At 45.9% G+C, this 144,179-nt stretch overlaps 1 protein-coding gene and 1 pseudogene across 1 annotated transcript; one reads left to right on the forward strand and one right to left on the reverse strand.

The window, feature by feature from the left end:
* Positions 1-58,858: 58,858 nt before the first annotated feature.
* Positions 58,859-64,759, forward strand: LOC146809087 (interferon-induced transmembrane protein 1-like). The gene is made up of 2 exons (XM_085615887.1): positions 58,859-59,329; positions 62,858-64,759. The coding sequence occupies exons 1-2, from the start codon at positions 58,976-58,978 to the stop codon at positions 63,035-63,037; spliced, it is 534 nt and encodes a 177-aa protein (XP_085472013.1). The 5' UTR covers positions 58,859-58,975; the 3' UTR covers positions 63,038-64,759.
* Positions 64,007-100,806, reverse strand: LOC146809088 (E3 SUMO-protein ligase KIAA1586-like; annotated as a pseudogene).
* Between the last annotated feature and the right edge of the window lie 43,373 nt (positions 100,807-144,179).

Raw genomic sequence — 144,179 nt, forward strand, 5'->3', positions numbered from 1 at the left:
TAAAGATATTTGATATCCGGGGTTGAGCAATATCTACTTGCCCGCTGCCGCCGCTGCTTCTTGCGGCAGTTTTAAGGTTTTTAATTGTTTGCAGCCGTTTCGCTTTTTTCTCTAGCAGATCTCTCCTTTCATCGTCTCTGCTTTCATGATCATCACCGACTTTATCAATATCTTTATCCATGTCCTTTTCTTTATCCTTATCTTTGTTTTTATCTTTTTCCTTTTCTTTGCTTCTCACTTTTGTTTTGACTTTGGCCTTTTCCTTCTCCTTCTCCTTCTCCTTATCGATTTCCGTCTCCATCTCCATCTCTCTCTCCTTTTCTCTCCCCATCTTGACCTTCAGCCCTCTTGTTTCTGGTCGGGAAAGACCGCTGTGACCACTGTGACTCTCCAGGGTGGGCCGAATGGGCTGAATGGGGGCATCTTTACACACCAGTAGATCCCCTTCGATATTAGTATCACTTCCCAGCTCTGTGTCAGTCCTTGCTCCCTCCTTTGCTCTCTCTGCTCCCTCTGCCCCTGGCCCTGCTCCATATATTTAACTGATTTTGTGGTTAGGAAGTGGATTAAAGTCTTAGGCGCTACCCCTCGCGCTTGTTTACTCTTATCCAAACCCTCCAAGCACTCACCTCCAAACAAGTTGCGTAGTAGGAGTTTAAGCTGCTGCCACCTCCCCTTACCGAGTAGCACTGTCCCAGCAAACAGTGTATACCCCGGGAAGCAGGAGAAGCAGGAGAAACAGGAGAAGTTAGAACCGAAACGCCGCATCAGCCAACACCATCCGCCAATCGCTGGAGTGTTCACTGGTGTGTTCGCAGCAGCAGAGCCAACGTCGGTTCACCGTAGCTCATCGTAGAATCACCGCTCACCATTCGCCGCTCACCGCAGGATCACCGACACAGAGGCTGACACAGAGGCTGACAGAGCCGTCCTCACCACTACCATTGCCACTGCCACTGCCGCTGCTGTGAACGAAACCGGCAGACTGGATGACAGGTTAGACTCCGTCAGAAAACTCTGATGGACCCCCGGGGGTTTTAGCCTTAGACTTAGACTCAGTGTTATAGATATTACAAGTCTTTGATGATTGATGTGCAGATTAAGCAAACTAGAGCGCACTAGAGCGGGTTATCTGACACGGAGTGTCTCCTGTTGCCGATATAGATGCAATAGATACCGCTGTGGATGCACTGTGGATGCGCTGTAGAACGCTGTAGAACGCGGTTGATTGCGCGTTTGTAGATGCAAATAGGTAACCGCCTAACAGGCAGCAGGCAATTGACAACAGTAGCTTTATCAGTTTTTAGAGTCCAGAATCACGAAGTTTTCGAAAAAGAAAGGCTCGCATGGACAAGTTCAAAGCCAAAACATCACTTAGCAGCACTTAATAGACTCTCAGGGCATCTGCACGATCCAAATGAGGGAGAGCGTTCAGATCAGGTCAGGTCAGCCATGCCTGCTCGTACTCCAAAATCACAATGACGCCATCTTGCCTCCACCAAATAAATAAAGTGGTAATTCTTAAAACATTTAATTTAAAAAGGAACAAAATGAGGGGGTTCATTTTGCCATAGAAAGTATGATTAGTGCTGCAGAAAGAAAAATTAGGGCACATTTTGAGTGACTTCTCAAATCCTCTTCTATTTCATTAAAAAATTCTGACATGCAGACTGAAACATGCACTTTCAATACCAGCAGCAGACTTCCCTGGTGAGCAGTAGCTTTACCACAGTGATCTAATAAGCAACTAGAGTGCTAACATTCTGAATTTATGGCAAATTTGTGACACATCTGAATGCCTTCTTGATGGAATCAAAGTAAAAAACTGAAAGTATTTCCTACTGAGGAGACTGTAGTAAATGAGGAAATTAGGAAACATCATAACAAATAAGTCTCCCGAAATGGCCACCAGAGACAAAAGAGCCCAAATGTAGCCCAAATATCACCCAGATGTAGCCCAAGTATAGCCCAATGACAGAATGTCCCAGAGTGTTCTAACGAACAACTAGAGCGCTAACAGTCTTACTTATGACAAAAGTATGGCACACCTGAAGCCATCTTGAATGGAATAAAGTGGTAACACTTAAAACATTTAATTTACAAAGGAACACAATGAGGGGATTCATTTTGCCATAGAAATTATGATTAGTGCTGCAGAAAGAAAAATTAGGGCACATTTTGACTTCTCAAATCCTCTTCCATGTCATAAAAAATTCTGACATGCAGACTGAAACATGCACTTTGAATACCAGCAGCAGACTTCCCTGGTGACCAGTAGCTTTACTACAGTGATCTAATGAGCAACTCGAGTGCTTACATTCAGAATTTATGGCAAATGTGTGACACATCTGAATGCCTTCTTGATGGAACCAAGTAAAAAACTGAAATTATTTCCTACTGAGGAGACTGCAGTAAATGAGTAAATTAGGAAACTTCATAACAGATAAATCTCCCAAGATGGCCACCAGAGACAAAAGAGCCCAAATGTAGCCCAAATATCACCCAGATGTAGCCCAAGTATAGCCCAATGACAGAATGTCCCAGAGTGTTCTAACGAACAACTAGAGCGCTAACAGTCTTACTTATGACAAAAGTATGGCACACCTGAAGCCATCTTTGGCGAAGGTCATTGAAAAGCACGTGCAGAAGGTGCTTACCGATTACTTGGAGGCCCACGACCTACTGCACCCTACACAGTCGGGTTTCCGCGCCAATCTTAGCACCGAAACAGCCCTCCTGGAAGTCTCGGAGGCGATAAAGGAGGTGCTGGATTCGGGTGGGAGAGCGATGCTGGTGATGTTAGACCTGTCGGCGGCCTTTGACACCGTCCCTCATGAGGGTCTGCTTGCTAGACTCTCAGAGATTGGTCTTCGAGGGACGGTGCTCCAGTGGTTTCGATCTTTCCTGGCAGGCCGTCGACAATCGGTCTGGGCTTCTGCTTGCTCCGCCGAGATGTCGCCATTGGGTGTCGGAGTTCCTCAGGGCTCTGTCCTGAGCCCAACTCTATTTAATATCTTCATGACCCCTCTGGCGGCCCTGGCGGAGTCTTTCGGGGCCCAGATCGTTTCTTACGCCGATGACACCCAGCTCCTCTTCACCTGTGAGAGGGGTGCGGACTTCGATGGAGGTAGGATCCAGGGTTGCCTTGAGGCTGTGTTTCAGTGGTTCCATCATAACAGCCTCAAGTGCAACTCGGATAAATCCGAGGTCCTCTTTTTTGGGTGCAGCTCGGACCCGGACTGGAAAGTGTGGTGGCCGGAGAACATGTTTCCACCAGCAAGTTCGTCCCAGGTAGCTAAAAACCTTGGGATTAAGATCGACAATGGCCTCACACTACGCTCGCAGGTAATCGGTCTCACAGGCACCTGCTTTGGCTTACTCCGGATGCTTCGCAAGTTCCTTCCCTTGTTATCTGAGGAACACAGGAAGATCACGGTGCAGGCGATGATAGGCTCGAGAATAGACTATTCCAACGTCCTCTATCTCGGCCTGCCAGAATACCTGCTTCAACGATTACAGGTTGTTCAGAATTCGGCAGCACGTGCTATTTTTGGACTATCTCGCCGTGCCAGAGCCTCGGGCCTTTTGGAGGCTCTGCACTGGCTTCCGGTCCGGAAGCGGATAGTTTTTAAAACTCTCACCCAGGCACACAAAGCCTTGCACATATCTGGAGCAAAATATCTTCAGAAAAGGCTGTCCTTTTACCGTCCTGCCAGATCGCTTAGGTCTGAAGCCTTGTTTCTTGCTGCAGTGCCCCGCGTGAAGAGAGCTCGCATCGGTGGCCGCTCCTTTAAATTATTAGCGCCTCAGCTGTGGAACAAATTGCCTGTGTCCCTGCGCAGCACCCCTAACCTGTTGGCCTTTAGGAAGGGGCTTAAAACTTGGCTTTTCACTTCTTAGTTTCAGGTCCTATCCGGTTTCCTCTTTTTTTGTTTTTGTTCATTTTTCCTGTTGTGTTTTGAGATTAGTGTGCAATTCAAAGCGTCGGGACACTCTTTCGAGTAGCCGCACGCTATACAAAAAACCTGTATAACATAACATAACATAACATATAACATAACATAACATCTTGATTGGAATAAACTGGTAGCACTTAAAACATTTAATTTAAAAAGGAACACAATGAGGGGGTTCATTTTGCCATAGAAATTATGATTAGTGCTGAAGAAAGAAAAATTAGAGCACATTTTAAGTGACTTCTCAAATCCTCTTCTATTTCATTAAAAAATTCTGATATGCAGACTGAAACATGCATTTTTAATACCAGCAGCAGACTTCCGTGGTGAGCAGTAGCTTTACTACAGTGATCTAATGAGCAACTAGTGTGCTAACATTCAGAATTTATGGCAAATGTGTGACATATCTGAATACCTTCTTGATGGAATCAAAGTAAAAAACTGAAAGCATTTCCTACTGAGGAGACTGCAGTAAATGAGGAAATTAGGAAACTTCATAACAAATAAATCTCCCAAGATGGCCACCAGACACAAAAGAGCCTAAATGCAGCACAAATATCACCCAGATGTAGCCCACATGTAGCCCAATGACAGAAGTGTGCAAAACACTTATTTTTTGTGTATTTGCAGTTTTCTATAGTGCAGACTTGTCAGGTATTGGAATGCTTTACATGAGCATTGGTTACATCACACAAGATCAAATTCATTTTGGTTGTAGACTTGGGGAGATTAAGTGACTTGACCACAATCACAGAATGTTGAGCTGAAGCAGAAACTCCAACCTGGTTCCCCAGTTGCAAAGTCTGCAGCTCTGGAAGTAACACCACATCCTCTCACCAAGGTGCAACATTTAATCAAGTGGTCAACTGGATAAAAACACATAAAGATTACAAATAATTTAAAAGTTCTTTGTCACTATTTGAAAACTCAGAAAATATGTCCTCATTTTGGTTTTTTAGAGCACTAACCATAATTTTGATGCAAATAAGACCCTCTCATATTTCTAAAGGAAATACTCTTGGTATTACAGTTTTGATTACATCAAGATGACGTCAGGCATTCCATACTTTTGTAATAAATATAGAATGTTAGCAATCTAGTTGTTCATTGGGATACTGTTGAGAGGCAGAGGCCAGGGGCACGGACTCTGAAAATTGAAGGCAGGTAGGAGAGTGCAGAGGCAACAATTTGACCACACTGGGCAGGCAGGAAGGGCAGTGGCAGCACAACAGACTATGGAGGGCAGTGGAAAGGGGGGCAGGGGCAACAAACCAACAATACAGGACTGGCAAGAGAGGCTGTGGCAATATAATAGACCATTGTGGGCAGAAGGAAGAGGCAGTGGTAGTACAACCATACATGCCAAGAGACCCGTTTCAGCCAGGAAACGTCCAATGTTTTTAAGCTCAAATGGGCTTTATTTGATCTGTCTCCTATCTACAATCTCCTCTTTTTCAATGTAACTCAAAGGGGAAAATCAATACCCCAGTTTTTTTTCAAAATCTCCCTCTTACCAAGTTCAAAATGTTCGCAAGCATGGTACATTGGATCATGGTAGGCAGGAGGAATTGGGGTAGGGACATGGACTCGGATAACAGAGGACAGGAGGGACATGGAGAGGTGCACCAAACTGACCCTACAGGGCAGGCATCAGGGTTTGCAGCAGCACAATACACCACACAGCGCATGCAGGACGGGAGTGCAGCACAACAATCCATAGGAAGCAATAGGGAGGGGACAGGACCATGCACATGGACAACAGAGAACAGATGGGAAAGAGGCAATGGTAGCTAGCTGACCATAATGGACAGACAGGAGAGAAAGCTGCAGCATAACAGACCATAAAGGGCAGGAGGGATGGATCAGGGGCCTTACAATGGAACAGAAAGCCAGGAGGGAGGGAATAGGGGTCTGCACATGGAAAGAGAGGGCTGGGGGCAAGGGGGCAGGGCAGGAGCAGCAAGATGACCATGGAGGTCAGGCAGGATGGGCACTAGAAACAAGACACACCGTGGAGAGCAACAGTGAGTCTAAGATGGCATACACACAGACCATGGAGGGAAGGTGGGAGGGGGTCAGGCGCAGCTAGCTGAGCACACAGGGAAGGTGGGAGGGGCCATGGCAGCACAGAAGACAATGCATGGCAAGCAGGAGGGTTAGTGGCAGCACAATGGCTATGATGGGCAAGAAGGAGGGTGCAGGGGCATGCACAAAGGACCATGGAGGATAGAAGGGAGGGTCAGGACATGTCAGAGCTTCACTAGCGGTGTAAATACATTCCACGTGGATTCATTGTATGCATAGTCGCCTTTTAATGAATATCACGCAAATGGTCATGGTGATAGGTACATACGGTTTGTCCAGCATGTCCTAGGTGTTTCTATAAATATATATATTTTTAAAATAATAAAAAACAAAAAAACAAAGGCTGGCCCCGGGGGATGGGGTCCCCGGAGCCATAAGTGGCCTGAGGAGGGGGGCAACGCAGCCCCCTCCTAAAGAATTTAAATTAAAAAAAGGCCATGACCCAGGGGCTGGGGTCCCCGGGGCCGATTAAGGCCTTGGGAGGGCCAAATATATTTATTTCAACAAAATGGGGATGGGGTCCCCAGGGCTAGTAAATTAGAAAAAGAAGGGAGGCCACACAGCCCTCCTTCTTAAAAAAATAAAATAAATAAAAGACCGGCATCGCGCTGGAGGCCACGCCCCCTCCTTGCAGCACTCTGCAAACGCGCCCCCTGGCCAGTTGTAAGTTGGGGAATTAATTCCCCTTCAATACTGAGGGTCCCTGAGGGCCAACTAGCCCAACAGGTATCTCCAGTGTGCGCCAGGGAGCTGCGTTGCAGACAGGTGTTCTGAGGCCACGCCCCTTTTTACATCTCTCTGCAACGCAGCTCTGTGATGCTTACTGGAGGTACCTAGTGGTCTAGTTGGACCCTAGGGACCCTGAGGATTCAAGGGGACTTAATCTCCCAACTTAAAACGGCCATAGGGCGTGTTTACACAGTGGGGAAGTGAGGGGACGGGGCCTGAGTTAACGTATGCAAACACGCCCTGTGGTACGTTTTAAGAGGTAGTTTTAATCCCCTGCCCTATTATATACTAGGGGCTTACAGAGGAGTTCATGCTGATCACAGGGGGACCCCAACGCATAGTGTTCCCTAGTGTATGTAGGTGTTTTCACTGTATTCTGAGTGTCTTTTAACATAGCACTGGCTCTAGGACTGGTTAGTCAGACTCAGTTACCACCAGTATCCATCTGAAAAAGTTGAGGGTACAGGATGATTTTGCAACAAGGCTTCTTTCTGCTCTTCTGTTTGTTCTTTCTGCACGTTATCCTTCTTCCTGCACTTTTCTTCGTCTTTGAGGACTTCTGTTGCTTCTTTCTGCATTTCTTTTTTTTCTTTCTGTGCGTTTTTTCTTCTTTCTTCACATGTCCTATCTCTGTAGGCATAGTTAGAAATTAGCATTTAAAAAACATTTGAAATTCACTGAAAAAACCATAGGTTTCAGGCATGTTATGGTTAGGAATTAGCATTTAAAAAACCTTAGAAATTCACTGAAAAAACCATAGGTTTCAGGGGCGTTATAGTTAGCTGGACTTTTCACTCGTACAAAACCATTGAAATTCCCCCGTTATAGTTAGTTCAGCTAACTATAACTCGCGCGCCCGCAATGCACTGCTGATGACGTCACATATTACATCACTCATGACATGGTCAGTGACATCACTCATGACATCACTGATGACATCTCAAATGACATCACTAATGACATCACTGATGACATCATCCTTGTGATAGAGTGGCAGACCTCCTCTTCCCCTAATATAACCTTTGATACACACATTTAAAATAGAAACTACAATGTTCAAAACAATGGACATACCAATACCAGTTACAACAACCTTTTCAGTAATTCTAAGATCCACATACACATCCACTCATTCACCAAGAGTCCTATACAGTCACTCATACATGTACTCACTCATCATATGTACTCACACACCTATACATCCTGTTACACAACGCCACTCATCCATAGAGTTACTCACACACATAGTCACTCATGATAATAAAGAATCAAACATCCATTTACTTGCATATACAGTTATACGCACACCACCACACTTACTTCTACAGAAACTTACACATACTGTGGGCCATATGTAGATAGCTAAATACCGGTCGGTAACGGCCGAAATTCTGTAATTTTCCCGTTACCGACCGGTATTTAGCCCTTTCCAATGTAGGAGGCAGGTTTTAAGGATTTGGTAATTTACCGAATCGGTATTTTAAGAAATCGGTAAAATACCGATTCGGTAAATTACTGAATCCTCAAATCCTATGTAGGGGGCACTCAAGTGAGTGCTTTTTTGTTTCAAGGATTCGTTATTTACCACCAATTACAGGTTGGTGGTAAATACTGAATACCTGTGAAAAAGCACTTTTGTGCTTTTCTAGATATGCCATGTGGCAGACATACATGCCCTTAGGGCATGTATGTGCGCCACATGTGCACACATGCACGATTCAGGGGTGCAACAGGGTGTCAATGTGACACCCTGCCACCCTTGAATCTGCTCCCCCTATTACCGATTTGGTATTTACCGAATCGGTAATAGTGAATGGCTTCCCATTCATTCCTATGGGCCTCCAGGCCCATAGGAATGAATGGGAAGGTATGCCTTATTACCGATTCGGAAAATACCGAATCGGTAATACCGAATATTACCGATTCGGTAAAATTTGCCGAATTTTAACCTACATTACATTTACCGATTCATAAATACCGAATCGGTAAAATTCGGTATTTCAGAATCGGTAAATATAAATTACCTACATATGGCCCTTAGTCTTTTAAACAATCACTTATAGAAACACATACTTATTCATACAGGAACTTTTTCAATCTCTCACTCTCACATATACTCACTTATATACACCAATAGTCACATATACTAGTTTAAAACATATGTAGTTACTCATAAAGACACTATTGAGACAGTCTATCACTCACTAACACACCCATGCACACACCTCTCCACCCATACAGTCCTGCACACATGCTGTCTTCAACACATACAAACAGTGAGTCACTCATTCATGCACCTATGTACTACGTAATACCCCCCACCGAACCATACAGACATTCAGACACTCATACTGATACTCAAAAAACCAACTAATAACCTATATAGACACTCATGTAGCTACTCACCAACCCATGCAGCCACTTATACACAAAGTGAGAGACTGATACAGATATTTACACATTTAAACATTACTCACTAAGCCATGTATTCACTAAGATACACTTAATCAGTCAGTTATACAATCAATTTTTCAAAAACAAATCATCCATTTCGACACTTATATACCCATTTATTCTTCCATCGACCTTGAGATATACATATATAAAACATATGTAATTTTCTGAAAAACACACATTCACTGGATGATGTCATCAGTGATGTCATTTGAGATGTCATCAGTGATGTCATGAGTGATGTCACTGACCATGTCATGAGTGATGTACTATGTGACATCATCAATAGTGCATTGCGGGCGCGCGAGTTATAGTTAGCTGAACTAACTATAACGGGGGAATTTCAATGGTTTTGCGCGAGTGAAAAGTCCAGCTAACTATAACGCCCCTGAAACCTATGGTTTTTTCAGTGAATTTCGAAGGTTTTTTAAATGCTAATTCCTAACTATAACGTGCCTGAAACCTATGTTTTTTTCAGTGAATATATATACACACACACACACATATATATATATATATAATATATTTTTCTCGCTGAAATAACCAAAGTTTACAGGGCTGTTATAGTTAGACTCAGATTTTACACGCACCAAATCATTGAAATTCAACAGTTATAGTTACCTGAGCTAACTATAACCTATGCCCCCGCAATGCACTGCATATGACCAGACATATTGCACCATTCATGATATGGTCAGTGACATCAGTCATGACATCTCTGACATTATTGATGACATCACTGATGACATCATCCAGTGAGTGAAAGTGTTTCATAGATGTTTCTGAGACTTAAAGATATATAGTAAGCTACTGTTTAAGTTAAATTACTATTCTATCTATACTACTGATGAGTGATCCTATTTCTAAGATATGTCATCTGAGTGGCTGTATCCATGTGTGAATGGGAATCTGATTGGCTGTTTGGGTGTGTGAGTGGGTGTGTGAGTGCCATTTGGGTGAATAAGTAGATGTACGAGTAAATGTATGGGTGAGTGACTGGCTGTGTTAGTGGCTGTATTGGTGAGTGAGTGAGTGGGTGTGCAAGTGGCTGTATGGGCCGATGGTTGTCTGTGTGTGGTTGTGTGGGTGAGTGAATGAGTGTGTGAGTCGCTGTATGGGTAGGTTAGAGGATGTGTGAGTAGCTGTATGGGTAAGGGAGTGGCTATATTGGTGTGTGAGTGGGTGTATGAGTGGCTATATGGTGGGTGAGTGGCTGTATGGGTAGGTGAGTATGTGTGTGAGTGGCTGTATGGGTGATTGACTGGATGTGTAAAATGATGTATGTTTAAGTGAGTGGCTGTTTGAGTGGGTGTATGGGTAAGTGAGTGGGTGTGTGAGTGGTTATTTGCACAGTACGTTTCTGTGTGAGTGGCTGTATAGGTGAGTGAGTGGGCTTGTGAGTGCTTGTATTGATGTGTGAATAGGTATGCAAGTGGTTTTGTGGATCAGTGAATAAATGTGTGGGTGTGAGTGGTGTGAGTGGCAGTATTGGTCAGTGTGTGTGTGTTAGTAGTTGTGTGTGTCTATGAATAGGTATGTGAGTGGTTGTGTGAGTGGGTATATGAGAGGTTATATGGGGTGTCAGTGGGTGTGTGAGTTGTTCTGTTGATATTTGAGTGAAATCTGAGCCAAACTATAACAACCCTGTAACCGTTGTTTTGTTTAGGGAATTTCTAAAGTTTTTTAAAATTCTATTTCCTAACTATAACTTCTCTGTAACCTTTGTTTTTTTCAGTGAATTTCTAAGGTTTTTTAATGGTACAGACATAAGAAAACTGGATGGAAGATAAGTATACCTTCCATTCAATTAGAGAGAATGCAGTTTTCTGCATCCTCCATTTGAAAGGTTAGGGGAATCCCTTTGTGAATAACCAGGGAGGGAACCTCTATTTGGCCTGAAGAAAGCCCGGGACCCAAGAGGCCATTTTGAAGGGCTGAAACATGTTGGCAAGACCCAAATGGTTCATAGGACCATCATTTCCTGACAACCCCTTTTGTATATACATTTTTAACATCCCCCATGTCTCCACAAATAAAGGGATACCTGGAGATGGAGGAGAATTTTTATCTTTAGACCCCCTGGTCTATCTTTCCAAAGTACTCCCTGGAATATGGTCGGGTCCACTCTGGCTTTTAGGAGTCAGGGTGAACGCGATGATAAAGCATGACACCACTAGGGTGTGTGAGGGTTACTAAACAAAAAGGAATTGCTTCCTTTCCCGCGCTGAGCGTTTGACGCCACAAGAGTTTAGCGCTGAGCCTTAAGTATACTAGGTAGGATACCTTTAGTAGTTAGCAATTTTACACATTTGCCTATTGGAAGTAATTTAAAGGAGGGAGGGGCAATGCAACCCCCTAACCAGGGCTGATTTTGGCCACAAGGACCTCATCCCCTGTGGCCTGGCCAAACATTCATGTTGGAGGAGGGGCGCACGGCCCCCCTACCTTGGCTGATTTTGGCCCCAGGGACCTAACTAAGGCTGGGTGCCCAGGTGCCCACCCAGGGCACCCAGTATGCACTGTTGGGGGCTGCGGGGGAAACAAGAATGCCCCCCACAGTCCCTGACGGCTCTCCACCTCCAGCGGGAGTTGGCATTGCTCCTGCACGTACGGAGCAGACACAAATGCTATTCCCTGCATGCAGAAGCAATCCTTTCATCTGTTTTCCTGCCCGCTGTCATGAAAAGTCCTCTCCCAGCTACCAGGAGTACTTTTCCTGCTCCTGCCCGCTGGGAGTAGACTTACAGTTTTCTCTTGCTTGTGGGGTGCTGACATCTGCCGAGACAAAGCAGGCAGTCTCCCTGCCACATTCTGCTCGATGGTGAGGCACTTAGTAATTTGCACGGCGGAAACCATGTCTGTGCTTCTCACCATGCCGCCGTCGAGGTGCTCAGCAAATGGCTGGCAGAGTCGGCGGAACTCCAGCTGTCTTTTGCTCAGCAACCAGCAAACATCATAATATGGTAGGCGGACCACCAACTAGGACCAAGACCGCCAAGATTGAAATCAGGCCCTAAGTCATATGGGCTACACCAACAACAAACAAAGTACAAGTGAAAATGTGAAATGGAAATGTACCGAATATTATTCTAATGCAGGCTATGTGAGACAACTACAAAAGATGAATTGTAATTAATGTAAGGGAACACAACTAAGCTGACCATAATGGACAGACAGGAGAGAAAGCTGCAGCATAACAGACCATAAAGGGCAGGAGGGACGGATCAGGGGCCTTACAATGGAACAGAAAGCCAGGAGGGAGGGAATAGGGGTCTGCACATGGAAAGAGAGGGCTGGGGGCAAGGGGGCAGGGCAGGAGCAGCAAGATGATCATGGAGGTCAGGCAGGATGGGCACTAGAAACAAGACACACCGTGGAGAGCAACAGTGAGACTAAGATGGCATACACACAGACCATGGAGGGAAGGTGGGAGGGGGTCAGGCGCAGCTAGCTGAGCACACAGGGAAGGTGGGAGGGGCCATGGCAGCACAGAAGACAATGCATGGCAAGCAGGAGGGTTAGTGGCAGCACAATGGCTATGATGGGCAAGAAGGAGGGTGCAGGGGCATGCACAAAGGACCATGGAGGATAGAAGGGAGGGTCAGGACATGTCAGAGCTTCACTAGCGGTGTAAATACATTCCACGTGGATTCATTGTATGCATAGTCGCCTTTTAATGAATATCACGCAAATGGTCATGGTGATAGGTACATACGGTTTGTCCAGCATGTCCTAGGTGTTTCTATAAATATATATATTTTTAAAATAATAAAAAACAAAAAAACAAAGGCTGGCCCCGGGGGATGAGGTCCCCGGAGCCATAAGTGGCCTGAGGAGGGGGGCAACACAGCCCCCTCCTAAAGAATTTAAATTTAAAAAAGGCCATGACCCAGGGGCTGGGGTCCCCGGGGCCGATTAAGGCCTTGGGAGGGCCAAATATATTTATTTCAACAAAATGGGGATGGGGTCCCCAGGGCTAGTAAATTAGAAAAAGAAGGGAGGCCACACAGCCCTCCTTCTTAAAAAAATAAAATAAATAAAAGACCGGCATCGCGCTGGAGGCCACGCCCCCTCCTTGCAGCACTCTGCAAACGCGCCCCCTGGCCAGTTGTAAGTTGGGGAATTAATTCCCCTTCAATACTGAGGGTCCCTGAGGGCCAACTAGCCCAACAGGTATCTCCAGTGTGCGCCAGGGAGCTGCGTTGCAGACAGGTGTTCTGAGGCCACGCCCCTTTTTACATCTCTCTGCAACTCAGCTCTGTGACGCTTACTGGAGGTACCTAGTGGTCTAGTTGGACCCTAGGGACCCTCAGGATTCAAGGGGACTTAATCTCCCAACTTAAAACGGCCATAGGGCGTGTTTACACAGTGGGGAAGTGAGGGGACGGGGCCTGAGTTAACGTATGCAAACACGCCCTGTGGTACGTTTTAAGAGGTAGTTTTAATCCCCTGCCCTATTATATACTAGGGGCTTACAGAGGAGTTCATGCTGATCACAGGGGGACCCCAACGCATAGTGTTCCCTAGTGTATGTAGGTGTTTTCACTGTATTCTGAGTGTCTTTTAACATAGCACTGGCTCTAGGACTGGTTAGTCAGACTCAGTTACCACCAGTATCCATCTGAAAAAGTTGAGGGTACAGGATGATTTTGCAACAAGGCTTCTTTCTGCTCTTCTGTTTGTTCTTTCTGCACGTTATCCTTCTTCCTGCACTTTTCTTCGTCTTTGAGGACTTCTGTTGCTTCTTTCTGCATTTCTTTTTTTTCTTTCTGTGCGTTTTTTCTTCTTTCTTCACATGTCCTATCTCTGTAGGCATAGTTAGAAATTAGCATTTAAAAAACATTTGAAATTCACTGAAAAAACCATAGGTTTCAGGCATGTTATAGTTAGGAATTAGCATTTAAAAAACCTTAGAAATTCACTGAAAAAACCATAGGTTTCAGGGGCGTTATAGTTAGCTGGACTTTTCACTCGTACAAAACCATTGAAATTCCCCCGTTATAGTTAGTTCAGCTAACTATAACTCGCGCGCCCGCAATGCACTGCTGATGACGTCACATATTACATCACTCATGACATGGTCAGTGACATCACTCATGACATCACTGATGACATCTCAAATGACATCACTAATGACATCACTGATGACATCATCCTTGTGATAGAGTGGCAGACCTCCTCTTCCCCTAATATAACCTTTGATACACACATTTAAAATAGAAACTACAATGTTCAAAACAATGGACATACCAATACCAGTTACAACAACCTATTCAGTAATTCTAAGATCCACATACACATCCACTCATTCACCAAGAGTCCTATACAGTCACTCATACATGTACTCACTCATCATATGTACTCACACACCTATACATCCTGTTACACAACGCCACTCATCCATAGAGTTACTCACACACATAGTCACTCATGATAATAAAGAATCAAACATCCATTTACTTGCATATACAGTTATACGCACACCACCACACTTACTTCTACAGAAACTTACACATACTGTGGGCCATATGTAGATAGCTAAATACCGGTCGGTAACGGCCGAAATTCTGTAATTTTCCCGTTACCGACCGGTATTTAGCCCTTTCCAATGTAGGAGGCAGGTTTTAAGGATTTGGTAATTTACCGAATCGGTATTTTAAGAAATCGGTAAAATACCGATTCGGTAAATTACTGAATCCTCAAATCCTATGTAGGGGGCACTCAAGTGAGTGCTTTTTTGTTTCAAGGATTCGTTATTTACCACCAATTACAGGTTGGTGGTAAATACTGAATACCTGTGAAAAAGCACTTTTGTGCTTTTCTAGATATGCCATGTGGCAGACATACATGCCCTTAGGGCATGTATGTGCGCCACATGTGCACACATGCACGATTCAGGGGTGCAACAGGGTGTCAATGTGACACCCTGCCACCCTTGAATCTGCTCCCCCTATTACCGATTTGGTATTTACCGAATCGGTAATAGTGAATGGCTTCCCATTCATTCCTATGGGCCTCCAGGCCCATAGGAATGAATGGGAAGGTATGCCTTATTACCGATTCGGAAAATACCGAATCGGTAATACCGAATATTACCGATTCAGTAAAATTTGCCGAATTTTTACCTACATTATATTTACCGATTCATAAATACCGAATCGGTAAAATTCGGTATTTCAGAATCGGTAAATATAAATTACCTACATATGGCCCTTAGTCTTTTAAACAATCACTTATAGAAACACATACTTATTCATACAGGAACTTTTTCAATCTCTCACTCTCACATATACTCACTTATATACACCAATAGTAACATATACTAGTTTAAAACATATGTAGTTACTCATAAAGACACTATTGAGACAGTCTATCACTCACTAACACACCCATGCACACACCTCTCCACCCATACAGTCCTGCACACATGCTGTCTTCAACACATACAAACAGTGAGTCACTCATTCATGCACCTATGTACTACGTAATACCCCCCACTGAACCATACAGACATTCAGACACTCATACTGATACTCAAAAAACCAACTAATAACCTATATAGACACTCATGTAGCTACTCACCAACCCATGCAGCCACTTATACACAAAGTGAGAGACTGATACAGATATTTACACATTTAAACATTACTCACTAAGCCATGTATTCACTAAGATACACTTAATCAGTCAGTTATACAATCAATTTTTCAAAAACAAATCATCCATTTCGACACTTATATACCCATTTATTCTTCCATCGACCTTGAGATATACATATATAAAACATATGTAATTTTCTGAAAAACACACATTCACTGGATGATGTCATCAGTGATGTCATTTGAGATGTCATCAGTGATGTCATGAGTGATGTCACTGACCATGTCATGAGTGATGTACTATGTGACATCATCAATAGTGCATTGCGGGCGCGCGAGTTATAGTTAGCTGAACTAACTATAACGGGGGAATTTCAATGGTTTTGCGCGAGTGAAAAGTCCAGCTAACTATAACGCCCCTGAAACCTATGGTTTTTTCAGTGAATTTCGAAGGTTTTTTAAATGCTAATTCCTAACTATAACGTGCCTGAAACCTATGGTTTTTTCAGTGAATATATATACACACACACACATATATATATATATATAATATATTTTTCTCGCTGAAATAACCAAAGTTTACAGGGCTGTTATAGTTAGACTCAGATTTTACACGCACCAAATCATTGAAATTCAACAGTTATAGTTACCTGAGCTAACTATAACCTATGCCCCCGCAATGCACTGCATATGACCAGACATATTGCACCATTCATGATATGGTCAGTGACATCAGTCATGACATCTCTGACATTATTGATGACATCACTGATGACATCATCCAGTGAGTGAAAGTGTTTCATAGATGTTTCTGAGACTTAAAGATATATAGTAAGCTACTGTTTAAGTTAAATTACTATTCTATCTATACTACTGATGAGTGATCCTATTTCTAAGATATGTCATCTGAGTGGCTGTATCCATGTGTGAATGGGAATCTGATTGGCTGTTTGGGTGTGTGAGTGGGTGTGTGAGTGCCATTTGGGTGAATAAGTAGATGTACGAGTAAATGTATGGGTGAGTGACTGGCTGTGTTAGTGGCTGTATTGGTGAGTGAGTGAGTGGGTGTGCGAGTGGCTGTATGGGCCGATGGTTGTCTGTGTGTGGTTGTGTGGGTGAGTGAATGAGTGTGTGAGTCGCTGTATGGGTAGGTTAGAGGATGTGTGAGTAGCTGTATGGGTAAGGGAGTGGCTATATTGGTGTGTGAGTGGGTGTATGAGTGGCTATATGGTGGGTGAGTGGCTGTATGGGTAGGTGAGTATGTGTGTGAGTGGCTGTATGGGTGATTGACTGGATGTGTAAAATGATGTATGTTTAAGTGAGTGGCTGTTTGAGTGGGTGTATGGGTAAGTGAGTGGGTGTGTGAGTGGTTATTTGCACAGTACGTTTCTGTGTGAGTGGCTGTATAGGTGAGTGAGTGGGCTTGTGAGTGCTTGTATTGATGTGTGAATAGGTATGCAAGTGGTTTTGTGGATCAGTGAATAAATGTGTGGGTGTGAGTGGTGTGAGTGGCAGTATTGGTCAGTGTGTGTGTGTTAGTAGTTGTGTGTGTCTATGAATAGGTATGTGAGTGGTTGTGTGAGTGGGTATATGAGAGGTTATATGGGGGTGTCAGTGGGTGTGTGAGTTGTTCTGTTGATATTTGAGTGAAATCTGAGCCAAACTATAACAACCCTGTAACCGTTGTTTTGTTTAGGGAATTTCTAAGGTTTTTTAAAATTCTATTTCCTAACTATAACTTCTCTGTAACCTTTGTTTTTTTCAGTGAATTTCTAAGGTTTTTTAATGGTACAGACATAAGAAAACTGGATGGAAGATAAGTATACCTTCCATTCAATTAGAGAGAATGCAGTTTTCTGCATCCTCCATTTGAAAGGTTAGGGGAATCCCTTTGTGAATAACCAGGGAGGGAACCTCTATTTGGCCTGAAGAAAGCCCGGGACCCAAGAGGCCATTTTGAAGGGCTGAAACATGTTGGCAAGACCCAAATGGTTCATAGGACCATCATTTCCTGACAACCCCTTTTGTATATACATTTTTAACATCCCCCATGTCTCCACAAATAAAGGGATACCTGGAGATGGAGGAGAATTTTTATCTTTAGACCCCCTGGTCTATCTTTCCAAAGTACTCCCTGGAATATGGTCGGGTCCACTCTGGCTTTTAGGAGTCAGGGTGAACGCGATGATAAAGCATGACACCACTAGGGTGTGTGAGGGTTACTAAACAAAAAGGAATTGCTTCCTTTCCCGCGCTGAGCGTTTGACGCCACAAGAGTTTAGCGCTGAGCCTTAAGTATACTAGGTAGGATACCTTTAGTAGTTAGCAATTTTACACATTTGCCTATTGGAAGTAATTTAAAGGATGGAGGGGCAATGCAACCCCCTAACCAGGGCTGATTTTGGCCACAAGGACCTCATCCCCTGTGGCCTGGCCAAACATTCATGTTGGAGGAGGGGCGCACGGCCCCCCTACCTTGGCTGATTTTGGCCCCAGGGACCTAACTAAGGCTGGGTGCCCAGGAGCCCACCCAGGGCACCCAGTATGCACTGTTGGGGGCTGCGGGGGAAACAAGAATGCCCCCCACAGTCCCTGACGGCTCTCCACCTCCAGCGGGAGTTGGCATTGCTCCTGCACGTACGGAGCAGACACAAATGCTATTCCCTGCATGCAGAAGCAATCCTTTCATCTGTTTTCCTGCCCGCTGTCATGAAAAGTCCTCTCCCAGCTACCAGTAGTACTTTTCCTGCTCCTGCCCGCTGGGAGTAGACTTACAGTTTTCTCTTGCTTGTGGGGTGCTGACATCTGCCGAGACAAAGCAGGCAGTCTCCCTGCCACATTCTGCTCGATGGTGAGGCACTTAGTAATTTGCACGGCGGAAACCATGTCTGTGCTTCTCACCATGCCGCCGTCGAGGTGCTCAGCAAATGGCTGGCAGAGTCGGCGGAACTCCAGCTGTCTTTTGCTCAGCAACCAGCAAACATCATAATATGGTAGGCGGACCACCAACTAGGACCAAGACCGCCAAGATTGAAATCAGGCCCTAAGTCATATGGGCTACACCAACAACCAACAAAGTACAAGTGAAAATGTGAAATGGAAATGTACCGAATATTATTCTAATGCAGGCTATGTGAGACAACTACAAAAGATGAATTGTAATTAATGTAAGGGAACACAACTAAGCTGACCATAATGGACAGACAGGAGAGAAAGCTGCAGCATAACAGACCATAAAGGGCAGGAGGGACGGATCAGGGGCCTTACAATGGAACAGAAAGCCAGGAGGGAGGGAATAGGGGTCTGCACATGGAAAGAGAGGGCTGGGGGCAAGGGGGCAGGGCAGGAGCAGCAAGATGACCATGGAGGTCAGGCAGGATGGGCACTAGAAACAAGACACACCGTGGAGAGCAACAGTGAGACTAAGATGGCATACACACAGACCATGGAGGGAAGGTGGGAGGGGGTCAGGCGCAGCTAGCTGAGCACACAGGGAAGGTGGGAGGGGCCATGGCAGCACAGAAGACAATGCATGGCAAGCAGGAGGGTTAGTGGCAGCACAATGGCTATGATGGGCAAGAAGGAGGGTGCAGGGGCATGCACAAAGGACCATGGAGGATAGAAGGGAGGGTCAGGACATGTCAGAGCTTCACTAGCGGTGTAAATACATTCCACGTGGATTCATTGTATGCATAGTCGCCTTTTAATGAATATCACGCAAATGGTCATGGTGATAGGTACATACGGTTTGTCCAGCATGTCCTAGGTGTTTCTATAAATATATATATTTTTAAAATAATAAAAAACAAAAAAACAAAGGCTGGCCCCGGGGGATGAGGTCCCCGGAGCCATAAGTGGCCTGAGGAGGGGGGCAACGCAGCCCCCTCCTAAAGAATTTAAATTAAAAAAAGGCCATGACCCAGGGGCTGGGGTCCCCGGGGCCGATTAAGGCCTTGGGAGGGCCAAATATATTTATTTCAACAAAATGGGGATGGGGTCCCCAGGGCTAGTAAATTAGAAAAAGAAGGGAGGCCACACAGCCCTCCTTCTTAAAAAAATAAAATAAATAAAAGACCGGCATCGCGCTGGAGGCCACGCCCCCTCCTTGCAGCACTCTGCAAACGCGCCCCCTGGCCAGTTGTAAGTTGGGGAATTAATTCCCCTTCAATACTGAGGGTCCCTGAGGGCCAACTAGCCCAACAGGTATCTCCAGTGTGCGCCAGGGAGCTGCGTTGCAGACAGGTGTTCTGAGGCCACGCCTCTTTTTACATCTCTCTGCAACTCAGCTCTGTGACGCTTACTGGAGGTACCTAGTGGTCTAGTTGGACCCTAGGGACCCTCAGGATTCAAGGGGACTTAATCTCCCAACTTAAAACGGCCATAGGGCGTGTTTACACAGTGGGGAAGTGAGGGGACGGGGCCTGAGTTAACGTATGCAAACACGCCCTGTGGTACGTTTTAAGAGGTAGTTTTAATCCCTTGCCCTATTATATACTAGGGGCTTACAGAGGAGTTCATGCTGATCACAGGGGGACCCCAACGCATAGTGTTCCCTAGTGTATGTAGGTGTTTTCACTGTATTCTGAGTGTCTTTTAACATAGCACTGGCTCTAGGACTGGTTAGTCAGACTCAGTTACCACCAGTATCCATCTGAAAAAGTTGAGGGTACAGGATGATTTTGCAACAAGGCTTCTTTCTGCTCTTCTGTTTGTTCTTTCTGCACGTTATCCTTCTTCCTGCACTTTTCTTCGTCTTTGAGGACTTCTGTTGCTTCTTTCTGCATTTCTTTTTTTTCTTTCTGTGCGTTTTTTCTTCTTTCTTCACATGTCCTATCTCTGTAGGCATAGTTAGAAATTAGCATTTAAAAAACATTTGAAATTCACTGAAAAAACCATAGGTTTCAGGCATGTTATAGTTAGGAATTAGCATTTAAAAAACCTTAGAAATTCACTGAAAAAACCATAGGTTTCAGGGGCGTTATAGTTAGCTGGACTTTTCACTCGTACAAAACCATTGAAATTCCCCCGTTATAGTTAGTTCAGCTAACTATAACTCGCGCGCCCGCAATGCACTGCTGATGACGTCACATATTACATCACTCATGACATGGTCAGTGACATCACTCATGACATCACTGATGACATCTCAAATGACATCACTAATGACATCACTGATGACATCATCCTTGTGATAGAGTGGCAGACCTCCTCTTCCCCTAATATAACCTTTGATACACACATTTAAAATAGAAACTACAATGTTCAAAACAATGGACATACCAATACCAGTTACAACAACCTATTCAGTAATTCTAAGATCCACATACACATCCACTCATTCACCAAGAGTCCTATACAGTCACTCATACATGTACTCACTCATCATATGTACTCACACACCTATACATCCTGTTACACAACGCCACTCATCCATAGAGTTACTCACACACATAGTCACTCATGATAATAAAGAATCAAACATCCATTTACTTGCATATACAGTTATACGCACACCACCACACTTACTTCTACAGAAACTTACACATACTGTGGGCCATATGTAGATAGCTAAATACCGGTCGGTAACGGCCGAAATTCTGTAATTTTCCCGTTACCGACCGGTATTTAGCCCTTTCCAATGTAGGAGGCAGGTTTTAAGGATTTGGTAATTTACCGAATCGGTATTTTAAGAAATCGGTAAAATACCGATTCGGTAAATTACTGAATCCTCAAATCCTATGTAGGGGGCACTCAAGTGAGTGCTTTTTTGTTTCAAGGATTCGTTATTTACCACCAATTACAGGTTGGTGGTAAATACTGAATACCTGTGAAAAAGCACTTTTGTGCTTTTCTAGATATGCCATGTGGCAGACATACATGCCCTTAGGGCATGTATGTGCGCCACATGTGCACACATGCACGATTCAGGGGTGCAACAGGGTGTCAATGTGACACCCTGCCCCCCTTGAATCTGCTCCCCCTATTACCGATTTGGTATTTACCGAATCGGTAATAGTGAATGGCTTCCCATTCATTCCTATAGGCCTCCAGGCCCATAGGAATGAATGGGAAGGTATGCCTTATTACCGATTCGGAAAATACCGAATCGGTAATACCGAATATTACCGATTCGGTAAAATTTGCCGAATTTTTACCTAAATTATATTTACGGATTCATAAATACCGAATCGGTAAAATTCGGTATTTCAGAATCGGTAAATATAAATTACCTACATATGGCCCTTAGTCTTTTAAACAATCACTTATAGAAACACATACTTATTCATACAGGAACTTTTTCAATCTCTCACTCTCACATATACTCACTTATATACACCAATAGTAACATATACTAGTTTAAAACATATGTAGTTACTCATAAAGACACTATTGAGACAGTCTATCACTCACTAACACACCCATGCACACACCTCTCCACCCATACAGTCCTGCACACATGCTGTCTTCAACACATACAAACAGTGAGTCACTCATTCATGCACCTATGTACTACGTAATACCCCCCACCGAACCATACAGACATTCAGACACTCATACTGATACTCAAAAAACCAACTAATAACCTATATAGACACTCATGTAGCTACTCACCAACCCATGCAGCCACTTATACACAAAGTGAGAGACTGATACAGATATTTACACATTTAAACATTACTCACTAAGCCATGTATTCACTAAGATACACTTAATCAGTCAGTTATACAATCAATTTTTCAAAAACAAATCATCCATTTCGACACTTATATACCCATTTATTCTTCCATCGACCTTGAGATATACATATATAAAACATATGTAATTTTCTGAAAAACACACATTCACTGGATGATGTCATCAGTGATGTCATTTGAGATGTCATCAGTGATGTCATGAGTGATGTCACTGACCATGTCATGAGTGATGTACTATGTGACATCATCAATAGTGCATTGCGGGCGCGCGAGTTATAGTTAGCTGAACTAACTATAACGGGGGAATTTCAATGGTTTTGCGCGAGTGAAAAGTCCAGCTAACTATAACGCCCCTGAAACCTATGGTTTTTTCAGTGAATTTCGAAGGTTTTTTAAATGCTAATTCCTAACTATAACGTGCCTGAAACCTATGGTTTTTTCAGTGAATATATATACACACACACATATATATATATATATATAATATATTTTTCTCGCTGAAATAACCAAAGTTTACAGGGCTGTTATAGTTAGACTCAGATTTTACACGCACCAAATCATTGAAATTCAACAGTTATAGTTACCTGAGCTAACTATAACCTATGCCCCCGCAATGCACTGCATATGACCAGACATATTGCACCATTCATGATATGGTCAGTGACATCAGTCATGACATCTCTGACATTATTGATGACATCACTGATGACATCATCCAGTGAGTGAAAGTGTTTCATAGATGTTTCTGAGACTTAAAGATATATAGTAAGCTACTGTTTAAGTTAAATTACTATTCTATCTATACTACTGATGTGTGATCCTATTTCTAAGATATGTCATCTGAGTGGCTGTATCCATGTGTGAATGGGAATCTGATTGGCTGTTTGGGTCTGTGAGTGGGTGTGTGAGTGCCATTTGGGTGAATAAGTAGATGTACGAGTAAATGTATGGGTGAGTGACTGGCTGTGTTAGTGGCTGTATTGGTGAGTGAGTGAGTGGGTGTGCGAGTGGCTGTATGGGCCGATGGTTGTCTGTGTGTGGTTGTGTGGGTGAGTGAATGAGTGTGTGAGTCGCTGTATGGGTAGGTTAGAGGATGTGTGAGTAGCTGTATGGGTAAGGGAGTGGCTATATTGGTGTGTGAGTGGGTGTATGAGTGGCTATATGGTGGGTGAGTGGCTGTATGGGTAGGTGAGTATGTGTGTGAGTGGCTGTATGGGTGATTGACTGGATGTGTAAAATGATGTATGTTTAAGTGAGTGGCTGTTTGAGTGGGTGTATGGGTAAGTGAGTGGGTGTGTGAGTGGTTATTTGCACAGTACGTTTCTGTGTGAGTGGCTGTATAGGTGAGTGAGTGGGCTTGTGAGTGCTTGTATTGATGTGTGAATAGGTATGCAAGTGGTTTTGTGGATCAGTGAATAAATGTGTGGGTGTGAGTGGTGTGAGTGGCAGTATTGGTCAGTGTGTGTGTGTTAGTAGTTGTGTGTGTCTATGAATAGGTATGTGAGTGGTTGTGTGAGTGGGTATATGAGAGGTTATATGGGGTGTCAGTGGGTGTGTGAGTTGTTCTGTTGATATTTGAGTGAAATCTGAGCCAAACTATAACAACCCTGTAACCGTTGTTTTGTTTAGGGAATTTCTAAGGTTTTTTAAAATTCTATTTCCTAACTATAACTTCTCTGTAACCTTTGTTTTTTTCAGTGAATTTCTAAGGTTTTTTAATGGTACAGACATAAGAAAACTGGATGGAAGATAAGTATACCTTCCATTCAATTAGAGAGAATGCAGTTTTCTGCATCCTCCATTTGAAAGGTTAGGGGAATCCCTTTGTGAATAACCAGGGAGGGAACCTCTATTTGGCCTGAAGAAAGCCCGGGACCCAAGAGGCCATTTTGAAGGGCTGAAACATGTTGGCAAGACCCAAATGGTTCATAGGACCATCATTTCCTGACAACCCCTTTTGTATATACATTTTTAACATCCCCCATGTCTCCACAAATAAAGGGATACCTGGAGATGGAGGAGAATTTTTATCTTTAGACCCCCTGGTCTATCTTTCCAAAGTACTCCCTGGAATATGGTCGGGTCCACTCTGGCTTTTAGGAGTCAGGGTGAACGCGATGATAAAGCATGACACCACTAGGGTGTGTGAGGGTTACTAAACAAAAAGGAATTGCTTCCTTTCCCGCGCTGAGCGTTTGACGCCACAAGAGTTTAGCGCTGAGCCTTAAGTATGCTAGGTAGGATACCTTTAGTAGTTAGCAATTTTACACATTTGCCTATTGGAAGTAATTTAAAGGAGGGAGGGGCAATGCAACCCCCTAACCAGGGCTGATTTTGGCCACAAGGACCTCATCCCCTGTGGCCTGGCCAAACATTCATGTTGGAGGAGGGGCGCACGGCCCCCCTACCTTGGCTGATTTTGGCCCCAGGGACCTAACTAAGGCTGGGTGCCCAGGTGCCCAGGTGCCCACCCAGGGCACCCAGTATGCACTGTTGGGGGCTGCGGGGGAAACAAGAATGCCCCCCACAGTCCCTGACGGCTCTCCACCTCCAGCGGGAGTTGGCATTGCTCCTGCACGTACGGAGCAGACACAAATGCTATTCCCTGCATGCAGAAGCAATCCTTTCATCTGTTTTCCTGCCCGCTGTCATGAAAAGTCCTCTCCCAGCTACCAGGAGTACTTTTCCTGCTCCTGCCCGCTGGGAGTAGACTTACAGTTTTCTCTTGCTTGTGGGGTGCTGACATCTGCCGAGACAAAGCAGGTAGTCTCCCTGCCACATTCTGCTCGATGGTGAGGCACTTAGTAATTTGCACGGCGGAAACCATGTCTGTGCTTCTCACCATGCCGCCGTCGAGGTGCTCAGCAAATGGCTGGCAGAGTCGGCGGAACTCCAGCTGTCTTTTGCTCAGCAACCAGCAAACATCATAATATGGTAGGCGGACCACCAACTAGGACCAAGACCGCCAAGATTGAAATCAGGCCCTAAGTCATATGGGCTACACCAACAACCAACAAAGTACAAGTGAAAATGTGAAATGGAAATGTACCGAATATTATTCTAATGCAGGCTATGTGAGACAACTACAAAAGATGAATTGTAATTAATGTAAGGGAACACAACTAAGCCTGGGCAGTGAACTTCTCTCCTTTTGCGGAGTTTGTGGAGTTTTCTTCACTCCGCACTCTCGGAGCTCGCAGAGTGCAGAAAACTCCGCTTCGCGATGTGCAGCGGAGTTTTTCCCTGCTCGCAATCGCGAACCGTAAGTTTGCAATCGTGCGCAAGCTGCCGCTCTGGTAGAATTTGTACCCAAGCGGCAGAAATACCAGTACAAACTGCAGATCGCTCTGTACTCCACCACTCGCAGAACTTCGCGGAGTTTTTTTGTAACTTCGCGGAGTTCCACGTAGCAAAACTCTGCAAACTTGCAAACTACGCCAAAACACAAGCACCCCTCAAATGTGACTGAAATAGAAGTGTGGGCAGTATAGCAGAATATAAGCGAGACAAGCTGTAGCTCCCTGGAGCCCACAACCTATTCCTACAAATTTAGTACGACTGCATTCTAAGTCAACAAAATGTCACAATAAAGAGACTCAGTCTACTAATATTATCAGTAAATGTTGGTTTTAGGCTACCTTATAGTACCACATATAAACCCCTGACCTTTCAGAGTTATAGATGTTACTGGTAACCTCAAATATGTCTACTCTGATTCTCAAGGATTTTATAGAACCATATCCAACCCTTTCATTTGTCACTTTTGCATGGCCAATGTGTCACAAAGAAAACATATGAGAATATATTTTCAAATATTTATTGAAAAGACCTAATCCATGTAAATAAACAATGACATGCGATTATTAAGCAGATGAAACACATCATTGTTATAAACATCATAAGAATAGCGAAAAACGCAAACAATTCAACCATGTTAATTGTTTCTAATGTTACTATTATCTATTGCTAAAACCTCTACACTAGTGAAAGCATATCGGGTGTACCCTTCACCCAGACCCTTTGGAATGATCTAACTGCATACCTTGGTATTATGTGTCTGGAAGTTGGCATCAGTGCATTAACGAATGCACCCATCTAAATGTTCAAGCCTGAATACTTCACTTGCACGACTATCTTCCTTTGCAGGATAATGGTCAGGGCCAGCAGAGCTGCATTAGAATCCAAGTTCACATCAGTCCATGATAAATCCGGCATGAAGTGTCTCTCAGAATTCAGCATGGATGCTGTTCAAATAATAAAACACCTACCTTTTTTTATTGTGAAAGAGTTGTCGCCTATGAGCACATAAATATAGCAAGGGCATCACTTTTTAATTGTGTGACAACCAGCTAACTTCAAAGCAAACAGAACATTTATGTTATGGTATGTTAAAATTATTTCTAGAGTGCACGTACACCGATTGTTTTTTTTGCGCTAAGTATAGGAGTAGCTGAGCCCTGCTGAGACTATTCATATGCCTGCACAAAAAGCCATGTCTTAAGGAGTCTCCTAAATACAAGTAGGTCTGTAGAGGATCTAATGCAATAGGGGAGGGCATTCCGAAAATGGGGAGCCAATATCGCAAACCTGCTGCCATCTAGTCTCTTCCGTTTATGGGGTGGTATGACCAATAGATTCATGTGGGCAGATCACAAATTGCAAGTGGGTTTATGTCTATAGATGAGATTGGAGATTAATTTTGGGCCCGCACCTTGTAAAGATTTAAAAATGATACACCCAATTTTAAAGGCACAGCGTTGTAACATTGGGAGCCAATGTAGCTGCCAAATAAGTGGAGAGGCATGTTTCCCTCTTGGTTACCAGAAAATAAGTCTAGCTGCCTGATTCTGCACCAGCTGCAGTTTCTTGACTAAATGCATTGGCAACCCGAAATACAAGGAATTGGCATAGTCTATGTGGGAAATAACCAGGGCTAGGACAAGAAGTCGGTGGAAAATACCATTCCAATCTGGGACTTCATAGACAAGTCACTGTTAATTGTGATCCTGAGGCTCTAAGATGAAGAAGATGGAAGTGGTGGAGAGCCCAGCTCAGTTAGCCAAAAGTGTGAACTCCAGGGATTCTGAGCACCGCCAGTCAAGATCAGTTCTGTTTTGTCTGGATTTAGCTTTACATTTAGGTTTAGTGACACATTTTAAATTATGACTAACCAGTCTCCACTCCACAAGGGATTCCTGTCAAGACTTCAGGATGTAGGATCTGCAAGACTTTCTACTCCCAGTGCATGAGTTGTAAGGGGGGCCTGGGAGAACCACCACCTGTCCTGTGAGCCCCCAGGTGAGGCTTGAAGGTCAGGGAATGTACGCTCCCCTGCAGGTGTTTCTACCATTTACTAATTTCCACCTGTGTGTGCAGGTTGTTGGCTACAGCATTTACTCTGTCGGCCATTCTGAACCACATATCCCCTTTCTGGGATAGGGGTGTACTTTGGACTTGGCTTCAAACAATTGTGGCTCTACTCTTTTGATTTCACCCAACAAGACTGACAATTCTCCTTCAATAAGCGAGGATTTTTGTGCCCTGGCACAATCCAAATAAATATGATGAAATCAAATGAATTAAACACAAGGAAATAAATGAAAGAAGAAAAAAGTACAAGAAACTGGGAAAATCAACTAAATAACCCCACTTAACAGGCAAAAGGTAGGCTAGAAAACGTTGCGGTGGAGTGGATTGGCAAAGGATCATTGCCCCGCAGCCTACAGCAACAGGTATATTCCAGTGTAACCACGTCCTGCGACGGAGTCACTCCATCGGCACTCTGCCGCTAAAAGACCAACCAGCACAAGTGTGAAATCTAAATCTGCTTGGAGCACTCCTGCCACCCTGACAGTGACTGAGCCGTATTTGCCAGCATTGGAATCCACTGCGTCGGCAGCAGTGAGCCATGTACCCAGCGATAAACACTGTTGACCCAGTTAGAGCCAGCCAGCATACATCTAAATACCATGGGCGGACTGCCAACAGCTTGATGGAGCACTAGGGACCGCCACCGCTGCGGTTTGGTAGTAAGACCCCCAAGATCTAAATCAGGCCCTTAGTGTCTGATCTATAATTTGACAGATAAGTTACTCTGTCACAAATGTAATTGATATCCCATCTGCCATATTACAAGTGCCACTGAATATAATGCATTTGTAAAATGCCAGCAAGAATATCCATCACATTTATGAAAGAGTAAACAGTCGGCGAAGACTCTACATTAGCCTTAAATATGTACTACTTAGAATCATTGCACTGGTTAAAAACATTTAGTGTTAGTACTATGCACACATTTTCATAACGACTTTACTACTTCTACACACCTAAGTTGCATTAAGAGCACAAGGTCACTACACTTACACTCATAAGTAGGAAAAAGCCTGTTCAAAATTAGGAAGTGAAGTAGAGTGATACATACCTACTACTATACAAAGTATAAATCAAACTGTCTCTTTCACCAGATGTTGTCTCAGTGATGTCATTGATTATGCCATTTGAGATGTCATCAGTGATGTCATCGAACATGTCATGATGTAATATGTAATAAACAATTAATTATGCGCCACAAGTTTATATAAATATAAATTAGTAGGTAGTTATAGTTAGGACCAAATTTTCCATACGAAAAGCATTTTTTGTTTTGGCAATAACTTTGGTGCCGCTTGACGAATCTTCACAAGATTTTCAGAAAAAGTCCCCTTTTTGGTTTAACTGCTGTGTGCAAAGTTTTGAGGTGATCCATCAAGCAGGGGCCAAGAAAAAAGGGGGGTCCCAAAACGTGTTTTGTTGATTACATTCCCAGTCTGGTGCATCTGCGATAATTTAGCACACTAAGTCGAAAAAGAATATTATAACTGTAATTCTCTAATGCCTATATTGTTATGTAAATTCTCTGACATGCCTATTTAATTGTGAATCCATACCTACTTTATCAACAAAGAATATGTTCCTCACTAGTCTTAAACTTATATCTAATCGAAATATAATCAAGACTAAAATGATAACGTTGAACTACGAGGAGTAAAGTGTGAGGTAAAAGCCTTTTCGTCTAAATAAACAAACATAGTAACTACTCAGAGTAACAATTATACACTCTGGGTCACGTGTTTATGTAACAATTAATGTAGCAATGAAAGTATAGAGGACATTTAGAAACAAGCAAGCTAAGATACTTTTGTATTTTATTTTGTTTGTGCAGATTCTCACTGGAGAAAAAAGTTTGCTGAACTGATTTTCCCATAAGACAAAAGATTGTATACATTAGAGATCATGGATGCTATTGCAATGTGTATTGAATTAGTTTTTTCTTTTCCAGCCTATGTTAGATACAATTATATATGTAGATTATTATATTCTAGTAGAGTGACAATTTAGAGTTGTATGTATATTTAGAACATTGATATATGATTTTGTATGTTTAACAGCACCGAAGAAGAGCTATACATAACAAAATATTATATAATAATATATAATATATAACAATATATATATTAATATATTAAAATGTATATAACAAAGGGAGAATCACGCTTTCTTCGCAGCATAATTACCAAGTCCATCCAGTCGAGAGGTAAGTAAACTTGATTTTATTTCAGCAGGCAGTCCAACTTTGATAGCATAACGTGCGTCAACCTCCACAGGGTCTTAGGGCCATAGGTATCAAAATGTTCTTTTGCGATTCTCAAATAGTGATTTTTTGCGAAGCGCTATTTGAGAATCACAAAACGCCTATGTATGTAGGATTTGCAAATAATTTTGCGAATCCTACATATTCCTAATTGCGAATCGCAAATTGCAACTCGCAATTAAGGAATACCTCCCCATTCATTCCTATGGGCCTAGAGGCCCAAAGGAATGAATGGGAAGACATTCTCAATTTGAGATTCTCAATTAGAGAATTGCAAATTGAGAATGCAATTTGAAGGGTGCCAGGGTGTCAAAAGGACACCCAGTTGCACCCCTGAAATGTGCATGTGTCCACATGTGGCACACACACATGCCCTAAGGACATGTATGTGCGCCACATGGCACTTTGAAAAATGCAAAAAAGTGCATTTTTCAAAGAAATCGCAAATTACCACCAACTTGAAGTTGTTGGTAATTTGCGATTTCTTAAGGAGAAATCATACAACTTGGGTGCTTTTTACATCGCATTTAAGGAATCACAAATTTTGCGATTAAATGATTTTGCAATATAAGGAATCGCAAATTTTGCGATTCCCTATTTTGCGAGGGCCTATTGGGATGATACATCCCAAAAGGCTTTTTCCTGTTCACAAACGGGCCGATTCTGAGAATCGGCCCGTTTGCGAACGGGAAAAGGGCTTCATACATATGCCCCTTAGTCATATGCAGCTGTGAGGATCACTTGTCATTGAATTTAAATGCGCTCCGATTGTAGACAGTGAAAAAGGACCCTGTATGCAAATGCCTGGTTCAAAAAGCGTCAGTCACCTGATTTGCTTATTTATAATCACAATCTGGGACTGAAAAGCATCGTTCTTAAACAATACTCATCAATTTCATTGGTAGTTCATTATTTGGAAGCAAAGTCAGAGTTCGTAAAATTTCAGTCACAGTAACATATACAAAATTGTAAAAGAGATTGTCACTTTCTAGCTCGGCGTGGATGGCCCATCCTATGCCTAAATACTTTGCTAGAAAACAGGCATTTGAGGTGAGCCGATTTGCTGGTGTTGTAGGGTGCTCTATGTAGACCTGCTCTCCACCTTAACTTGGGAACTACTCAGAGTTCTTTGCATTCTCTTTTTCATAATGTATGCGCCACTGAAATAAGATGGAATAATTGGAAGTAGACGAGGTGTAGCATATGAATGATGCTTTATTGTTCAGATGATAAGTATCAAGGAGGGACCCCACCAGGAGCAGTTCACTTGCTGCTCAGCCCGTCCTCAACTGATTCTCCCACTCAGGCATTCAAACACTGCATTCTAACCATGCACCAACATTCCACTCTGGCTGAGCAGCAAGACCTACAATACTCGCCTACTACATCACCTTCCCCCTTTTAACAGAAACAAAAGAATTTTATAAGTACAGTACAATATGAATCAACATGGGGGTAAAATTGCTAACAATCCATCTAAATGAAAAAGACATGCAATAATTCATTAAAAAATACATTGCATTAATTAAGAGCAAAAGACATAGCATGCCTCATCCCCATTAACGGAGCAATCGCAGGATAGAAATAGCAAATGGTAGAACAAAGGTAGGACAGATCAAGCAATCCATAAAAATATAAGGAAAGACTGTGAAGAAAAAATATATTAAGAAGGATGAAAACAGCACCTTGTTGAACTATAAAATAAGTCCAACGTGACAGAAAAAGGTGTGGAAACATGTACCAGAACCAACAAAAGAAGAAGTGAAAACCACACACTGCCACAAAATTAAAGAAGCCGTAGATTCTACACACAGTGGATGAATAAATCCAGTAAAGTAGAGAAGTAGAAACACAGCAGGTGATATCTGCACGTACAAGTGAGTATCACAAAGCCAATAGGCTTACAAAATGTATACCTGAAAGTGACCTATCCACGCAAAAGTGGAAATCACCGAATACTTGACTAAATGGCAACCCCTTAACTAAACATGCGAAGAAAACACTGTGAGCGATACACAATAATAGGTGAGAAATCCACGTACCCGTGGAAAACCACATAGCCGAAGGCTATTACAGTGTGTACCATCATAAATGAAAATTATAACCAAGCAGTTCAATAAAATAACGTACAGAAATAATTTATGTGACATTTCCACGTACAAGTGAAATGACACGGGCAATGTATGCGTACCATGAACATCTTGTTACTGGCTGAATTTAGCAGGCTAGCTGTACTAAACTAATGAAAATTCCCATTAGGAAACTTGTAACAGATTAATTAGCTATGAAAAAGTGCATACTCCAATAATGAAAATTATTTCAGTGCGGATGAGTAAAATTCTATACCGTAATAAATTATGTGACGTATCCACGTACAAGTGAAACGAGACGGGCAATGTATGCGTACCATGAAATTCTGTTACTGACTGTAGTAGGCTATATATAAACCTAAACTAATGAACATTCCCATCTGGAACTTGTAACAGATAAATCAGCTAAAAGGAGAAAAAAAAATGTCACATTGTGAACCAACAAAGTTTGATGGAAATGCATACCTCAAATAATGAAACATTTTGTTACGGACTGCAGGTTATTCACTCATATACCTAAACTAATAAAAATTTCCCTTCAGAAACCATGTAACCGATCAATATTTATACGAAACCCTTGACCATAAAAACTGCTATGCCAACGAAATGGAACATGTTGCAGTAATTTTAAAATAAATAACTTCTATTCTTTTTTTTAAATAACATAAATAAATATGTCACACGAATGAATGAATGGTTGAATAAACTTTTTAGCTGTGCCTGAGAGCTAACGATTATAACAACCCTAATACAAGAAAGACTAACATTTTTCCTTAGAGATTAGCCGATGACCAGTACGTCAAGAAAATGCTGAATATTAATTCATTACAGCAGTACGAATTAGGCGTTCTTCTGAAAGGACGAAACGTTACTCCAGATGAAAATATTGCTTGAGAAAATAAGCGAGACTGGTCATATCCTGAAATTGCATTGGGCATTTATGAAATCGCTTCACCTCCATGGTGTGACACAACAAGGTGTCACCATGGTGTGGCATCAAAAAGGCGTAACTCACCAGAGCATTTTAGCAGGCAGGTCTTTGAAAAACCGAGTACAATGTCCTATCGCTGCACTGAAAGAAAACTTTATTGTCCCCCAAAACGGAAAACAATTGTGGTTGGCAGAAGCAGCGCTACTGGGTGAACACTGGAGAAAGCGTGGCTAAAATGCAGAGCTCCGGTGGAAACACAATATGGCGGCACGCTTCTTGACGCTGCCCCGGGTGGCTCACAATGTGTCAGTGCACACAGGCGTCCAGGAGCAGCTCTGATCACCATAGAAGAAGAAACGCCTCGTGAGGAGACGCAGGTAAGCTCGAGCGCACGGAGTATATTTCGTGCTGAATTTAAACCGAGGCGGTGGTTTAACAGCCTTAGGGTGCTTCACAGCGATGGGTAAAAACAAAACAGCCAACCAAAGTACTCACGGTCAATGCTGGAAAACCCCACAAAGATTTCAAAAGTGTCCAAACTGTTTACACCTTCGAACTGCTCACCCGGGTGCTAAACCACAGCAAACTAAACTAGACAGCCTCACTCCTCGAGTCGATCAAACAGCACATGTACTGGGAGTACGGGATATATTTCCAAGCGAACCAAAGTTCTCCTTCCCTTTCAGTAGGTGGCAGCGTCCATCTATTCACTCCTGCAAGTGACAAATAAAATACAAAGCCCTCAGACCTGTCTAAACGCAGAGATTGTTTTCATGCCTGCCAGTTCTCTCTACCAGTTGAACTCTCCTAGAGCTCCGGTTTTCGAAATGTGCTGAATTCTCCTCACACCGACCTTGGCTTGACGGGGGAGTGACTGACAACCCAGGAACTGGCAAACTGGCACACTGCAGGTGAGGGACGGTTGCAGGAAGAGTCATGAGTCCTGATACATTTCAGAGGGCGATGATGTTGGTCACTGGTGGGGCCCCTGGTGTCAGGTTTTTAAGGGTGTAGATTACCGTTTCAAGATCGGTGCTTTACCTTAGGTAATTCAGTTTTCTGTTTCCGTCTGTTAAAGCAGCACAGGCAGGTTCTTCCGGATCGTCGCCAGATGAAATAAGATTAAATTAATGGAAGTAGACGAGGTGTAGCATATGAATGATGCTTTATTGTTCAGATGATAAGTATCAAGGAGGGACCCCACCAGGAGCAGCTCACTTGCTGCTCAGCCCGTCCTCAACTGATTCTCCCACTCAGGCATTCAAACACTGCATTCTAACCATGCACCAACATTCCACTCTGGCTGAGCAGCAAGACCTACAATACTCGCCTACTACAGCCACTAAGCCTGAAAGAGTATTGTTTTGACTTATCCTAGGTGCTTCTTTGTGTCTGGACAAAGCTATACCTCTCTGAAGGGTTTTATGACTTTACAACTACTGCCTAAACCACGACGTCCTTAACAACGAAAGCTAAACAAAGTACTTTACCACTACTTTTTTAACAACTACTTCCTAAACCACGAAATATAAAGATGTCATTTCTCCGCTGATGTTAACTGCGGGAGATGTCAGCACCGAGCACACATCCAACATCTCTCTTGCTTCCTCTCAGTGCTGACCTGCAGCACCAGTTGTTCTACCTTCCCTGTGACTCCGCGCTAGTAAAGATGTACTTACGGCACTGTGAGCTGATGTTTACACACCATCCGTCGGTAACGGGTTGGAGGTAATGTGTTTCCTTTTCTATTGAAAGCATTAGGTCAGGTCATCGGGCTATTTAATTTTGCAGCTGTAATCCCGCGAGGCTTGTAAAATTTTCCTCACCTCTCGTTCTTGAATGCAGCCGAATAGAAGCAGCAAGCGTGGGAGTGTGTGGGAGACACAATTAAATTCGAAGCAATTTTGCACGCACTGAAGGAACATGAAACAAGAGACAGTGTTACCATTAATAACAATTAATATTTGAGTAATAAAAAGATACTGAATTATTACAAATCTTCCCAGCCCATTTCCCCTTAAATCCCTACATCCCGTCTCTAAAAGTAAAACTTTCCCAAAAACTATTATTTTATTATATATACATTACGGGGCATCTAACACAAGTGAGGAGGTAGATGTCCGAATGCAAATAAAGAACAAGCGACCCAAAGCCGTTCACCCATCTCTTTGTGTTCCTGTGTGTGTTTGTCTCCAGTCCTTGTAGTCATTTTTGTGCTAGAAATCCCTTTATTTTCCAGGCACAACAATTATAGAGCTTCTCCATATACCCCGAAATTGTTGCAGCAATGCCTTTCAAAAGGCATTGATTGCGAAAAATAATTTCTATGATAAAAATATTGCCATTTCCAAATAATGTGAGGCATTTCCATTTTCAATACTGTTCATTTCAGAAGAGTGAGGGGCCGGAGAAAAGTGACGTTATACTCCAACACTGGCGAATCAAAATGCAGATAAGATGTAGGGGGGCGGAGAGAAGTGACGTGCCTAACATTCTTTCCCATTCCAAACAAGACGTCATCCTTCAAGACTTTGTTGAAGAGTCGTTGTTCCAGACTTCGTCGTTCCGGTCTTCGTTGAAGTGTCGTGGTTCGTTGTTAAAGTAACTCGTTGTTTTAACTTCGTTGTATAGGATGTTTCCCCTCTGAAGGGCTCATAACACTTTATGAATCCAATGCTGTAATAGTATGTCTGGAGTGGTAAAAGGCTTTTGTCAATTTTCATCTTGGCATGGATGGCCCTTGCTGAGCCTATGCTCAAAGACTTTGAAGTAAAAATGGTAAAAGACTTTGTCATTTAATAGCTCAGAGTGCATGGCACTGTTCTAATCCTATGCCTAGAACCTTTGCTAGAAAACAGACATTTGAGGTGAGCAGATTCAGTGTCACTGGTGTTGTAAGGTGCTCTATATAGGAGCTGCCCTCCATCTAAACTTGGAAACTTCCCAGAGTTCTTTGCTTTCTCTTTTGCATAATTTATGTACGCTTATTGTACCAGGTTAGGTATGTTAAGAAATAGTGAGCATGCACTATATAATAGGGGCAAGCTGCAGCAGCAGTTTTACCTATCGAATATCATGCATACTCAATGGCGTTTTTACTTGACAAGGTTCCGTCTTAGCTCTCTGCATTTTCTTTTTGCTTTCCCAAAACAAGAGGGGTGGTGTGAGAGACTACCCCCTTGCCCTTGTAATGATAAGGTTTCACAAAGCACTGTGCACCTCATCCTCTTTTGTGCTTTGCATAAAGATCCAAGAAACCGGTTCATCAAGCCTGTTTTGTTAACCCTTGGATCCCGTTATTATAAAGAGGGTTATGAGTATTTACTGTCCTTGTCAACTCCAGCTATATGTAGTGCTGTGCTTAGTTTTATTAGATTGGCACTCAATATTAGAAATCGATATTGAACAGTATTATTATTGGAAACCTTCTGTAATAGACTACTATGTGGATTTGTATTTAAATGGAACGCACAAGCACTTTACAATATGCTCATATATGTGACCCTTTTAGTCTAAATGTATTGCAAATTTAATATGGATATATAACATGTTTTTTAAATAATTTTATGTAATCTTTTAAATCTGTGTATACTTTTATGATTCTATTTATGAATCGAAATAAAGTTTATTGAATCGAATCGCATAATTTATGCAGCACCCTAAGCCTGAGATGGGATTGTTTTGATATATACATATGAATTTAACTAACTGCACAAAAGCTTACCTTAAATATACTTACCTTTGTGATAGAGACATTGGGTGGAAAATACATCATTGTCCTTTCCCTCCACACACTGCTGTCTCCCCGTACCACACAACACCAAGGGAGCGTTCTCCTGTGCTTCCTGAATTGTTTCATGCACTTACCCATACCCAAAAATTAAACCCACGGCACCTGCACTGATACCACCCAACACCCCCCTCTCGAATACTCACACAACACTCCCCACTCACATGCATGCTCCTTAATACTCACTGATTCACCAAACACACCACAGGGTTATGGAACCTGCTGCACCACAATGCTCCAAATCAACTTTTCCTCATGGAAACCTGGCTGAACCCTGCAACTGCACCTGACACCATCCCAGCCATCGCCCTGTATATAAGACCACCAGGCAAGATAGACTCCCCAAGCCCAGAGGTGGAATCAACATCATCCACAAGAAAACTATTGGCGGCACAGCTTCAACAGACACCACATTCTCTGTCATGGAACACCTGTTATTCAAGATCCATGTCACAGTCAACTTCACCCCAAGTGGGATTCTCATCTAGAGACCACCAGAACTGCGCACCAGCTTCACTTCCTAAGTCATTGACACTGTTCCACCACTTACCCTCGACACAAGCAATTACAACCTACTCAGAGACCTGAACTTCCATCTGTAAGACGATGCCGACCCCAACTCAAAAAACACTCATCAAAGGCCTTGGAAACATGGGCCTCACTCAATGAGTAAAGGAACCTACCCACATCACCGTACAACTCCTGGATTCTATTTTCACCACCTTCATTACTATAAAAGTTGAGGAGCCCACACCAATGTCCTGTACAGACCACTCCCTCATCAAGTTCAGTATCCCTGTCCTTGTCCAATGCACGTGTACCACCACCAGACCAGTCCACAGACACTGGAAAAGCATCACTGACAAGGACTGGAACACCACTCTCAACATTAATGGACCTGAACAAAGCAACAGCCTTTGCAAAGCCATTGAGAATTTTTACAATTGGATCACCACCTGCACTGACTCCCTTGCCCCCCTTAAACACTGCAACACAGCAAGAACTAGACCCCAGGCCATTTGGTTCATGGAGGAACCCAGACTGATGAAACACAACTACAAGCAACAAGAGCGCAAACGCATAATGAGCCAGGAAATACAGATAGGAACATATTCAAATCTGCCCTGAGACACTTCCATCATATGAAGCGGAACACCAAATGTGCTGCCCCGGCGGACCTCATTGTTGCCAGTACCAACAGAAGCAAACAAATATTTGCCATTGTAAAGTATTTCACCTTTCCTGCGGCCAACTTCAACTTGATCACCCTCTCTCAGGACCTCTGCAAACATTTCTCTCAATTCTACAGCTATAATATCACTGCCATTTACAGCAACTTCAATTTGCAAAGATGCCCAACTGATCTAGCCAAACGCCTTTTGATCTTATCCAAAAACCATTGCTAACCACATTGTCCCATCATCACCCCTGAAGAAACTGTCGCCACCATTAAGTTTATCATTTTCAGGGTCCCCATCAGACCCCGGACCCCACAATACCTACAATAGAGGTCTGCACCCTACCAGCATCATGCTCACAGCCATTCTGGATGCCTCCACCCCTTCCGTGACTTTCCCAGACACTTGGAAAGGCGCAACTGTCCTCCCATTGCTGAAGAAACCCTCTGCCGACCAGTTAAAGCTTGCCAACTAGAGCTCAATCTCCTTGCTACCATTCTGGGCCAAGCTCATAGAGAAAATCATAAACAGAAGCCTCACCACATACTTCACCATCACTCAGTCTGGTTTCAAACCCAACCACAGCATGGAAGCTGCCATCATCATCGCCAAGGATGACACCTGCATGACTCTGGACAGAGAAGACACGGTGGCCCTCATCCTCCTGGACTTCTCTGCAACATTTTATATGTTCACCCACCCCATCCTTCTTCAACGCCTACACAACATCCGAATCCAAGGAGATGCACTCTGATGGATCTGCTTCTTTTGGACTGGAAGGACCCAGTCAGTCAGCGTGGCACCGGAGAACTTAGACACCCATATTGAACTTCTATGTGGAGATCCACAAGGATCCTCCCTGAGCCTGACTCTTTTCAATGCATATATAATCCCTCTTGCAAGCAACATCCTCTTTTGCAACATCAATGTTCTCTCCTATGCTGATGACACAAAACTTCTTTTTTCCCTCATGGACAAGATGTCCGTACTTGGATCAAGTTCAATTCCTGTATAACTGACAACACCCACTGTATGAAGATCAACTGTCTAAAACTGAAAATCGACAAGACCAAAATCGTGATCTTTGGAAAGAGCACTTCACTGTGGGACTTCAGTGGATACACAGCGCTAGGATCGACACCCACCCCTGACACCTATTCTAAGAACCTCAGGTTTGTCATCGACAGCAAACTCAACAAGATCACCAAAGTCAACGCAATCACTGCCTGATGCTTCCATACACTGAAGATGCTCAGGAAGATTTCTCAAATGGTTCCCAATCAACATCCGGAAAATCATCACACAGGCCCTGGAGACAAGCGAGCTGGACTACGAGACCAACCTATATGCCAGGATCAGAGAAACACTCACCAAAGTTTTACAGACAATTCAAAACTTGCCAGACATATTCCCTTCACTCTTAACCTGTCAAGCTGTACTCACATCACACCACATTTGAAGGAGCTCCACAGGCTCCCCAAACACAAATGAGCACAATTCAAACTCCTTACTCAAACTTTCAATACACTACATCACACTGGTTAATAATTGCATCTGCTTTCACAAACCTTCCAGACACCTCCACTCGTCCAGACTCCTACTTGCATACATCCCACACACACAAAAAAACAGATCTTGTGATTGAGCCTTCTCCTACATTGCTCCTAATGTGTGAAATGGTCTGCACCACACATAACAGCCTTCGCATCAGTACTTGAATTCTGCAAGAAGCTGAAGACCTGCTTTTTCGAGGAGTCCCACTAGGCCCTGGGCTTGGCTAGGTTTAACCTTGCACAGTGCCAGGATACCCTGCAAGGTGATAGTGCGCTCTACAAATCCACATCACATAACAATATAACATAAAATGACTAGCTCTACTGCACATGTGCCAAGCAGGAGATGTTACAGACCAAGCTTACACAGACACAATACATATCTGACATGATGTTCTAGCGTCACACAGTGCAGGAAGTCAGATAATGGAAAAAATAGAAAAAAAAAATATACCTGCTGGTCGCCGGCCACCAGCCGCTGCAGGAACCAGGTATCACACAGGCCCCCAGACTTCCCTAGCCAATCAAAATACTGCATCATAGCAGCGTTGTGATGGGTCTGAGTGCCAGGGTACGGCGCTCACAGAGGGACTGGGAGGTTGTGCATTTTCTCCACCCAAGCTGCACATTACAGCCGATGGAGAACATGCAAAGTGTGCATAATGATTTGGCCGGCCATCTTGGGCCGGCCAAACCGTCATGCGCATTTAAGGTGCAACAACCACTCCTCCTCCCTCTGGGTCACAGGAGCCCAGCCTGCCACACCTTAACCTGGCTGCAGTGCAACTGCAAGCACAATACTAAAAATAAAATGATAATAACACTCCGTTATTATCATTTTATTTTCCTCTGCACTGCGGTGACGCTCCTCTGCATTAGTGAAGGAGCAGCCACTGGGCCCTGTGCCCCTAGGCACTAGCTTCATGGCTAAATAAGCACAAATTAAAAGTTAAAGGTAATGGTGGCATATGTCAACAAGGCGAACAAGAGTTGACAGTTTCAAATGGGAGTGTTCATCATATGTGCACATGAACGTAGGGGTAACCTTTCACGGGTGCTCCCCAGGAGGCGTCTAACAATGCCACTTACATCAGCACTCTGGAAGCCTCATGCGAAGTCCAAACATTGGACCCGGCTAGTACTGATACATGGGAAACCAGCACAATTGGGTGCACAGAGAAAATACACATACAATAGAGAGCCCTCACTGGACGTCCCAGTAAGGGTGCCCCCCAACTCACCAAGGTACAAATGCTGTGAACTATTTTGACTGCTTCGAAAGAGAGGTGGGCAGATGAGGTAATATGGCTTCTGTAGGCAGTTTAAGAAAATCATAAACAGAAAAGAGGGGGAGATATGCCTGGTGAAAGGATCAATGTGATGCCTACAAACAATTATGGAGCCAGACCAGAGTCCGTATTATGCAAATGGCGCAGTGTTGCACTCTGCACCACAGCAGAGTGAGACAATGCACTGTAACAAAACAAATGTGCTGTACCCATGCCTGCACTAGGGTCAGTGCACTAGCTAAAGACGGACAAGCTGTTTGGGGCTGCTGGTCTGCCTTTGATTGTGAAGGCGGCAACTGGCCTGACCTTCAAGGGGGACTAGATAATCTGGATGTCAGATGCACAGAATGACTGCCATGACCACCAAAAGGGGGATGCCTAGGGGGTCCTTTCCCACCTTCAAAGTTGAACTCTGAGGCTGCACTTACTGTAAGCCCATGGTATCCAGCGCTCACCTGCTCTTTAATGTCAACAACAGTACTTATGAGTCTGCTTCACGGGGGCAAAGCTGGTTTGAATTGAAGATGAACACATCAACAGTTGCTTATTACTTCAATATTCATTACAATGATTAATACCTGCCACCCATGCCATTCGTATAGCTTTAGAAGTCAGTGATTATCACAAATCTAACTCCTGATGGACAATCTTTCACTGCGTGTTGGCCAGAGGCCCAGGTTTTCACAGTTCTTGACTGTCAGAGGTGAGTGCGACCCCTTCCAGTGGCCATGCTGCTGCCATCACAGAAAGCACCTAGGCAGGAAGTGCCTTTCGGAATTGGCCCCATGAAGGAGGATAAAACCTCTCAGATGGATCCAGGGTGCCGATGGAACTTTGAGGAAAGACACAAGCCTAAGGAGATTCTGGCATGAGCAAGTAAAGAGTGGAGAGCTGGAATGGTTGGAAGATTCCTGGAGGAGCCAAATAAAGTCTGGAGTGCTAGAATGGCTGAAAGATTCCTGGAGGAGCCAAGGAAAGGCTGGAGCACTAGAACACACCACAGGAGACCTGGAGCATTGGGACACAAGGAGATAATGGAATACCCTTCCTTATGAGGGTCCAAGACAGGAATTACATCACCATGATGAATTGGGAACGTCCTATTGGAAGGAATGGACAAGGTGCCATCTTGCAGAAAACAGAATTACCTATCCCAGAAATCCTCTTCAGAGGATTCTGTGAAGAAGAAGGAGGAGAAACATGACAATGCCAGGGTTGTCTCCCAACATGTCCCCCAAGGAGAGGGTCGCCATCCAAGAGAGGATTTGTAGACTGGCCGCCTTGAGGTAAGTGGGTTTAGGGCCTAAGGTAACCCACCAGTACCTCTGCTGTCCCTCCGGCTCCTGAGGTAGGCCACCAGTACCTCTGCTGTCTCTCTGGCTCTGACGAGAACCTGCATTCTGCCCACTGTTGAAAGCCAGCCTTGGGTAGGTCTGAATTGTCGCACTAGTAGGAGTGTGATGGTTAGTAGTTGTGTTAATTCTGTCCTTGGCGGTGCTGTCTGGGGTCATCTAAACTACGGTCCTGGCACTTATGTTTTTTTTTTCAAATTAAGCACTGTTCTCATGAGTGCAAGGACCCTCATAGATAAGAAAGTAACAGAGAGATACAACACAAGTTACTGAATAAATGGTGTAGGAGAGTAGGATCTGCTTCACATGGGTTCCCCCGCTTTTTGCTGGTGTTTCACTGTTTTTCGACCTTAGTCTGGCTGTGGCCCTGCTAATCAGGATCACAGCCTAGCAGCTTCCTCTCTAAAATGGTTTGCATGTACATTAGGTACATATCTAATTGGATTCTGGAGTGCCTTATAAGCCCCTAGTATATGATATACTATGTACCTATTGCATAGGTACCTCAGAGGCCTACAAGGGGCTGCAGCATATATTATGCCACCCCTGGGAAGCACTCCAAAATGGCACCACAGGTCTGCTACTGCAGCCTGTTTAAGGGTGTGCTTGCACCCCTTACAGTGGTATAGGCTACCTATATCCACACCTATATACAGACACATATAAACCTATAAGCCACTCTTATGGCAGGCCTTGACAATCCTCAAGGCAGAGTGCTTGGTTTTATGTGAGAGGGTGCCCAAGCATGAGCTGAGCCCCTCTGCAGCTTTCGGAAATACTTCCTTATGGCTGTTCTGTGATACACACATACCATATACTCTTAAGTGCATTCTAACCTTGCGGTAAATGCTAACTTTGGAATGGCTGCATCAAAACATGTTGTGTTTGGTGTCAAACGCTTTGGAATACTACTACCCCCCGCCAGTTCTGGCGGCGGGGGTAGCATTCCACCCTTCTAGAGGGAAAGACATGTTCACACTAGCTAAAACCAGTAGGACTTTCCTGAGCCCTGGTACCACAAAATGGATGCCTCTGCCATGGGTCTGGCCTCCTGCTGCTGACGAAACTCCGGCAGGGGAGGCCTGGACAATAGGTTTCCTGTCGAAGGGAGGTGTGATCACCTCCCCAGACAGGCAGATGTGGGAGCACTCTCTGGTGCTTTGATGTCCTGCACTGGGGGCATGTTTGCTGTCCCTGTGCATTGCCCAGTTCAAACCGGTTGCAAGGGCTACCTGCCCCTGCTCTGGCGCGAAACTGGACAAAGGAAATGGGTGTAACCACCCCTCTTTCCAAGCCCAACCATAGGTGGGGCCTTAGAATTAGTCCATTCCCTAAACTTACTATGAGTATAGGAATCCAGTCCCTAGGACTTTAGATTACTCTGGATGAAACTCTGCTACATATATCTTGGACCTTCGATGTTCTACTTTGACTAGAAGACTGAAGAAATCACCCTTGGGGTCAAGAAGTGACTCCCCTGCTTGGCAGGCACCAAAGAAGCAACTGACTGGTCTGCATCGCTGAAGCTCCCGTTGGATGCCGATGTCTTTGCATCACCAGAGGTAGAGTTGCAGACTTCCCCAAGGCTACCCTGAGTCCACAGCAATGCTGAGGCCCGTGGCTATCGTGGGTGACGTGGAACCGTGACCCCTGGACACCATGAACTTTTGCAGTAACACTATCTTCCTGGTCCTCCTCCAAGTTGTGCTTTGGGCTCCAAGTAGCCCCAGCCTTGAGCACCTCTTGCACCGAAGATTGTTGGCCTCCACTCCACGAGTGACCCGTGAGCCAGCTTCAAGTGCAACCGCTTGAGGCTCCTTCGCGATCACTAGCCCATTGGCTATCAGGTCCCCACAAAGGCAACTCCTTTTCTGCTTGGGCTTTCCTGATTGCTCTAGATGTGCACTGACTTACCCTTGCTGGGTGAGTCCCTCAGACCTTGCTGGTCTGCACGACAGTCCTTTCTCTAAATTCCAGTGACTTGCCGTTGCCAAGGCTTGTTGGGTCTATTCTGGTCGCCAACACTGCCCTTTCTGCACTGCAGCACTCAACAGACTTTGTGGGACAGATTGAATCCGGCTTGTGGACTTTGTCGATGCCTCCTGGACCTCGTGGCTGAAGAGTCAAGACACCCATCAACTCACCTGAAGCACCGACATCTGTGGGCATTGGTCCATCCTGCCCTTGGTCACTGGCTAGTGACCACGACTCTGTCCCCTCTGCTTTCAGGTTCCTTCCATCTCAGATCCAGGCTTGGATCTCTTCGTACACTTCTCCTCTTCACGGCAGCAGCAGTTCTTTGCAGGCTCCCATTGAAATAGACGACGCGACCCGACACCAAAGGACACCTATGCACCCGGCTTCCCTGGGTGAGGTATGTAAATGTATAAGTATTTATATAGCGCCGATCACCTCTACGGGTATCTCAGCGCTGTACTCATACCGCTGAAGGAATCCTTCCTGGCTTTCCATGTGAAGTGTCCACTCCTGGGCACCCCCATGGTGAAGCGAGGCATCCCAGCGCTGTTGGGGCCGTTGTGGACATTAAGCAAGCTATTGCCCAGAGTTGCAGTGTGGGACCCATGATTAGAATAGGCACTGAGGCGAGAATATCCGGTCCGAGGAATTTATAGCCCGAGACCCTGCCGCGGCAGAAATCGAACCCTGGTCCCGGACCAGTGCTCTGCAACAAGGTCTGCCGATCTAACCATTGAGCCACACTTCTCCAGTACTCCAGTGCTCTCGTGGGTGCTAGCCCTAGAACTTCTTAAGTCCAAAAGGGTTTGGTGCTGACTCGATAAGAAGTGTCCCTAATCTTTAAATTTCCAACCGCAACATTGCCCATAAAAGATAACGGGAACCCGCCGTTGTGTTTACACACTGCATACAGTCCCCGCGGGTCCCCTGTGTCACTACCTTGGGTGGTTCCTTGGGGTCCCAGCGATTCTAGAGGCTATAGGCCTAGTGTCTATTCCAGTCGTGGTTCTTTTACCACTTTTTTGGCATATGGTTTGGTACGCCCCTAGGGCCCAAACGTGTATTTGTGCTATTACTGATAATTGCTGACTTGTAAACTAAGTACTTCGAACTCCAGTCTCATAAAGAGACTGGAGGGGTGTGTTTTATCTTAAAAACATATATTTTGAATATATATCTGGTGTGGTTGTCTTTTCATTTGATCATTCGAGAGATTATAGACTGGTAAAACAAGCTGCTTTACATTCCTTCAAGACTTAGCCTGAAGGCTGCTCTCCATAGCTACCACTAGGATAGCTTTCAATAAAGGTTGTCTTTAACCTATCACCATAAGGACTTGTTTGGACTGATACAAGGAGCTCACTAGAACTAGTGGACAGCATATATCAGGCCACCTTCTCACATTGGTGTGCAGCGTGTGGGATTCCAGCTTGCTATTGTTTTACCAGATAATCTCAATTGAATTGATCAACTGAAAACCACTAAAGGTACCTTAGGTACATATAATATCAAGTTTAGCTACTGTAAGTTATACTGAAGTTAGAGTTGTGTGTTAAGGGATAGCACACCCTTTCTACAACTCAAGAGAGTTTAGTAGGCCACACTAGTGTAGGTAGTGCAATAAACCACACCACATTAGTAATGTCTAACCAGTCAGGAACCAGTGGGTCCCTACCAGGAACCAGTGCGCTCCTTCCCTATAAATATGAGGATCTCTCCTTTGCTCAGCTTAGGGCCTTATGTTCCATTAGGAAGCTGAAGACAGGCAAAAGTCCATCCACCCAGCATCGCATAAAGATACTGAAACTGGATGATATCACAGGGCCTAGTGGGCCTGATGATGTAGACAGTGTGGGTGGGGCAGCAGGTGAGGGTGGGTCTAGGGGTGGAAACTCCCTTGACCCTACCTCTAATGCTGACCAGACTGGTGACAATGACCATACTCTGGTAAACACAGACCTCCAGGATGAGGATGAGGAGGATGACAAAAATGCCACTTCCTTAATTCCTCCAGGTAGGCCTTACAACAGGGCTAGAAGGGATAGATCTATGTCAGGGGGATCCATCCAGTCTAACTCCTCTATAGGAACCTCTGTTTCTTCTCACAGAGGGAGGGGAACCTCTCAGGAGAGGAGAGAGAGGCTGCTGAAGTATGAGCAAGACAAGTTCAACCTCAGAAAGCAGCAGATGGCCTTAGATAGGGAAGCCCTGGAGCTCTATAGAGCTAGTAAAAAGGAGGGACTAGAGTCCCTTGGTGGCAGCAATTTCCCTAGAGATAGGGAGAGATCTTATGACCATAGAAACCTAAGTAAGATTGTCCCTCCCTAACAGAGTGGTGATGACATCCGCAAATGCATAACTGCCTTGGAGAGGGCCTGTAAAGTACAGAAGGTCCCTCAAGGTCAGTGGCCAGCAATCTTATGGCTCTCCTTTGCAGACAAAGGTAGAGACAAGCTCCTCACTGTAAGAGAAGAGAATGCTGATGACTACAAAGTCTTGAAAAGTGCACTAATAGATGGGTTTGGCCTAACCACTGAACAATACAGGTTAAAGTTCAGAGACACCCAAAAGGCACAAAATCAGGACTGGGTTGACTTTGTTGACTGTGCTGCTAAGGCTCTGGAAGGTTGGTTATTGGGCAGTAAAGTGTGTGACTTCATAGGATTGCACAATCTGATCATGAGGGAGCAGATTCTTAATAACTGTCAAAATCAGTTGTTGCACCAGTACCTGGTAGACTCTGATCTGACCTCTCCCCAAGAAATGGGAAAGAAGGCAGACAAATGGGTCAGACCTAGGGTGAGGCAGAAGGTACAGAACCAAGGTGGTGACCCAAAGAAGCAAGATTCCAAAAACTCTGACCAGGATGGGGACATGGGTAAAGACCAGAAGTCTTCTCAAGGGCCCCAAAAATCTTCTTCAGGTGGGGATTCACAGTCAGGAGAGGGTAAAGGCCAAAAGAAACCTTGGTGCAAAATCTGTAAACAGAAAACTCACTGGACTAGTGACTGCACCAAGGCCAAAGAAAATACTCCAGCCCCCGTCAATGCCCCTAAGGCACCTGTTCCCCCTAGTGCAGTTACAATTGGTGGTGGGAATACACAGAATAAAGGTGTAGTAGGGTTGACCCTGGGTTCTGAGATGGACTCTGGCCTAGTCAGGGTACCAACTCAGGCTGTGCTTGTCAGTGATGGGGGCATGGATATGTTCCCCTTTGTGAGTCCCAGTAACTTGGGCAAATACAGACAGCGGCCTTTAATTAATGGAGTAGAAGCTTGGGCATTCAGGGACACAGGAGCAAGTGTCACAATGGTGACAAAAGATCTTGTGGATCCTGGGCAAATTATACTTGGTGAAATGTACCAAGTGACCAATGCTAGCAATGTCATAAAAGACCATTCTCTGGCAATTGTTAACTTCTCCTGGGGAGGGGTAACTGGCCTTAAGAAGGTTGTGGTAAGTGCAGACCTACCAGTACAGTGCTTGCTTGGCAATGATCTAGAGACTTCAGCTTGGGCTGAAGTGGAGCTCAGGACACATGCAGAAATGTTAGGGATCCCTGCACATGTCTTTGCTGTGACCAGGTCACAGGCTAACATGTCTAAAACTGGACAGGCCCTGGATTCTGGAATAATGGACCAGGTGCCTCACAAGAGGAGGAGCAGTAGGGTTAAGGCAGAGCCTTTCCGCCTGTCTCAGGATACTGATCAGTCTCCTTAGGGAGATGATCTTGAGCCTGAAGAAGGAACTGCCCCAGAGGAGCTTGAACCTGACCAGGTTGAGGTCTGGGGAACAGGGGCCCTTCCAGGTCTGATCTGAGCCAGGAGCAGAAAACCTACCCCTCTCTTGAACCCCTCAGACAGCAAGCTGGTGATGAGGCTGCTGGGAATGCTAGTGGCACCCATAAAGTTTATTGGGATGATGGACTCCTATATTCAGAGAGTAGAGACCCCAAGCCTGGTGCATCCAGGAGGTTGGTTATAACTCTGAAGTTTAGGGGGTTCCTATTGACACTAGCCCATGATATTTCCCTAGCAGGACACTTAGGCCCGAACAAGACTTGGGACTGAATTGTTCCTCACTTTCACTGGCCTCACATGTCTGAAGGCACAAAGGAGTTTTGTCGCTCCTGTGTAACCTGCCAAGCCAGTGGCAAAGCAGGTGGCACTACAAAGGTCCCCCTGATACGACTACCTGTGGCGGGGGGGGCCTTTCAAAGGGTAAGGATTGACATTGTTGGTCCCATGGATCCCCAAACAGCAACTGGGCACAGATTTATACTGGTGGTAGTGGATCATACCACCAGGTACCCAGAGGCAATTCCCCAAAGGACCACTACAGCACCTGTAGTGGCAAGAGCTCTCTTGAGTGTGTTCTCAAGAGTAGGATTTCCTAAGGAGGTAGTATCTGACAGGGGTGCAAACTTCATGTCTAGTTACTTGACTGCTATGTGGAAGGAGTTTGTAGTGAACTACAACTTCACCACACCCTATCACCCACAATGCAATGGTTTAGTTGAAAGATTCAACAAAACCTTAAAGGGCATGATCAAAGTACTCCCAGAGAAGCTTAGGCGAAAATGGGACCTGCTCTTGCCCTGCCTTTTATTTGCATACAGGAAGGTGCCTCAGAAAGGGGTTGGCTACAGCCCATTTGAACTTCTGTTCGGACACCCTGTCAGGGGTCCATAGTGTTTGGTGAAGGAAGGATGGGAGTTACCTCTCAAGCCCCCAAAGCAAGACATAGTGGACTATGTACTTGGGCTCCGCTCCAGGATGGCTGAGTATATGAAAAAGGCAAACAAAAACATTGAGGCTAGCCAGGAACTGCAAAAAGCCTGGCATGATCAAAAGGCTGTACTGACTGTTTATCAGTCAGGACAGAAAGTGTGGGTGTTGGAGCCTGTGGCCCTAGCAGCTCTCCAGGACAAGTGGAGTGGACCCCACACTATTGTTGAACAGATGGGAGAGGTTACTTATTTGGTAGACCTAGGAACTCCCAGTAGTCCCCACCGAGTTCTCCATGTCAACAGGCTAAAGCTATATGTGGACAGGGCTGACATGGGCTTGCTCATGGCTACTGATGAGGGACAGGAGGAAGAGAGTGACCCACTCCCAGACCTCCTCTCACAGAACCCTGATGATGGGTCAGTTGATGGTGTAGCCTTGGCAGGCAGACTCACTGCCCAGCAACAAACTGATTGCAAACGGGTGCTCAATCAGTTCAGAAACATGTTTTCTCTGACTCCAAGTCAGACTACCTGGTGCACTCATGAAGTGGACACTGGGGATAAACTGCCTATTAAAAGTAAGATTTATAGGCAACCTGACCATGTCAGGGACTGTATCAGGACAGAAGTCCAGAAAATGTTGGATTTTGGTGTTATTGAACCCTCAGATAGCCCTTGGGCTAGTCTAGTGGTCCTTGTGCCAAAACCTCACACCAGTGGTGGAAAAAGAGAGATGAGGTTTTGTGTGGACTACAGGGGTCTCAATGCAGTCACTAGGACTGATGCCCATCCAATACCAAGGGCAGATGAGCTTATAGATACTTTGGCCTCTGCCAATTACCTTAGCACATTTGACTTGACAGCTGGCTATTGGCAGATCAGGCAAGCTGATGATGCAAAGCCATAGACAGCATTTTCAACCCCTAGTGGGCACTATCAATTTGTGGTAATGCCCTTTGGTCTCAAAAATGCACCTGCCACTTTCCAAAGGTTGGTGAATACAGTTCTCACACGTCTGGAAGCATTTAGTGCAGCATATCTAGATGCTATTGCTGTATTTAGCTCCACCTGGGAGGATCACCTGGTCCACCTATGGAATGTTTTGGAGGCCCTGCAAAAAGCTACTAAGTGCCAGATAGGGCAGAGTCAGGTTGTGTACCTGGGCCATCTTGTAGGTGGAGGCCAGGTTCATCCATTGCAGAGCAAAATCTAGACCATAATGGACTGGGTGGCTCCAACTACCCAGACTCAGGTGAGAGCCTTCTTAGGCCTGACTGGGTACTATAGGAGATTTGTCAAAGGGTATGGATCAATAGTGACACCCTTGAATGACTTAACTTCTAAAAAGATGCCCAAAAAGGTTCAGTGGACAGCCAGCTGTCAAAAGGCATTTGATGACCTGAAGCAGGCCATGTGCACTGCTCCCATTCTGCAGAGTCCTGACTACTCCAAGAAGTTCATTGTTCAAACTGATGCATCTGAATTGGTGGTAGGGGCTGTACAGTCACAATTGAATGAAGAAGGTCAGGATCAGCCAGTAGCTTTCATAAGCAAAAGGCTGACCCCTAGAGAGAAACATTGGTCAGCCATTGAGAGGGTGGCCTTTGCTGTGGTTTGGGCTCTGAAGAAGTTGAAGCCATACTTGTTTGGCACTCACTTCCTTGTTCAGACAGATCATAAGCCCCTCTTATGGCTAAAACAAATGAAGTGTGAAAACCCCAAACTGCTTAGGTGGTCCATTTCCCTACAGGGGATGAACTTTACAGTGGAACATAGACCTGGGAGTAACCATGCCAGTGCAGATAGACTCTCTAGGTATTTCCACTTAGAACATGAAGACTCAACTTGTCAAGGTTAGTTTAATGTCCCTGTGTTTGGGGGGGTTGTGTAGGAGAGTAGGATCTGCTTCACATGGGTACCCCCTTTTTTTGCTGGTGTTTCACTGTTTTTCTACCTTAGTCTGGCTGTGGCCCTGCTAATCAGGACCACAGCCTATCTGTTTCCTCTCTAAAATGGTTTGCATGTACATTAGGTATATATCTAATTGGATTCTGGAGTGCCTTATAAGCCCGTAGTATATGGTATACTATGTACCTAGGGCATAGGTACCTCAAAGACCTACCAAGGGCTGCAGCATATATTATGCCACCCCTGGGAAGTACTCCAAAATGACACCACAGGTCTGCTACTGCAGCCTGGGTAAGGGTGTGCTTGCACCCCTTACAGTGGTATAGGCTACCTATATCCACACCTATATACAGACACATATAAACCTATCAATCAATCAATCAATCAAGCCATTTATAAAGCGCACTACTCACCCGGAGGGTCTCAAGGCTCTTGGGGGGGGGGGGGGGTGCCGCTACTGCTCGAACAGCCAGGTCTTGAGCTTCTTCCTGAAGGAGAGGTGGTCTTGGGTCAGGCACAGGTCGGTCGGGAGGGAGTTCCAGGACTTGGCGGCCAGGTAGGAGAAGGACCTTCCTCCTGTTGTCGCTCTTCGGATGCGGGGGACGGCGGCGAGGGCATGGCTGGTTGATCGGAGATGGCGTTTGGGGGCGTAGAAGTTGAGACGGTTGTTGAGGTAGCTTGGGCCTTGGTCGTGTAGGGCTTTGTGTGCGTGGGTGAGGAGGCGGAAGGTGATTCTCTTGTTGACGGGGAGCCAGTGTAGGTCTCTCAGATGTCCGGAGATGTGGCTGCTTCGGGGGATGTCGAGGATGAGTCTGGCTGAGGCGTTCTGTATCCGCTGGAGTCTCTTCTGGAGCTTGGCGGTGGTTCCGGCGTAGAAGGCGTTGCATTAGTCCAGTCGGCTGGTGACAAGGGCCTGGGTGACCGTCTTCCTGGTCTCGGTGGGGATCCACCGGAAGATCTTCCGTAGCATGCGCAGGATGTTGAAGCAGGACGAGGAGACGGCGTTGACTTGTCTGGTCATGGAGAGGGAGGAGTCCAGGATGAAGCCCAGGTTTCGTGCGTGGTCTGTCGGTTTGGGTGCGGTGCCCAGGGCGGGGGGCCACCAGGAGTCGTCCCAGGCGGAAGGCGAGGAGCCCAGGCTGAGGACTTCCGTCTTGTCTGAGTTCAGTTTCAGGCGGCTGGTCATCATCCACTCGGCTACGTCTTTCATCCCTTCGTGGAGGTTGGCTCTGGCGGCGGCGGGGTCGTTGGTCAGGGAGAGGATCAGCTGGGTGTCGTCTGCGTAGGAGATGATGTTGAGGTTGTGTTGGCGTGCGATGGCCGCAAGGGGGCTCATGTAGACGTTGAAGAGGGTGGGGCTCAGTGATGATCCTTGGGGGACGCCGCAGATGACTTTGGTGGCCTCTGACTTGTACGGTGGTAGGCGGACTCTCTGTGTTCTTCCGTCGAGGAAGGAGATGATCCATTCCAGTGCCTTCTCCTGGATTCCGACGTTGCTGAGGTGCTGCACTAGGGTGCGGTGGCAGACAGTGTCGAATGCCGCGGAGAGGTCTAGGAGGATGAGGGCCGCTGTTTCTCCGTTGTCCAGCAGGGCTCGGATGTCATCGGTGGCAGCGATGAGGGCGGTTTCGGTGCTGGGGTTGGCTCGGAAGCCAGACTGTGAGGGGTCGAGGGATCCATTCGTCTCGAGGCGGCCAGCTGCTTGTTGACGGTCTTCTCGATGACTTTGGCTGGAAACGGGAGGAGCGAGATGGGGCGGTAATTCTTGAGTTCGGTGGGGTCCGCTGTTGGTTTCTTTAGCAGAGCGCTGAGTTCGGCGTGCTTCCAGCTCTCAGGGAAGGTGGCGGCGTCGAAGGAGGAGTTGATGATGTCCCGCAGGTGGGGTGCGATGACAGCGTCGGCCTTGTTGAATACGTGGTGAGGGCAGGGGTCGGTCGGAGAACCGGAGTGGATAGAGTTCATCGTGCGGATGGTGTCTTCTGTGTTGATCGGGGTCCAGGCGCTGAGGGTGGTGGTGGGGGGCGTTGGTGCGGTCGTGGGGGGCGTTGTTTGTGGGATGAAGCTGTTGTGTATGTCCGCGATCTTGTTGTGGAAGTAGGAGGCGAGGGAGTTGCAGAGGTCTTGCGACGGGGTGATGTCGTTGTTTCCGGCGTTGGGGTTGGAGAGCTCTTTCACGATGTTGAAGAGTTCCTTGCAGTTGTGTGTGTTGTTATCCAGCCGGTCCTTGAATGCAGTTTTCTTGGTGGCGTGGATCAGTTGATGGTGCTTCCGGGTGGCGAGCTTGAGGTTGGTCATGTTGTCCGGTGTTGGCTCCCTTCTCCAGGCTTTCTCGAGGGCTCGGCAGTTCTTTTTGGAGCTCTTGAGTTCGTCGGTGAACCATGGGGCCTTCTTGCTGCCGGGTCTGCTGGGCGGGGTCCTCAGTGGGGCGAGTTCGTCCGCGCAGGTGCTGATCCACTTCGTGAGGTTGTCGGCGGCCAGGCTAGGGTTCGCTGAGCTGGCTGGAGGGTGCTGGCTCAGGGAAGCGGCGAGCTGGTCGGCTGTGATCTTGTTCCAGCTTCTTCGAGCATCCTGTTGCTGGTGGTGGTGGATCGTGGTTCTTCTGAAGGTGAAGTGGACGCAGCTGTGGTCCGTCCAGTGGAGTCCAGTGGCGTGGCTGAAGGCGATGTCTTTGCTGGATGAGAAGACGGCGTCGAGTGTGTGTCCGGCGTAGTGGGTGGGGGTGGTGACCAGCTGCTTGAGTCCCAGGTTTGCGAGGTTGTCAAGCAGGGTGGTGGTGTTGCGGTCGTTGTTGTTCTCCAGGTGGAAGTTGATGTCCCCTAGGAGGATGTAGTCAGCGGAGGGGAGGGCGTGTGGGCTGATGAAGTTGGCGATGTCTTCGCTGAATGGTGTGCGTGGTCCCGGGGGTCGGTAGATCAGGGTGCCTCTGAGGGTGGTCTTGGGGTCGGTGTGGATCTGGAAGTGTAGGTGTTCGGCGGTAGTCAGGGTGTCGTCGGTGTTGGTCGTGATTAGGCCTGGGCGGTAAATTCCGTTCCGCTCGCGGAATTTGCGTAATTTGCGTAATTTCGCGTTCCGCGGAGAACGCGAAATTGCTAAAAAGTCTGCTTTTCGCGATTTCGCGAAATTTTTGCTTGTTTGCGATCTCAAAATGCGTGTTCGCGAGATATTTCTCCCCGAGCACGCAAACAGCAATTGTGAACAGGAAAAAAGCATCGCGAACAAGCAATTCCGCGCGTTCGCGGAATTTCTGCGTGTTCGCGGAGATTTTTTACCGTTTCGCGGAGATTTGCGTAACGCAATTCCGCAAATTCCGCCCACCCCTAGTCGTGATGCGGATGGTGGTCTTGTGGACGATGGCGATGCCTCCTCCAGTCTGGTTGTCGCGATCCCTCCGGGTGATCTTGTATCCCTCTGGGATGGCAATGGCGATGTCGGGCGCTGAGGAGTCGTTCATCCAGGTTTCCGTGAGGAAGGCGACGTCTGGAGATGTGGTGTCGAGGAGGTTCCAGAGTTCGATGGCGTGTCTGTGGACGGAGCGGGTGTTGAGCAGGATGCACTTGAGGTGGTTGCTGCTGGTGTTCGGCTTGGCGGGCGCTGGTGTGGGGCAGGTCCGGATGCAGGTGAACTTGCAGGTGAGGCAGCTGAAGGGTCCGTGGGTGCATCTCGGGGTGGCTCGGTAGCATCCCGGGGTTCGGCCGGTGTTGAGTGCGTTGAGGGTGGCGGCGTCGTACGTCTGGCGGGTGGGCTGGGGTCTGCGGGGGCCTGGGGTTCGGGCGCTGGGCGCGGGCCAGGCACGGACGGGAGCAGACGGGCTTACCTTTGGCGCACCTTCGGCGCACAATCGGCGCGCCCGCTGCGCGTCAACGCTGCGCGTATGCACGGTCGCCATTTATGGCGAAGTGGGAGGGAGGGCGGAGCAGCTGGGAGGTGGGAGCGGGGAGGGCACAGAAGGTAAAAGGGGGCGTGGCCGCACGCAGGCGGCGGGAAGCGGGGAGCGGGAAGCGGGTGGGGGGGCACAGAGAGCGGTGCTAAAACAATGCAGGCACAGAAAAAATAGGATAACAATCAGGGCACAGAACAGAGGGCAAAACGATACAGGCAGCACAGAATGGAGAAAGCACACACCAGAAGTGACGGCGGGGGGCGGGGTCGACGGGGCGGGCTCAGCGAGGCTGAGGGCAGTAGCGAGGGGACGCACACGCTACAGCTGGTGGCCGTGCGGCGCGGGGCTGTCCTGAGGTCAGGTCACCTCCTGAGGTCAGGTCACCTATAAGCCGCTCCTATGGCAGGCCTTGACAATCCTGAAGGCAGAGTGCTTGGTTTTATGTGAGAGGGTGCCCAAGCATGAGCTGAGCCCCTCTGCAGCTTTCGTAAATACTTCCTTGTGGCTGTTCTGTGATACAGCCATACCATATACTCTTAAGTGCATTATAACCTCGCGGTAAATGCTAACGTTGGAATGGCTGCATCAAAACATGTTGTGTTTGGTGTCTAATGCTTTTGGAATACTCCCCCCTGCCAGTTCTGGTGGCAGGGGTAGCATTCCACCCTTCTAGAGGGAAAGACATGTTCACACTGGCTAAACCCGGTAGGACTTTCCTGAGCCCTGGCATCACAAAATGGATGCCTCTATCACAGACACGGGTCTGGCCTCCTGCTGTTGACCGAAACTCCAGCAGGGGAGGTCTGGACAATAGGTTTCCTGTCGAAGGGAGGTGTGACCACCTCCCCAGACAGGCAGATGTGTATTGGGGCTGGACGGGAGCACTCTCTGGTGCTTTGAAGTCCTGCACTGGGGGCACGTTTGCTGTCCCTGTGCATAGCCCAGTTCAAACCGGTTGTAGGGGCTATCTGCCCCTGCTCTGGTGCGAAACTGGACAAAGGAAATGGGTGTAACCACCCTTCTTTCCAAGCCCACCCATAGGTGGGGCCTTAGAGTTAGTCCATCCCCTAAACTTACTATAAGTATAGGAATCCAGTCCCTAGGACTTTAGATTACCCTGGACGAAACTCTGCTGCATATGTCCTGGACCTTCGACGTTCTACTTTGACTAGAAGACTGAAGAAATCTCCCTTGGGGTCAAGGAGTGACTCCCCTGCTTGGCAGGCACCAAAGAAGCAACTGACCGGTCTTCATCGCTGAAGCTCCCGCCGGACGCTGACGTCTTTGTATCACCAGAGGTAGATTTCCAAACTTCCCTGAGGCTACCCTGAGTCCACAGCAAATCTGAGGCCCGTGCCTATCGTGGGTGATGTGGAACCGTGACCCCTGGACACCGTGAACTTTTGCAGCAACACTATCTTTCTGGTCCTCCTTGAAGTTGTGCTTTGGGCTTCGAGTAGCCCCAGCCTTGAGCACCTCCTGCACCAAAGATTGTTGGCCTCCACTCCACGAGTGACCCGTGGACCAGCTTCAGGTGAGACCGCTCGAGGCTCCTTCGCGATCACTAGCCCGTTAGCTAGCAGGTCCCCACAAAGGCAACTCCTTTTCTGCTTGGGCTTTCCTGGTTGCTCCAAACGTGCCCTGACTTACCTTTGCTGGGTGAGTCCCTCTGGCCTTGCTGGTCTGCACTGCAGTCCTTTCTCTAAATTCCAGTGACTTGCTGTTGCCAAGGCTTGTTGGGTCCATTCTGGTGGCCGACACCGCAGCACTCGACAGACTTTGTGGGACAGCTCGAATCCGGCTCGTGGACTTCGTCGACGCCTTCTGGACCTCGTGGCGGAAGAGTCAAGACACCCATCAACTCACCTGAAGCACCCGATATCTGTGGGCATTGGTCCATCCTGCCCTTGGTCACTGGCTAGTGACCCAGACTCTGTCCCCTCTGCTTTCAGGTGCCTTCCATCCCAGATCCAGGCTTAGATCTCTTCGGACACTTCTCCTCTTCACGGCAGCAGCAGTTCTTTGCAGGCTCCCATTGAAATCGACGACGCGACCCGACACCTATGTACCCGGCTTCCCTGGGTGAGGTAACTCGACTACTCCGGTGCTCTCGTGGGTGCTAGCCCTAGAACTTCTTAAGTCCTAAAGGGTTTGGTCCTGACTTGATTAGAAGTGTCTCTAATCTTTACATTTCCAACCGCGACATTGCACATAGAAGATAACGGGAACCCACGGTTGTGTTTACACACTGCATACAGTCCCCGTGGGTCCCCTGTGTCACTACCTTGGGTGGTTCCTTGGGGTCCCAGCGACTCTAGAGGCTATATGCCTAGTGTCTATTCCAGTCGTGTTTCTTATACCACTTTTTTGGTATATGGTTTGGTACGCCCCTAGGGCCCAAACGTGTATTTGTGCTATTACTGATAATTGCTGACTTGTAAACTAAGTACTTCGAACTCCAGTCTCATAAAGAGACTAGAGGGGTGTGTTTTATCTTAAATACATATATATTGAATATATACCTGGTGTGGTTGTCTTTTCATTTGATCGTTCAAGAGATTATAGACTGGTAAAACAAGCTGCTTTACATTCCTTCAAGACTCAGCCTGAAGGCTACTCTCCATAGCTACCACTAGGATAGCTTTCAATAAAGGTTGTCTTTAACCTATCACCATAAGGGGTTGTTTGGACTGATACAAGGTGCCCACTAGAACTAGTGGACAGCATATATCAGGCCACCTTCTCACAAATGGGTAAACTATCACATATCACAGGTCATGGATCCAAAGAGACAGCAAAGATAGCTCATGAAATAAAATGAAGGGAATGAAGCGTAAAGGGGAAAGAGAGGCCAGATGATAAAAGAGGCAATTAAACGAACAGGGGAGAGGCTAATAATAAAGGGGACATAACACAGAGACCCAAGTGACTTAAGGAAAAAAAGAACCAAGACTGAACATATATTGGAAAATGAATGATGGAAGGACAGGGAATAAAAGAGAGATTCGAGGGAGGCAGTGAAAAAGTAAATAAAAGTGATGTCCGGGAGCAAAAAAGAGAATCTTAAGAATGTACAAAATAAATAACTGAAGGGCTCCGGGCACGAAAAGAGAGACCCAGAAGGTGAAAGCGAGGCCACTAAATACAACAGTTATTAAAGAGAGGCCAAATGGCAAATCTAAAGAGACCAAGGAGCGAACGGGTGTACGAACGAATGTTAGGAGATCAAAACCTGACCAGACAAGAGACTTAAGTAGATCAGGTAGAGAAGCGGTGGGGAAGTCAAAGAGAGCCCCAAGAGAAACCCCGATACACATGACAGGGTAACGAGAGGCTGAGACACTAGAGAATGAACCATAAGCGGTCTTGGAAACTAAGAGCGAGTCAGCAAGGTCAGTGAATTTAAGAGAAAACATCAAGTAGAAATCCAATGAAAGAGAATTAAGAACAGCTGAGGTTAAAAGGAAGAGCACAGAGGGGCGAATCAATGACACAGAAATAACGCAACCCAGAGAATATGAGGGAGCCAAAAAGGCCGTGGCTGAAATGGGCAGGGACTGCCGGCACCTTGGGGGAGGTGTGGAGGGGTCTCTACAGGTATGATACTCAGGCAGATTACGTGTTATTGTGTACGCAGTAGCACTGCTCCTGCCGCGTGCGGCCTGTGACGTCAGACAATTTTTTTCTGCACTGCTCCCATCTGTCACGAGTTCTAAACTCACACCAGCCACACATGTCCGTGTGAAACCAAACCTGTGAAGGAAAATTAAACAGAGGGTGAGGGAGGCCTTAAATGAAAAGAGCGCCGCAGTTCCGGGAGAACCCACGGGAAAACCCTGCAGCCTGGGTGCGGTAGGGCTCAGTCCTCACACATTGTGAAAACCAGGCCATCCCAGCACAATCCTTTTACAATACTCACGCTCCAACCCGGTGTTGCAATTTGCTATGAAAGAGGGGGGGGGGGGGGAATTAAAATGACACTGGAGTTTCCTGCATGGGTTCTATAAAAAGACTCCCACATGCCCTATGGATCTCAGTCTGGCAGTAGGGGCAGAAGACAGAGAGCTAGGAGAAGAGGACAGCATAACAGCCAGGAAGACAAACGCAAAAACGCAAAGCTACACCAAGAAGGGAGCACTCCAACGTCAACATGAGCGCCTCCGATCCTTCCAAAGAGACCCCCCCGTCATTCAACCCTGGATATCCCACAGTGTATGGAGCTGGACCCATGCCTGGATATCCCACAGAGTATGGAGCTGGAGCCGGACCCATGCCTGGATATCCCACAAGGGATGGAGCTGGACCCATGCCCGGTGTCGATGCGGGGTATAACAGCCCACCCTACAAATCAGGTTACCCGTATGGGAACGCAGTGACGACTCAGGCAACGGTGATTGTGGCCCCGGCGCGTGCCTACAAGACGGACTACCTGGGCTACTCGATATGCACTATGATCTTCTGCTGCCTGCCCATCGGAATAGCAGCTCTTATCTACTCCATCAAAGTAAGAGTGTAAACAATGATATCTTCCGGTGCTTTTAGTGGGATGAAAAGGGTGGAGCAGGGGTCTGTAAAGGGGCGTGGGACAAAAGAATCGTAACTTGGAGGCGTGACTTGTGTAATTAAAGATGTAACTTAAAACTTGTAAACTAAAATCCTGTGCTTCACACAGAGTGTAACCTGTACAATATTTGGGGGCCTTCTGTGAGTTTTCTGTTATTGCATCCAGACATGTCACATAGCAGCAAACACATATACCTGAAACAAGCCAAACTGGCCAGCTGTACCAAACAAACAACTATTATTTTTTTGTGAATGATTCCAGTTGGTATATTGGTGACCATTACACTATAGCATAAAGAACAACAGAAACACAATAACTTGAAAAATCGCAAATCCTCTTAGGGAATGCAAGATGGTGTACAGGGATTGTATAGCTGACGTGCAATGCATTGAGGGTTTTTACAGACATGGGTGAGATATTGATCATTGTTTTTTATGTAACTATGGAAATGGTATGTTACTATTTGATATAGCACACAACTTGTCCCCGAAAGGGCATCTCGGCACTGAGGTAGTAAAAAACTTTAGAGCGAGCATTTAAAATAGCCAGGTTTTAAGATGTTTTTTGAAGCCTACAAAGTCAGTGCAATCCCTGATGACAAACCGGTGTTTATTCTAGTGGTGCGGGGCCACATAGGTAGAGGCTCGTCCTCTGAATTTGGATGTGCAGATACGTTGAGGGCAAAGAAGGAGCTTGTTCCTTGATCTAAGATTTCTGTCCGGACGATAGGGTGCCAACATGTCCTGAAGGTATTTGGGCCCAATAGGGTGTTTCTATAGCACAAACCTAGCCAAAAGGCAGTGCAACCGAGAACAGGGTTAAAGAATCACAGAGTAAACAGAGAGGATGCTTAGTGACTTGAGATGTAAAGAGGTGAGTCTTGAACACTTTCCTAAATTAGAGAAGGGAGTGGTCCTGATGGATACAGTCAATCAATCAATCAATCAATCAGGGATTCTTTAAGCGTGCTACTCACCCGTGAGGGTCTCAAGGCGCCGGGGAGGGGGGAATTAGCTCCAGTCAGTCGAAGAGACAGATCTTGAGGGTCTTTCTGAAGATGTGCAGGGCGGGGACGCGTCTGATGTCGATCGGGAGCTCATTTCAGGTCTTGGCCACAATGTTGGAGAAGGTTCTACCCCCCGTTCTTGCTCTGCGGATGCGCCTGGGTTCGACGAGGGCGAGGTCGGCCGATCGGAGGTACCTCTTGGACACGTGGAAGGAGATTCTGTCATTGAGATAATGGGGTCCGGTGTTGTGGAGGTATTTGTAGGCGTGGGTGAGTATCCTAAGACGGTTACACTCTTCTCAATGGGGAGCCAGTGGAGGTTGCGCAGGTGTTGTGTGATGTGTTCGTGTCGAGGGTTGCAGAGGACGAGTCTGGCTGCAGTTTTCTTTATGGTTTTATAAAGATCTCCTAATTACGAAAGTTTGAGGAATAACATGCAGATTTTTCCCTGTTTAATATTTGCAGTTTGATAGTTGCAAAATGTGTGGTAACAGGAGTAACCATACATATCGTAATAAACGGAGAAATATCCTGACTTTAAGACTTTCGGTATTCACAGAAGGCATTTAGGAGTCCAAAAGTTGGGAGCCCTAACTTTACTACTCCTAAACTGATAAAAATCCTAACTTTAAGACTTTCGGTAAGCACAGAAGGCATTTAGGAGTCCTAAAGTTAGGACTCCTAACTTCTGTGAATACCGAAATGAGTAAGTGCCTTCTGTGAATACTAAAATGGTAGTAAGTTTAGGATTTTGTCTTAAGTTAGTTCTGTGAATCGGGCCCCGGGTCTCTCATGATGAGGGCCTTACTGTCATACATGTAGAAAGTGACCTGCCAAAAGTCAGCGATTTCCAAGACAATTAAATAACTACATACATAACATACAAGATCCCTGTGGAATCCGGTAGTGAGCATTCACAGAGTGAGGAGTCTAGTTCGTCATTATAACTGCCCTTCTTTTTTCAGCAGCTGCCCAGCTGCCAGCCAATACTGCTCTGTGTTTACCACGTGCAGTATTACCCATTTATCCATCTTCCACATCTCAATACTAACTATATTAGGGTGGTCCCACCCTTAGATGCAGCTACCCTACACATGTGTGGAAAACATGGAGTCTGTTTTCTATCTTTATGTAGACTCTCTTGTTTTCTTTCAACACAATTGTCTAGATTTTGTGGTGCAAGGTGCTTCATTGCTTACACATTTCCAAGGGTGCATTACGTTTGCTTTACGAAAGAGTGAACTGTTTCATCTATATAGCAAGAAGGCCAAGGGCCCTGCAGCAAGCATGGGACTTAGCTCATTGAATTGATGTTGGCGTTGTAAAATACAGCCATGATCCGGGCTCATGGGGTGCCAGTGCCACTGGACCTGCTGCACCAATGCAGCTAAGCCCCTGCATTGTTTGGAGGATGGTGGATGTTGACAGGTTGGTTGATGTGTGTCAGAGCTCATCAGAGGCGGCATACTGTTTCAGTTATACAGAGGTCTTAAAACTTGATCCAATTTGCGAAATAAAAGACGCAGTCCATAAGATTATGCGCAAGGGTGCATTTAACTTTCAAGGGGCAGGGTCAGAGACCATTATTATTCTGCACCCTAATACTGTGTGGGCGGGATGAGTAGATTGGATTACATCCCACCCTGATCCTTAATATTTCATTTCTCAATCCTGGGTCTGGTAACTGTGATAAATAAGAGAAAACACTATCCTGGCCCAATGTAGAAAGCAAGAAGCTAATGGATGATCTCTTACGTAGATACAGTAGGTCAATCGATTCAGACACCGTAGCAACAGATTATCTCAGTGCTCATTTGCCTGGAAAGGGGAGCCAACATGTAACTGTGCCACTATTTAAATGGAAGTTCCTAAGTGCGATTATTCTGGTTCTTACGGCCTTTGCCCACATCCTTTCACTGCTTTGGATCTCTTCCCAACACAATCTGGAGACTTTAACCACCTCATCATCCTCCAACAATATGTTAAAGTATCTTAGAGCCCGAGTAGAGGCCACCATGTTCCAAAAGACCAGTTTGCACTCTCTCCTTACGGCCTGAACCATGGTACCTTGGGGAAGTTAATGGAGTCTTATAAGCACTACCCCGTCAGTATTTTGCACCAGGCGCTATATGGATTACATTTAGTGGCATTTGATTTCACTCTCCTTGGGGAGAAGTGCACTCTTTGGAGGAGAGTTCATGTGTGAGACAAAACCACCTGCTTTTGTGTGATACTTATTATACAATGCTAAAGTGTTCCATTTTCTATAGTATGAATTATTTTTTCAAAAACCTGGTGGAATATATGTACCTGTAGAGGTTCATAATTTCTATTCAGTAAGTAAGAGGATTTCTGATTGCTGGTAGAACTGTGAAAGTACATGAAAAGTGGCTGAATGCCTGAATAAAAGCCACAGCCACCGGTGTGTTCTTTCTAAATGTACAGTATTTTCTGTCTTACAGACACGAGACGCCAACAACAGCGGGGACGTTACACGTGCTCAGGCGAGCTCCGGCACAGCGCTGATTCTCAACAACCTGGCTCTTGGGATCGGCATCGCCATCACGCTCGCCTGGGTGGCATATGTAATATATTTCAGCATCACTTTCCATCAACGAAACATCAACCAGGTTCACGGCTGACACAGAGCGCAAAACATTACCTGTCCACATCGCCCTTCTCAGGAACCATTCTCTGCAGCTATTTATAGGTTTTTAATGTCCATGCAGACATTGCACAAGGATTGTTTCTTACACAATATTTGGCGTGTGTCCTCATTCCATGTCGAAATGCGAGCTATGGAGTCTCTCTTGGTGCATTAACAAGCATAGCCTATGTGTGGTCAGACGCTGAGGTACATATGAAGCCTTTTTAGGATGTGGAGATTTATATTTATGTTAGTTTATTAGTGGAATCCTTCTACAAGAATAGTTACAAACAATACCTTTAGTGATTGAATGGTAAGGTGCTCTGTTACTTTAAGTATTTGAGAAATGCATATTGTGAACATGAGATAAAAGAAAAGGTTAATACATAACAAGGTATTGTTAGGGGAATATAGGAAAGATACACTGTGGACCAGATTTACTAAACTTTTATGCAACGCAAGGCAGCAAGAGAACTTTCTGCTCTGCATTGGTTAAAAGGGAGAGAGAAGTAATGCGCCGTATGTACTAAGACATGGTCCATTTACGCTCTCTCCTCGACCTGGCGCACCTGTAGCAGCCCAGGGCCAACACAGGCCCACTTATATGATGACGCAAGGGTTCCTGTGTTGTGGTCTGAATAGTCTTTTGCGCAGGAAGAGATGCCTTCCTGCACAAAAACTATCCTTTGTGTTTTATTACTCTTTGCATGTGTTCTGTATTGCAGCATACATGCAAAGAGTACGTCACAAGGAGAAATAAAGATGTTTCTTCTGGTTCTGCCAGCCTCGGGTAGGTGCACCATTTTGTGCAAACCCAGGTTTACAGACTTTAGGTGTGCATCAAAATACATGGGCGAATGTACAGGAACGGACATGCTTCACCCATGCAGCATCTTCCTGACGCAAAGCAACCCAAGGCGGCATCAAAGAGTAACATTTCCTCTCTTACCTTCTCCATAACATTTCACCTCTCACACCATCCAAAAATAGAAAACTGACGAACCGTGTCTAGTCTTACTGAAGGAGATGCCAGACTGAGATCATCAGTGGCTTGGCTATGGATGTCCCACTGGTTGTTGGTTTCAATATTTGACAGCATGGAGGCACTCCATCGTGCATGGTAATAACCAGTCAGATGGGTGGGCTTCCTCCTTGATGTCTCCTGCTGTCCTTGGGCAACAGAACCCATCTGGTGAATGATGCAACAAGAAAGTTCAGACATTAAGCAGACATCATCAAACAGAGAAACAATCTGGAATGCCTATGGTTGGTGATTGTTAGAGATGGAGGATTGAGTAGAGAAGACTGTCTTTTTTCTCTACACCGATAGGTCCCTTTAACCCCTTGAGTGCCCCGCCCTTTCCCCCTCCTGTGCCGGGCCTTTCATTAGCGGGCGGGGTCCATGACGAGATAGTCTCGTCATGGGCACAGCGCAACCGCGCTCCATGACGAGACTATCTCGTCATGGGCATAGAAGAGGTTAAATGTAAACAAGTGCAGAGGAAAGATCTGTGAAGTCTAAGAGGTTGAGCATAGCCCTCACTTTTCACTGCTGTCATCTGTATTTACTTCATCCTCACGCAGGACATGTTAATGTGTATATTTTATCTTGTATTCATAAAGTTATTCCTGAAGAGTAATGTTTGTACTAGAATAACGTTTTGTATATTTTTATTTTCTTTTTTTATAAATTGCATTTGGTGTGCATTATTGGAGTAAAATAAACTAAAACACCAAACATTGTGAATTGTACATTTCATGCAAAACACAAATTAAAGTTTAAGAGAAAATAAAAGTCAGCAGAAGAGAGGATTTCTGTACTTTGGATATCACTGCCGTACATCGTCTGCATGCGCTAAAACAATCTTGTGACCAAACTTAGTACTTTGAATAGTGTAGTCTGCTAGCCACAAGAGTCTTCCCTTTAACAGCAGAGGACTCCTCGCTGACAAATGCTGATCACTAATAAACTGCAAAATCCACACCTAGGATCTGTTGTTAAGACACTATCAGTTTCCAGGTTATGATGGCAGGATACAAGTCCAACGCTCTCTTCCTGCTGTTGAAATACCCTAGGTTTCGTGCGGGTGGAGCACTCCAATGTGGTTTGGACCTTCTGTTCCCCAATTTAAAGGTAATGCAAAAAGGTTTAGGAGTCTCATCTCATTTACAATTAATTAACATGGATTCCTTTTGTTGTTTTTCATGTGTTCCTTTGATTTTGATGGATAGATCAATATTCCGATAGAGATGAAATATACCGCTAGATATGCCAACAGCCAACACATGTTTCGCCTCCTATGGCTATTGAGCCTGGGGCTTTCTCAAGGCTCTTTGATATGATTAGTCATTGTTCAAATTGCAGAATTCCAGACCCTGAGGACAAGCCACAGGCAGGGATTTGACCGCGGACTAGATGTAACAGGCCATGACAATATTATTAAGACGAGATTAGAACAATGACTAATCATATCAAAAGACGCCTGAGAAAGCACCAGGCTCAATAGCCACAGTGGGTGAAACATGTGTTGGCGATCAGCTACCAGGTTTTCTGGCTGCAGGGCACAATGGGGCTACTGGGACTCAGCCGTGGGGACTGTGCTCTTATGCCCATCTATCTGATTTCCTGAGGTCTATCCTAATATTGTTTTGTAAACCTGACCAAGTACAACCCCTTCAGCAGTTGACTCTTCGCGGTAGCAATGTTGAGCAGTCACCAGCTTCTCAGGTAAGTAGTGTAGGGATGCATCAAGCTCAGAACTCAATAATCACCCAGCAGTGGAATAATGATTGTCCAACCCAGTGCTTGTCGTTTATAAAAAAAAAGCACATAAACACACTGAAAAATGACTACACACTATGATACTCAGGTACTAATATCCACTCGCGCAGGGCAACTGTACCCATGGTTCAAGGTCCACTTCTCTCCGCCTTACCTTACCTCCACCTTACCGTAGCTAGGTATAAGATATACTACTGCAGGTTTGAGACACAGGTGAAGTTCAGCATATCCCACTTTTCTGTTTAATATTTTGATTTAAGGAGGGAGAACATTATACATAACTTTGAAAAGCCAATCTATGAGTAATATGATATAAAATTGGGAAGGCAAATAACACAGCATGTTCAAACAGCATATATAATAATAATAATGCTCATCTTAAGACATGTGCTAACGAAAGGTAGTCATGAAAACTAATAGAAGAGGAGAAGAAAGGGAGGAAGAAAAGGAAAAGAAGGAGAAAAAAGAGGAGAAAAGAAAAATGAGAAAAGCTCTGGTTCTCCTCGATCTTTCTGTGGCCTTTGACAATTTCGACCATAACCTCCTGGCAGACCATGTCAAGGCCGCAGGACTTTGGGGCCCAGCACTAGAATGGATTACTTCATTTTTAGGAGACCAATCCCAGTCCATTCATCTAACTCCGTTCACCTTTCAAAGGTCCATCTAGTTTGCAGAGTTCCCCCAGGATCCTCCCTATTCCCCCACCTCTTCAACATATACACCCGCCCCTTAGTTCACACACTGAAAAAAAGGAACTGTGAGATTCATAATTATGCAGACCTCATGTAATTAGCCTTCAAACTAAATAATACCCCTGCATCTAAAAAGCATTTTCAAGTCACAATGCTGTTCATCCGTGATTGGATGAACAGCAACCATTTGAAATTAAAAGCGGAAAAAACGTAAGTCATTACTCATTATCACTAAAAATACACTTGAATACTGGACTCACTCATTCTGGCTGCCGGAGCTGGAAGATGCCCCTTCCCAAATAAAATCTATAAAAAGTCTTGGGATAAACATTGATGTCGATCTATTCATGAAGCCCTAAATCGGCTCAGTAATCTCTTTTTCATTCTTAATGCTCTGCAGAACCAAACATCTCCAAATTCCTCACCTTTGAGGCCTTTGTCCAGGCAGTCATCGCCCTTGTCGTCCTCTCATGGATTGATTACGGCACAGGAGCAGCTTCTCCCAGGAAGCAGCAGTGAGGTGGGGAGGGGGAAGAGTGGGTGGAGGGGGGTTTAAAAAGAAAAATACTTACCTGTAGGCTGGCCTGCTAGCCGGCCACTGCCGCCTCTCCTGCATCCTCTTCCTAGCTTCTTCTCTGCAAAGGAAGCATAAAGCACCGCACTCCCAGCCTCCCAATAGCCAATCACAATTCTGCAATGCAGTGTTGTCATTGGTCTGAGTGCCGTGGTTCAGTGCTCAGTCAGGGAATTGAAGGCTGGGCATGTTCTGCATGCAGGCTGTAATGCAGCCTGCATGGAGAACATGCAAAGTGCGCATGAATGTTTGGATTGCCCCAGAGAGCCTGTCAAACACCCATACGCACTTACATACGCCCACCACTCCCCCCCCCCTGCTCCAAGAGCAAAGCAGATCTGCCTGCCCTGCCCACCAGGATTCCACAGCAGGAAAAATTAAATAATAACATTCTAGAGTTATTATCATTTTATTTTTCCTTTTTTTTACAATGTGAAAAGCAGTGGGACGACTCTCCTCCTCCTTAGCGGAGGAGCTACTACTGTTACGGCATCTCTCTTTATGTTGTCTTATCCAAAGTCCTCATTAAAAAGACTTCAAATTGTCCAGAACAGGCAGCTCATCCAATTTACAAACAACCCAAATGCTGCCATATCATTCCCCTAATGAAGGACCTCCACTGGCTGCCTGTACAAAAAAGAACAATCTTCAATGTCAGCTGCACCATTTTTAAATCACTTCACAGTAAAAGCCCCCTCTCCATCAACTTCTGAATCCTAAGGTACATATTTAAACACACACTACGTTCTGCCTACTTCAACTTCTTACCAGTTCCTAATTTTCAGAAGAAGAGACTGGGTGGCTCCAAATTTTCAGTTATCTCCACCAAACTTTGGAACCCTTGTGAAAAGATCTGAATCTTGCTACTTAGAATTCAGGAAACCATTCAAAACCTGGTTATTTAGACAAGCATATAACTAATGCACGGCATATTCCGTATCTCGCCTCCTTGCTCTCACTATTATGCTATGAAACTGTTTGGTGTACAGGGGTTTTATAAACTCAGTAACATACCATAACAGAAATATACAATAGTAAAAACAAATTGAACAATGTGGAATTAAGTCAAAAATTCAAGCGTAAAGAAAGAACATGGTCCGTATGCAAAGTAATATTTACAGACAGTATATGGTAACTTGGCAGTTAATTATGCTTTACCACTTGCATGTAGAGAGAAGTATCTGGCTAGGTTGTTCCCACAATGCTTCTCATTTGAAAAATAGAAAGGTAGAATGTAAATCATGCTGATCCAGACAATGGCTATGACAGATCAAGTTCCACCACTGTTGGAGAGTAACAGAGTCTGTTAGATTCCCAGGTGGAGGTGATTACCTGCAAACCAAAATTACACCAAGTGATGACCATACTTGATCCCAAAGTTGAGAGAGCTTGAGACACATGAAAAAATGTGAATGTATGATCCAGAGCTTGTATTCCAACATCAACAATTATCTGTTTTGAGCAATTTTAGTTTGAAGAGATGTGCATGGGTATAATAAAGCCAATTATAAAAATAGTGTAGTGTTTGAGTGAGGTTAGAAGGGCATGCAGTGTTGTACATTTTCTCACTTAAGATTATAGGGCAATTGGATTGTAAGTCTGATTCCCAGATGAATTTAATATTACATTTTGCTCTGCCTGATGGAATGTTTTTTTTAATGTTTTATAGATAAGAGCAGGTTTTGAGCGGTTGGTAATGGTAATGGGGCAAGACTAAGAGTCATGACCCTCTATAGGAGGGGATGAAAGGGAATGAGGAGTGCTCAAGAGCCTAGGTTCCAAAAAGCTGATTTTGTTTCCGACAATTAGGTGGTAGCTTAAAGGATGATGATAGGTTCTCAAAAGGAATGACCACATTGTTATGATAGAGCAATAGAGAGATTGTTAAAAAACCCCTGTTCAACCACTCTTGCCAAAACAGTGATTTACCAATTTTTTAGATCCATTTGTTGTACCAAATGGGACTTTGAGCAAAATACTTATATGCGGATGGATGGGCTGCCAAATGTGGCTTGAATAATAAACAGGAGTGGAAAATAAGTGCAGGTATCCAATACTTAGGGGGATGTGACATGTTAAGGATGTGCTTGTGAGAGAAGGGAGGAATCATAGGAAGCTCCAATTGGTACCACAATTTGGACGTAGGACCAGGGTGATCGTAAAAACATCCTTAAATACCAAATGTTTTGTGGTACATGGACAAATCAGGGAAATTAACCCCACCTAAAGATTTGGACAACCTGATGCTATGCTGTGAAATATGAGTTGATTCTCCATTTCAGCGAAAGCAAGATAGCAGCTTATAGATAGCTGTGAAGTATTTCCCAGGGATTTTATTAGGTAATAACATAAGATAAAAATTATTGATAGGAAGTATCAACATTTTAATTGTATGAAGGCGACCTCACCATGACAAAAATAGTGGCAATCAGCCTTGTGTCAGTTTTGTAATTTTGGAGAGGAGAGCATCCATATTTGTTTTTAAGTTTTCCCCAAGATCGTTATGTTACCAGACCCACAGGCATTTTATTTTCTCAGGATTCCTGGAAAGCTCATTCCAGCAAAGGAGGTTTTGAAACAGAACTTATTCAAAGGCATCACTTCTGACTTTTCTATATTAAGTATATAACCAGACACCTCCAAATATGCTTTTAGCTCTTTAAAAAAATGTGTAAGAGAGGATAACGGCTAGGAAATATAAAGGATAGCATTGCCATATGCTGTAAATGTAATGTGTATGTCTTTGAGGTGGAAAACAGAAATATCATTGGAGTGTTTAGTCTATGGAGTTAGGCTTTAAGGGCAAGAATTTATAACAAGGGTGATAATGGGTAAACTTGACTTGTAGAGGAAAGTATGGGGACTGTACTCCAGTAATCATAGCAGAAGAACGGGGAGAAGAATATAATAAGGAGATTAGTTGTAGAAATTATTGGTGAAACCCATGCCATTGAAGGCTATGTGTTGGGATTTGCCAATGAACTCTATTGAAGGCCTGTAGACAGCATCTAAAGCTATTGCTGCAATTGAATGCTTGGGGCGTTTCTTAGAATAGAATTTGTCTACTATATTTTTATTTTTGACAAAGACGGATTGTTCAATGTATAGGAATTTCAGGTATGAGATCATTAAGACGAAGGGCTAACACTTTAGCAAAAATATTACAATCAGTATTCATCAGAGAGATGGGAAGATAATTTTTATATCGAGATAAGTTACAGTCTTTTTTTGGAATGAGAGGAAATGATTGTTTAATTTAAATAATTTATGGAACAGTAATTTGGAAAAATGCTGATGAAATTCAACTGTGAAACCATCTTGATGCATATCCCACTTTTATGCACTCAGCTTTACAGTTTTAGTATCAGGATATAACCAGTGCAAGTCCTTTTATCTCACAAATCACTGTCAGTCCCAGAGCATGCATCTCGTCTCTCCTTCCTTTTCCAGTAACAAGAGGCATCAGCTGCATGTGTATCAGCAAACTGTTTCCGTATGTAGAAGCAGCAGCTGCAGATGTTGCCCCCTGATTCCAGCTGGTGAAAAAGCTCCAGTGTCACTTGTGGTCTTTTGTCGTTCATAGGCACTCTTCTGGCACTGGGCGAGTCAGGCGGGGTTAGAACACAATCCAGTCAGTCATCACGTTCTTGCAGTTCGCTTTGGCTCCACTTCCGAAATGCACAAGCGTAATCCATTTTAGCACAATTGTTCAGGGTTACAGTGATGCAGACAAATACAAATAGGGTCTGAGGGAAACTATTTAAAGACCTTCACGGATTCCTAATCCCCCTTTCCAAATATTCAGATACAAAAAGAAATCCGAGGTCTACATCGCAACCCTTGATACAATTCAAGAAAGTTGCCACTTAGCAATTGCTCCAACAGTTAATTTAAGAAGTAAGCATGTAGAAAATCAGATACAAAAGGTGAAGACAAAAAGAGGTAAGGGAAAAGAACTTGATCTAAGGATAATCAGCATCCCATCATTACACTCTGAAAGTGCCCAGTGTCATCATCTGGGGTACCAAACAACTCTTCTCAACAACCTCTTATGACATAGAGGAGATATGAATGAGTTGAATCCTCTTACCAAGCATACATCAAAAAAAAGAGGAAAAAGTATTAGAGTGCAGTGCAAAATTTCTGGGAAAGAATTTTCTGTGTTTTTTAAAGTGTTTTTAAAATAGAATAAGCAAATGACAAACACCAAGTGTATAATTCCTGCTTGTGTCTCATCAATCGCGTTCCTGTCTAAAAGCAGTGTATGAAAGAGAATAAACAAAAAGGCGCAGTTGAAGACGTTTACTGCTCCTGTGTACTGGTCGACATGTTTCAGCCTTCGGGAAGACTATCCCTGGCTTTCTTCAGGACCTCGATGCATTAGAGGTCTTACTGCTGTCCCAGAAAGTGACGGGCCCCACTCATGTTAAGGGACACCTGTTGGATCCTATCTTTTCTAATATCCACCTCCAGATAGAGGATCCCCTACCGGTCCCTTGGACGGACCATCACCTAATTTCGTTCTCTTGGCCGACCTCCGTGAGCAGGAAGGCTGAAAGTCACTCCAAAATTCCGAACCGGAGCTGGTCGAATATCTCCAGAGAGGAATGGGCTGTTATTCTCAAAGAAACAAGGCCTAATCTTGACTCCGACCCCGAAATTGCCAACATACAGTTTAATCAATGGATTAAAAATTCATTGGATGTACTTGCCCCTATAAAACTCAAAGACATCAAAAAAGGCACAAAAAAAGTGGCATGGTATACCATGGAACTAAGAGACCTAAAACGGAACTGCAAGGTGCTTGAGAGGCATTGGAGGAAAGATTTTTCATCTCAAAAAAAGAAAATCTATCGTGATGCCTTAAAACTGTATAAAACTAAGATTTCCAAAGCCCAATCTTCGTTTTATGAGGCAAAGATTTTGTCTGCGCCCAACGCTCCCAGAGAAATTTTTAAAATATTCAAAGCCCTGACCACCCCTTCTGTAACATCAATGACACCGGTTGATTTACAAGGGCGTTGTGACAATCTAGCAGAATTTTTTCACGACAAGGTCCAGGCGATCTACTCAGCCTTCTCGACCGTCAATAATTTTAATAAAGACCTCTTAATGGTGGAAAATACAGGCCGTCGAGATCAAAGCCTGGAATCTTTCCCGCCCTTAGACACAGACATGGTGGTGTCTTTACTTAATAAACTCAAATCAGGATCCCCAAATGATCAGGCGCCCCCCACTGTATTGCAGCAGGTTGCCCTAGAAGTAGCTCCAGTCATTGCTACACTGATCAACTCTTCTTTGGCAGCAGGTAAAGCCCCCGCACTCTGGAAGGAAGCCATGGTGAAAGCCCTGTTAAAAAAAACGGGATCAGACCCGGAATTAATGGCTAACTATCGCCCTATTTCCCTGCTTCCGGGAATAGCTAAAATTGCTGAGAAACATGTTAACATTAACCTTTCCTCCTATTTGGAAAAACATTATTGCCTGCACCGGACACAAACCGGCTTTAGATCTCATCAAGGGACAGAAACCGCCCTGGTTGCGGTAGTGGAAGAAACAAGGAAAATCATGGACTCAGGAGGATCAGCTGCATTGATTCTACTCGACCTCAGTGCGGCCTTCGATACCGTTAATCATCAAATCTTGATTTCAAGGTGTCTCGAAATGGGGGTGACTGGCTCAGCCTTGAGTTGGTTAGCCTCCTTTCTTGAAGGTCGCACTTTCCAGGTTTTCGAGGAGAAAGTGTCCTCTAAGAAGGTTCCCTTGAAGAGTGGAGTACCCCAGGGCTCCTCCCTTAGCCCCACTCTCTTTAATATTTATATGAGCCCCCTAGCCAAGATCGAGGAATTTGGCATACAAATAGTGATGTATGCCGATGACACTCAGCTGATTGTCTCGCTCAAAAATCTCGGACAGCCACAATGCAATCTCTCTAGATGCCTTGAAGGAATATCAGTTTGGATGCAACAGTCTTGCCTCCAACTGAATGGATCAAAAACTGAGCTCATGCTGCTGGGAAAGCCTTTGCCCCCAGACTTGCCTTGGCCCTGGCCCAGCTGCATGCGATCTCCACCCACTCCAAAAAACCACATTAAGAGCTTAGGAGTGTGGTTGGACGAAAAATTAGATATGAAGACACAGGCCAATAAGGTTGCTGGGTGCTGTTTTGGGATTATGAAAACAGCCAGGAAGATTCTCCCTCTTCTCCCATTCCACGCAAAAAAACTGTTCCTTCAAGCATTGGTTCTATCACGTCTGGACTACGCTAATGCCTTATATGTAGGAGCTCCCCTATCTACAATAAGCATTCTGCAGAAGGTCCAGAACTGTGCAGCAAGAATTCTCCTACAAATCCCGCGGAGAGAATCAGCTAAAGGAGCAATCAGACAATTGCACTGGCTTCCGGTCGCAGAAAGAATCCAATTTAAGGCCTTATGCATCACGCATAGGATCCTGAACAAGAATGGCCCTCCAATCTTTCAAAAGTTAGTCTCCCCGTACCATCCTAACAGACACCTTCGCTCTGGTAGTAAACACCTGGCCATGGTTCCGAGAATTCTCAGGTCCAGATGCGGAGGTCGTTCTTTCTCTTATGTCGCATCGAAGACTTGGAATATCCTCCCACACTCCATTCGAATGGAGGAAAAATATCTACCCTTTCGTAGACTCTTGAAGACGCATCTTTTCCCCATCGCATAAGCAGTCAGCATCTCTGTTACCTGGTTCTCAGCGCTGGGAGGCCTTAGGGTAGCCATGCGCTCTACAAATGCCTCTTTCATTTCATTCATTTCATTTCACATGTTTGAAAGGCTACTTATGTAGGTGACACAATTAGTGCTGCAGGCCCACTGGTAGCACTTGAAATACAGGTCCTGGGTATGTGCTATACCACTTTACAGGGGACCTACAAGTACATAAAATATGACAATCAGATATACACCAATTTCATCATGTTTAGGGTAGAAGAACATGCTCTTTAGCACTGATTAACAGTGATAAAATGCTCACAGTCCTAAGGCCAACAAAAATATTCAGCTGAAACGGGAGGCAAAAGGCAAAAATTGGAGAAAGACCACCCTAACATTGATGGGCCTAACACGTGTCTCCCCAGCTGAAAGCAACCTCTTGGTAGTTCGCATCACAGGCTGAAAAACCTGGACCTACCATCAGCACTGGTGTGGTGTACTCCTAGTCTGTGTTCCACCCTGAAATCCATACCCTGTAGGGAAATGGACCACCTCAACAGTATCCTCATTTGCATGAGCCAACTGAGGGGCCTGTGGTCTGTCAGTGAGTGCCAAACAGGTATGGCCTCAACTTCTTCAGTTCCCAGACCACAGCAATAGATTCTCTCTCAATAGCACTCCACCTCTATTCCTGGGGAAATAAACTCCTGGAGATGAAGGCTACAGGTTGGTCTAGGCCCTCCTCATTAAGCTGGGATAGTACTGCCACTATGCTATGCTCTGTATCATCTGTCTGAACGATACACTCTTGGGAGAAATCAGGGGCCTTATCTATACTTTGTAGTATTTGAGGGCACATGGATCTTAAGAACCATCCCATTATCAATCACGGACACTAGGGTAACCCCTGTAAACTCCCTCCCATTAGCTTTGACAAATTCCTCCCCCAGCACTACACTAGCCACCCTGGAATCTTTTCACCAGTAGAAGGTTGTGCTCTTTTAGATACTTGGGATCCTCCTTGTAGTGTTCATACTAACCGCATTCTTAGCACATGGAGTTCTGGGCTGCAGACTCTTGTCAGGTATGTTTTCATCTGGTAACAAGATTGGGAATGGGAACCAGACCCTTTCTCCTGTGAGATGTTTTGGGGGCATTTGGAGAACTCAAGACCTCATTTAGATCTTGGCGGGACTCCCATTGTCCCTCCGCAGTGGAGTACTCTGCCAAGCTGACAGAATCCTGCCCTCCCTATTTATTTAGATGTGTGCTGGCTAAATCTCCTTCTGCATCGACAGAGTGGTTTCCGTCGCGTACACGGTTCACCGCTGTCGATACAGCAAACTTCTCTGCTGGCTAACATTACTCTGTCACCATCAGGGTGGTGGGATTGCGCCTAAGCTATTTAGATTTCACAGTTATGCTGGTGGCGTTCTAGCGGTGGATTGCCAATGGAGTGATTCCATTGCAAGATGCAATAAATATTGGACTATTCCTGTGGCTGTTGGATGGATGCTATAATGATACACATGGTGTGATTTGGCTAATTGTGTTCACCTGCATACCACACTATAAAACACATTCCATTTGAGATCATGATCATTTGCCATTGCACTGCATCACAACATTTTCAAGCAGAACGTTTGCCAGTTAGGTCAAGTTTTTCTTTTGTCTTTCTCTGTTTCTGGTCCCTTATTTCTTCTCCCATTTATTTTCTTGTGGATCATGGCATTTATTTAATATTTTGTTTGTTTGATAGTGACAGGGAGGTGAAATCCCCATTTCACAGAGGGAGAATTGTCAGTCATGGTGGATTACATTTTTAGAGTACAGCCATAGTTGTTTGGAGCCCAAGTATAAAATACAACCTTGTCTCAGAAAAGGCAAATGTGGGCCAGAATAGTTGACAGAGTGAATGCTGTGGCAAACAACTTGCGCACATATGAGGAAATTAGATGGAGGTGAAATGGCCTTTGGGGTAGAGCGCGTTCCCCGGCCTCTAAGCATTACCTGGAGGCCTAGAGGACTGTGGTTGTTCTCTCAGTCCCCCTTTACAATGTTTTCCCTGGGAGAAGAAGGTCTTGCGGATCCTATATCGTAAAGGCTTGACAGGAATCCCTGGTAAGGTGGAGACTGGAAAGTTACACTTTTGAATGTGTGACTAAACCTAAATCTTGTTTTGATTTTCAGTTAGCTGTTTCTAATGTCTTTTGCACCTTTTGGAAACATACCATATATATATATTGTCATCAATTGTTTTGTTTTGTTGTCTTGTTTGTTTGTTTGAATGTCTTTTGTTGAATATAAGATTGAAGGTTTAATTCCATAAACTTTCACAAGATGTAATATTGCTTGTAACTGTGTTAACACCAAATAACATATTGCAATTTGTATTTTATATTGTAAATGCCTGTACTTTTTTAACAACATATTTTCGCTAGGTATATTTAACCTACAAATTTGCAAGTGTTGTTAATGTTTAATTTTAATTACTGCAACTACCATGATGCCTTGCTTTTGTTTTGTAAAAGTAATGTTGCAATGTTATCTTGCTCATTCTCTCTTTCCTATCACATTTTTACATATGTCCCTGTGTTATGTGGTGATCAATCATTATATCATGCTTTGTTTTCAAATGCTTTTGTATTTAATTTTGTATGTTGACTTATTCCTATTTGATTAAATTAATGTAATTTGTTTCACAAATCAAAGTTTATTTACTAAAACATTTTTTGGTATGTCATTTTTACTTTTTAATTTTAGGTTGCTTCATTCTTTTATCTTCAAAATAATTTGATGTATCATCTAGATTATTAAATAATGTATTTTTTTTAATTCATAATAGGTCCAACACACAGAGTACGTGGACAACCATCTACCACTGAGGATGCCTCCACTCCATGTCTTTTTGATTTCGTCCTGTGTTGTTATTTTTTTTATTATGTTGAATAAAACAAACATGGAAAAGTTGAAGACTATTTATGTATTTCGTTTCTCAATTGGTTAATTTTTTCTTTACATCATACATTTTAAAATGTAAACATTAAAATGTTTGATTAGTCACAAATAATTTTCAGGTAGGTAACGTGTCCCATATTTTTCAAAAATGAGCAAAAAATATCAAAACCACAGATGATTAACTAGTAGTTTGTTAAATTGGAAGAAATACAATTTGACAGTTTTTTTCTTAAACATTACATCCCATGCTTTAACCCAGATATTTAGTGCCTTTTTGTCTTTTACAGTTTCAGTGCTTGCCAACATGACAGAACAGAATATAACCAAATGCTTCTGAATAAATTGGCTAACTATTATTGATTTATGTCATCAGCTGGAGCCAGATCTCCTGACCCACAATGGGAATCCCACATCAATAACACCAAAAGTCTAAATCATGGCAGTACTTCATTTAATGGCCGCAGGCTCATTCCAATACAGGGTTGAAGTATCTGGTTCAGTGTCACTAACAACTGGTGTTCTGCTTCAAGAAGGTATTTCTACAATGATAACACCCTTTAACAGCCTCAGATACTTAACACAAAATGAGAATTTTGCAAATGTGAAGGGAGATTAGTATGCTTTGTTTTGGCTCCCACATGTGGTCAGAGAAATTTAAGCAGCACATATTTGCTTGGTGCCAACATTCCACAGAGAACAAGTCTAACGCAATCTTAAAAAGTTCATTCCAATTATTTTGCAAGTTGTCTTTGTACAAGATATGTACACCCAAAATCGGTGTGTGTCTTTCTCAGGATCAACCTATGTTCACTTTGTACTTTGCAACAGCAGCATATACCTGCAAATGTCCCAACTTAAAAAATGACAAAATGAAGATGACATGGTGAAGGAACCTAAAACAGATTAAAAAACCCAAGCAAATATTTGATTACATTACAAACTTTTCACATAACAATGAAACATTGGGAGGACACATTTTCTAAGTACAATGTAAACTAACAAAGTACTCAATGTGTCTTAACAAAATATTTGCATTGTATTTTCCTTAACTTTCCCTTTCTAAAACATTTCCCACACAGTGTCATCAGATTAAAAGTTGGTTTAACATGTTATGTAATAAGCTTTTAATATATACTCACACCCATGTGAAGAAGTTGTCAATAACATCTCGATGTAAGTCAGTTCCTTCCTCTCCACCATGCTCTTTTCATTTGGCATTTGAACATACTCACCCGGTGGCTCTTCATGGTCTCCATCCTGTGCAATATATGGCATTTTCGTTGCAGGGCTACGTTGTGTAACATGCAGAAGGCTATGGTGATATCGCACACCTTATGGGGTGAGTAGAGGAGGGCTCCACCAGTCTTATCCAGACATTGATTAGGAGTCCAAAAGCCCACACAACTGGCCTCCATGTTCTTCCATGGGCCTCATTGAAGCGGACTTCCCCTGGCGTTGTTGGATTCCTCAGTGATACCACAACCATGGTTGGTTAGAATAAGCTGAGTCTCCTCTAAGAAAAAAATAAAATGTAGACAAAAATGCAAAAATATTTTTGAATATTAAACTTGAAATTAACCAAATAATATATTGACAGATTGTACTTACCAACTAGCTAGGCCCTCTCAGGTCTAAGTTGTAACATTTGCAGGGGTATGGTGCTGCTCCGCTGTACAAATGAATCATGTGTTGATCATGGAAAATGCGCACACACAATCCTGTGATGTACACATCTGATGGAATGGAAGTTCTTTTGATTGTGGTCAACTTGTTTTCTAGCGTGTGGTGGCACTAAGGTAATATGTGTGCCATCAATTGCTCCAACCACATGTGATAGGTAACCCAAAGCAAAAAATTTCTCCTTTACCATGGCATAATCCTCATTTTTTGTGGAAACTGGATGAGCTGTTGATGTGTAAGAACTGCTTGCTTGTAGAACTGTTTGTAGCACAATACTGAAAGTTGGTTGTGACATTCCACCAGATACTGCCACAGTGTATTGGAATGATTCCATGGCCACAAAATGTAGTACTGCCATGATTTTGACTATTGGTTAGGCCTGGGCAAAAATTTCGTTCCGTTCGCGGAAATTGCGATAATTTGACATTTTTGCGTTCCGCGGAGAGCGCGAAAATGTCAAAAATTCCGGTTTCCGCAGCTTGGCGATAATTTGTTTCTTGCTCGCGCTGTAAAATGATACATTCTCGCGCGCGCGCGATCGCCTTACCTGAATCCCTGCGTTCGCCGACAAGTTTTCTTGATCCGGTCGCGTTCTCCATGAGATGTTGTATTGTTTTTAGCCATTTGCGCTGTCTCGCGACAGTTCGCGCCCGCAGTGACGTCATGCGTCGCGCGATCACGTCTTTCTTCTCGCGATCATGCACCGCGAGAACAACTCAAAACAAGATGGCCGCGCCCGCAAGCAACCACATGGGTAAGTTGGCGACCCGCAACCATGCAGAAAATCTCGCGAACATGCCGGAAAAAAACTTCCGCATCTTTGCGATATTTCTGCTTGTTTGCGATAATTTTAAACATTCTCGCGATAATTTGCGAAGGTTAATTCCGCAAATTCCGCCCACCCCTACTATTGGTGTTACTGCTGTGGTATTCCTATTATGAGGCAGAAGATATGTCTATAATATATATATATGTATATATATATATATAGTATATATATTTCTTTTTAGCAAAAAAAACAAAGGTTACAGGGACATTATAGTTAGGCTGACATTTTACTCGTACAAAACCAGAGAAATTCAGCTGTTACAGTTAGCTGAGTTAACTTTAACTTGCACCCCTGGAGTGCACTGCTTATGACCTCACATATTACATTACTCATGACATGGTCAGTGACATCACTGACGACATCACTGATGACATATCAAATGACATCTTGATTTTGGCCCCGGGAATACCATCCCCCGGGGCCAGGCCTTCAGATATATATATATCTATATCTATATCTATATCTATATATATATTCACTGAAAAAAACAAAGGTTTCAGGGACGTTATAGTTAGGAATTGGCATCTAAAAAACCTTAGAAATTCACTAAAAAAAACATAGGTATCAGGGGCGTAAAGTTAGCTGGACGTTTCCCTCATACAAAACCCTAGAAATTCCCCTGTTATAGTTAGTTCAGCTAACTATAACTCGCGCCCCCGCAATGCACTGCTGATGACGTCACATATTACATCACTCATGACATGGTCAGTGACATCACTGATGACATCACTGATGAAATCTCAAATGACATCACTCATGACATCACTGATGACATCATCCAGTGAATGTGTGTTTTTCTGAAAAGTTTAAATATGTTTAATATATTTATATTGAAAGGCCTATGGAAGAATGAGTGGGTGTATAAGTGTGTGAATGGGTGATTTTCTAGGTGCGTGACTGACTCTATAAGTTAGTCATTAAATGTATCTTACTGCAGACTAGTGACTAAACTGTGTGAATGTCTGTATGTGTCTGTGTGTTGGTTTATAAGTGGCTGCATGGTTTTGTGAATAGCTATATGAGTGTCTATATGGGTTATTGATTGGTTGTCTGAGTATCTGTATGGGTGCCTGAGTGTTTGTGTGGGTAGGGTGTGTGTGACTCTGTGCATAGATGTCTGAGTGGGTGATTCAGTGGGTGCATGGTTTTAAGAATGCATGTGTGATGGACTATATGGTTGGGTGACTGTATGTAAGGGTGTGTTAGTGTTTGAATGTATATCTCAGTTGTACATGTGTCAGTAACTACATATGTGAAACACAGTGTATATGTATGTAAGAGTATATAACTATTTATATGTGAGAGTGTGTGATTTTGGGAGTGGCTGTATGGATGAGTGTGTGCTTATATCAGTAATTGTATAAGAGCGTCAGAATTTGTTAGTATTTTTATGAGTAAGTGAACTTGAGTGTATTTAACTGTATAGGTGAGTAAATTGGACTGTAATTAATTATTTGCATGACTGACTAGGTGTGTCACTACCTCAATGGATGATTGGTGGTGTGTGAGTGTCTATATAGGTGTATAAATGCAAATGATTGTCCTGTACTGAGTGACTGTAAGTATGCGTGACTGTACAGGTGAGTGACTGGAGGTGTATGTAGACCTAAGAGTCAATGAGTGGGTATGTAGTTATTGGTATTGGAGTATCTATGGTTTTCAAAATGGCCGTCTGAAATTTTGAGTCGGTGTATCAAAGGTTATATTAGGGTGTGGCAAGATGCACTAATTAATCACATGGATGACGTCATGAGTGATGTCATCAGTGATGTCATTTGAGATGTCATCAGTGATGTCATCAGTGATGTCACTGACCATGTCATGAGTGATGTAATATGTGATGTCATCAGCAGTGCATTGCGGGGGCGCGAGTTATAGTTAGCTGAACTAACTATAACTGGGGAATTTCTAGGGTTTTGTACGAGGGAAATGTCCAGCTAACTATAACGCCCCTGATACCTATTGCTTTTTAGTGAATTTCTAAGGTTTTTTAAATGCCAATTCCTAACTATAACGTCCCTGAAACCTTTGGTTTTTTCAGTGAATTTCAAAGGTTTTTTAAATGCCAATTCCTAACTATAACGTGCATGAAACCTATGGTTTTTTCAGTGAATTTCAAAGGTTTTTTAAATGCTAATTCCTTTCTATAACTTATCTCTAAAGATATCATGTTTAATGATTTTCATTGGATTTCTATATTTTTCAAATTCAGTGTGTCAATTATATTAATTATGTTTTTTTGAAATTCTTTTTTATCACCATTTTTTAAATTTATTTATTTAATTAATTCTTTAAAAATTAAAAAATATTATTTGTTTTTATTGGGTTTTTCAAACATATGTTTTTATATTTGTAAAAATATTTCTTTAACTATATGTTCAAAACTTTATTTTATATATATATTTTCAATGTTTTTGAATCCACGCACCCTATGCGCACCGTTCTCGATCCCTACGCGTTAGCATCTGCGCATGGTATGCGTTGGGTACGTGTTTAGTGCGCGATCGCAATGCGACTGGTACGCGACTCCCAGCCTATACACGACACGTTCGATGTACGTAACGTGACGTTTACGTACATCGAACATGTGGGTTGACGCGGTGGGTGCGCGGATCCCGTGAAATAGTTAACATTTAAAAAAACATATATATATGTATTTCATGTGAATATTAATTGAAGACAAACTCTAAACTAGTCTTAAAACTAATATATTTTTACATCTAATCCTATATTTTTTTTTATTCAATTTCGCGGATGCTCGCTGGGTGCGTGCTGCATATGCGAAGGGTGCGCGGATCGCATGTGACCTGCAAAAAAAGAGATTTGATTGGTTCATTACACTTCCTCTTCTAACTATTGAAAGACCCCACCCAATTCAATCATTCTTCTTTGACCTTGGAGGAGCATCTCTTTGCAGAGAAGAAGATTTTTTTAGACTAAGTTTACACTTAGCTCTAACTTTTTTCAACTAAAAATGGCTTCAGGGCAGCAGGCATCACCTGCATCTCCTCATACATCTTAGGATGAATTTTTGGTGGAGGCACCACGCAAAGAACGTTTTTCTTCAGTGGTGTGGAAATTTTTTACTTTTCCCGAGGGGCAGAATAAGACCAATGCCACCTTGGTCACATGCAAGATTTGCAAAAGAGTGCTGTCGCGAGGGGATCCTAACAAGAAATACTCATGCGGCACGGCTAGTATGATGAAGCACCTAAGGACCCTTCATCCAAACAATCTTGCACGAGAAGAGTGCAAACGGATGAGAAACACTCCTGCTCCTGCGCCTTCCATCTCATCGCTGCCAAGCACTTCAAGAGTGCATCCATCAGCCCAAAATTTGGACATCCGTCCTCAATTTCAATATTTAAAAGTGCTCTGCACTAAGTGCAATGCGACTTTGTGTTACGGTGAGCAGTCGATCGATCTGATCTGCCGCCGGCAAGAAAGTCACATTTGCTAGTTCTTTTTTTTGTTTTTTTAATGTTCCCTGAAGTTCATTGTTTGGTTCCTCCTGTTTTGTTTTGTTTTTGCAGAAACACCAAAATTCTTTTTAAATTGTTCAGAAACCCCCCCCAAAAATATAAAAGAAGAAAGAAGAAAAAAAAAAGTTATTGTAAGAACTAAGTTTCCTGGTTTAAAAAAAGAGCTAAATTTCTTTGTTAGTGTCTGAAAGTTTAGATGAATGTATGTGTAGTACGTAATTAACTGAATGAATGCATTAGTAGCGTATGGTGAATATATAAGTGCAGAACTATGAGGAAGTGCTGCAGCATCACACAGTAACCTCTTTAACTACAGTGTGCTGTAGTACTTCTGAAGCACAGGGATGCAACATATGTACATAAATATGTTGCAAATCTATGCTTCTCTCTGCACGGCTGCTTAAACTGCAGCCATGTGGTGATACAGGCACCCTTGCACCATAGTGCAAGGATATCTGTGTCATGTGCTGTTTGTTTTTGTGCAGAAATACACACCTTCCTGCACAAAATCAATCAGTAAAGGCATTTTTCTCCTTCAATGTATGCTGAGCATTGTAGCATGCATTGAATATATAAAAATGTGGAGAAATGAAAACAATTCTCCTTGTTGTGCTTTCCTACACCAATTTTAGAATGGTGCAGCATTCACACACATATCGAGATTTATGATTTCTGACAAATCTAGACATGTGTCTTGTTCTATGAGTATTTAGTGCAATCATGCACAACAACACTTATAGAACACCCTTTCAACGCAAAGTGCTGTGCATAATGAGGATGTATTTACATGGAGTATAAAAAGTGCACAGAGTGCCTTTTCCTCTCTTTGTAAATATGAAAGAGTGTCTTGCGCAATAACCATGTTACAAAAAGTGACATATTTCCAGTTTTAAAATTCCTTGCGATTGATAGAAGGTAAGCACAGAGTTTGTCTGCAAAGATATTCAAAGAAGAATGATTGAAATGATTGCGGTCCTTCAATAGCTACAATGGGAAATATTATGAACCCCTCAAATCTCTTTTTTTGCAGGTCACATGATATCTGATTATGGTCAGATTTTGAAACGACATAGGTATAAACAGAGTGTTTTTACAAACGTGTTTCAACTTTGTAGCTTCTTGCAGACCTCCTCATTCTGCATATTGAGACTTAGTTAAACTTACCTTCACAGTAATAGCAATAAAAAATGGTATACATTTTTCTTTCAGATTTTCATTGCAATCTAAATTCATATAAATTGCTTATTTTTAAATTTGGATCTGTGAAAGAAAAAAAAAATATATAACATGTAAAAATATATTTTTAACAACACAGCATAATTTCCACAAAGTAATTTGTTTGCCTTCTTTGCTGTTCTCAGAATATATTGAATTTCACTAAAAATAGTGATTTCAATCGTACTCATTACTTAACAGCGGGCAACAAAAAAAACAATCAGAAAGATTGTTAAAAAAACAACATGCTATTCTCCGCAAAATACAACAAGATACAAATCACAGATATATAAAATGCTTACGGCTAACAAAATTTTATAAGTTTAACTTACAAAAACTGTAAATGTTGTCGCTTTAAAATATTCACCGAATCTAAGGATGAATTTTTGGAGGAGGCACCACGTCCACAACATTTTTCTTCAGTGCTGTGGAAATTTGTTACTTTTCCCGAGGGGCAAACAAAGATCAATGCCACCCTGGTCACATGTAAGATTTGCAAAAGAGTTCTGTTGCGAGGGGATCCTAGCAAGAAATACTCGTACAGCACAGCAAGTATGATGAAACACCTAAGGACCCTTCATCCAAACAATCTTGCACGAGAAGAGTGCAAACGGATGAGAAACACTCCTGTTCTGTATCTGTAAAAAAGAATTACAAATAAATGTATATTAATAACTTTCAAATTTATACTATTCCTGTTGTGATCTCTGTAGAATGACACCTGGAGCCAGGAGGTATTCTTAAGCCATCTTTATTCAGTCTCCAGTTCAGGTTACATCTGTCTCTACTCCAGCCAGCCTAGTGTGGTACCAGCCCCACCAGGAGCAGCCTCCCTAGCTGCTCAGCCCATCTTCAACTGCCAACACTCATCCACTCAGACACCCAGGCATTCCATGCATCACAGGCACACCAACATTCTATGACCATCTCACGCTCTGGCTGAGCAGCTAGTGGCAGCAGGGCTGGACTACAATGTTATTCAATTAAGTAGGATATAACATTATCCCTTTTTCTTCAACAAAAACGAAACTTGCAAATGATAAAACAACAAGGAAGAACTATCCACAAGAAAAATGAATAATGGTACAAGTCCCACGGATGCAAACATAAAATTAAAACATCGCAGGAGAAAGAACCATTATACACAGAAAGACCGGATAAGATAAATACATTTGATAAGCAATATATCCCATCCCTCCCTAAAAGAATAAAACATTTTGAAGCAACAATAACATTACCAGAAATACATTTGAAGCATTTTGCATTAAACACTATGACGTAATGCACTACAACGCAAAGGGTAAAAGACCCCACACAACCAAAGCCCCAATGTATAACTAAAAGTAGCTCTAAAGATAGCATACCCTACAACTTCAATCCCAACAGAAAGGGAAACAAACAAGTATATGGATCGTCACCCATAACAACTCCCGTGAAGGGATGTACATTAGTACTGTGCACAACTAATAATGGACTAAACCATACCCCAACCCAATGTGAGGGTTAACCTAGGTACAAACTATTTATTGACTAAACCATGACCCAACCCAGTGTGAGGGTTAACCTAGGTACAAACTATTTATGGACTAAACCATAACCCAACCCAGTGTGAGGGTTAACCTAGGTACTCCAAACCCCCTGTAGAGGTTACATACCCCCATGTAGGAGTAACCAAACATTAATACAAAAAGAGCTCTTGACCCCCTTGTGGAGGTTACATACCCCTATGGGAGTAACAAACTTTTAACTAATCACAGGGCTGTTGCCCACAACCTTCCCTCATGTATGGGAACAATGTGATGACCACACACAGGACCTTAGACCCCCCAACCAAAACAAAACGAAAATCTGTGGCATCACGACAAAAGATGTGCTAATCTCACTAACTTAACCTCTAACAAATGAGAACACTGTAGCTTTAATAAACTACACACTACACATATGTCTTTAAAGAAAGAAATATGTCCACATCACACCTGCTAGTATGCATCCTCTCACCCGAGTTGTGCTAGGACAGCACTTCCCTTACGTAAGGGAACCCAAAAAAAAAACACAAGCTCCAACAAAAAGAATGAATAATCATTACAGCCACCATAAACCCAGAGCTATGACAAAACCGAATGTTCAATAGAAAACATGTGAGAGTTACAGGTCACCTTTGTACCTGAATCATTGTAAGTACATACATATATAAACACACAGTGTGCAACAAAATTGGGTTTTCACCATTCCTCACGGTGTATTCCTCAACTTGTACTGGCGAAATCCAGGTAGTCAGTAGATCCTTCAACTTGAATTTCCCTCCCGAACACCGCTTTGTCCCCGACCCACTGTCGATAGGAAAAACTTTATTTAGAATGGTTGGCACTAAGGAAGGCACATAGTCTGCAAGTTTGCTGCAAACAGGAACACCACAAGGGAAAAAGACAACAGCGGCCACCAACCCCAAGATGGCGGCACGCTGTCGACGTCGCTGCAGAGTGGCTCGCGGCACATCCGTGCACCAAAACATCCACAAGAGCCAGAAGACGGAGTCGAGGCAGCCGTGTATGTCACACCGAAGGTGGAGGAACAAAGAGAACTTCGCCAGAGGGCTGCATGCGACCCTGTTGCGGGACAAAGGTAAGCGCGTGCATAGCTTGTCTCATGACATGGCTAGATTTAAAAGTGAGAGCTGCGGTTGAACTGCCAAGTGTCCAAGGGGCAGCCACAAAACTTAAAAATAATAAAAAATTGGCTTACCACAATGTTCACACATATAAAGGGGTGACCAGAGAACGAGAACGTTGCGTTACCACACGGCTCCAAATGAAAAACGTAGAAAATGTCACCATTTCACCCTGTGCCTGGAAATCACCGAAATCGCCCTTCTCTCGCATGACACAAAAATATCTTCTGCAGTGCAAACAGGAATTCACAAAATCGACACCATAACTCCAGGACACAACTTAACGAGCAGCACACCTGCACTGCTCACTGTGGTTATCGTGATATGTCACCGCTGGGCAGTGTGCACACTCCATATTCTGCCACAACTGTGCGGCAACTTCAACACGCTGGCAATACCGAACCTGCAAAGTCGTGCCCAAGACACCGATCACGCACCTCGCCTCTAGAGTATACATCCAAAGATTTGCAAATTCAGAGCAAGACCGTTGTTTCTTTTTAGCAGAGAGTTGCATCGTAGCTCTTTGGTATTAAATACTTGTCAGGAATCAAACATTGTCCATCTTTGGTACTGCTGCACAGAAATCGTTGTGAAATAGAACCTTTACGCCCAAGGTCCAAACGTTGCTTTAAATCTCAAAAAAACCTGCCACTGTACCAAAACACCAAAGTTTTTCATCTGTGCAACCACTGCACACTTCACGTTCTTATGTCTTTATGATGACAGAGAGATAATGAACCATTCAAAGTAGAGAACGGATAATATACAACAATTGTAAAAATTGAGTACAACAACCCATCCTCTCCCAAAAACAAAATGAGAAAGTGTCATTGCGTTAGACAAAAGGTAACCACCTTGCCACTGTATTTGAGTCTAACTCCCATGCATGCACATCCTGAGTAGGAATGACCTTGAAAAGCATGGGACCCATCCGACACATACCAACCCTATAGTACAATCCCTAAAGAAAGGGAACAAATGAAAAGCACAGTTCCTAGTATAAGGAAACTTATCTACGTTGTGAAGATGATTAAAACCAAACCTTCACTCCTCCTGTGAGGTACAAAAACTCGGGATTATGACCCTAAAGTCCACCCTAATGCAAGGGTCTAAGACTATAACAATGAATATGGGACCATATAACTAGAAGATACACCCTGTGTAGGGGAACCGTACCCATAAATCTAAACCAACCCTGAAAGGGTAAAATGTTATGTTAACTGGTGGAAACCAAGAAAACATGACCCGCGTCCGGGTTTCCAAAAGGAACTAATCTGTAAACCTTTAATGGGAACAATACCCATAACTCACCTTAGTAAAGGCTGCGTGTTACGCACTATGGAAAGGGGCTCGTACCCAGACCATGACCATCCCTATAAAATGGGAACTGTGAGTAGAAATCTCACTCACCAACTCGCCTCAATAAACAGGCCGCGTGTACCGCTTAATGTGTAACATGACCACATACCCACCCCAGAGCAGGGGTTCCAATAACTCTAAATGGGAAGGAACTAGAACCAAACCCATACCCATCCCTAAAATAAGGGAACGTGTAAACACAGCCCATTAAAGACACTAAGAGGGCAACCTGTGGAATTTGAACCACTGAGGACTAGACACCTCAACTTTACACTCACTAACAAAATCAGGCATACGTGTAGCCTCTACCCAATAACACTAATAGGGCATCCCTTGCCTAAGGGCACTATACTGTGTGATGAGCACACACCAAACTCGATCCCTGTAACTAGGGAAAAACCTGTGATAACCACCCCGACAATAGATGTCCCACCCATATGTAGGGAAGTGGAGACTGTGGCAAATCACTATCCTAAATAACTTTACATAAAACTTGCAAATACTTTAATTGCAAAACATCTTATAACTGTAAGTCCCACCGGTGAGCGATCTCTCACCCGAAAACATTACCACCAATAAAACGATTCACCGTTCGTGTTGTACACACCAACGCTCCAAAGAGTCACACCATGTTGAACCCGAATGTTCTGAAACAGGAACATTCTCTGAATTTAATTTTCTAAATGTCCACGTGAAGCAGGACAGTCGCCAAACAGTAGATACAATAAAGATTCTGCCACCGGATACTTTTTAATCTGGAGGAACCAAACTTCCACTCACCACCGGTGTACCAAACGGCACCATCTGTCCTCAGGTAGATGATCCAAACAATCACCTGGATCACCAGCAACCAGCTCACACATTTTCTTGCTTCTTGTAACTTTATAAAACAACGAAACACACACAAAAAAAAACTGGCTGGCAAGGATTACGTAGTTGGCAGATAAGGTTCGCGTCTAAAGATGAAAATTACGTGGTTGGCAGATCAAATTCGCGTTTCAAAATGGCAGCACGCTTTTACACGCCGTGACGAGTGGCTCACGGCACGCACTATGGGTGTACAACGAAGATTTGCGTGCAGTTGTAGCAAGTATGGATGTGATGTGATTCCTGTTCTGGATATTATACTGTCCTTTCCATTGGACAGCCCACAGAGAAGTGTCATCAAAAGGACACTACAGCCTGGGAATACTACTAACACCTAAGGATTACAGTGAGTTGGAGGAGTAGTCAAACTACAACTGAATATGGTGTTCCAGCCCCAGAAAGAAGAAAAAGTCAATTTAAATGATGTAAAAACGGAGAGTGTGCAGTGGCTGTACACATGGTGTATATTTTGTTCAAAAGGGTCCTTAATTGACAGTTGCAGCGATTTGGAAGGCCTCCAAAACCACAGTGACAGTTGCAGCAATTTAAGGGGCTTCCAAAACCACAGTGTCTCACTTCGTCTTACTTGGACCACAGTGACATTAAGGAAAAAGGCATATATGGTGGTGCACTGTTGGAGAATCACAAGTTTTGGGCTTTGAGGTCTTGTTTTATGCTCAATCAAGGTCTCACAGGAATTGGAGTGTAATAATGATCTACGTGCAGTTGTTCCTGTCCTGGGTTTTATACTTAGTGCTACGATGCGACGATCAGCTAAAAGGAACTATGGTTTTGCCCGTTTTCACCAATCTTTATTCAGTCTCCAGTTCAGGTTCCATCTGTCTCTACTCCAGCCAGCCTAGTGTGGTACCAGCCCCACCAGGAGCAGCCTCCCTAGCTGCTCAGCCCATCTTCAACTGCCAACACTCATCCACTCAGACACCCAGGCATTCCATGCATCACAGGCACACCAACATTCTATGACCATCTCACGCTCTGGCTGAGCAGCTAGTGGCAGCAGGGCTGGACTACAATGTTATTCAATTAAGTAACATTTCCATTACTGTACAAACACATTTTATATAAAAACTGACTAAGAAACTATAGCCCTGAACCATAAGTGTGACGATGGTTAAAACACTACATGCATAGTGCATACTACTTTGAAGCAGTTCATGCCCTAAAGCCTACCTCACTAAAAGACTACATGCTAACTGACTGAATGATTACAGTACTATAAGGAGACACACTGGGTGAGTAACAGAGTGTTTGCTAGAAGTGTATGAATACTGACTGGGGAATTGAAGGTGTGAAAGACAACTGTGTAGGTGGTTAGAGGCCTGCATGCATAGTGAATAGGCATTTGAAGCAGTCTATGTGCTAAGGCCTGGCTCACTGCATGAGTACTTGGGAACTGACGGAATGATTAGAGTACAGCAAAGAGAGTGCCTGGGTGAATTTATAAGTGGTTGGCTTTTGACACAGTGAATGGATTAGAACTTGGTACTGAATGGGTCACTAGAGGAGTGCAAAGGGAGTGACAGGATGTTTGCTGGACTGTATGGATACTGATTAGGGAATTGAAGATGTGAAAGACAAGTGTATAGTATGTTAGAAGACTGCATGCATACTGCATCGACATTTGAAGCAGTCTATGTGGTAATGTATGGTTCACAACATGAGTACTTGAAAACTGACTAAATCATCAGACTACTGCTAGGACAGTGCCTGGGTAAAACTTTTAAATTTTCAGTTCTGGTACAGTGAAGAGAATAGTACATGGTACTGCACTTTAGTGTCAAACCCTGACTCATTTTATCAATGCATAGGCAAAGAATAGCTTCTAAAGCTACTAAAACCTGACAACATGACCGGTTTTAAAACAGTTATCTGTCAGCAAATACACGATGTTACCAAATGCTTCTATCACAATCTTTACCCAAATGCATACAGACTCACAGTGTGATTTTAGACAAGCAACACTATCCTAGGAGTTTACCAAAACTCATTCACTAGTCTAGAAGAGGTAAGGGTACTGCACACAATCTACATATTTAAGTACAGCACATTAGTGTCAAAGCATGACTCATTTAATCAACGCATAAGCAAAGACTGGCTTCTAATGCTACTAAAACTTGACAACATGACAGGTTTTAAAATAGTTATCTGCCAGAAAATACACGATGTTACCAAATGCTTCTCTCACAGTGGTTCCCATATGCACCCAGACTCACAGTGTGATTCTAGACAACAACCACTATACCCAGGAGTTTACCAACAATCATTCCCTACTGTGGAAGTTGTAAGGGAACTGCACACAATCTACATATTTCAGGACTGCACTTTTGTGTCAAAGCCTGTCTCATTTAATCAAAGCATAAGCATAAACTGCCTTCCGATGCTACTAAAACTTGACAACAAGACAGGTTTTAAAACAGTTATCTGTCAGCAAATACACGATGTTACTAAATGCTTCTCTCACAGTGGTTCCCAAATGCACACATACTCACTGTGTGATTCTAGACAAACAACACTATCCCTTGCACTATACCAAAACACATTTCTTCATCTAGAAGGAGAACAACATTTTAGTATAGAAACATAACTCATTTCACAAATTCATAAACAATGACTGGTTTCTAATTCTACCAAAATATAAAAACAGCACAGTTCTCTGTCTGCAAACACATGAAAAACACAAATGCTTATCACAGAATGGTTTCTACATGCACACACTCTCAATAAGATTGTAGAGAAAAAAAGAACTCCCTACGCTTTAGCAGGAGAAATACATTAGTCTGATTAAAATCAAAATAGTCTACATACATCCACTCAAAATTAAATAACTCACCTTTCAAGTTGTTTTGTAGATTAACAAGTATATCAGTCACACACCAGATTTTCTTTTACAGAATCTCTGCACTGTGCACCTGTGCACAGCAAAAACAAAGAATGGAAAAGTTTCCCTTTCATTTTCCAAACATATACATGTAAACATCAAATCACAATCCTTCACTCATAAATTCAAAAGCAAACACACATTTCTATTGGTTAAACATTTCAACCCTTTCCAAATGAAATACATTTCAACCCTTCCCCCAATCTGCCTTCTGCCTGTTACCATAGAAACAGGTCATGGAACACTGCACTGAGCACACAGGTCACAGGTTCAGCACACAATGTTGCTAAACAAGACAGCAAGTGTGCTTGACTTTTCAACATATCAGCTTATCATATATAATGTTCCTTATAATCAGTTTTTGTTAACCAATAAGAATCATGCCTTTAAAAAACAGAAATATACACCGTACCTTTCAGTGTATAAAGTTTTCATACAACCAATGATTTCTTGTCTTTTTTCAATTTTTTTTCCCTTGGATCCGCGCACCCAACGCGAGAGGATCCGTGCACCAAACGCGATAGGATGCACGCACCCTGCGTGCATTTCGCCATTTTTTGTTTTTACAAAGGGGGCCCCAGAGGGTCCTTCTGGGACCCCCTAAGCACCTCTAGAGGGTCAGAGTACTTCCACTCTGCCCCCTTTATATGTTTTACACACTTATTCCCCTTGCTTCTTCAGCCTCGCTTCTACCAAGGCAGAAAATGGCCGCCAACAGTTCCTGGTTTCGAATGTAGACAGACACTTGACAGCCAATTAGCATTCAGCGCATGATCGGGAGGGTGCGTTCTCGGTTCAGGGAGGGTGCGCTTACGGTGCGGGTAGGGTCTGCGGATCCTCCCCGGCCATAGATATCACTAACTTTTTTACCCTAATTTTCTCAGGAACTACTGAACAGATTCACACCATTTATGCAAAAGGCATGAGTCTGAACTGAGGACTACCTCTTTTCCAAATTTGGTGTCATTCCGTTCAGCGGTTTGGGCTGTAGCTGCGACAACAGATCCAATGGGAAATTGCATGGGGAAAACGCATTTTGGACCCCCCTTTTTTCTCGGCCCCCGCTTGACGGATCACCGCAAAACTTTCAGGGTAGGAGTGGAGCGGAGCGGGCCAAAAGTTTGGAACATTTTGCGAGGATTCATCAACCGGCGCCAGACTTATTGGGAATAGAATGTTGCAGATTTCCTATGGAAAATAGGTCCTAACTATAACTATATATATATATTTTTTTTTTTAAAGGGAGGGGGGCATGGGCCCCCCTCCCCAGGTCTATTTCAGCCCCGGAGACCCCTTCCCCGGGGAAGACCTTTTCCTTTTTTTTTTATTTAAAAAATAAAGGAAGGGCCAATTTTAACCCAGGGTACCCCTTCCCCTGGGGCCAGGCCTTGACTTTTTTTTCAAATAAAAATGGGTGGGGGGCCAGTGTGGCCTGCATACACGGTCCGATATTGCCCCGGGACCCCAAACCCTGGGGCACAGCCACATTCTTGGGCACCACAGGGGGAGCCTCAATGCCCCAGCAGTCTCTGCCGGCTCCCTGCCTCCTGAGGGAGCCAGCATTGCATTTGGGCAGAGGGATCTTCAAACATGCAGCTCCCTCTACCCAAAAGCAATTCTGTTCAGCTTTGTGGAAGCAGAGCAGAGCAGTGCTTCCGCCAAACCACAGCAAACTTCAATGTCCTGGGGGTGGGCACCCCAGAACAATGCTGAAGCCGGCCCTGGGAGGAGGTGGTCCCCAGAGCCATGGAGTGCTCCCGGAGAGTGGTTCCCGGGGTGTCTGCAACAGACAACCGACTTTACTTAATTTGTACCCTGGGGTGGTGGCAGTCCCCAGGGCTGTGGGGGGCCATGTGGCCCCTCCTCATTACAATACATTAGCCTGTGGGAGGCCACGGTCCATGGGGCTGTATTGGGGCTGAAGCCCCCATGCATTTTTGTAAATATAGCCTTGGGGGGGGCTAGAGCCTCCCCATGCATTCAAATATGTATATGGTCCCAGGGAGGTGGTGGTCTGTGGGGCTGCATTATGAATTCAATTGTCCCCAGGACCTGGCCCACCCGGGAGCCTAATTAAACAAAGCACGGGGGACCAAAAAATGTAAACAAAATGCTTTTTTTGACCCTGAACAGGCCTAGGGGATCAGGGTGTTTCTAGTCTGGCCCCTTTTCTTATTTTTTCTCGTTTGTTTCTTGTGACTCAGTTGAGATGCCTGCCAACACTTCCTGGTCTGAAGTTTTGGCAGCCAATAAGATCTCAAGCATGAGATCAAGAGGGTTCGCAGATCCATCGCTGTCACAGTTTTATATCTGAAAAATTTTCACATTTCTCAGGAACTACTGAACGGATTTACACCATTTAAAAAGAGAGTGCTCTCTGGACCAAGAGCTACCTTTCAGCCAAACTTGGTGCAATTCCGTTCAGCAGTTCGGTCTCTAGCTGTGTCAACTGTTTCCTATGGAAATTAACACAGAGAAAAAGAGTTTGGGACCACCGTCTTACTCGGTCTCTGCTTTACGAATCACCCTGAAACTTTCAACACAGCAGCTCAAGTAAGTGGCGTATTAGTTTTAAAAGTGTCGCAAAGATTCGTCAAACAACGCCAAAGATGTTCGCAAATGAAAAACACTTTTCCTATAGACACGAGGTTCTAACTATAACTACCTACTGGTGGTCGCCGCTAGGTAGTTATAGTTAGGACCTTGTTTCTATAGTGTTTTTTCATTTGCCATACATATATATATACAAACAGATTTGATACGTTCATGTGAATTCTACAAAATTGACATCATGTAAATTTAGAAAACACATATGACATCATCCAGTGAATGTGTGTTTTTCTGAAAATTACATATGTTTTATATATGTATATATCAAGGTCGATGGAAGAATAAATGGGTATATAAGTGTCTAAATGGATGATTTGTTATTGAAAAATTGATTGTATAACTGACTGATTAAGTGTATCTTAGTGAATACATGGCTTAGTGAGTAATGTTTAAATATGTAAATATCTGTATCTGTCTCTCACTAGGGGCCCAATTCACAGAATTAACTTACGACAAAATCCTAAACTTACTACCATTTTGGTTTTCACAGAAGGCACTTACTCATTTTGGTATTCACAGAAGGCACTTACTCATTTCGGTATTCACAGAAGTTAGGAGTCCTAACTTTAGGACTCCTAAATGCCTTCTGTGAATACCGAAAGTCTTAAAATTAGGATTTTTCTCAGTTTAGTAGAAGTATAGTTAGGACTCCTAACTGTAGGACTCCTAAATGCCGTCTGTGAATACCAAAAGTCTTAAAATTAGGATTTTTCTCAATTTAGTAGTAGCAAAGTTAGGACTCCTAACTTTAGGACTCCTAAATGCCTTCTGTGAATACTGAAAGCCTTAAAATTAGGATTTTTCTCAGTTTAGTAGTGGTAAAGTTAGGAGTCCTAACTTTAGGACTCGTAAACTGAGAAATATCCTAATTTTAAGACTTTCGGTATTCACAGAAGGCATTTCGGAGTCCTAAAGTTAGGACTCCTAACTTCTGTGAATACCGAAATGAGTAAGTGTCTTCTGTGAATACCAAAATGAGTAAGTGCCTTCTGTGAATACCAAAATGGTAGTAAGTTTAGGATTTTGTCTTAAGTTAGTTCTGTGAATCGGGCCCTTTGTGTATAAGTGGCTGCATGGGTTGGTGAGTAGCTACATGAGTGTCTATATAGGTTATTAGTTGGTTTTTTGAGTATCAGTATGAGTGTCTGAGTGTCTGTATGGTTCGGTGGGGGTATTACGTAGAGCATAGGTGCATGAATGAGTGACTCACTGTTTGTATGTGTTGAAGACAGCATGTGTGCAGGACTGTATGTGTGGATTAGTGTGTGCATGGGTGTGTTAGTGAGTGAATGACTGTCTCAATAGTGTCTTTATGAGTAACTACATATGTTTTAAACTAGTATATGTGACTATCGGTGTATATAAGTGAGTATATGTGAGAGTGAGAGATTGCAAGACTTCCTGTTATGAATAAGTATGTGTTTCTATAAGTGATTGTTTAAAAGACTAAGTATGTGTAAGTTTCTGTAGAAGTAAGTGTGATGGTGTGTGTATAACTGTATATGCAAGTAAATGGATGTTTGATTCTCTATTAGCATGAGTGACTATGTGTGTGAGTAACTCTATGGATGAGTGGGGTTGTGTAACAGGATGTATAGGTGTATGAGTACATATGATGAGTGAGTACATGTATGAGTGACTGTATAGGACTGTTGGTGAATGAGTGGATGTGTATGTGGATCTTAGAATTACTGAATAGGTTGTTGCAACTGGTATTGGTATGTCCATTGTTTTGAAAAGTTTAGTTTCTATTTTTGAATGTGTGTTTCAAAGGTTATATTAGGGGGAGAGGAGGTCTGCTACTCTATCACAAGGATGATGTCATCAGTGATGTCATCAGTGATGTCATTTGAGATGTCATCAGCGATTTCATCAGTGATGTCACTGACCATGTCATGAATGATGTAATATGAGACATCATCAGCAGTGCATTGCAGGCGCGCGAGTTATAGTTAGCAGAACTAACTATAACGGAGCAATTTCAATGGTTTTGTACGAGTGAAATGTCCAGCTATCTATAACACCCCTGAAACCTATGTTTTTTTCTGTGAATTTCTAAGATTCTTTAAATGCTAATTTCTAACTATAATGTCTCTGAAACCTATGTTTTTTTCAGTGAATTTCAAAGCTTTTTTAAATGCTAATTTCTAACTTTAATGTCTCTGAAACCTGTGGTTTTTTCAGTGAATTTCAAAGGTTTTTTAAATGCTAATTTTTAAGTGTAATAGTAGTTATACCTATTTTTTGTACTGATTTTCTACAGTTGTTCAACTGTTTATTTATAAATATTTTATTCATTAAATAACATTATATATTTTTCTGAAAATTGCAACAGCAAAAAATTAAAACTGAAATATTGTGAAATTTTTTTGTTTTATTTTTTTATTTTAAAATATTTATATTATTTTCTTTTTTTAATTTTTTTCCCCAAACTTTTTTCAGAGTCGCGCACCCAAAGCGTACACATCACGGTGATGTGCGGATTCTAGCTGCCATTTTATAAAACGTCGTGAAAGATTCACGTACGGTGTGCGACGGCTGCGTGTTTTTCAGTTACATCATATACATTTAATATTACGTGATGTGCGCGATTCGTATGCGACCAGTCCGTGACTCCTGCTCCCACGCATTCATGACACATGCGCAATTCGGTACGCAATGCTTGCTGGGGCGTGCTGGGTGCGCGACTCCCGCGAAATATTTTTATGTTCTAAAATGATATGTATGTGTGTTTAATATACATTCTAGGGCAAGAGACTATCTAAGATATTCATAAAAATAATATATTTGTACTTATAATAAACTTATATTACTTTTAAATATATTTTCGGAAAGTCGCGTTGCGTGCGTGCTTCGTGAGCGCAGAGTGCGCGGATCCCATTTCATTGGTTCATAACATTTCCCACTGTAACTATTGAAGGACCCCACCCATTTTAATCATTCTTGTTGGAGCATCTTTAGAGAGACATCTCTTTTCCTACAAGAACCCTTTTTGCTTGTTTTTTTGTGTTTTTCAAAAAATATCAAACAAAATGGCATCTGGACAGCAGCAGTAGCAGGAGGAAGTATCTTCTGAAGAAGAATTCTTGCAGGAGGCACCACGTCCACAGAGGCCGGAATCTGTTGTGTGAAAATTCTTCACTTTTCCACCTGGAGAGAAGAAAGTAAATGCGAGAAAGGTGATGTGCAAAATTTGTGACCGAGTCCTGTCAAGAGGCAGTGAAAAAAAATACTCTTGTGGCACGGCTTCTATGTACAAGCATCTACGGACCACACATCCTCTTAATCTTGCTCGGGAGGAAATGAGGCGAGCTGGTTTGAACCCCTCACCTGCTGTAGCAAGTACATCTGGAGCATCCTCAGGAACACCTGCAATGGACATTAGGCCAGAATTCGCCTTTATCGAGCAACACTGCGTGAAGTGTAAGAAACTTATAAGCTTCGGTGAGCAGTAGGTGGATGCAGTTTGTGCTGCGCAACGCAACCATTGTTGTTAATTTTTTGTTTTTTTTGTTTTTGGAATGATAGGTAATTCCAAATGTTTCCTGTTTTATTCGTTCTTTTTTTGTTCATTTTTTGAAAAAACCCAAAAAATTAAAAATTGTTCAAAAAAAATAAAAAGAAAAAAGACAAAAGAAAAAAGAAGTAAAAAAAAGTTCTTATCAGAACTACCTTATCTGGTTAAAGAAAGAACTATAATTGAAAGGTAATGTGTGAAAGTTTGGTTGAATATATGTATACAGCATGATTGACTGAAAGAATGCATTAGTAGTGTATGGTGAATTTATAGGTGAAGATTTATGAGGAAGTACTGCAGCGTGACACTGCAAGCTCTTTAGCTGCACTGCACTGTGGCACTTCCGAAGCACAGGGATGTGACGTATGTACATGAATATGTTGCAACTCTGTGCTTCCCTCTGCACTGCTGCACAAACTGCAGCCATGCGGTGACACAGGCACCCTTGCACCATGGTGCAAGGATGTCTCTGTCATTTGGAGATTGTTTTGGTGCAGGAAGGGACACCTTCCTGCACAAAAACAATCAGTAAAGGCATTTTCCTCTTTCAATGTATGCTGTGGAATGCAGCATGCATTAAAAGAGGAAAAAATAGAGGAAAAATTAAAACAATTCTCCTCGTTGCGCCTTGCTACACCAACTCTAGGATGGCGCAGCATTCACACACATCTCCAGATTTACGATTTTTCATAAATCTGGAGATGTGTCTTGTTCTATGGGTGTTGCGTGGGAACACCCACAGCAAAACCTATGGGACGCCCATTCAAAGCAAAGTTCTGTGTATGAAGAGGTCGTATTTACAAGGAGAGGTAAAACCACGTAGGATGGCGCAGGGTGCTTGTAAATCTGCCCCATAAGTCAGTGCTTTAAGTGGGAAAAAAAAACTGGGGGTGCTCTAAAAGGGGCGTGGTTAATGTCTTGAAGGGGCGTGGCCTATCCGAGTAGGGGCGTGGTCTAAATCAAAATAACTAGCACTGTGTGCTTAAGAAAATCATGAAGTCGCATCCAGCAAAGGATAATAAAATAGGCAAAAAGGTATATTTATTAAGTATAACCCATAAAAATACCAAACACTTTAAAAAACATGTAAAGAATATTTATATTACTTAGAAATCTATTGCAGGATTCCCCAAAACCCTCGAAGATATTCAGTGTGTTTGTTTTGCTGGGGTTTCTCACAACAATTTTCTTCAGCAGACCTTCTACCTTTTGCAAGCCAACTCTTTACATACAGCTTTGGGTCAAATGTTTCAAATGGAGAACCATTGAGTTTTATCCATAGGCATGAAGAAATGGTCTCTACAAGAAGAGAGGCCCTTGTTGGACAAGCAATTAAGTTCATTGCGCTGAAACCTCTCTCGCAATCCGCATTACTTGCTGGCAGGGTTTCCATGCAAACTACTAACTTTTTTAATGCTTCAGGGGTTTTCTTTCCACCAAAATCTTTGAAAAGTCTAAAAGCTTGTATAGTATCTCTTGCTGGCAGCTGAAATTCTGAACACAGTTTCTGGATATCTGTTTCCCCATAAAGAATGCATTCATCACCAGAAGGCAAGTTGCCTGCATCTAGCACACTGAAGCTGGCTAAGAGTTCATTCTCAGAATCCGGGGCACATCGTTTATTGATATTTACTGAAAGACTTTGGTAAAACTGATTTTGATTAAGGGCAACAGAGTTACTTCTACCATGGGAAAGAGGAACATCCTTGAATTTGCCCTCGTCCACCGCTTTCTGAGCCGCAGAAGCAAACTCCCCTGGTGAGTTCTTCATTGCTAGAAATATGCGTACTTGACTAACCAAAAGTCTGTGGGCATTAACAATTGTAATATCCCTCCTCTGTAAGGAGAGTGATAAGTCTTTGAGCTCTTGAAGTGCATCACACATTACCCCCAAATCTCTGATAAAAGAATAGGATGTAAGCTTCTTCAAGAGACCTTCATACTTACTCCGGTCTCTTATGGGTCTGGATGGGTCTTTAGAAGCATTCTCAAAATGTTTGCACAAGGCAGGGAAGCAGTTCCAAACAGCTTTCACAGATCTGCAACTGGATGCTACCCATCTAGTATCAAGCATTTTCCCTATCTTCTGAAGCTGTACACATACCTCGCTGGCGGCCCGATTTAGCTCTTTCTGGTTTTTTGGTGACATGCTGTATGTGGCATACAATGAGTCCATGAAAATCTTAAAGTGATTGACCCCTGCAACCTCATCAACTGTATCTGCCACAGCAAGTTCTAGTCTGTGAGCCAAACAGTGCCATGTCAGTACAAGATTTGGAAATTCAGATTTCAACAATGCTACTACTCCTCCTTTTTTACCAAACATTACTGCTGCTCCATCAGTACATACCGCAATCATTCAAAGTAGCTTAGGAGAGCTGTCTTTACGCCAATAGCATTAGTTTCTGCCAGCTCCAGAAGGCCGAAATAGATGGTCACTGGGGTACTTTCATTTCCAAAAATGCCACGGAGGTAGATGATCAAGGTAGAAGCATTGCTAATAGAAGTGCTCTCATCAATTAATACTGTGATCTTTGGTTTGTGTAGTCTGATATAACAGACCAATCTTTGTTGCATTTCCAATGCAATGTGTTTTATTATTTCTGTTGCAGTCACATTGCTGTGCAAAACACGGCCCATTGCACTGCCACTCTTTGCCTGAAGGAGAATTAGATCAGGGTGGTCAGTGAAAGGGCGATCTTTTTTTGCCAAGTAGTTGGCAGTGTCAAATACCCTGCATGTGCTCTCCATATGTTTTGCATTACATTCGTGTACTGTCACCACAAATGTATTTTTCTGCTGAGCTATAAGAATGTCCTCAGCTGCCAAGTGACCAGCGCTCGCCTTATGCTCCATAATCTTCTTCCTGAGCTGTTTCTGCCTAAAAGCTTTTCCGTCACCGGAAGGACCAACCTCGCCATCTGCCCACACTTTAGTTACGCGCATAAGGCCTTGCGTCACGAAAATAGAATATTGAGCCTCTTATCTGCAACAAAAATTGAATAGTTTACTCCAGTGATCAACAATGTTTAATTGGAGTGCTATTTGGCAGGCAGGTGTTACTCTTCATTTTGTGCTGCTCCTGAAAGGATCTCTCATTGTACATATACAGGCCCCATCCCCTCTCCCACCACCTCTCCAGCACAGACACAGGCCCCCACCACCTCTACAGAACAGATGCAGGCCCCCACCACCCCTCCAGCACATACACAGGCCCTCCCCACCTCTCCAGCACAGATGCAGGCCCCAACCACCTGTACAGTCCCTTTAATCCCCCCACTCCCGTGACTTTCTCCCAACTAAACAGTTTTTCTGCTTGACCTTTCAGGTGGAAAGCCGGGGCTATCAAGGGCAGCCAAGTATAAACATTTTACTATTATGCAATTTTAAATCCATGTTTCCCTTTTAAATGAAACCATTTTCCCCAACTTAACATGTGAGGAAAGCCTGAGCAGTAAAAACCGTAACAAATCAACCTCTTAGAAATGGGCTGTGCACCTAGGGCCTCATCTGTGGCCTTAGGAGCGTCAGTGCTGAGGATTAACCTTCCACATATTTCTTCCCTAAAGCATTCTGCTTTGGTATCTTATTCAGTTATTTTGTCAGGAAGGAATACGCCTCTTGCCCAGCCAACACCCTCCCATCCAGAAAATGCAGGTTGGCACGAGACTAAAAATTACTTAGATGTCACAAGCACGAACAGAAGCCCCCCCTCCCCGAACACAGGACTCTTGGAAGCATGAGGTTCTCACATATGCTTCAAGTACATCTGCCTCCTACGTCTACCTAACCATAAACAATGTGCAGCCACGGTTCTTAGTAATCCAGTACTTTTTGACTGTAAACACTGGTTAAAAAAATATCCATGTTAACCTTTGTTCCCTAATAGTATAGAAAGGCTGTATTATTTTGTTTTTGTTTTTTAGAGTTTTATATAGCGCGAACTTGAACCGAATAGGTTATCAGAGCGCTTTACATAGCACCAGTTACGTTACATAAGGACACACATTCATTTTTGTTAGGCAAGGGGAGATTAAGTGATTTGCCCAGAATCACAGGATGTTTTAGCGACATTACCGAGACTCGAACCCAGTTCCCCAGGTCTGAGGTCGAGCGCCCTAGCCGTTAGGCCAACACCTCTCCCCTTAAATGCTCCATCTGCATATCTCACATCATCCAACTATTCCCATAGGCATATATGAGACTGTCACTCCGTGTGGCCTACAAAGAGGCCACGGATTGGATGTGCATGCAGTCTGCACGCCTCTATGACCTACTGACACACTGAGAATCTCACACTGCATTCTGCCTCGGCTTCAACCATCTCAACTTTGCCACATCATAAACACCGATCCCTAATTTAAACTCCGACGCCCACAGATCACTCAGTTCAAAGTATGCAGTACACAACAGTTGTGTGTTGCACGAAACAAAAACTACTTCCTGGTTGGGGGGGGGGGCGACGACGACGACGACAATTCCTCTTAGGGAATGCAAGATGAAGTAACACGTGACTGCATGCATAAAGCACTCTCAACGGATACCATCTCTGGGTGATGAAGAGGGCTTGGAGTCAACAAATACTTGGACAGACTGTCAGAGGGCTATAATTAGCATTTATATAGTGCACAACCTGCCATAAACTGCACTTACCGAGAAAGGATGGGGCTCCACAGGTGAAAATGCTGAAGGTCGGGTTTTCGTGCTGGAGCAGGCTGCCTGGGGTCCTCTGCCTCTTAAGTTTTTCAGCATCCCACGCTGGCACCACCTCGACGTTGCTCCTGGATTTGTCCCGCGCTGCCACCACCTCGACGTTGCTCCTGGATTTGTCCCGCGCTGGCACCACCACGACGTTGCTCCTGGTCCTGGATTTGTCCCGCGCTGGCACCACCACGACGTTGCTCTCCCGCCGGAAAAAGAGAAGAGAAGGGAAATCCCGAGAAAAAATGGCTCTCTTAAAGGATTTCCCTTCCTCCAACAAAGCTCACCTGGCATGACGTCATGCCGTCGTGCCGTGGACGTCAGGCCGTGACCACTAAGCTGATAGGTTCCCAACAAGTTCAGCAAAGTGGAGGATGGCGAAGGGAGACGGGGTCAGGTTACCTAACAGTGCAGCAACAGTGGGCAGAGTCTGAGCACCGGCAGTTTTTTTTTGGGCCCTCAAAACGGGTCAGAAAAAAAAAAAAATAAAGAATGGACTACCTTTAGTAGCCACGAAAATAGAGCCCGATAGAGACCTGTTTCGAGGGCCCCAAAAAAAAAACTGCCGGTGCTCAGACCCGGACAGACCCGGCCCACTTAAAGACCTGCCATAAGTGCTTAGGTATTGTCAGACTGATACAATAAGAACATAGTGCTGGATGGGTGATTGAAGAATTGCATGAGACTGACAGGAGGTATCCTACGCTGCATGGGTACTACTTCAGTATTTAATGGAGTGGACCAATAGTATGCATCTGCTTAGAGATTTATAGGGATTATGCACAGAATATTTTATGTGTACTTGTGTTGGTGCCTAGGTCATTTTATAAGAATACCACTAGTAACTGGAATGATGACAGTGCTGCAAACAGAGTGAACACTTAATTTATAAGTGCTTACGTTTTGGTCGAGTGATAGGATAAGTAGATCGTGGTAGATAAGTGATTAAAGAAGTGCATGGGACAGACTGGACGATTCCTACACTGCATGAGTACTAACTGGGTATTTAGAAGAGTGTATCAATAGTATGTAGCTAGTTAGAGGTCTGCTTGGATAGTGAACAACATATTATAGATGTACTTGTGTTAGTAGCTAGGCCATTCCATAAGTTCATGACTAGAAACTAGAATAATTACAGAATTACAAACAGAGTGTATAGTGAATTTATAAGTGCTTAGGTATTGGTGGAGTAATAGGATAAGTAGATAGTGCTGGATGGGTGATTGGAGAAATGCATGGGACAGACAGGAGGATTCCTACACTGCATAGGTACTAACTTGGTATTTAGAAGAGCGTATTAATAGTTTGTAGCTGGTGAGAGGTGTGCATGCATAGTGTACAAAATATTGTACCTGCACTTGTGTTTTTGACTACGCCATTCCTTAAATATACAACTAATAACTGGAGTAATTTCAGTGTTGCAAACAAAGTGCGTGCCGAATTTATGAGTGCTTAGTAATTGGTGGAGTGATAGGATACGTAGATAGTGCTGAATGGGTGAATGGAGAAGTGCATGGGAGAGGCAGAAGGATTCCTAGACTGAATAGGTACTAACTGGGTATTTAGAAGAACGTATCAAAGCTATGTAGCTGGTTAGAGGTCTGCATGCATAGTGCACAGAATATTGTAGCTGTTCTAGTATTGGTGTGTCTATGGTTTCGAGAATGGTAGTCTGTATTTTAGGATGTGAGAAGGTGCATCAGATGATCACGTAGATGATGTCATCAGTGATGTCATTTGAGATGTCATCAGTGATGTCATCAGTTATGTCACTGATCATTTCATGAGTGATGTAATATATGACGTCATCAGCTGTGCATTACTTTAATCCAAAAATCTGGCGGCCATATTGGCCTGGTCACTATGTGAAAATTCAGGAATTGATACAATAAGGAAAAGAAAACAAGTGTTAATATGCACACAATGTCATTTCAGCATATCTTGCCCCGTGACCTGTATGCTCGTCAACGTGACTTATTCATAATAAACATACTTAGAATTGCAAACATCAACATAAACAATGGACTACACATTACTTTAAAGTGAAAGGCTATCGGCCACATTAATCTGGACACGTTGCATATTATAATGGTTCTTACACAAAAGAAAAGGAAAAAAGGGGTGTTAATATACACACACTATCCCTAAATAAAGTTCTAGCGATTATAGTTCCATTCCACTCACAGCTCATTAGAGATGTCATGAGTGATGTAACTGACCATGTCATGAATGATTTAATGTCTGAGGTCATTAGCAGTACATTGTGGGGGCATAAGTTATAGTTAGCTCAGGTAACTATAACTGCTGAATTTCACTGGTTGTGTATGAGTGAAATCTGAGTCTAACTATACCGTCCCTGTAATCTTTGTTTTTTCAGCAAATTTCTAGGTTTTTTTTAACGTTAAGTAAGATGCATATCACAATGGATGGTGGGGGGTTGAAAGCAGGGCCTGGCATTGTGCTGCCCCCACCCAAGCTTGCTGCTCCTGCCTTCCCTCCTCCTAGCCATCCATTGTCCAAGTCCATGTCCATGTCCCTGCTCCCTTATTACAGCCCAGTGTGGCAGTGGTTCTGCCACTGGCCTTCCCACCTTCTCTGAACAGTTAGCTTGCTGCCCCATCCACCTCCTCCCTATCCTCTGTTGTCTGAATCCATGGACTAGCCTCCACCCTCCTGCCATGCATGGTCTGATGTGCTGCCACTGCCCTCCATTTAGCATGATGTACCAGTCCACTCCTCCTGCCCTCCATTGCCCAATTCTATGGCCCATCATTGACCTCCTGCTTAGCCTCTATGCTTAGCTTGCTGCCCCTATTTTCCTTCCCGATGCCCTCCGATGTCTTTGTGCATGCCCCTGCTTTATCCTTTTTGCCCACCATGTTCCATGGACCTGCCACTCCTATCTACTCTGAGTGTTCTGTTGAGCTGCCACTCCCCTCCCACCTGCCTAGCATTGTCAGATGACTGTAACCTGTCCCTGCCACCTCCACCCTGCCTGTCCACATGCCATTCCCCTATCCCCTTCCTCCTGTCCTCCATGGTCCATTTTACTGCCACACCCTTCTGCCCTCCCTGGTTTGTTGTGCTGCATCTGCTCCTCCTGCCTGCCCAGCACGGTCTGTTGTGAGACCCCTTTCCCTGAACTCTCTTGTCTGTGCCCAGGTCCTGACCCTCCCTTCTGTCCTCCATGGTCCTTTGTGCATGCCCCTGCACCCTCCTTCTTGCCAATCATAGCCATGGTGCTGCCACTAACCCTCCCACTTGCCATGCATGGTCTTCTGTGCTGCCATGGCCCCTCCCACCTTCCCTGTGTGGTCAGCTAGCTGCCCCTGACCCCTTCCCTCCATGGTCTGTGTGTATGCCATCATAGTCTCTGTTGGAAATGGCCCTTTTTGCAGGGTTATCCCCAAACTTTTTGCTTCTTCCTCCTTTATTTTTTCTGACCCGTGGTTGTTGGCAATAGGACTCTGGGCACTTTACCACTGCTGATCAGTGCTAAAGTGCATATGCTCTCTGTATAAATTGTTATATTGATTGGTTATCCATGATTGACATATTTGTTTCACCTGTAAGCCCCTAGTAAAGTGCACTGACTGTGCCAGGGCTGGAGATTCAAATGCTACTAGTGGGCCTGCAGCACTGATTGTGCCACCCACATGAGTAGCCCTAAAATGATGTTTTAGGCCTGCTTGCAGTGCCTATGTGCAGTCCAGGACTGCCATGTCGGCCTGGCCAGTGCAACCACTGACCAGGCCTTATCCTTTACTTTCTGTACATGTCAGGCATCCCTAATGTGGAAATGTGGATTTTCCTGATCAGTTATGTCCCCTATCTTGGACCCCAACGGTTCTATATGCATGTTACAAGTACATGTATGTTCCCTCCAGTTCCAGTTTCTAAGACACAAACATATGTGTGTCTACCGTCGACATGTTCTCTGTCAGATCCGCCATCAATGGGCTGGATATTCGATTCCTAAGTATGAAAGGCCACCGACTTTATATGGCTAAGTTACTACATTTTTACAGTTCAAGCAAGTAGGCCCGATTCTGTCCTCAAAGCCTTTCCCTGCTCTCTGTCTCTGACAGCTTCAGCTTGAGATCGCATCTGTATCCATGAACTTTGTCCTACTCCCTGTGCAGCTAACGGTGCCTGCCTCGGCCAGTTTTCGCCTGCCTGCCAAGAAGCTGTATTTCACCTTCGAATTATCTATTTTGCTCTTCTGCCGATGCATTCCTGTCTAGTGATTTAGGTAAACATTTCCTTTAGCTCACAAGCAAAGGACTCAGCCTTTCCGTCCTCCTGCAAGTGATTCATAGCCCTGCTGCCATGGAAAGTTTTCTGCCCCTCGCATCTCATATAGACACTTAGGCGTTTGTGCACGCACACAGTCAGTATAGACTAGATTCTGTCCGAGAGTCCTTCCTTGTGGATAACATAGTTCTTTAAACATAGGATGTTAGATATGATTTGGGATTAGGTTGACTTGACCCCCCAGACTTCTCGTCTCCACATATAGAGCTAAATGTCAAGTCCCCTTCACCCCCTAGTTGCACGTCACTCACACGTCATGCTGCTGCGCGCGCATCTATGCCAAGTATTATCTTATAGATCCACCTATGTCTGATAATCCTAACCAATCATGTTTCTTTTATTCCTTATTACGCCTAGTTTCGATTACGTACCTGTTTTGTCACTTTTCTTATCAAATGTTACGCCTTCTACATTCGTTTCATTGTAATGTACTTATTATAAAAATGCATGTCTGTCAATAAAGTATTGTACTTCACTTCCTGAACCCTCGTGGTGACGGAACCTGAAGGCCGCGACTCGAGTCGGCCATTTTTGATGGAATAAAGCCCATTTAGAAAACCTCTTATACCACGGATTCTGCCTCTTGTTATTTTGAGCTATTTTACTTTATCTTAAGATTCCGTATGAAATTCAGTCCGGTAAAGAAGATTTTATTTACCACATAATGGCGCCCGAACAGGGACACTTTCTCATCTCACGCGCCGGCGGTGCGTTGCAGGCCCGGTCTCCTGCCACAGCTGGACGGACCATAAACGCGTACCAGCAGGATTTCCTGTAAGCTCCCTCCGGTCAAGCGGGGGCGACTGAGGCTGCGATCAACCCAGACGAGGCGGTGAGAAGTGCGAAGTATCCCGACCAGAGCCTAGCTGAGAGAGCAAGATCCGAGGTATACAGAGGCCCACCAGGTTTCTCGAAATCCCGATGTCCAGAGGGTCCGCTGTCCGCAGTTATCGAGTCCTGTCCATTCTCTGAGGCCTTCCGTTTCAAGGAGCTACTCGGTGAGTACCATCGCCGGGGAGGCGTGTTGACGCGCACATAGGTTGTGCCGGTCAAGACGGATTTGGGTACACAAATCCGGTCTGCACTGTTTAGCAGTGTATATGTACTGTTTAGCAGTATATCAAGTATTCCGAAGTATGCAGTTATTGTCAAGAATTCAGCGTGGTGATTAGTTAGGCAGACTGTCATCATTGTCGGTCATTGTTAAAATATTTAATGTTCAATATTTAAAGTGTTTAAATGTCTTGCATATTGTGGTATGAATGATTGTTCATTGTTCACTGTTCATTATTGTGTTTTTCGTATTAAGTAAATTCAAGAGTAAGTATCAGATCAGTTGTCAATATGCCGCTTTTCTCGAAGTTAAGACAGATTACTACCAGAAAAGGGGTGCTTGAAGAAGCAGTTCCTATTCCTCCTAGGGACACTCCAGGGCATTTTATGTACCATAAGCATGGCTTAGATGCCATATTGTTTCTTGATCTATGGGTAGATTATACCAAGGGATTGCCGGAAAGTCAAAGGTGGCCCGTAGCGGGAACCTGGGATGCAGAGTGCATCATGAAAGTGGAGGAAGAGTTATGGAAAAGAAAGGTCAGACAGTCACAGAAAGACGCTGTTGAGTTATGGCGTAAAGAATCTCATAGACGAACAGAAAAAGCACGTAGACAAGAAGAGAGGAGTAAAGAAAGTTCAAATAAAGTTCAAGAAAATCTATTAATTAAGGAAGGTATCCGAGTGAAATCAGAACAAGTAAATAGACAAAGAAATGCTCTTATGAATGGTATGTATCCCCTTCTAGCCGAAGGACTACCTAAGGCTGCTCCTGAGATGCCAAAAGACTTGCCACCCCCATTATTTCCAATTAAGGTACATCCAAAAGGGCATCCCAGAACCGCAGAAGATGTTTTTCTTTCCTCATATCTAGACGACGCAGCTCCCGAGTATGCTAACGCCGCACCACATAGACCGTCTGGTGTAGGGGTTCAACGTCAGGATCAGGTATCTGTCCCCGTGCAACAGCAAGTCCCGACACAAGCTTCGGCAAGCACATCTGTTTCCGCATCTGTCTCCGCAGTCGACTCTACAGAGGTATCGACACCCATAGTTGCTGTGTCACGTTCAACGAACCCATTCACACCCGACGCCCCAGATGGGGCCACGGGAGGTGCTAGCAGTACCTTTACACCACCCAGAATAAATAAACTTGTTTTTCAAGAGTCAGCACATTCACGTACACCTAAATTCGTAAGTGAACGTACGCTTAAAGAACTCCTTGCAAATTGTAGATATGACCCAGTGGCTGGTAAAGAGGACGAAATGGTCCTGGCATCATTACGTATCAGGCGAGCCGCAGAGTATTTAGCGAGGTTACCAGGGATGATTACGCATCTAGATAACATATATCATTTTGTTCAAACAGGACGAGATCCAGGATGTATTAACAGAGCTATGGAATTCCAGAAAGTAGAGATACAGGGGGAACTGTTACGTTTCCTCATAAACTGTGTGATCAGAAATCAAGACCGTCCGGGGGTAGACCCGAATGCAATGCTTATTCTTACAAAATGGAGTCAGAACATATCAGAAGGGAGACACGATAAGCAAAATTGTATAATAGCCATGTGCCGAAAAATCCGTAAAGAAATAGAGCGTATTCATGAAGAGAGATTGGGAACAGACGAGTTTGAGCAAGATGAAGTGTCCGAATCAGGGAATTCCGCCAGACAGTCAGAGACCATAGCCTATGTAGGCAGAGGAAGATCCTGTGAAAATACTAGATGTTTTTCTGATCCCATACACTCAGTATGCCCAAATAATTGCAGAACGTATCCGACGCCTATAATAAATCTGAAGTCTCCTGAACATTCGTTTCAAGCCGCAGATAAAATACTACGAGAACGAAGGGGTTACCACCTCCTCGATTCCATGGATGAGCAAGAATTAGCCAGATCAGCCGTTCACTGGATTGACAGTCCTGAAAAATACGGTGATGAGACCGTAGCACACACGTTTTTTAATCTCAGTACAGATGAACAACGTTTAGCTGGAATCTATATGATTCAGCAACTCCTCATATTATATAAAAGCCAACATGCTGACCCTGGTCCTTTACCTGATATATTAACGGAACTACTCACAAACAGATGGGGAGGTTCTAGTAACAAGCTAATTAAAGAGATATTAGTGTCACGTAAGCAGTATGTCCTTTTTGTAAATCCGGATTCTCTCTCGCTGCCCCGCAGAGAAAGAGCGCCGTACTATATGGATAGACAAAATCCCTTACGAGAAGTGCACCCAATAAAAGGCGAAGACAATGAGTTTCACCGTGTATTTGTTTACACACCCATATCAAAAATGGAATTATTAGAAATGAAAAAAGTAGTACCTAGTCATGACAAAGACCCAGCGGGTTTCCACCGAGAAATTAAAGACATGTTACTGATGGGAGAGTACACCTTTCCTGATATTATGACGATATTAAAGGTGCTTTTGCCTGCTGGCATTTATGAAAAACTGAAAGAAAAAGAGTGGGAAGTGGGAGACCAAAAGATAGACTGGACAGCATTAGCAGAGGAAGAAAGGGGCCGAACTGCAGGTTCAGGGCTCGGGGATAAAGTTAAACTGTTACCAGGTTTACTAGTACAGGTACTGCCACGTTTATTAACTACAAAAAAGGAAGATTGGGGTGCAATCACAGCCTGCAAACAAAAGCAAGATGAAGACACAAGCGATTATTATGCTCGATTTGAAAAATGTTTTGGTATAAATAGTGGTATAAAAGCAAGTAGTGACTCATATCCACATTTATTTGTGACAAAATTAGTGGAAAATGCATTGCCTCCAGTAAAGAATAGAATATTGAAATTCGAGAGTACCTGGCAAAGTAACACTCCGTCGCAAATGCTACAAATGTTACAGTATCATCACAATAGAATTAGGGATGAACAAGAACACGAGCATAGACGCATGAAGGATACAAAAATGAAAATGCTAGTTTCTCAGACAGTACCAGCAGATGGTCACAAAAAGGGTGTGACACATTCTGGTGATTCTGCAGTTCCTGTAAAGGGAACCTGCAATTACTGTAAACAACTAGGCCATTATGTACACGATTGTCCAGTCCTGAAACGTAATATAGCTACAGGTATTGCAAAGGAGAGACCACGATTAGTTAGACAAGATCAGAATGAACAAGGAGCTATGCAGCATGGACAGTCCATGCCAGCCTCACAGCAACCCATACAGTTTGTGCCAGCTGCACCACCGTTGCCTGCTACTGCCACACAAACCACAACACGACAAATGTATCAGACTGCACAGTATGAATACCCTGAGTATCAGCGTTACGCATGAACCAGCCTAGAGAGGGAAGTTGACTTACCGCTTATCGAGATTCCTGTAGATCAAGAAGGACCTTATGTACATAGTGAATTATTAGGTCAAGATAGAAAATTCTTACTCGATACAGGGGCAAGTCGAACAACCATAAAACGTAGTGAAGTTCCAGGGGCACCCCTCTCAGGCTCTCAAAATGTTTCCCTTGGTTTTTCGGGAAAACCTATTGTTAATGAAGTATCACAGCCTCTACCACTTACGATAGGACCTTTGACACGAACTACAGATTTATTGCTTACTAAATCATGCCCAGAAAATCTGTTAGGAATTAAAACTCTGAAAGCACTAGGAGCCATAATATGTTGTTCTCCGGAAGGAGTAAGGTTGTTTTTACGTGATTTTAAAGGTCACTATGTGTCTAGAGACATGGATCCCCGACTACAGACTTTACCAGTACATCTATGGGCACAAGGCCCTACGGATGTTGGCTGCATGAACATTACACCCTATCGAGTCACACTGAAAGCAGGAGTGGTACTACCACGAATGCGACAATACAAGTTACCGCATGATGCTGTAGTGGCTTTGCTGAAAATCATTGATGAGCTGATTGTCCAGGGAGTAGTTGTAGAAACAGACTCCAATGTATGTAATTCACCGATAATTCCGATTCTTAAACGAACTGATCCTACTGCCCCACCAGTGTACCGATTGGTTATTGATTTGCGTGAACTAAACAAGTGCATTGTACCACAATTCCATGTGGTCCCTGATATATCATCATTGTTGACAGCAATTGATTCCGAAGCAACATTCTTTACTGTAATCGATCTCAAGAATGCCTTTTTCAGCGTCCCAATAGATCCGGAAAGCCAATATTTGTTCGGATTCAGTTTAAATGGGCGCAGCTTTAAATTCTCACGCGCTCCCCAAGGATTCACAGAAAGCCCCAGCATCTACAGCCAAGCACTGAAACGAGAACTTGACAGTATCCACATGCCAGTCAATACTGCACTGCTTCAATATGTCGATGATCTGCTGATCACAGCGAGAAGCGAGCCAGAATGTGAAAAAGCTTCTCTGACAGTTTTACATTTTCTAGCCGACAAGGGGCACAAGGTGTCTCCTTCTAAGCTGCAATTCTGTGTCCAGCGAGTTATTTATCTTGGTCACTCGCTGTCCAAGGAGGGAAGGCAGCTTACACCAGATCGCATCCAGTTAATTGCTAACATGTCAATACCCCAGACACAAAAGGAGGTGCGGGCTTTCATAGGCCTCACTTCATATTGTAGGCAGTGGATCCCTCAGTACGCATTTCTAGCAAAACCACTCATTCAGTTAACCACACAGGAGGCAGCCACATCGACTGTTCTCCCTTGGACTCAGGAACATACACAAGCTTTTGAAAGCCTAAAGGAAGCTTTATGTCAAGCACCTGTTTTAGCAACACCATGTTATAGCAAACATTTTACACTCTTTGTTACAGAACGCGAAGGTACTGCCTTGTCAGTACTCACTCAGGATCAAGCAGGATCACGCAAGCCATGTGCTTATTTTTCCAGTACATTAGATCCCGTAGCTCAGGCTTTGCCTGCATGCCTGAAATCAGTGGCAGCGACAGCTTTAGCAATCAGACAAAGCGATGCCATAGTGTTAGGACATCCATTGACAGTACAAGTACCACATGCAGTAGAGGTTCTTGTGAACCGAACACAAACACAACACTTGACCATAGCAAGACTTACCGGTTATGAACTGACATTGTTTCAACCACACATAGAGATCCGACGGTGTAATACATTGAATCCTGCTACACTATTACCTGTAATTGGAACAGACCCACTAGCTCATGATTGTGTTGAAATCATTGAAATAAAGACGAAACCTAGACAAGACTTGACAGACGTTCCATTGTTAGATCCAGACCTGACGTTGTATGTAGACGGATCGTGCATGAGAACAAGTACAGGAGATTTAGTGGCCGCGTATGCAGTCACAACAGACACTGAAGTTATTGAGACAAATTGTATAGATACTTTGTCAGCCCAAGCAGCAGAACTTATTGCTCTAACACAAGCCTGTATTCAAGCCACAAATAAGAAAGTTAATGTATACACTGACTCACGTTATGCATTCGGAGTTGTACACGACTTCGGCGTGCTGTGGCGAGAGAGAGGTTATTTAACTTCCCATGGTGCCCACATTCAGCACGGACCCCTCATTCATGCTTTGTTAGACGCAATACATCTACCCACTGCTATATCGATTATGAAATATAAAGCACACACGAAGGTTACTGATACCATTTCTCAAGGCAATGATTTAGCTGACAGAACAGCTAAACAGACTGCTCAGAATCGCACATTAGACATGACAAAGCCAATAGTTCAGACACCAACACAGTGTATGACAATTAAGGATCCCGCACTTGACGTAATTGACATACAGACACATGCCACAGCAGAAGAAATAAAGAAGTGGACTGAACTAGGAGGGATCCAGACAGATCAAGGATGGATGACGAAGGAGAAATCTGTATGGTTTCTCCCTGATTCCATGGTTCAAGCCATTATAGCTACAGTTCACAGTCCAGCACATTTAGGAGAGAAGGCTATGCTAGACAGCATTCAGCACATTTGGTTCAACAAACATTTACGAGCAGCAGCTAAACAAAAAGTTCGTACCTGTATGATATGTTGTCAGTTTAATCCAGGAAAGAGTGTTCCCGTAGAGCAGGGTGGATTTCAGCCTCCTGACCATCCTTTTGAAGTCCTCCAGATGGATTATATTCAGATGGAACGTTGTCGAGGATTCAAATATGTTCTCGTAGTTGTCTGCGCTCTCTCCCGTTGGACAGAGGCGTATCCCGTATCAGATTACACTGCCCCGACTACTGCCAAGCAGCTAGTTCGAGAATTCTTCCCACGGTACGGTTTACCACGTGTTGTATATTCAGATAACGGTCAGCCTTTCTCATCCGAATTAATGAAACATGTCTCACTTTTGTTGGGATATCAATGGAAATTCCACTGTGTCCGACACCCCGAGGCAGCAGGTCTCGTGGAACGACATAATCAACTTTTAAAAATCAGATTGTCTAAAATATGTCAGGAAAAAGGTGTGGACTGGATAGTAGCTTTACCAGTTGCGCTATTTTACATGAGAATGGTAGCACACTCTCGAACAGGGCTATCCCCTTATGAGGTGATCTTTGGTAGACCACCGAATATGTGGGGGACGCCTATACCCCGTAAAATAACTGATGTTGACTGTAATATGCTGACAGATTACCTGGCTTCCTTGATGTCTGCACTACAATCTTGTCGTTCACAGGTAGTCGCAGCTTTTCCCGACAACACCGAGGTGAAACCTCATGATGTAATTCCCGGCGATTATGTTCTCGTCAGGAATTTTGATCGGAAAACCCAACTGGAGCCAAGGTGGAGGCTTCCTAAGTTGGTTCTGCTGACGACCAGAACAGCTGTGAAGATCGAAGGGAGAAAAGGCTGGGTGCATTCCAGCCATATAAAGAAATTTCATGGACTTCCTCCTGACACAAACAGTACTCCCCGTGTGTCTTCCCCCATTGACTCAAAGCTACCCTTGGCTGAGGCCAGTAGCACCGAACTCTATAAGCAGAAACTCAGGTCCAGATCCAAACTGTCGGACGATTTGATTGTTTAAGTCCTCTCCAAGGTGAAGCGGTTGAATCTGTCCCGACATGTATCCCTTAGGTCTGAATGATGTAGAATCCAGAATCATAATGAAACGACATGCTTATTGTAAATTACTGCGTAGCCACTGTATTGTGACTTTATTAATTTTGTTTTCCTTGAGTTTTTTAATAGTTACTGCAAGTATATTGTTGCATATGTATTATCCTGTTTCTAAACGTGCTTTCAATATAACTGATGAACATTCTTTTAGTGACCTACCCCCACATGAGTTGTCCTATAGACTTGCGCTGCGCAACAACACCTTCATTAGTATGTTACATCATTCCCATCAGACTAGTAATGCCACCAATTGTTGGGTGTGTGGCCGACTCCCTCCCTATCAGAATAACAAAGGAGTTCTGCCTTTCTTTCCACATCCATTCACACACAATGGCTCCTGTGGAGCATGGTTTAGTTTATTAAATTCCATAGACCCAGACACAGCAGTTTATCAACAACATTGGATATGGGGAAATCTGAATCTAGTTTTATTCAAAGTTTGTCACCCTAATAAGGAGGGTCACCCCAGTAGAACAGGAACTGATTTAGAAAATGAAGTGTATAAATTAGGTAATTTTACGCCTAATCTTATGATTTTGAATGTCAAATCCGAAGTTGAACTAATTCTGCCCACTATGTCAGTATTTCCAGTTAAGGGTGAATTATGTGTGAGAAAAGTTGGTTCCATACATATGGGCCATAGCCAATGCGTTACTACAGTAGAATATAGTGATCAAGGTAAATCTTCATTTAGAGCTTCTCGCCATTCTTACTTTATATGTGGTCAGACTGCATATATGCGTCTGCCTCTAGATTGGGATGGTACCTGTTACATAGCATTCCTTCTGCCACCTGTTTTTCTAGCTCCCCCTGATTATTATCGAAATGTTCATTTAGTACACAATAGAGAGCGAAGAGATCTCCCAGTTGTCGATTATACTGAGACGGCATGGGACAAGTATGTAGATTTCAATAAAGGTATCTTTCCCTATATAGGTACAATATCAAATAGTAAGCTGATACGCAGACTAACCAAGACTCTTGAAGCTGTAGTAAACGAGACTATAGCCGCCCTAGGCAATCTGACAGAGGAACAATCAGTGATGAGAATTGTTGTTCTCCAGAATCGTCTTGTCCTTGACGTCATCCTGGCCGATAGGGGCGGAGCTTGCAGGGTCATCGGATCCAGCTGCTGCATATTCATACCAGAAAATTCGCCATCTGTATATAAAGCTATAACACGCCTTCATAAGATTGTGAGCCAGATACACGAGAATCCAGGCACTTGGACGTGGTCCGGGTGGTTTTGGAGTGTGATATCAGCCTGGGGATGGAGAGTTCTATCCTTCCTAGGTATTGGCCTTCTTATGCTCTTCAGTTGTTGTTTATGCCTGCAATGTGGACCAGCGATTTGTGGTCTGTGTGCCACATCATGCATTCCATATCACAGTTCTCGTTCAAAATGCTGGAAGAAGAAGGAAGAAGAAATGATGCTCCATGAGCAAATCGATGGAATGATGAAGATTGATATCTCTTGAAGGGCAAGTAGGGGACAAGGAGGGAATGTGGAAATGTGGATTTTCCTGATCAGTTATGTCCCCTATCTTGGACCCCAACGGTTCTATATGCATGTTACAAGTACATGTATGTTCCCTCCAGTTCCAGTTTCTAAGACACAAACATATGTGTGTCTACCGTCGACATGTTCTCTGTCAGATCCGCCATCAATGGGCTGGATATTCGATTCCTAAGTATGAAAGGCCACCGACTTTATATGGCTAAGTTACTACATTTTTACAGTTCAAGCAAGTAGGCCCGATTCTGTCCTCAAAGCCTTTCCCTGCTCTCTGTCTCTGACAGCTTCAGCTTGAGATCGCATCTGTATCCATGAACTTTGTCCTACTCCCTGTGCAGCTAACGGTGCCTGCCTCGGCCAGTTTTCGCCTGCCTGCCAAGAAGCTGTATTTCACCTTCGAATTATCTATTTTGCTCTTCTGCCGATGCATTCCTGTCTAGTGATTTAGGTAAACATTTCCTTTAGCTCACAAGCAAAGGACTCAGCCTTTCCGTCCTCCTGCAAGTGATTCATAGCCCTGCTGCCATGGAAAGTTTTCTGCCCCTCGCATCTCATATAGACACTTAGGCGTTTGTGCACGCACACAGTCAGTATAGACTAGATTCTGTCCGAGAGTCCTTCCTTGTGGATAACATAGTTCTTTAAACATAGGATGTTAGATATGATTTGGGATTAGGTTGACTTGACCCCCCAGACTTCTCGTCTCCACATATAGAGCTAAATGTCAAGTCCCCTTCACCCCCTAGTTGCACGTCACTCACACGTCATGCTGCTGCGCGCGCATCTATGCCAAGTATTATCTTATAGATCCACCTATGTCTGATAATCCTAACCAATCATGTTTCTTTTATTCCTTATTACGCCTAGTTTCGATTACGTACCTGTTTTGTCACTTTTCTTATCAAATGTTACGCCTTCTACATTCGTTTCATTGTAATGTACTTATTATAAAAATGCATGTCTGTCAATAAAGTATTGTACTTCACTTCCTGAACCCTCGTGGTGACGGAACCTGAAGGCCGCGACTCGAGTCGGCCATTTTTGATGGAATAAAGCCCATTTAGAAAACCTCTTATACCACGGATTCTGCCTCTTGTTATTTTGAGCTATTTTACTTTATCTTAAGATTCCGTATGAAATTCAGTCCGGTAAAGAAGATTTTATTTACCACACTATGGTGGCCCTAGGTACCCCCCCCCCCCCCACACGGGGCTGGGTGCAGTGTATCTGAAAGGTAGGGCATGTACTGAGGTGTGTAACATTCCCTGGTAGTGAATTGCAGCCAGTTTCGTTTTTCACTGCTGAGAGGCTATCTTGCCCATAGGACAGAATGGGGGAGGCTGTTTACATGCCTATCTTCCCCTAAAGGCAAGATAAAAAATCCAAGTTTGGTATCTTTGTGTTCAGAAATTAATTATACATCTTTTTAGCAAGATGGTTTTTAAATTCACTGTGTGAGAATAGCACTTTTTAGAAAGTAGCTGTTCTCCTTTTTACCTTCCTGTGTGCCTGTGTGCAGATTGGCTGACTGGTGTCATCTGATGGGCTAGGTGGCTCCAGGAGTCTGGATGAGTCAGCAGCAGGGTGAATAGAGAGATCTGCTCTAGATGGGTGGGAGGAGTAGCCCCTGGGTTTGAGTAGAGCTGCCTCTGCCAGCACAATGCTGGCTCCACCCCCTGCTGGCCAGGCTGAGGACTCTGCCTCTGCCAGCACAAAGAAGGCTCCACCTCCTGCTGAGTGTCTAATGACCCTGCACCTCACTCTGAAAGGAACCAGGTGCTCCAGGGCAGAGCAAACCCAGGAACCGGTTTGAGCAGGGGAATCCCCCCACTGAAACAAAGAGAGACAAATACTTGGAGGGGTATAAGAAGGGGACCCCAGACACCTACATTTTAGATCACTGTGGAACTAAGAAGGAACCTCTGCCAAGGAGAAAGCTGGAAGGAACTGAAGAGGAGAAGACTGCCTGCTTGCTGTTTTGCTTTGCTGCCAAGGAGAGGGGAAGGACTTTGCTGTGTCCCCCTTCTTTTGATTCTGATCTCCAAGGGCCTGAGAAGAGCTGGCTCCCTGTTAAGAAGTCCCAGGAACAAAAGGACTTCACCACCAGCTCCCCTGGAACTCTGCTGAGGGAGTTTTGACCTGCCTTGGAGTGCTTGCCTAGTCTTGGGGCCTCAGGAGGTCGTTTTGCTGTGTTTGGGAGCTGGAAAGCAGAAGCGTGAACAAGAGTAACTGGTACCCAACGCATCATCCGATTGCGAGACGCAGGAGGGAGAGTGGAGGAAAGGTGCCAGGCACCTGGGGCTACTGCCCCCCACTTTCTGACGCCACAGAGGTTAGAGAGGCCTGACAGGCATGAGGCCTGGCTCTCATCACTGACAGTTGTCAGTGGCCCCTGTAGCTGGTTGTCCTGGTGGACAGGGTTGCCCCTGGAAGGGGGGCAGGAGTCACACCCTGGGGGTGGACCGGGCCACACCGTTGTGTTGGCCAGGTGGGTGCTGTCTACCAGTATGGACACATCTGTGAGTGAAGTCCTGGTGCACTGGGCAAGTGTTCAACCGCAGGGGTTGGTCCCTGGGGTGGGAAGCCAGGTGCAGGTGTTTCCTGACCTGGAGGGAGGGACATCTGTAAGCAGTGTCTCTACCAGTTTGTCTTTGAGGTGTACCACTCCGAGTGGGAGGGTGCAGAATTCTGGAAAGGGGTGCAGAGGGAGGGAGTCCATGCCTCTGACCCCGGTTCACCTGGAGGGTTTGGACCCTAGGTTGGAGGGCCAGGTCTGGGGTGTCCCCCCTGACCTGGAATTCCAGTTGCAGGATAGAACCCCTGAACTGGTGGGCGAATGGTGCAGGACACCTGCCACAGGTGTCCTGACTATTCTAGAAGGGGGTACCGCTCCAGGTGGGAGGGTACAGAGCCCCAAGGAAGAGGAGGACCGGGTATGGAACAGCACACCCCAGCCTCCTGTCCAGCCACCGGATACAGGCCCGGAGCTGGTGGGTCAGTGCCAGGTTGTCAGACCCGACCTGACAGGGAAGGGAGTGGACAAAGGGTGCCAAGCACCTGGGGCTACTGCCCCCCGCCTTCTGACGCCACAGGGGTTTGAGGGCCCTGAGATGAATAAGGCCTGGGTCTCATCCCTGACCACTGTTAGTGGTCACTGCGGCTTGCTGTCTGTCTGTTGGGACACACCTGTGAGCAAGTTAAGGCTAGGTGCTGCACAGGTGGTGTCCACAGGTGAGGAGAAGGGTTCCACATGGGTTGGCTTGGTGGACCCTGAGAGTATGGATGGAGGGATCCAACCGGGTTCAGGAAGGCGTAGAACAGGAATAGTGCCCTGCTGTTTGGGCCAGTTTCCGTGTTCTATCGCCCTAAGCAGGGAATCCCATCGAGGTATCGCTTGGTGTACCCTGGCTTTAGGCTGGAAGGGGGTTGTGTTGGAAATGGCCCTTTTTGCTGGGTTATCCCCAAACTTTTTGCTTCTTCCTCCTTTATTTTTTCTGACCCGTGGTTGTTGGCAATAGGACTCTGGGCACTTTACCACTGCTGATCAGTGCTAAAGTTCATATGCTCTCTGTATAAATTGTTATATTGACTGGTTATCCATGATTGACATATTTGTTTCATCTGTCACCCCCTAGTAAAGTGCACTGACTGTGCCAGGGCTGGTGGTTCAAATGCTACTAGTCGGCCTGCAGCACTGATTGTGCCACCCACATGAGTAGCCCTAAAATGATGTCTTAGGCCTGCTTGCTGTGCCTATGTGCAGTCCAGGACTGCCATGTCGACCTGGCCAGTGCAACCACTGACCAGGCCTTATCCTTCCCTTTCTGTAATATCAGGCATCCCTATGGTGGCCCTAGGTACCACCCTGGGCTGGGTGCAGTGTATCTGAAAGGTAGGGCATGTACTGAGGTGTGTAACATGCCCTGGTTGTGAATTACAGCCATTTTCGTTTTTCACTGCTGAGAGGCTATCTTGCCCATAGGACAGAATGGGGGAGGCTGTTTACATGACTATCTTCCCCTAAAGGCAAGATGAAAAATCCAAGTTTGGTATATTGTGTTCAGAATTTAATTATACATCTTTTTAGCAAGATGGTTTTTAAATTCACTGTGTGAGAATAGCACTTTTTAGAAAGTAGCTGTTCTCCTTTTTACCTTCCTGTGTGCCTGTGTGCAGATTGGCTGACTGGTGTCATGTGATGGGCTAGGTGGCTCCAGGAATCTGGATGAGTCAGCAGCAGGGTGAATAGAGAGATCTGCTCTAGATGGGTGGGAGGAGTAGCCCCTGGGTTTGAGTAGGGCTGCCTCTGCCAGCACAATGCTGGCTCCACCCCCTGCTGGCCAGGCTGAGGACTCTGCCTCTGCCAGCACAAAGAAGGCTCCACCTCCTGCTGAGTGTCTAATGACCCTGCCCCTCACTCTGAAAGGAACCAGGTGCTCCAGGGCAGAGCAAACCCAGGAACCGGTTTGAGCAGGGCAATCCCCCCACTGAAACAAAGAGAGACAAAGACTTGGAGGGGTATAAGAAGAGGACCCCAGACACCTAAATTTTAGATCATTGTGGAACTAAGAAGGAACCTCTGCCAAGGAGAAAGCTGGAAGGAACTGAAGACGAGAAGACTGCCTGCTTGCTGTTTTGCTTTGCTGCCAAGGAGAGGGGAAGGACTTTGCTGTGTCCCCCTTCTTTTGATTCTGATCTCCAAGGGCCTGAGAAGAGCTGGCTCCCTGTTAAGAAGTCCCAGGAACAAAAGGACTTCACCACCAGCTCCCATGGAACTCTGCTGAGGGAGTTCTGACCTGCCTTGGAGTGCTTGCCTAGTCTTGGGGCCTCAGGAGGTCGTTTTGCTGTGTTTGGGAGCTGGAAAGCAGAAGCGTGAACAAGAGTAACTGGTACCTAACACATCATCTGATTGCGAGTCGCAAGAGCGAGAGTGCGAGGAGAATTTCATCGCGGTGTCATCACAGCACCCGGATTCCCCGCATCGCCGAGTGCGTCGAGCATCGTCCAGGTGCGTGAAGATTCCTGACGCTGCGAGGGTCATCGCAGAATCAGTTTGCGGGCCGCACCACTTCCGGTGCGTGAAAGTATCCAGTCGCTGCGTGTGTCGACGCAGAGTCCCGTCCCGTGACGCATCGAGGGTTGCAGCGCCAGAAGTCATTGCCGCGCACCGCGACGCATCAAGGGTTGCAGCGCCAGAAGTCAGCGCTGCACCGCGCATCGCGCCGCATCGAAAATCGTCGCATCGTACCTGTGCATGAAGTTTCCCCCTAAGAAACCTACGCAACGAAAGCCAAAGTCATCGCATCCTCCCCCTACAGATCGGAGCCGGCGCATCCACCTCTGCTGTGTGAAGCAGGGCTGCTGCAAAGTCTCCCCAAGATCTCAGGAGTATCGCATCACCTTTGCCATCTTCCTTGTTATAGCTTTTGGGAACCTTAACGCAACTACAGGTACTGTTGGGCTCGAGAGTGTCGCATTTTGTTCATTGAGAGTCGCATTGTGCAGGACACTGACTTTTACATCCTGGAGTACTTTCTGCAAACTCTTGAACTATCTTTAAAGTAACCTTTTAATTGGTCTTGTGAAGTTTTTAGTAAAGATAGCTTATTTTTCTAAAACTGGTGTGGAGTAAATCTGTGGTGTTTTCACTGTGTTACTGTGAGTGTTGGTACAAATACTTTACACATTGCCTTTGATAGCCTAGACTGCTCAGGCCAAGCTACCTAGAGGGTGAGCAGGGGTTATCTTAACAGTGTATCCCCCTTTCCCTGACTAGAAGCAAGGGTACCTACTTGGACAGTGGTACCTACCCTGCCAAAAAGAGACCCCCAGATCTAACATTGGTGGTCAGCGGTGGGATTAGAACTTGTATTTGTACTTGACCCACAGTAATGGGTGTACATCACTAGGAGAGCAGACCATTATGCAACATGCTGTGTTTTGTTTTGTTTCTATTTTTGATCTGAGCCTTGTGTCATCCACGCATCATGTCTCAGAAGGGTAAACCATTCAATCAATCAATCATAGGCATTTGTATAGCGCACTGCTCACCCGGAGGGTCTCAAGGCGCTGGGGGGGGGGAACCCTACTGCTCGAACAGCCAGGTCTTGAGTTGCTTCCTGAAGGCGAGATGGTCTTGCGTTGTCCGGAGGTGGATGGGGAGGGAGTTCCATGTCTTGGCTGCCAGGTAGGAGAAGGATCTTCCTCCGGCGGTGGCTCTGCGGATGCGGGGGACGGTGGCGAGAGCGAGGCTGGCAGAGCGGAGCTGGCGGGTGGGCTTGTGGAAGGTCAGGCGGCTGTTGAGGAACTTGGGGCCCAGGTCGTGGAGGGCCTTGTGTGCGTGGGTGAGGAGTCGGAACGTGACTCTTTTGTTGACGGGGAGCCAGTGCAGGTCTCTCAGGTGTCCGGAGATGTGGCTGTGTCGGGGGATGTCCAGGATGAGTCGTGCTGAGGCGTTCTGGATCCGTTGGAGTTTCTTCTGGAGTTTGGCGGCGGTGCCGGCGTGGAGGGCGTTCCCGTAGTCCACCTGACTGGTGACGAGGGCCTGGGTGACCGTCTTCCTGGTCTCGGTGGGGATCCACTGGAAGATCTTTCGAAGCATGCGCAGGGTGTTGAAGCATGAAGACGAGACGGCGTTGACTTGTCTGGTCATCGAGAGGGAGGAGTCCAGGATGAAGCGTAGGTTGCGTGCATGGTCCGTTGGCTTGGGGGTGGCTCCCAGGGCGGGGGGCCACCAGGAGTCGTCCCAGGTGGAGGGTGATGATCCCAGGATGAGGACCTCCGTCTTGTCTGAGTTCAGTTTCAGGCGGCTGTTCTTCATCCATTCGGCGACGTCTTTCATCCCTTCGTGTAGGCTGGCTCTGGCGGCGTCCGGGTCGCTGGTGAGGGAGAGGATCAGCTGGGTGTCGTCGGCGTAGGTGATGATCTTGAGGTTGTGTTGACGTGCGATGGTTGCGAGGGGGCTCATGTAGACGTTGAAGAGGGTGGGGCTGAGCGATGACCCTTGTGGAACGCCGCAGATGACTTCGGTGGCCGCTGACCGGAACGGGGGGAGGCGGACTCTCTGGGTTCTTCCGGCGAGGAATGAGGTGATCCACTCCAGGGCCTTCTCCTGGATGCCGGTGTTGTTCAGGCGCTGTACCAGGGTGCGGTGGCAGACAGTGTTGAACGCTGCGGAGAGGTCCAGGAGGATGAGGGCCGCAGTTTCCCCGTTGTCCATTAGGGATCTGATGTCGTCTGTGGCTGCGATGAGGGCGGTCTCCGTGCTGTGGTTGGCTCGGAAGCCGGATTGCGAGTGGTCGAGGGATCCGTTGGTCTCGAGGAAGGCGGCTAGCTGTCTGTTGACGGTCTTCTCGATGACTTTGGCAGGAAACGGGAGGAGCGAGATGGGGCGGTAGTTCTTGAGGTCGGAGGGGTCTGCAGCAGGGCACTGATCTCGGCGTGTTTCCAGCACTCCGGGAAGGTGGCGGTGTTGAAGGAGGCGTTGATGATGTCGCGGAGGTGGGGTGCGATGATGTGGTCGGCCGTGTTGAAGATGTGGTGTGGGCAGGGGTCCGTAAGGGATCCGGAGTGGATGGTGTTCATTGTGCGTGTTGTGTCTTCGGTGCTGACTGGGGTCCAGGTGCGGAGGGTGGCGGTGGGGGGCATCGGTTCGGTGGTGGGGTTCGTGGTTGGTGGGCCGAAGCTGTTGTGAATGGTGGGTCAGTGCCAGGTTGTCAGACCCGACCTGACAGGGAAGGGAGTGGACAAAGGGTGCCAAGCACCTGGGGCTACTGCCCCCCGCCTTCTGACGCCACAGGGGTTTGAGGGCCCTGAGATGAATAAGGCCTGGGTCTCATCCCTGACCACTGTCAGTGGTCACTGCGGCTTGCTGTCTGTCTGTTGGGACACACCTGTGAGCAAGTTAAGGCTAGGTGCTGCACAGGTGGTGTCCACAGGTGAGGAGAAGGGTTCCACATGGGTTGGCTTGGTGGACCCTGAGAGTATGGATGGAGGGATCCAACCGGGTTCAGGAAGGCGTAGAACAGGAATAGTGCCCTGCTGTTTGGGCCAGTTTCCGTGTTCTATCGCCCTAAGCAGGGAATCCCATCGAGGTATCGCTTGGTGTACCCTGGCTTTAGGCTGGAAGGGGGTTGTGTTGGAAATGGCCCTTTTTGCTGGGTTATCCCCAAACTTTTTGCTTCTTCCTCCTTTATTTTTTCTGACCCGTGGTTGTTGGCAATAGGACTCTGGGCACTTTACCACTGCTGATCAGTGCTAAAGTTCATATGCTCTCTGTATAAATTGTTATATTGACTGGTTATCCATGATTGACATATTTGTTTCATCTGTCACCCCCTAGTAAAGTGCACTGACTGTGCCAGGGCTGGTGGTTCAAATGCTACTAGTCGGCCTGCAGCACTGATTGTGCCACCCACATGAGTAGCCCTAAAATGATGTCTTAGGCCTGCTTGCTGTGCCTATGTGCAGTCCAGGACTGCCATGTCGACCTGGCCAGTGCAACCACTGACCAGGCCTTATCCTTCCCTTTCTGTAATATCAGGCATCCCTATGGTGGCCCTAGGTACCACCCTGGGCTGGGTGCAGTGTATCTGAAAGGTAGGGCATGTACTGAGGTGTGTAACATGCCCTGGTTGTGAATTACAGCCATTTTCGTTTTTCACTGCTGAGAGGCTATCTTGCCCATAGGACAGAATGGGGGAGGCTGTTTACATGACTATCTTCCCCTAAAGGCAAGATGAAAAATCCAAGTTTGGTATATTGTGTTCAGAATTTAATTATACATCTTTTTAGCAAGATGGTTTTTAAATTCACTGTGTGAGAATAGCACTTTTTAGAAAGTAGCTGTTCTCCTTTTTACCTTCCTGTGTGCCTGTGTGCAGATTGGCTGACTGGTGTCATGTGATGGGCTAGGTGGCTCCAGGAATCTGGATGAGTCAGCAGCAGGGTGAATAGAGAGATCTGCTCTAGATGGGTGGGAGGAGTAGCCCCTGGGTTTGAGTAGGGCTGCCTCTGCCAGCACAATGCTGGCTCCACCCCCTGCTGGCCAGGCTGAGGACTCTGCCTCTGCCAGCACAAAGAAGGCTCCACCTCCTGCTGAGTGTCTAATGACCCTGCCCCTCACTCTGAAAGGAACCAGGTGCTCCAGGGCAGAGCAAACCCAGGAACCGGTTTGAGCAGGGCAATCCCCCCACTGAAACAAAGAGAGACAAAGACTTGGAGGGGTATAAGAAGAGGACCCCAGACACCTAAATTTTAGATCATTGTGGAACTAAGAAGGAACCTCTGCCAAGGAGAAAGCTGGAAGGAACTGAAGACGAGAAGACTGCCTGCTTGCTGTTTTGCTTTGCTGCCAAGGAGAGGGGAAGGACTTTGCTGTGTCCCCCTTCTTTTGATTCTGATCTCCAAGGGCCTGAGAAGAGCTGGCTCCCTGTTAAGAAGTCCCAGGAACAAAAGGACTTCACCACCAGCTCCCATGGAACTCTGCTGAGGGAGTTCTGACCTGCCTTGGAGTGCTTGCCTAGTCTTGGGGCCTCAGGAGGTCGTTTTGCTGTGTTTGGGAGCTGGAAAGCAGAAGCGTGAACAAGAGTAACTGGTACCTAACGCATCATCTGATTGCGAGTCGCAAGAGCGAGAGTGCGAGGAGAATTTCATCGCGGTGTCATCACAGCACCCGGATTCCCCGCATCGCCGAGTGCGTCGAGCATCGTCCAGGTGCGTGAAGATTCCTGACGCTGCGAGGGTCATCGCAGAATCAGTTTGCGGGCCGCACCACTTCCGGTGCGTGAAAGTATCCAGTCGCTGCGTGTGTCGACGCAGAGTCCCGTCCCGTGACGCATCGAGGGTTGCAGCGCCAGAAGTCATTGCCGCGCACCGCGACGCATCAAGGGTTGCAGCGCCAGAAGTCAGCGCTGCACCGCGCATCGCGCCGCATCGAAAATCGTCGCATCGTACCTGTGCGTGAAGTTTCCCCCTAAGAAACCTACGCAACGAAAGCCAAAGTCATCGCATCCTCCCCCTACAGATCGGAGCCGGCGCATCCACCTCTGCTGTGTGAAGCAGGGCTGCTGCAAAGTCTCCCCAAGATCTCAGGAGTATCGCATCACCTTTGCCATCTTCCTTGTTATAGCTTTTGGGAACCTTAACGCAACTACAGGTACTGTTGGGCTCGAGAGTGTCGCATTTTGTTCATTGAGAGTCGCATTGTGCAGGACACTGACTTTTACATCCTGGAGTACTTTCTGCAAACTCTTGAACTATCTTTAAAGTAACCTTTTAATTGGTCTTGTGAAGTTTTTAGTAAAGATAGCTTATTTTTCTAAAACTGGTGTGGAGTAAATCTGTGGTGTTTTCACTGTGTTATTGTGAGTGTTGGTACAAATACTTTACACATTGCCTTTGATAGCCTAGACTGCTCAGGCCAAGCTACCTAGAGGGTGAGCAGGGGTTATCTTAACAGTGTATCCCCCTTTCCCTGACTAGAAGCAAGGGTACCTACTTGGACAGTGGTACCTACCCTGCCAAAAAGAGACCCCCAGATCTAACATTGGTGGTCAGCGGTGGGATTAGAACTTGTATTTGTACTTGACCCACAGTAATGGGTGTACATCACTAGGAGAGCAGACCATTATGCAACATGCTGTGTTTTGTTTTGTTTCTATTTTTGATCTGAGCCTTGTGTCATCCACGCATCATGTCTCAGAAGGGTAAACCATTCAATCAATCAATCATAGGCATTTGTATAGCGCACTGCTCACCCGGAGGGTCTCAAGGCGCTGGGGGGGGGGAACCCTACTGCTCGAACAGCCAGGTCTTGAGTTGCTTCCTGAAGGCGAGATGGTCTTGCGTTGTCCGGAGGTGGATGGGGAGGGAGTTCCATGTCTTGGCTGCCAGGTAGGAGAAGGATCTTCCTCCGGCAGTGGCTCTGCGGATGCGGGGGACGGTGGCGAGAGCGAGGCTGGCAGAGCGGAGCTGGCGGGTGGGCTTGTGGAAGGTCAGGCGGCTGTTGAGGAACTTGGGGCCCAGGTCGTGGAGGGCCTTGTGTGCGTGGGTGAGGAGTCGGAACGTGACTCTTTTGTTGACGGGGAGCCAGTGCAGGTCTCTCAGGTGTCCGGAGATGTGGGTGTGTCGGGGGATGTCCAGGATGAGTTGTGCTGAGGCGTTCTGGATCCGTTGGAGTTTCTTCTGGAGTTTGGCGGCGGTGCCGGCGTGGAGGGCGTTCCCGTAGTCCACCTGACTGGTGACGAGGGCCTGGGTGACCGTCTTCCTGGTCTCGTTGGGGATCCACTGGAAGATCTTTCGAAGCATGCGCAGGGTGTTGAAGCATGAAGACGAGACGGCGTTGACTTGTCTGGTCATCGAGAGGGAGGAGTCCAGGATGAAGCGTAGGTTGCGTGCATGGTCCGTTGGCTTGGGGGTGGCTCCCAGGGCGGGGGGCCACCAGGAGTCGTCCCAGGTGGAGGGTGATGATCCCAGGATGATGACCTCTGTCTTGTCTGAGTTCAGTTTCAGGCGGCTGTTCTTCATCCATTCGGCGACGTCTTTCATCCCTTCGTGTAGGCTGGCTCTGGCGGCGTCCGGGTCGCTGGTGAGGGAGAGGATCAGCTGGGTGTCGTCGGCGTAGGTGATGATCTTGAGGTTGTGTTGACGTGCGATAGTTGCGAGGGGGCTCATGTAGACGTTGAAGAGGGTGGGGCTGAGCGATGACCCTTGTGGAACGCCGCAGATGACTTCGGTGGCCGCTGACCGGAACGGGGGGAGGCGGACTCTCTGGGTTCTTCCGGCGAGGAATGAGGTGATCCACTCCAGGGCCTTCTCCTGGATGCCGGTGTTGTTCAGGCGCTGTACCAGGGTGCGGTGGCAGACAGTGTTGAACGCTGCGGAGAGGTCCAGGAGGATGAGGGCCGCAGTTTCCCCGTTGTCCATTAGGGATCTGATGTCGTCTGTGGCTGCGATGAGGGCGGTCTCCGTGCTGTGGTTGGCTCGGAAGCCGGATTGCGAGTGGTCGAGGGATCCGTTGGTCTCGAGGAAGGCGGCTAGCTGTCTGTTGACGGTCTTCTCGATGACTTTGGCAGGAAACGGGAGGAGCGAGATGGGGCGGTAGTTCTTGAGGTCGGAGGGGTCTGCAGCAGGGCACTGATCTCGGCGTGTTTCCAGCACTCCGGGAAGGTGGCGGTGTTGAAGGAGGCGTTGATGATGTCGCGGAGGTGGGGTGCGATGATGTGGTCGGCCGTGTTGAAGATGTGGTGTGGGCAGGGGTCCGTAAGGGATCCGGAGTGGATGGTGTTCATTGTGCGTGTTGTGTCTTCGGTGCTGACTGGGGTCCAGGTGCGGAGGGTGGCGGTGGGGGGCATCGGTTCGGTGGTGGGGTTCGTGGTTGGTGGGCCGAAGCTGTTGTGAATGGTGGGTCAGTGCCAGGTTGTCAGACCCGACCTGACAGGGAAGGGAGTGGACAAAGGGTGCCAAGCACCTGGGGCTACTGCCCCCCGCCTTCTGACGCCACAGGGGTTTGAGGGCCCTGAGATGAATAAGGCCTGGGTCTCATCCCTGACCACTGTCAGTGGTCACTGCGGCTTGCTGTCTGTCTGTTGGGACACACCTGTGAGCAAGTTAAGGCTAGGTGCTGCACAGGTGGTGTCCACAGGTGAGGAGAAGGGTTCCACATGGGTTGGCTTGGTGGACCCTGAGAGTATGGATGGAGGGATCCAACCGGGTTCAGGAAGGCATAGAACAGGAATAGTGCCCTGCTGTTTGGGCCAGTTTCCGTGTTCTATCGCCCTAAGCAGGGAATCCCATCGAGGTATCGCTTGGTGTACCCTGGCTTTAGGCTGGAAGGGGGTTGTGTTGGAAATGGCCCTTTTTGCTGGGTTATCCCCAAACTTTTTGCTTCTTCCTCCTTTATTTTTTCTGACCCGTGGTTGTTGGCAATAGGACTCTGGGCACTTTACCACTGCTGATCAGTGCTAAAGTTCATATGCTCTCTGTATAAATTGTTATATTGACTGGTTATCCATGATTGACATATTTGTTTCATCTGTCACCCCCTAGTAAAGTGCACTGACTGTGCCAGGGCTGGTGGTTCAAATGCTACTAGTCGGCCTGCAGCACTGATTGTGCCACCCACATGAGTAGCCCTAAAATGATGTCTTAGGCCTGCTTGCAGTGCCTATGTGCAGTCCAGAACTGCCATGTCGACCTGGCCAGTGCAACCACTGACCAGGCCTTATCCTTCCCTTTCTGTAATATCAGGCATCCCTATGGTGGCCCTAGGTACCACCCTGGGCTGGGTGCAGTGTATCTGAAAGGTAGGGCATGTACTGAGGTGTGTAACATGCCCTGGTTGTGAATTACAGCCATTTTCGTTTTTCACTGCTGAGAGGCTATCTTGCCCATAGGACAGAATGGGGGAGGCTGTTTACATGACTATCTTCCCCTAAAGGCAAGATGAAAAATCCAAGTTTGGTATATTGTGTTCAGAATTTAATTATACATCTTTTTAGCAAGATGGTTTTTAAATTCACTGTGTGAGAATAGCACTTTTTAGAAAGTAGCTGTTCTCCTTTTTACCTTCCTGTGTGCCTGTGTGCAGATTGGCTGACTGGTGTCATGTGATGGGCTAGGTGGCTCCAGGAATCTGGATGAGTCAGCAGCAGGGTGAATAGAGAGATCTGCTCTAGATGGGTGGGAGGAGTAGCCCCTGGGTTTGAGTAGGGCTGCCTCTGCCAGCACAATGCTGGCTCCACCCCCTGCTGGCCAGGCTGAGGACTCTGCCTCTGCCAGCACAAAGAAGGCTCCACCTCCTGCTGAGTGTCTAATGACCCTGCCCCTCACTCTGAAAGGAACCAGGTGCTCCAGGGCAGAGCAAACCCAGGAACCGGTTTGAGCAGGGCAATCCCCCCACTGAAACAAAGAGAGACAAAGACTTGGAGGGGTATAAGAAGAGGACCCCAGACACCTAAATGTTAGATCATTGTGGAACTAAGAAGGAACCTCTGCCAAGGAGAAAGCTGGAAGGAACTGAAGACGAGAAGACTGCCTGCTTGCTGTTTTGCTTTGCTGCCAAGGAGAGGGGAAGGACTTTGCTGTGTCCCCCTTCTTTTGATTCTGATCTCCAAGGGCCTGAGAAGAGCTGGCTCCCTGTTAAGAAGTCCCAGGAACAAAAGGACTTCACCACCAGCTCCCATGGAACTCTGCTGAGGGAGTTCTGACCTGCCTTGGAGTGCTTGCCTAGTCTTGGGGCCTCAGGAGGTCGTTTTGCTGTGTTTGGTAGCTGGAAAGCAGAAGCGTGAACAAGAGTAACTGGTACCTAACGCATCATCTGATTGCGAGTCGCAAGAGCGAGAGTGCGAGGAGAATTTCATCGCGGTGTCATCACAGCACCCGGATTCCCCGCATCGCCGAGTGCGTCGAGCATCGTCCAGGTGCGTGAAGATTCCTGACGCTGCGAGGGTCATCGCAGAATCAGTTTGCGGGCCGCACCACTTCCGGTGCGTGAAAGTATCCAGTCGCTGCGTGTGTCGACGCAGAGTCCCGTCCCGTGACGCATCGAGGGTTGCAGCGCCAGAAGTCATTGCCGCGCACCGCGACGCATCAAGGGTTGCAGCGCCAGAAGTCAGCGCTGCACCGCGCATCGCGCCGCATCGAAAATCGTCGCATCGTACCTGTGCGTGAAGTTTCCCCCTAAGAAACCTACGCAACGAAAGCCAAAGTCATCGCATCCTCCCCCTACAGATCGGAGCCGGCGCATCCACCTCTGCTGTGTGAAGCAGGGCTGCTGCAAAGTCTCCCCAAGATCTCAGGAGTATCGCATCACCTTTGCCATCTTCCTTGTTATAGCTTTTGGGAACCTTAACGCAACTACAGGTACTGTTGGGCTCGAGAGTGTCGCATTTTGTTCATTGAGAGTCGCATTGTGCAGGACACTGACTTTTACATCCTGGAGTACTTTCTGCAAACTCTTGAACTATCTTTAAAGTAACCTTTTAATTGGTCTTGTGAAGTTTTTAGTAAAGATAGCTTATTTTTCTAAAACTGGTGTGGAGTAAATCTGTGGTGTTTTCACTGTGTTACTGTGAGTGTTGGTACAAATACTTTACACATTGCCTTTGATAGCCTAGACTGCTCAGGCCAAGCTACCTAGAGGGTGAGCAGGGGTTATCCTAACAGTGTATCCCCCTTTCCCTGACTAGAAGCAAGGGTACCTACTTGGACAGTGGTACCTACCCTGCCAAAAAGAGACCCCCAGATCTAACATTGGTGGTCAGCGGTGGGATTAGAACTTGTATTTGTACTTGACCCACAGTAATGGGTGTACATCACTAGGAGAGCAGACCATTATGCAACATGCTGTGTTTTGTTTTGTTTCTATTTTTGATCTGAGCCTTGTGTCATCCACGCATCATGTCTCAGAAGGGTAAACCATTCAATCAATCAATCATAGGCATTTGTATAGCGCACTGCTCACCCGGAGGGTCTCAAGGCGCTGGGGGGGGGGAACCCTACTGCTCGAACAGCCAGGTCTTGAGTTGCTTCCTGAAGGCGAGATGGTCTTGCGTTGTCCGGAGGTGGATGGGGAGGGAGTTCCATGTCTTGGCTGCCAGGTAGGAGAAGGATCTTCCTCCGGCGGTGGCTCTGCGGATGCGGGGGACGGTGGCGAGAGCGAGGCTGGCAGAGCGGAGCTGGCGGGTGGGCTTGTGGAAGGTCAGGCGGCTGTTGAGGAACTTGGGGCCCAGGTCGTGGAGGGCCTTGTGTGCGTGGGTGAGGAGTCGGAACGTGACTCTTTTGTTGACGGGGAGCCAGTGCAGGTCTCTCAGGTGTCCGGAGATGTGGCTGTGTCGGGGGATGTCCAGGATGAGTCGTGCTGAGGCGTTCTGGATCCGTTGGAGTTTCTTCTGGAGTTTGGCGGCGGTGCCGGCGTGGAGGGCGTTCCCGTAGTCCACCTGACTGGTGACGAGGGCCTGGGTGACCGTCTTCCTGGTCTCGGTGGGGATCCACTGGAAGATCTTTCGAAGCATGCGCAGGGTGTTGAAGCATGAAGACGAGACGGCGTTGACTTGTCTGGTCATCGAGAGGGAGGAGTCCAGGATGAAGCGTAGGTTGCGTGCATGGTCCGTTGGCTTGGGGGTGGCTCCCAGGGCGGGGGGCCACCAGGAGTCGTCCCAGGTGGAGGGTGATGATCCCAGGATGAGGACCTCCGTCTTGTCTGAGTTCAGTTTCAGGCGGCTGTTCTTCATCCATTCGGCGACGTCTTTCATCCCTTCGTGTAGGCTGGCTCTGGCGGCGTCCGGGTCGCTGGTGAGGGAGAGGATCAGCTGGGTGTCGTCGGCGTAGGTGATGATCTTGAGGTTGTGTTGACGTGCGATGGTTGCGAGGGGGCTCATGTAGACGTTGAAGAGGGTGGGGCTGAGCGATGACCCTTGTGGAACGCCGCAGATGACTTCGGTGGCCGCTGACCGGAACGGGGGGAGGCGGACTCTCTGGGTTCTTCCGGCGAGGAATGAGGTGATCCACTCCAGGGCCTTCTCCTGGATGCCGGTGTTGTTCAGGCGCTGTACCAGGGTGCGGTGGCAGACAGTGTTGAACGCTGCGGAGAGGTCCAGGAGGATGAGGGCCGCAGTTTCCCCATTGTCCATTAGGGATCTGATGTCGTCTGTGGCTGCGATGAGGGCGGTCTCCGTGCTGTGGTTGGCTCGGAAGCCGGATTGCGAGTGGTCGAGGGATCCGTTGGTCTCGAGGAAGGCGGCTAGCTGTCTGTTGACGGTCTTCTCGATGACTTTGGCAGGAAACGGGAGGAGCGAGATGGGGCGGTAGTTCTTGAGGTCGGAGGGGTCTGCAGCAGGGCACTGATCTCGGCGTGTTTCCAGCACTCCGGGAAGGTGGCGGTGTTGAAGGAGGCGTTGATGATGTCGCGGAGGTGGGGTGCGATGATGTGGTCGGCCGTGTTGAAGATGTGGTGTGGGCAGGGGTCCGTAAGGGATCCGGAGTGGATGGTGTTCATTGTGCGTGTTGTGTCTTCGGTGCTGACTGGGGTCCAGGTGCGGAGGGTGGCGGTGGGGGGAATCGGTTCGGTGGTGGGGTTCGTGGTTGGTGGGCCGAAGCTGTTGTGAATGTTGGCGATCTTGTCGTGGAAGAAGGCTGCGAGGGAGTCGCAGAGGTCTTGCGAGGGAGTGATGTCATTGTTTCCGGCGTCTGGGTTGGAGAGCTCTTTGACGATGCTGAAGAGTTCCTTGCTGTTGTGGGTGTTGTTGTCCAGTCGTTCCTTGAAGGCTGTCTTCTTTGTGGCGCGGATCAGTTGGTGGTGTTTGCGGGTGGCGTGTTTGAGGGCCGTCATGTTGTCTGTGGTCTGGTTTGTGCGCCAGGTGTTCTCCAGGGAGCGGCAGTTCTTCTTGGAGGTGATGAGCTCGTCGGTGAACCAGGAGGTTTTCTTGCTGCCGCGTTTGCTGGGGGGGTTCTTCTTCAGTGGTGCGAGGGCGTCTGCGCAGGTGGTGATCCACTGTGTGAGGTTGTTGGCGGCTTCGTTGGGGTCCGTTGAGCTGGTGGGGGGTTCTGGCTGAGGAAGGTGGTGAGCTGGTCGCCGGTGATCTTGTTCCAGCTCCTGCGGGGGGCTTGTTGAGGGTGGTGGTGGGTCGTCGTTTTACTGAAGCTGAAGTGGACGCAGCAGTGGTCAGTCCACTGGAGATTGGTGGAGTGGCTGAAGTGATGTTGCAGAACTATTTTGAAATGTTAAGTGATTACAAAGCAGGTCAACTCAAGCGGTTCTGCAGGAGCTTTGGATGTCCCATGGAGAGCAGGTCCAGGAAGGAGGAGCTACGGAAGGCCTTAAGGGCCTGGTGGGAAGCCAAAGAGGCTGGGGAGACAGGTGATGCAGAGGTGGATGAGAACGCACAAGCGGATGGTTTCAGGTCACAGGATCTGCCTGTGTCCAGAGCAGCCTCCAGGGCTGGCAGCAACCATTAAGCTAGAAGTTTTTCCCCAGAGGAGTTGGAGGAAAACCAAAGGGTTAGAGATCATGAGTTAGAAGTCATGAGGCTTGAGTTGAAGCTGATGGAAATAGAAACCCAGAACAAAGTAGAAGAGAGCAAGAAGATGTATGCCTTGGAAGAAGTTAAATTGACCTTGGCACATGAACTAAGGATGAGGGAGCTTGATTTGGAGCTCGAGAGGCTTGAGGCCATGAGTGTCTCAGCTGAAGAAGAAAAATGGGTAGCTCAAGAAGTGAGCTTTGCTGAGTTGGAGGTGGAGTCCAGCTCAGATGGTGGCAGCAAGATTGTAGTTTCTAGTACTGAGAGAAAGGTACAAACACCCAGAGATGTGGCACCTGACTTGAAGGAGGGGGTTGACATACACCAGGGGGTTCAGGTTTATGATGTAGTTCCAGTGGAGTGCAGTGTCCCTGAAGTAGATTGGGGAACTGGCACAGGGGACCATATTCCTAGTGGTGGGAGGGACACTCTACTGACCCTAGATGAAAGGTACAGGGAGAGGGGTTCCCCCATGGTAGAAACCTTGGTGTGTGAGTGTGAAGACTGACCCAGAAGAGTGTGAGTTGTGTGACAGAGACAGTCAGATACTGTCTTGCCAATCTCAGGAGAGTGGTGTGGGGTACTTGTGTGAGGCACTGGAGGGTGAGGCAAAGGGTAGCTTGGTTAACAACTGTGGGGGGCTGTGTGATTCATTTGTTGGAGAGCATATTTTAAGTCCCTGTTTTCCAGAGCTATGCCAACACCCGGTGGAGAGTGAGTTCTCTGGTCCCAGGAAGCTTGCGTTGGAGGCAGACCTTTGGTTGGATGCCAGAGGGTCTGAAGAGGCATTGGGGAGTGATCCCAAAAGGAGTGGCACAGATATCTTCCAGACCTGTGAGGTGGAAGAGGTTCAGTGTAGCCCAGTTAGGTCCCAGTGTAGGGGGAGGGGTGTAGGGGCTCACGTCCTGTCTCAGTGGAGAAGGGGTGAGTGTGGGACTGTGGGTCCCAAGGTGCCCGAAACCCAGTCTCAGGGCCTGGTGGGTTCCTTAAGGGAACACCAGGTTGGGGGCCTAGACAGTGCTAGTAGGCCATTTGAGGAGGATCTCCTAGTATCAGGAGAACCTGGAGCCTCTGTAAACAGAGCTCCAGTGGTTCTGGTGTCTGGCGGTACAGCTCCAGTTGGGAGGGTGCAGAAGTCCAGACTGAGGGGTGAGAGGGGGATGTGTTCCCCAGTGGGAGAACCAGTGGGTCAGGGACCAGCCAGAAGGGCTGAGTCCTCTAGGAGTGACCATGGTGACACCACTTCTGTCCTGGGAGATCTTCGCGTACTGTCAGGTGGACAGGGGCCGGGAGATCTGCGCCAGGCAGACTGTCGCGAGACACATGAGTCATGTGTCACCCTCGGGGAGATACTGTGTGAGTCCCCAGAAGTCCTGACCGGTTTGGCTTCCAGGGGTACCACTCCAGTGGGGAGGGTGCAGCACTCTGGAAGGGGGTGCAGAGGGAGAGAGTCCTCGCCTCTGACCCCGGTGCAACCTGAGGGTTTAGACCCTGGGGTTGGGAGACCAGTTGCTGGAGAGAGGTCCTGAACTGGTGGGTGAGTTGTGTTCTAAGGGTGACTCTCCGGGGAGGAGAGGGCAGGACCCCAGAAGGAGTGGTAGGGGGAGGAGAGCCCTACCCGTGACCTCTGGTCAGCCTGAGGGTACAGACCCTGGGCTGGCGGACCAGTGTCAGGATGCCCAAACTGAATTGGCAGGAGGGAGAGTGGAGGAAAGGTGCCAGGCACCTGGGGCTACTGCCCCCCACTTTCTGACGCCACAGAGGTTAGAGAGGCCTGACAGGCATGAGGTCTGGCTCTCATCACTGACAGTTGTCAGTGGCCCCTGTAGCTGGTTGTCCTGGTGGACAGGGTTGCCCCTGGAAGGGGGGCAGGAGTCACACCCTGGGGTGGACCGGGCCACACCGTTGTGTTGGCCAGGTGGGTGCTGTCTACCAGTGTGGACACATCTGTGAGTGAAGTCCTGGTGCGCGGGGCAAGTGTTCAACCGCAGGGGTTGGTCCCTGGGGTGGGAAGCCAGGTGCAGGTGTTTCCTGACCTGGAGGGAGGGACATCTGTAAGCAGTGTCTCTACCAGTTTGTCTTTGAGGTGTACCACTCCGAGTGGGAGGGTGCAGAATTCTGGAAAGGGTTGCAGAGGGAGGGAGTCCTCGCCTCTGACCACGGTTCACCTGGAGGGTTTAGACCCTAGGTTGGAGGGCCAGGTCCGGGGTGTCCCCCCTGACCTGGAATCCCAGTTGCAGGATAGAACCCCTGAACTGGTGGGCGAATGGTGCAGGACACCTGCCACAGGTGCCCTGACTATTCTAGAAGGGGGTACCGCTCCAGGTGGGAGGGTACAGAGCCCCAAGGAAAAGGAGGACTGGGTATGGAACAGCACACCCCAGCCTCCTGTCCAGCCACCGGATACAGGCCCGGGCTGGTGGGTCAGTGCCAGGTTGTCAGACCCGACCTGACAGGGAAGGGAGTGGACAAAGGGTGCCAAGCACCTGGGGCTACTGCCCCCCGCCTTCTGACGCCACAGGGGTTTGAGGGCCCTGAGATGAATAAGGCCTGGGTCTCATCCCTGACCACTGTCAGTGGTCACTGCGGCTTGCTGTCTGTCTGTTGGGACACACCTGTGAGCAAGTTAAGGCTAGGTGCTGCACAGGTGGTGTCCACAGGTGAGGAGAAGGGTTCCACATGGGTTGGCTTGGTGGACCCTGAGAGTATGGATGGAGGGATCCAACCGGGTTCAGGAAGGCGTAGAACAGGAATAGTGACCTGCTGTTTGGGCCAGTTTCCGTGTTCTATCGCCCTAAGCAGGGAATCCCATTGAGGTATTGCTTGGTGTACCCTGGCTTTAGGCTGGAAGGGGGTTGTGTTGGAAATGGCCCTTTTTGCAGGGTTATCCCCAAACTTTTTGCTTCTTCCTCCTTTATTTTTTCTGACCCGTGGTTGTTGGCAATAGGACTCTGGGCACTTTACCACTGCTGATCAGTGCTAAAGTTCATATGCTCTCTGTATAAATTGTTATATTGACTGGTTATCCACGATTGACATATTTGTTTCATCTGTCACCCCCTAGTAAAGTGCACTGACTGCCAGGGCTGGTGGTTCAAATGCTACTAGTCGGCCTGCAGCACTGATTGTGCCACCCACATTTGTAGCCCTAAAATGATGTCTTAGGCCTGCTTGCAGTGCCTATGTGCAGTCCAGGACTGCCATGTCGACCTGGCCAGTGCAACCACTGACCAGGCCTTATCCTTCCCTTTCTGTAATATCAGGCATCCCTATGGTGGCCCTAGGTACCACCCTGGGCTGGGTGCAGTGTATCTGAAAGGCAGGGCATGTACTGAGGTGTGTAACATGCCCTGGTTGTGAATTACAGCCATTTTCGTTTTTCACTGCTGAGAGGCTATCTTGCCCATAGGACAGAATGGGGGAGGCTGTTTACATGCCTATCTTCCCCTAAAGGCAAGATAAAAAATCCAAGTTTGGTATATTGTGTTCAGAATTTAATTATACATCTTTTTAGCAAGATGGTTTTTAAATTCACTGTGTGAGAATAGCACTTTTTAGAAAGAAGCTGTTCTCCTTTTTACCTTCCTGTGTGCCTGTGTGCAGATTGGCTGACTGGTGTCATGTGATGGGCTAGGTGGCTCCAGGAGTCTGGATGAGTCAGCAGCAGGGTGAATAGAGAGATCTGCTCTAGATGGGTGGGAGGAGTAGCCCCTGGGTTTGAGTAGGGCTGCCTCTGCCAGCACAATGCTGGCTTCACCCCCTGCTGGCCAGGCTGAGGACTCTGCCTCTGCCAGCACAAAGAAGGCTCCACCTCCTGCTGAGTGTCTAATGACCCTGCCCCTCACTCTGAAAGGAACCAGGTGCTCTAGGGTAGAGCAAACCCAGGAACCGGTTTGAGCAGGGCAATCCCCCCACTGAAACAAAGAGAGACAAAGACTTGGAGGGGTATAAGAAGAGGACCACAGACACCTAAATTTTAGATCACTGTGGAACTAAGAAGGAACCTCTGCCAAGGAGAAAGCTGGAAGGAACTGAAGAGGAGAAGACTGCCTGCTTGCTGTTTTGCTTTGCTGCCAAGGAGAGGGGAAGGACTTTGCTGTGTCCCCCTTCTTTTGATTCTGATCTCCAAGGGCCTGAGAAGAGCTGGCTCCCTGTTAAGAAGTTCCAGGAACAAAAGGACTTCACCACCAGCTCCCCTGGAACTCTGCTGAGGGAGTTCTGACCTGCCTTGGAGTGCTTGCCTAGTCTTGGGGCCTCAGGAGGTCGTTTTGCTGTGTTTGGGAGCTGGAAAGCAGAAGCGTGAACAAGAGTAACTGGTACCTAACGCATCATCTGATTGCGAGTCGCAAGAGAGAGAGTGCGAGGAGAATTTCATCGCGGTGTCATCACAGCACCCGGAGTCCCCGCATCGCCGAGTGTGTCGAGCATCGTCCAGGTGCGTGAAGATTCCTGACGCTGCGAGGGTCGTCGCAGAATCAGTTTGCGGGCCGCACCACTTCCGGTGCGTGAAAGTATCCAGTCGCTGCGTGTGTCGACGCAGAGTCCCATCCCGTGACGCATCGAGTGTTGCAGCGCCAGAAGTCAGCGCTGAACCGCGCATCGCGCCGCATCGAAAATCGTCGCATCGTACCTGTGCGTGAAGCTTCCCCCTAAGAAACCTACGCAACGAAAGCCAAAGTCATCGCATCCTCCCCCTACAGATCGGAGCCGGCACATCCACCTCTGCTGTGTGAAGCAGGGCTGCTGCAAAGTCTCCCCAAGATCTCAGGAGTATCGCATCACCTTTGGCATCTTCCTTGTTATAGCTTTTGGGAACCTTAACGCAACTACAGGTACTGTTGGGCTCGAGAGTGTCGCATTTTGTTCATTGAGAGTCGCATTGTGCAGGACACTGACTTTTACATCCTGGAGTACTTTCTGCAAACTCTTGAACTATCTTTAAAGTAACCTTTTAATTGGTCTTGTGAAGTTTTTAGTAAAGATACCTTATTTTTCTAAAACTGGTGTGGAGTAAATCTGTGGTGTTTTCACTGTGTTACTGTGAGTGTTGGTACAAATACTTTACACATTGCCTTTGATAGCCTAGACTGCTCAGGCCAAGCTACCTAGAGGGTGAGCAGGCGTTATCTTAACAGTGTATCCCCCTTTCCCTGACTAGAAGCAAGGGTACCTACTTGGACAGTGGTACCTACCCTGCCAAAAAGAGACCCCCAGATCTAACATTGGTGGTCAGCGGTGGGATTAGAACTTGTATTTGTACTTGACCCACAGTAATGGGTGTACATCACTAGGAGAGCAGACCATTATGCAACCACATGCTGTGTTTTGTTTTGTTTCTATTTTTGATCTGAGCCTTGTGTCATCCACGCATCATGTCTCAGAAGGGTAAACCATTCAATCAATCAATCATAGGCATTTGTATAGCGCACTCCTCACCCGGAGGGTCTCAAGGCGCTGGGGGGGGGGGAACCCTACTGCTCGAACAGCCAGGTCTTGAGTTGCTTCCTGAAGGCGAGATGGTCTTGCGTTGTCCGGAGGTGGATGGGGAGGGAGTTCCATGTCTTGGCTGCCAGGTAGGAGAAGGATCTTCCTCCGGCAGTGGCTCTGCGGATGCAGGGGACGGTGGCGAGAGCGAGGCTGGCGGAGCGGAGCTGGCGGGTGGGCTTGTGGAAGGTCAGGCGGCTGTTGAGGAACTTGGGGCCCAGGTCATGGAGGGCCTTGTGTGCGTGGGTGAGGAGTCGGAACGTGACTCTTTTGTTGACGGGGAGCCAGTGCAGGTCTCTCAGGTGTCCGGAGATGTGGCTGTGTCGGGGGATGTCCAGGATGAGTCGTGCTGAGGCGTTCTGGATCCGTTGGAGTTTCTTCTGGAGTTTGGCGGCGGTGCCGGCGTAGAGGGTGTTCCCGTAGTCCAGCCGACTGGTGACGAGGGCCTGGGTGACCGTCTTCCTGGTCTCGGTGGGGATCCACTGGAAGATCTTTCGAAGCATGCGCAGGGTGTTGAAGCATGAAGACGAGACGGCGTTGACTTGTCTGGTCATCGAGAGGGAGGAGTCCAGGATGAAGCCTAGGTTGCGTGCGTGGTCCGTTGGCTTGGGGGTGGCTCCCAGGGCGGGGGGCCACCAGGAGTCGTCCCAGGTGGAGGGTGATGATCCCAGGATGAGGACCTCCGTCTTGTTTGAGTTCAGTTTCAGGCGGCTGTTCTTCATCCATTCGGCGACGTCTTTCATCCCTTCGTGTAGGCTGGCTCTGGCGGCGTCCGGGTCGCTGGTGAGGGAGAGGATCAGCTGGGTGTCATCGGCGTAGGTGAAGATCTTGAGGTTTTGTTGACGTGTGATGGTTGCGAGGGGGCTCATGTAGACATTGAAGAGGGTGGGGCTGAGCGATGACCCTTGTGGAACGCCGCAGATGACTTCGGTGGCCGCTGACCGGAACGGGGGGAGGCGGACTCTCTGGGTTCTTCCGGCGAGGAATGAGGTGATCCACTCCAGGGCCTTCTCCTGGATGCCGGTGTTGTTCAGGCGCTGTACCAGGGTGCAGTGGCAGACAGTGTTGAACGCTGCGGAGAGGTCCAGGAGGATGAGGGCCGCAGTTTCCCCGTTGTCCATTAGGGATCTGATGTCGTCTGTGGCTGCGATGAGGGCGGTCTCCGTGCTGTGGTTGGCTCGGAAGCCGGATTGCGAGTGGTCGAGGGATCCGTTGGTCTCGAGGAAGGCGGCTAGCTGTCTGTTGACGGTCTTCTCGATGACTTTGGCAGGAAACGGGAGGAGCGAGATGGGGCGGTAGTTCTTGAGGTCGGAGGGGTCTGCAGCAGGGCACTGATCTCGGCGTGTTTCCAGCACTCCGGGAAGGTGGCGGTGTTGAAGGAGGCGTTGATGATGTCGCGGAGGTGGGGTGCGATGATGTGGTCGGCCGTGTTGAAGATGTGGTGTGGGCAGGGGTCCGTAGGGGATCCAGAGTGGATGGTGTTCATTGTGCGTGTTGTGTCTTCGGTGCTGACTGGGGTCCAGGTGTGGAGGGTGGCGGTGGGGGGCATCGGTTCGGTGGTGGGGTTCGTGGTTGGTGGGCTGAAGCTGTTGTGAATGTTGGCGATCTTGTCGTGGAAGAAGGCTGCGAGGGAGTCGCAGAGGTCTTGCGAGGGAGTGATGTCATTGTTTCCGGCGTCGGGGTTGGAGAGCTCTTTGACGATGCTGAAGAGTTCCTTGCTGTTGTGGGTGTTGTTGTCCAGTCGTTCCTTGAAGGCTGTTTTCTTTGTGGCACGGATCAGTTGGTGGTGTTTGCGGGTGGCGTGTTTGAGGGCCGTCATGTTGTCTGTGGTCTGGTTGGTGCGCCAGGTGTTCTCCAGGGAGCGGCAGTTCTTCTTGGAGGTGATGAGCTCGTCGGTGAACCAGGAGGCTTTCTTGCTGCCGCGTCTGCTGGGGGGGTTCTTCTTCAGTGGTGCGAGGGCGTCTGCGCAGGTGGTGATCCACTGTGTGAGGTTGTTGGCGGCTTCGTTGGGGTCCGTTGAGCTGGTGGGGGGTTCTGGCTGAGGAAGGTGGTGAGCTGGTCGCCGGTGATCTTGTTCCAGCTCCTGCGGGGGGCTTGTTGAGGGTGGTGGTGGGTCGTCGTTTTACTGAAGCTGAAGTGGACACAGCAGTGGTCAGTCCACTGGAGATTGGTGGAGTGGCTGAAGTGATGTTGCAGAACTGGAGTTTGATATTGAAATGTTAAGTGATTACAAAGCAGGTCAACTCAAGCGGTTCTGCAGGAGCTTTGGATGTCCCATGGTGAGCAGCTCCAGGAAGGAGGAGCTACGGAAGGCCTTAAGGGCCTGGTGGGAAGCCAAAGAGGCTGGGGAGACAGGTGATGCAGAGGTGGATGAGGACGCACAAGCGGATGGTTTCAGGTCACAGGATCTGCCTGTGTCCAGAGCAGCCTCCAGGGCTGGCAGCAACCATTCAGCTAGAAGTTTTTCCCCAGAGGAGTTGGAGGAAAACCAAAGGGTTAGAGATCATGAGTTAGAAGTCATGAGGCTTGAGTTGAAGCTGATGGAAATAGAAACCCAGAACAAAGTAGAAGAGAGCAAGAAGATGTATGCCTTGGAAGAAGTTAAATTGACCTTGGCACATGAACTAAGGATGAGGGAGCTTGATTTGGAGCTCGAGAGGCTTGAGGCCATGAGTGTCTCAGCTGAAGAAGAAAAATGGGTAGCTCAAGAAGTGAGCTTTGCTGAGTTGGAGGTGGAGTCCAGCTCAGATGGTGGCAGCAAGATTGTAGTTTCTAGTACTGAGAGAAAGGTACAAACACCCAGAGATGTGGCACCTGACTTGAAGGAGGGGGTTGACATACACCAGGGGGTTCAGGTTTATGATGTAGTTCCAGTGGAGTGCAGTGTCCCTGAAGTAGATTGGGGAACTGGCACAGGGGACCATATTCCTAGTGGTGGGAGGGACACTCTACTGACCCTAGATGAAAGGTACAGGGAGAGGGGTTCCCCCATGGTAGAAACCTTGGTGTGTGAGTGTGAAGACTGACCCAGAAGAGTGTGAGTTGTGTGACAGATACAGTCAGATACTGTCTTGCCAATCTCAGGAGAGTGGTGTGGGGTACTTGTGTGAGGCACTGGAGGGTGAGGCAAAGGGTAGCTTGGTTAACAACTGTGGGGGGCTGTGTGATTCATTTGTTGGAGAGCATATTTTAAGTCCCTGTTTTCCAGAGCTATGCCAACACCCGGTTGAGAGTGAGTTCTCTGGTCCCAGGGAGCTTGCGTTGGAGGCAGACCTTTGGTTGGATGCCAGAGGGTCTGAAGAGGCATTGGGGAGTGATCCCAAAAGGAGTGGCACAGATATCTTCCAGACCTGTGAGGTGGAAGAGGTTCAGTGTAGCCCAGTTAGGTCCCAGTGTAGGGGGAGGGGTGTAGGGGCTCACGTCCTGTCTCAGTGGAGAAGGGGTGAGTGTGGGACTGTGGGTCCCAAGGTGCCCGAAACCCAGTCTCAGGGCCTGGTGGGTTCCTTAAGGGAACACCAGGTTGGGGGCCTAGACAGTGCTAGTAGGCCATTTGAGGAGGATCTCCTAGTATCAGGAGAACCTGGAGCCTCTGTAAACAGAGCTCCAGTGGTTCTGGTGTCTGGCGGTACAGCTCCAGTTGGGAGGGTGCAGAAGTCCAGACTGAGGGGTGAGAGGGGGATGTGTTCCCCAGTGGGAGAACCAGCGGGTCAGGGACCAGCCAGAAGGGCTGAGTCCTCTAGGAGTGACCATGGTGACACCACTTCTGTCCTGGGAGATCTTCGCGTACTGTCAGGTGGACAGGGGCCGGGAGATCTGCGCCAGGCAGACTGTCGCGAGACACATGAGTCATGTGTCACCCTCGGGGAGATACTGTGTGAGTCCCCAGAAGTCCTGACCGGTTTGGCTTCCAGGGGTACCACTCCAGTGGGGAGGGTGCAGCACTCTGGAAGGGGGTGCAGAGGGAGAGAGTCCTCGCCTCTGACCCCGGTGCAACCTGAGGGTTTAGACCCTGGGGTTGGGAGACCAGTTGCTGGAGAGAGGTCCTGAACTGGTGGGTGAGTTGTGTTCTAAGGGTGACTCTCCGGGGAGGAGAGGGCAGGACCCCAGAAGGAGTGGTAGGGGGAGGAGAGCCCTACCCGTGACCTCTGGTCAGCCTGAGGGTACAGACCC

Source organism: Triturus cristatus, chromosome 7 (assembly GCF_964204655.1).
Source record: "Triturus cristatus chromosome 7, aTriCri1.1, whole genome shotgun sequence".
Classification (NCBI taxonomy): domain Eukaryota; kingdom Metazoa; phylum Chordata; class Amphibia; order Caudata; family Salamandridae; genus Triturus; species Triturus cristatus.

Bases quoted from the DNA above. Each gene is read 5' to 3' on its own strand.
- LOC146809087 (XM_085615887.1), top strand. From the start codon at position 58,976: ATGAGCGCCTCCGATCCTTCCAAAGAGACCCCCCCGTCATTCAACCCT. The intron at 59,330-62,857 runs GTAAGAGTGTAA...TCTGTCTTACAG, and splicing joins CTCTTATCTACTCCATCAAA to ACACGAGACGCCAACAACAG.